The 144,179-nt window shown below is 35.2% G+C and overlaps 1 long non-coding RNA gene across 1 annotated transcript; it reads left to right on the top strand.

The window, feature by feature from the left end:
• Positions 1-45,119: 45,119 nt before the first annotated feature.
• On the top strand, positions 45,120-131,068 carry LOC140509228 (uncharacterized). The gene is made up of 3 exons (XR_011968599.1): positions 45,120-45,191; positions 122,816-122,892; positions 130,670-131,068. It is a non-coding gene; the product is annotated as an uncharacterized lncRNA (long non-coding RNA).
• Positions 131,069-144,179: the final 13,111 nt, after the last annotated feature.

Raw genomic sequence — 144,179 nt, 5'->3', positions numbered from 1 at the left:
TAAAATTATGGCTTTCAGGTAGTCCAATAACTTTAAAATTATCTCTCCTTGATCTATTTCCAGGTCAGTGGTTTTTCCAATGAGATATTTTACAGTCTTATTTTTTTTCAGTCTTTTGGCTCTGTTTTGTATTTTCTTGATTTCTCATAAAGTCATTAGCTTCCATTTGCTCTATTCCAATTTTTAAAGAATTATTTTCTTCAGTGAGCTTTTGGAACTCATTGTCCATTTGGCCAATTCTCCTTTTTAAGGCATTCTTCTTGTCCTTGGCTTTTTGGACCTCTTTTGCTATTTGGGTTAGTCTGTTTTTTAAGGGTGTTATTTTCTTTAGTATTTTTTGTATCTCCTTTAGCAAACTTTTGACTCATTTTTCATGATTTTATTGGATTACTCTCTTTCATCTTCCCAATTTTTCCTCTGCTCCTGTCACTTGATTTTCAAAATCCTTCTTGAGTGCTGCCATGGCCTGTGATGAATTCATGTTTTTCTTGGAGGCTTTGGATGTAGGAGCTTTGACTTTGTTGCCTTCTTCTGGTTGTATGGTTTGTTCTTCTTTCTCACTAAAATAAGATTCTGTAGTCTGAGGTTTTCCCCTGATATTTGGTCATTTTCCCAGTCAATTACTTGACTTTTTAGTTCTTTTTCAAGGTAGAACTCTGCTTTTAGTGGGAGAGGGACAGTGGACTGTCCCAAGCTTCCAGAGGTTTTGCGTAGCTGTTTTCAGAGATACTTCTAGAGACCTGTAAATTTTCAGTTCTTCCTAGGTGTTATGATCAAAAGAGTGGTGTTTACTCCTTTCCTGGTCTGTGCTCTGGTCTGTGAATGACCAAAAGCACTCTTTTCTGTCTTGGACCTGTGAGTAGGATTCCCTCTCCACTACTGCCACAAGCACCACCATGCCAGCACTCTTCCTCAACCCAGGACCACCACCCAGTACTGCAACTCAGATCCAAGTACAGCCACAGAAAGAGAATACTGTCTCAACATCTTCAAAGAGATCCCTGAAATTATCCTTTGATCTCCTGCTTGATCCCCACACCATTTTTGGTCCAGGAGCTCCAGAAGCTACTGCCACTACTACTGTTGCTACTGCTGCTGCTGCCACCACTTCCCTACTCCAGGGCTAGGAGCCAGACTATGCTCCCCTCTTTCTCAGGTTGAATAGAGTTTTCCCACTTACCTTCTATGCTGTCTTTGGTGTTTGTGGGATGAAAAGTCTGAAAATCACCACAGCTGCCAGTGATTCAGTCCGCTGAGGCCTGCTCCAGCCCTGTCTATGCTGGCTTGGCCCAAATTGGACTGCACTCCACACACAGCTTAATGCGATAGACCCTCCCTGTCAACCTTCTAGGTTGCTTGGGATAGAGACTTGTTCCACTCCATCTGCAGCTCTAGAATTTATCTAGAGTAATTTTTATAGATATTTAAAAGGGTTTGGGGGAGAGCTCAAGCAATCCCCTGCTTTAACTTGGCCATTTTTGCTCTGTCCCTACTTTCTGACTTTTCAAAATTTTAGATTTCATAAAAAATATAAAATTTCCAAGTAGGTCAAACAAACTAGTCCTCTAATCATATTCCTAATAGTTACACACACTAAATGAATGTGTGGAAAGCTATTCTGAGTTGTGATACAAAGTTCTAAGATGCATTTATTGTCCATTTGTTTTTGTACAAACTTTAAGGATCCATTTATTGTAAAAACACCAATAATAACTGAGGGGGTACTACTAGTATCAATGGCAACTCATCTTTCTATATATTTGAGAAATGAAGCCTTTATAAGAAACACCTGATGTAAAAAAAAAATCTTTCCCATGTTTCTGCTTTCCTTCTAATCTTGGTTGCCTTGGTTTTGCTTGTGCAAAAACTTTTCCATTTAATGTAATCAAAATGATCCATTTTGCTTTCATAATGTTCACTATCTCCTGTTTGGTCATAAATATTTCCTTTCTCCATAGATCTGAAAAGTAAACTATTCCTTGCTCTCCTAATTTGCTTATGACATCACCCTTTATATCTAAATCATGTACCAATTTTGACCTTATCTCTGTATACAATGTGGGATGTTGGGCTATGCCTAGTTTCTGCTATACTATTTTCCAGTTTTGCCAGAAGTTTTTGTGGAATGGTTAAGTTCTTATCTCAGAAGCTGGAGTCTGGGTTTATCAAATAGGAAATTATGATAGTTGTAGACTACTGTGTGTTGTGTACCTAACCTATTCCACTGATCCATCACTCTAGTTTTTAGTCAACACCTAATAGTTTAGATGATTACAGCTTTATAATATAGTTTTAGATCTGACTTTGTGTAAAAATTGCTTTGTGATTGTCCTCCTATAGTTCCTGGGTTTGTCTCAGCAAGTAGACTCCCAAATATTTTAAATTGTCTACAATTATTTTAAATGAAATTTCTTGTTCTCTCTTGCTGCTGAGACTTGTTGATAATGTATAGAAATGCTTATTATTCATACGAATATATTTTATATCCTGTGACTTTGCTATAATTGTTAATTATTTCAAGAAGTTTTTTAGTTGATTCTCTAAGTATACCATCATGTAATCTACTGAGTGATAATTTTGTCTCCTCATTGCCTAATTAATTTCTTCAATTTATTTTTCTTCTCTTTTTTATTAAAACTAACATTTCTAGTACATTATTGAATAATAGTGGGGCTAACGGGCATCCTTGTTTCACCACTGATCTTTTTAGGAAAGTTTCTAGCTTAGCTCCATTACAGATAATGCTTACTGATAGATATTTATTATTTTAAAGTGAATTCTATTTATTATGATTCTCTATAGTGTTTTTAATAGGAATGGGTGCTGTATTTTGATAAAAATATTTTTCTGCATCTATTGAGATAATCATATGATTCCTGTTCTTTTTTTATTGATATGATCAATTATACTGTTTCCTAATATTGAACCAGCACTGCGCTCCTAGTTTAAATCCCCTCCCCCCTGGTCATAGTGCATTATTCTGGTGATAAATTACTGTAATCTCTTTGCTGATATTTTATTTAAAAAATTTGCATCGATATTAATTTCGGAAATTGGTCTATAATTTCTTTCTCTATTTTGGGCATTCCTGGTCAAGGTTCCAGCACCATATCTGCACCATAAAATGAATTTGGAAGGAATCATTTTTCCTAATAATTTATGTGGTACTGGAATTAATTTTTCTTTAAATGTTTGGTAGAATTCACTTATAAATTCATTGGGCATGGAGATTTTTTTAGGGGGGTTCATTGATGGCTTGTTCTATTTCTTTTCCTAAAAAGGGGTTATTTAAATATTTTATTTCATCTTTGGTTAATCTGAGCAATTTATATTTTTGTAAATATTCATCCATTTCACTTAGTTTGGCAGATTTACTACCACACAGGCAAAATCTCTTTTAAGTATTGTTTTAATTTCTTCTTCTTTGATGGTAAATTCACCTTTTTCATTTTTGATACTAGAAATTTGGTTTTCTTTCTTTTTTAATAAAATTAAACAAATGTTTATCTATCTTATTGATTTTTTTCATATACTATCTCTTAGTTTTATTTATTGGTTCAATAGTTTTCTTTCTTTTGATTTTATTAATCTCTCCTTTGAGTATCAGAATTTCTAATAAGGTTGTTAATTGGAGATTTTTAATTTGTTCTTTTTATAATTTATTTTAGTTGCATTCCCAATTCATTGATCTGCTCTTTCTCTATTTTATTCAGGTAAACATTTAGAGATATAAATTTTCTCCCAAGAAGAAATTCATTTTTCCATCCCACAAATTTTGGTTTATTGTCTCATTATTGTCATTCTCTCTGATGAAATTATTGTGTAATTCTGTTATCCTTTAGGATTGGTTTATTTAGTTTCCAATTAATTTTAAACTATCTTTTCATGACCTTTTATTACATGTTATTTTTATTACCTCATGATCTAGAAATGATGCATTGAATATTTCTGTCTTTCTGCCTTTGGTTGTGAGGCTTTTGTGCCTAATATGTGGTCAATTTTTGAGTAGATGCCATGTTCCACTAAGAAAAAAGATACAAATTTTTTCTATCCCCATTCAGTTTTCTCCAAAGAATCATCATATTTAACTTTTCTTAAATTCTATTAACTTCTTTAAACTTCTTTCTTGTTTATTTTATGGTTAGGTTTACCTTGTCCTGAGATGGGGAGGTTGAGGTCCCCACTAGTACAGTTTTGCTATTTCTTCCTATAACTAACAACTTCTTCTCTAAGAATCTGGATGCTATATCACTGTGTATATACGTTTAATATTGATGTTACTTCATTGTCTATGGTACTTTTTTGTAAGATGTAATTTCCTTGCTTGTCTCTTTTAATTAGATACTTTTTTTCTACTTCTTCTACCCCTACTTTTCATATTTCAGCTAAAGCATAATAGATTAAGCTCTGTCATTTTACCTTTACTCTGTGTGTACCTCTCTGTTTCAAAAGTATTTTTTTGTAAACAACATACTGTAAGATTATGGTTTTTTTAGTCCATTCTATTAACTACTTTCATTTTATAGGAAAATTCATTCTATTCATATTCACAGTTAAGATTACTAGCTGTATATTTTCCTCTATCCTATTTTTCCACTGTTTATATTTTTATTTCTCTCATTTCACTCTGCCTCTCCTCACCAAAATCAAAGCTTTTGATTACCATCTACCTCAATTGGCTCTCCCTTCTATCAGCTCCAAACTGTTGTCCTTTCCTCAATCCTATTTTCTTTCCTATAGGATAAGATATATTTCTTTACCCAACTGAATGTGTATGTTATTTCTTCTTTCAGTCAAATCAGATGGAAGCAAAGTTCAACCAATGCTCGTCTCCTTCCTTCTTTTCCTCTACTGTAAAAGGTCTTTAATGCTTCTTCATGTAATAAAATTTACTCCATTTTGCGTCCCCCTTTCTTTTTCTCCCAGTCCAATTCTTTTTTTTATTCACCTGTTAATTTTTTTTTATCATCAGATCAAATTCATTTTATACACACACCCTCTGGGTATGTATACTCTTCTAACTCCCCTAATAGATGTACAGATTTTAGGAGTTTGAGGTATCACCTTTCATATTGCAATGCAAACAATCTAACCTTATTGAATACCATGTTGTTGTTGCTTCTTCTTTGTTGTTTACCTTTTTGTGCTTCTCTTGAGTCTTATATTTGAAGGTCAAATTTTCTGCTCAGCTCTGGTCTTCAAAAAACTTTAAAAGTCTGCAATTTCATTGAATGTCCCTCTTTTTCCCTGAAAGATTATGCTCAGTTTTGCTGGGTAGTTGATTGTTGGTTATAATCCAAGCTCCTTTGCCTTCCACCATATCATATTCCAAGCCCTCCAATCATTTAATGTAGAAGTTGCTAAGTCCTATGTAATCCTGACTACAACTCCTTGATACCTGAATTGTTTCTTTCTGGCTGCTTGCAGGCTCCTTGAATTAATAATTCTGAGATTTGTCTGCAATATTCCTTAGAGTTTGCATTTTGGGTTCTCTTTCTGGACATTATTGGGTTATTCTTTTAAAGTTTATTTTGCCTTCTAGTTTTATGATATCAGGGCAGTTTTCCTGAGTAATTCCTTGAAAGAAGCTGTCCAACCTCTATCATCATCATCATCATCATCATCATCATCATCATCATCATCATCATCATGGCTTTCAGGTATTCTCCTATTCTATTTTACAGATCAGTAGTTTTTCCTATGAGGTATTTTATATTTTCTTTTTATTTTTATTCTTGTGATGTTGTTTGTTTGATTCTTGGTGTCTCATAAAGTCATTGGCATTCACATACCTAATTCAAATTTTTAGGAGATTATTTTCTTCAGTTAAGTTTTGCACCTTCATCCATTTGGCCCATTCTACTTTTTAAGGAGTTATTTTCTTCAGTTGATTCCTCCTTCCCAATTGGCCAATTATACTTTTAAGGAGTTGTTTTCTTCAGGTAATTTTTCCTTCTCCAAGCTGTTGACTCATTTTTCATATTTCTCTCATATAACTTTCATTTCTTTTCCAAGTTTTCTTCTACCTCTGTCACTTGATTTTAATAATCCTTTTTTAACTCTTTCAAGATGATTTTTTTGACTTGAAATTAATTCAGATTCTTCCTTGAAGCTTCACATGCAGGCAGTTCAGCATTGTTGTCCTCTTCTGAGCTTCTGTTTTGACTTTCCCCGTCACCATAGGAGTTTTCTAGGGTCAGGGCTCTTTTTGTTTGTTTGAATTTTTTTGCTTATTTTAAAAAGTCGAGCTCTGTTCCTGGGGTACAAGTGTCACTGACTCAAGCTTCATGCTCTGGCTGTCAGTGCCAGGGCTTGCAGTTTGCTTGTTGTGCTGGACCTAGAGACCTCTAAAACTCTCCTTACTTGCTAATGGCCTCCTGAGGTCACACTACAGGGTTGGTTGATGAGCTATGTTGTGCCTAATAGCCTCCTTCTGGCTTGCCTGGATATCACCTGGGCTGGGCTGTGCTTCCCTTTTACCCAAGTGAGACAAACCTTTCCTGAAGTTTTGTAAGTTATCCTGGCCTGGAAAATTGTTTCACTCCATCGTTTTTTATGGATTCTGCCCCATCAAGAATTTTTTCTGAGCCTTGATTTAATGTTGTTTCTGAGAGAAATGGGAGCGCTCGGGTAACTTTCTGGCTTTTCTCTGCCATCTTGGCTCCACATATACCAAATTGCTCTTAAGGATAATCTATGCCAGTGCCTAAAAGAAAGACACTAGAATTAAGAGAGATAGGAAAATTTTTCTTATAGAAGGTAGGATTTTGCTTCAGACTTAAAGGAAGCCAGGGGAGCCAAAAAATAGAGATGTGAAAGAAAAACATTCCAGGCATGTAGTAGAGCCTTTGAAAAAGCCCAGAAGTGTCTACAATTTGCCAGAGGCAAGACTTTGATGAAAACCACTGCATAAAAAGCCCAAGAAACTTGTCTAATATAGTGTCTACCCAAGATTCTCCCCTATGGACTTTAGAGGAATTTTTAAAAAAGCTGAAGACATGATATTTTAAATCTAAAACAACAAACCAAGATTGAAATACACAAATGGTAAAATTGTATTTCTTTACAAAATAAAACACATTTATACTGATTTAGTTCTTTGAGTCTTGTGTGGTTTCTTTTTTTCACTTGTAACTCTAATCTTGTATATATAATACAATTCTCTCATAGATTTTTAGGGGAAAAAAGTTTACATAAATGTAACCTAGTGACCATTTAAATAATGGTATTGTTCATGAAATAGGGAATGACAGAGAATAAATGCTTTCATCATTTTTTACTGTTGAATTCATTTTCTTTTGCATGCACTCCTATTGTGAAACAAACTACAAGAAGATGATATGTCATGCATTTTTTTTCTGCACAAGTGCAAATAATCCCCAAATTATATTACTTCTCAAGCAATTCAAAACACAAGGACAACGAATTATGAGTCAATTTGTTATTGGCTCCAATGATTTACAACACACAAAATTCTGAGACTCTCCAGCTGCATTGGTTCGAGTTTGGATTTGTCACACCCTGACATTTTTATGTTACCAAAATGTCACTGTACTATGGCAAAAGAAGCTATTATATCAAGTGCCCTTCAAATGTCTCCAGTTCCAAATTTAACATTAGTTTTGCTTGATGTGCATGACTATAGTATAATGGAGCAATGTGCCTTTCATAGATATCGGAAGAAAATGTTCAGTTTGAGATTCCCAGGGGTCAATAAAAGGATAGCGTTTCCCCCAAATTTTACATGTCATTATATTTTTGATTTAACATACTTTCAAACTTCTTGCAGTAGTCCTGCTCTCCCTCAGTCCCCCACGATGAAGATTTATTTATCAAGTGTTAACAGAGTGGATAGATTAGAGTGACACATTTAACTGCTAGTGCAGTAAGAATATTGACCTTTATATTTGAATACTGTTTTATTGCCTGCCTATGTAGGTTTTCTTTACATTATTACAAATATTACACATGAGTTTATCTGCAAGTAGGTATGCAGCTCCTTTATTTATTCAATAACATTGCATGGGTCAATGACTTTTTCTCTGAATTCTTCATACCTTTATTACTCATTATGCAATAATATTGAACTATTTTCTTATACAAATATTTTGTTAAGTAGTGTACAATAAAATGCAACACACATTTAACAAGTGCTTACATTTTGCCAAGCGCTAGGCTAATACTGATATTTCCCAAACTTTGAGAACATATTTTATTTCCATCTTTTTAACAAATAAGCAATACTGGTGCTGTGAATATTTTCAGATATGTTGGTCTTGGCATTATGGATCTCCTCAGGACAAAACTTTTAGAATGGAAACTCTGAGTGAAAGGGTAGGAACGCTTGGGTCAAATTGCTTGAATGATTCCAAATTACTTTCCAGAAAGGGAGAACCAGTTCACAGTTCTACGAGCAATGGATTATCGTACTAATTTTCTCAAATTCCTTCCAATCATATTTTCATGAACTTTTGTTCTTTTTCTAGAGTTCTAAGTTTGATAAAGGCTTTTTAAAATTGTATTTTTTCTCTGAAGATTAATGAATTTGAACATTTTTACAGGTGTCACTATTTAGAAGTTTCTTTTAGAATTTTTCAAAACATTTAAAGAAGAATTAATCTCAATACTACTTAAACTATAAAAAAAACAGATCAACATGGGAGTCCTTTTAAATAGTTTTTATGACACAAATAAGTTACATAAACCAGGAAGAAGAAAAACAGAGAAAGAAAATATAGACCAATTTCCCTAATGCATACTGACGCAAAAATTTTAAATAAAATACTAGCAAGGAGATTTTAGTAATATATGACAAAGTTCATACATTATGACCAGATGTGATTTATAACACAAACGCAAAGCTGGTTCAATATTAAGAAAAATAATATTACATAACTGACTAAAACTTATCTGCATCATTGACCATAGCAATAACAAAAAGAAATGATTATCTCAATAGATGTAGAAAAACGTTTTGACAAACAAGAATACTTATTCCTAGAAACACTAGAAAACATAAAAATAAAGTTATCTTTTCACAAAATTATAAGTAGTCTCTCTCAAAAACCATCAGCAATTTCTATAATAGGAATGAACTAGACCTAACTCTCTATTCATTCAATTTAAAAAGCAATCAGAGAAGAAAAATAAAGTTAAGCAGTTAGAACAGTATAAGAGCAAAGAAGGTGGGATTTTTGTTGTTTTCTTTTTGCAGTTCAGTTTCCTAGGCTCAGGCTAAATTGTGAACATCTGAAGGACTATTCTCCTTTGATTCCTGGTAATTTATAGCTGTGCTGAGTCACATAATTTTTGAGCTTTCTAGCTCTAAGTCAATCAGGGGCTGAGTCTTTGTTATATATTCTGGGAGGTTAATATTTTGCTTTGGGGGCTCCATTATGAGAAGTAACTTTTGATTCCCTGGGCAGGGTTCTGAGTAGCCATTTCTTAAGAGCCCCCCAACTACTCAGATGTTGGTGCTCTTCTGGTCTGGTGGTGTATGTAGTTGGTTGTATTACTTTGTTCAAACAGTTGGAACTCTGTTGAATCTCTGTGTTAATTTCTCTGCTTGCATTTTCTATACTTACTTCTTTTTACATATCTATAGTTAAAGTAAGATTGTTGACCACTTTAAAATTGTCTGTCCTTTAGAAAAACACATCAAAGAACCTGCACTAGCAGCCAACCCTGTGTGCTAGTGTGGTTGCTAATACAAACAGGCGACGAAGAAACAGAATTATCAATCTTTGAAGATGATACCCAAGAGAATCAGTCTAGGTGAAAGAGTTAACAGCTTTAGAAAATTTGCCAAATATGAAGTAACCTAGACAAATCATAAGCATTTTTATATATTATCAACAAAATCTAGTAGAAAGAAATATAAAGAAAAATTCCATTTAAAATAATTTCAGATTTTATAAAACACTTAGAAGTCAATCTGCCAGCACTAAACCAAAACTGCATGAAAATAATTACAAAATAATTTCACACAAATAAAGTTAGATCTGTTCATGGGTAGACCATCCTGATATAATAAAAATGACAATTCTAATTAAATTAACTTACTCATTTCATTATCAATTAAACTATCAAAATATTTTATAGAGCTAAAAAGTAGTAACAAAATTAAGCTAGAAAAAAAGGTCAAGAATATCAAAGTAATCAATGGAAAAACATGCGAAAAAGGTGGCCTAGCTATATGAGATCTCAAACTGTATTAGAAATCAGTAAACATCAAAGCAATCTGGTACTGGCTAAGAAGTAGAGTAGTGGAAAGATGGAATAGATTATGTCACAAAACACAATAGTAAATGACTAGTAATCTAGTATTTAATAAATAGAGATATATGATCTAAGAAAAGAACTCACTATGTGACAAAAAATGGTGCAAAAACTGGAAAGCAATTTGGCAGAAACTGGGTATATCCCAACATATCACACTGTATACTGAGATAAGGGAAAAATGGGTGGAAAATCTAGACATAAAGAATGATATAATAAGCAAATTAGAGGAGCATGGAAAATTTTATTTGTCAGATCTATGGATAAGGAAAGAATCTGTGATGAAAGAAGAGACAGAAACCACTAAAGTGTGTAAAATGGATAATTTTTAATACATGAAATTAAGAAAAATAATTTTCCAAAAACAAAACCAATGCAGTAAAATTGTAAGGAAAATAGAAAATAGATTGGGGGAGTGATTACAGTAAGTTTCATTGATAGAGGCTTCATTTCTCAAATTCATAGAGAATGGAGTCAAATTATACAATATGAGTCATTCTCAAATTGATAAATGGTCAAAGTATATGAACAGGCTGTCTTTAGATGAAAAAATCAAAGCCATCTACAGTTATATGGAAAAAATATTTTAAATTGCTATTCATTAAAGAAATGAAAATTAAAGCAGCTCTGAGCTACCACCTCACACTTCTCAGATTGGCTAATATGATAGAAAAAGAAAATGATAGATCCTAGAGGCAACATAGGAAAACTGAGGCACTAGTACATTGTTGGTGGAGCTGTGAACTGATCCAACCCTTCTGGAGAGTAATTTGGAACTATGCCCAAAAGGGCTTCAAAAATGTGCATACCCTTTGACCTAGCAATATTACTTCTAGGGCTGTATACCAGAGAGATCACAAAAATGGGAAAAGATCACACTTAAAAAAAATATATTTATAGCATCTCTTTTTGTGGTGGCCAAGAACTGGAAATTGAGGAAATGCCCATGACTTGGGGAATGGCTGAACAAACTGTGGTATATGAATGTAATGGTATACTGTTGTGCTATAAGAAATGATGAACAAATGGACTTCAGAAGAACCTGGAAAGACTTATATAAACTGATGCTGAGTGAAATGAGTAGCTCCAGAAGAACATTATACACAGTAACAGCCAGTGTGTGAGGACTATTTCCGATAGAGTTAGCTCTTCACAGCAATTCAAGAACCTAAAACATTCCCAAAGGACTCTTGATGCAAAATGCTATCCACATCCAGAGAACTACAGAACTGGAATGCAGAATGAAACAGACTATTTTCTCTTGTGTTATGTTTTGTTTCGGTTTGGTTTTTCTCATAGTTTCTCCCATTCATTTTAATTCTTCTATGCAACATGACTAATGTGAAAATGTGTTTAATAATAATGTATGTCTAGAATGTATATAAGATTGCAAGCTGTCTTGAGGAGGGAAGAAAGAGGGAGTGGGAGAAAAATTTAAAACAAATAAATTAATTAAATTAAAAAATAAAGTAAAATGGAAGACATATGATTCACATCAGATAAACAATTGAAAATTTGCTATGAACAAGACAATAAAAGGGATCAAATACAAAAAAAAAAAGAAATGAAAATTCAAGCAACTCTGAACTACCACCTTATATTATCACATTAGCCTCAGATTAGCTAATATGACAGGAAAGGATGTGATAGATTCTGAAGTCAATATAGGAAAATTGGGGTACTAATCCATTGTTGGTGGGGTAATGAATTAAATAGCATTTTGTAACTATGCCCAGATGTCTATAAAATTGTGCGCATCCTTTGAACCTTCAAAACCATTATCAGATCTACAGCCCAAAAAGAACAAAGGGAAAGGAAAAAGACCTATATATACAGCAATATTTATAGCACCTCTTTTTGTGAAGACAAAGACTTGGAAATTGAGGGAATGCTAATCAATTAGGGAATGACTGAAAAAGTTGTGGTATATAATTGTGATGGATTACTATTGTTCTATAAGAAATGATGAGTGGGATGGTTTCAGAAAAAATACTGTGAAGATTTAGATGAACACATGCAAAAAGAAGTATGGAAAACCAGGAGAATACACAGTAAGAGCAATATTATACAATGATCAGTTTTTAATGACAGCTCTTCTGATCATAAATTGATTCAAAACAATTCCAAAAGACATTAAAAATACTATTTACCTTCAAAGAAAGACCTGATGGAGTCTGAATGTAGTCCCAAGTATAATTTATTTTATTTTTTTGGTCTGTTTTCTTTAGCAACATGACTAATATATAAATATATGTTGCATAACTGCACATGTATAATCGATATGAAATTGGTTGTCTTTTCAAAGAGGGAGAAAGGGTAGGTAGGAAGAGAATTTGGAATTTAAATTTTAAAATTAATATTATTTTTTATTTGTAATTAAGAAACAATGAAATATATTAGGGAAAATATTCACACACATATTTTTTTTCTTTATTTAGACTATTGCTTTCTTTAATTTTAACTCCTTATCACCCATCCCTTTCTTCCCCATTGGATAAGAGAGATTTCTATATCCAAATAAGAATGTGTACATTCATAGATACATAGATACATACATGCATGCATACATACATGCATACGTATATATACATGTTTTTGTTCCTTTCAATCAGTTCAGATGAGAGAGAGTGTTTCAAGCATTCCCTCCCCCATTTCCTCTCTATTGCAAAAGATTCTTCCTTTAATGTCTCTTTTATGAACTAATTTTACTGATTCTTCCTCTTATTTCTGCCTGCTCCCAGTACATCCCTCTTTCTTACCTTCCATTATTCTTTTGAGGTGATCTGAAAACAATGGATTTATAGACATGACCCCTGTATAAATGGACTTCTAACTGACCTAATAATAGTGGTAAGATGTACCATCTTCCCATTTGCAAATATATACAGCTTAACCTTATTCAACTCTTCATGGCTTCTCAATGATGTTTACATTTTCATGTCTCTCCCAAGTCTCCTGTTTCATTGCCAGTTTCTATGTAGCTCTGATCTTTTCATCAGAAATACCTAAAAATCTTCTATTTTATTATTGTCCATTTATTCTGTACTCACTTTTGCTGGTTAAGATATTTTGGTTCTAAACCTAGCTCCTTTGCCTTCTAGAATATTATATTCTAAATTCTCAGATCCTTTAAAAATATGATTTATTTTTAACATTTTTTAAAAATTGTGTTCTAAATTCCTTCTTTCCTATCACCCCTCCATTCCCCATTGAGAAGTCAACAATATGATATTACTCATACATGTCAAGTCATGAAAATCATATTTCCATATTGGTCATGTTGCAAAAGAAATTTCTTGCCCAAATGGTTGAAAAGTAAAGAAAATTAAAATATGCTTATTCTGCACTTAATTCATCACTCTTCTCTCTCTTTAGGTGGACCAAAGTTTTCATCATGAGTCCTTCAGAATTTTCTTGGATAGTTTATTGATCAGTGTAGCTAAGTCTTTTACAACTGATCATCATGACAATATTCCTGTTAAGTGTGTGCAATGTTCTCTTGGTTTTGCTCACTTCACTTTGCATCAGTTCACATAAGTCTTCCCAAGTTGTTTTCTGATACCATTCCTCTCACCATTTCTTATAGAATGAGAGTATTCTGTCATAATCATATACTGTGCCTTGTTCATGAATTCTCCAATTGACAGGTAACCCTTTAATTTCCATTTCTTTGTCATCACAATAAAGAACTGCTAAACTTATTTTGGTAGAAAAAATGTTATTTTCCTTTTTCTTTGATTTTTTTTTTTGGAGGGCGGGGAGAAAATAGACTTGCAGTGGCATTACTGGATCAAATGGTATATATGGCTTTATAGTCCTTTGGCCTAATTACAAATTGCTCTCAGGAATGACTGAATCAGTTCACAATTCTACCAAGAGTGCATCAGTGTCCCAGTTTTCCCACATTCTCTCCACCATTTATCATTTTCTTTATTAACCCAGACTAATGAGTGTGAGGTGCTACTTCAGTGTTGTTTTAATTTGCATCTCACTCATCATTAATGAGCATTTTATATGACTATAGATAGCTTCAATTTCTTCTGAAAATGTCTGTTCATATCCTTTGACCATTAATCAGCTGGAGGAAAATGACCTGCATTCTTATCTATTTGACTCATTTTCTGTATGTTTTAGAAATAAGGTATTTATCAGATACACTTGTGTAAAAATTGTTTCCCAGTTTTCGGCTTTCCTTCTAATCTTGGCTGTACTGATTTTGTTTGTGCAAAAAACTTTTTAATTTAATATAATCAAAATTATCCATTTTATGTCTCATAATACTATCTCTTGTTTGCTCAAAAATTCATCCCTTCTCCATAGATTAGGCAGTTAACTATTCCTTACTTTCTTAATTTGGGTATTGTCCAGGGCTTTCTACACTAATTTAAATCTCCCGGGCTCCCTACACTAACTTTCCCTCCCTGGGCTTCGCTTGGAATCTTACCTCAAGATCTAAGTCTTTGTTGGTCCTCAGGCGTCCCTGGCCCCTCCTGTGGGGGAGGGGAATAACTAGACAGAACACCCGAGTTGGCAGCAGTTCACTCTTTAATTGTTCATTCACTCCCCCTGGGATCCCCACAATGCTCCAGTATATCTTTAGGCACCCGAGCTCCTCCCATGTTCCTCCCCGTAGGCGGAGCCTACCCTGTTACTGAGGCGTTCCCAGTACCTCATAACTTACTAGACCAGCCAGCGAGCTACATAAGCAGGTTAACACCTCCAGGTGTCTCTACTTTCCATACAGGAGGCCACGGTCCAGAGCTGGGCCCCAACAGGGTATGGTATTACTCTTTAGGTCTAAATTACATATGCATTTTGATCTTATCTTGGTATACAATGTAAAACATTGGTTTATAACTTGTTTCTTCCATACTATTTTCCAATTTTTATAGCAATTTTTTTTTTTTTTTTGCCAAATAGTGAGTTCTTATCCCACAAACAGGGATCTTTGGGTTCATCAAATACTAGATTGCTATGATCATTTATTACTATTGCTTGTGTACCTGATCTGTTCTGCTGATCCACCACTCTATTTCTTAGCCAACACCAGACTATTTTGATGATTACTCCTTTTTAATACAATTTGAGATCTGGGATGGCTAGGCCACAATCTTTCATATTCTTTCATTAATTCCCTTTACATTCTTGAAATTTTGTTATACATATTTTTAGTTATATAGATCACTTTTTTGATAGTTTGATTGTTATGGCACTAAATGCTTAAATTGATTAGGTATAATTGTCATTTCCATTATACTGGATTGGCCAATTTATAAGCAATTCATATTTTTCCAATTATTTTGGTTTGGTTTTATTTGTGTGAAAAGTATTTTATAGTTGTTTTCGAATAGTTATTGCTTTGTCTCGGCACATAGATGCTTAAATAGTTTATATTGTCTACAATAATTGTCTACAATTATTTTAAATGGAATTTATTTTCTATCTCTTGCTGCTGAACTTTGTTGTTATTATATAGAAATGCTGGTGACTTATGTTGGTATATCTTATATCCTGAAACTTCAATGAAGTTAATTATTGTGACTAGTTTTTTTAGTTGATTCTCTAGAGTTCTCTAAGTATACCACCATATCATTTGCAGAGTGACAATTTTGTTTCCTTATTGCCTATTGTAATTTTTTTGATTTCTTTTTCTTCTCTTATTGCTATAGCTAGAAGTTCTAACACGATATTTAAGAATAGTGGTGATAATGGGCATCCTTGTTTCACCCCTTATCTATTGAAAAGTCTTCTAGTTTATCCTCTTTACAGATAATTCTTGCTGATAGTTTTTGATAGATACTACTCAGCATTTTAAAGAAATTTCCATTTGCTCCTACGTTCTCTAATATTTTCAATCAGACAGAGGGTTTTATTTAGTCAAAAGCTTTTTCTGAATCTATTGAGATAAGATATTGGTAGGTTTAATTATTATGGTGGTCAATAATGATGATAGTTTTCCTAAATTTGGACCAGCCTGGCATTCCTGAAATAAATGCCACCTGGTCAAAATGCATGATTCTGGAGATTTATTGCTTTAATCTCCTTGTTATTATTTTATTCACAATTTTTGTATCTATATTCATTTGGGAAATTGGTCTATAGTTTTTCTCCCCCCCCCACCCATTTTCATTCTTTCTGGTTTCTGTATGAATATTATATTTGTATCATAAAAGGAATTTGGTAAGACCAATCCTTTGCCAATTTGTCCTTATATTTTAAATAGCATCGGAATAAATTGTTCTTTTCATACTTGATGAAATTATTTTGTGAATTCAGTTGATTCTAGGGACTTTATCTTAGGGAGTTTGTTGATGGCTTGTTCAATTTCCTTTTCTCAGAGGGGGTTATTTAGGTATTCTCTTTCCTATGCTGTAAATCTTGGCAATTTATATTTTTGTGAATAGCCATGCATTTCATTTAGATTGTCAGCCCTATCAGCATATATTTGGATAAAATAGCTCCTAATAATTGATTTAATTTCCTCTTTATTTGGTGACTAATTCATTTTATTCATTGTTGACACTGGTAATTTGGTTAACTTCTTTCTTTGCTAAAGCAAATTAACAATAATTTACCTATTTTATTATTTTTAAATAAAAACAGCTTCTAGTTTTATTTATTAGTTCAATTTTTTATTCCATTTTACTAATCTCTTCTTTGATTTTCAGGATGTCCAACTTGCTGTTTAATCAAGGATTTTTAATTTGTTCCTTTTTAGTTTGTTTGTTTTTTTACTTCCATGCCTTATTCATTGATTTATGATTTCTCTATTTTATTTGTGAAAATGTATGGAGATATTCATTGTCCCCTAAGTGTTGCTTTGGGTGTTTCCTATAAATTTTGTTATGTTGTCTCATTATTTTTAATGAAAATATTGATGGATAAAATGAGATTAAGTATTCTGTGCAATTATTATTTTTGTAAAACTTTGTCCATCACACTTAGATTGTTACATTTATTGAGATATAATTGAGCAAAATATATCATAATAGGGGGCAGAGTCAAGATGACAGAGTAGAAAGACACATATACACTAGCTCTTCCACTACAATCCATAAAATACCTGTAAAGAATGACTCAATAAATTCTAGAGTAACAGAAGCCACAAAACAATGGAGTGAAGATTTCCAGCCTAGGGTGACATGGAAGGTCAATGGGAAAGGTCTGTTGCACCAGAGGCAGAGCGGAGCACAGCCCAGCCTTGGCCACAGAGCACTGGGAGAAGCAGGACCTGAGCAGGCCGTGGGGGTGTAATCCCCAGTAGTAGCAGAGGTTTGCAGATCCCTCAGCCAACAGGCAACAAAGGCAGCTTCAAAGGCCAGTGAGAGGGCTTTCTCAGCTGGGTGAGAAGGGAGCAGGGTCCCACCCTAAGCTGCAGCCTCAGCCAGCAGGCTGCAAAGGCAGCAGCAGCAGCAGGCAATGGCAACTGCAGGCAGCAGCCAGCCTCCATTGTTGGAGCCCTCAACTTAAAGCCCCTGGGGTAATTGAGCAGCTGATCTGAGGAGGCAGTTATGCAGAGGGAATTCTACTACTTGCAGATTCTGGGCAGAAAAGTTTCTGGTTGCTCCCAGACCAGTGGTGCAGGCTTAATTGTGTCATCTTGGAGGAACTGAAATCTTATAGTCCCTAGAGAATGCACTACTCTTGACAAAGAACCCAAAAGTAAAGTAACTGGTTGGGAAAATGCCCAAAAAAGGGGAAAAAAATAAGACTATAGAAGGTTACTTTCTTGGTGAACAGGTATTTTCTCCCATCCTTTAGGATGAAGAAGAGCAATGCTTACCATCAGGGGAAGAAATAAAAGTCAAGGCTTCTGTATCCAAAACACCCATAATCAATATGTAATGGCCTCAGGCCTTTGAAGAGCTCAAAATGGATTTTGAAAATTAAGTAAGAGAGGTGGAGGAAAAATTGGGAAGAGAAATGAGAGAGATGCAAGAAAAGCATGAAAAGTGGGTCAACACCTTGCTAAAGGAGACTCAAAAAAATGCTGAAGAAAATAACATCTTTAAAAATGGGCTAACTCAATTGGCAAAAGAGGTTCAAAAAGCCAGTAAGGAGAAGAATACTTTAAAAAGCAGAATTAGTCAACTGGATAAGGAGGTTCAAAAGCTCACTGAAGAAAATAGTTCTTTAAAAATTAGAATGGAACAGATGGAAGCTAATGACTTCATGAGAAATCAAGAAATTACAAAACAAAACCCAAAGAATTTTATAAATGGAAGATAATGTGAAATATCTCATTGGAAAAGCAACTGACCTGAAAAATAGATCCAGGTAACACAATTTAAAAATTATGGGACTACCTGAAAGCCATGATCAAAAAATGAGCCTAGACATTATCTTTCATGAAATTTTCAAGGAAAACTGCCCTGATATTCTAGAACTAGAGGGCAAAATAAATATTGAAAAAATCCACTAATCACCTCCTGAAAGAGATCCAAAAAGAGAAACTCCTAGGAATATTGTAGCCAAATTCCAGAGTTCCTAGGTCAAGGAGAAAATATTGCAAGCAGCTAGAGAGAAGCAATTTGAGTATTGTGGAAACACAATTAAGATAACACAAGATCTATCGTCTTCTACATTAAGGGATTGAAGGGCATGAACTATGATATTCCAGCAGTCAAAGGAACTAGGATTAAAATCAATAATCACCTACCCAGCAAAACTGAGTAAAATACTTCAGGGGAAAAATGGTTTGTCAGTGAAATAGAGGACTTTCAAGGATTCTCATTGAAAATACCAGAGCTGAAAGGAAAATGTGACTTTCAAACACAGGAATCAAGAGAAGCATGAAAAGGTAAAAAGGAAAGAGAAATCATAAGACACTTACTAAAGTTGAACTGTTTGCATTCCTGCATGGAAAGATAATATTTGTAACTCTTGAAAGTTTTCTCAGTATCTGGGTAGTTGATGGGATTGCCCCCCTCCCACACACACATATGCATAAATATATATATATACATATATATATATAAAGAGACAGAGAGACAGAGAGAGACAGAGACAAAGAGACAGAGAAAGACAGAGAGAGAGACAGAGAGAGAGAGAGAGACAGAGAGCACAGGGTGAGTTGAATAAGAAGGCATCATATATAAAAAATAAAATTAAGAGCTGAGAGAGGAATATAGTGGGAGGATAAAGGGAGAAAGGAATTGGGCAAATTATCTCTCATAAAAGAGGCAAGGAAAAGCTTTTTCAATGGAGGGGAAAAGGGAGAAGATGAGAGGGGAAAAGTGAAGCTTACTCTCATCACATTTGGTTCAAGGAAGGAATAATATGCACTCTCAATTTGGTATGAAAACCTATCTTACACTACAGGAATAAGCAGGGATAAGCAGGGTGAGGGGTGATGGAAGGGAGGTCAAATGGGAGGAGAGAGCAATTAGAAGTCAACACTCTTGGGGAGGGACAAGATCAAAATAGAAATAGATCAAATAGAAAAAATGGGGGGGCAGGATAGGATGGAGGGAAATAAAGTTACACAACTTGACTTATAGAAGTCATTTGCAAAACTACACATGTATAACCTATATTGAATTGCTTGCCTTCTTAGTGGGGATGTGTGGGGAAGGAGGAAGGAAGAGAAATTGGAACTCAAAGTTTTAGGAACAAATGTTGAGAATTGTTCTTGCATATAACTGGGAAATAAGAAATACAGGTAATGGGGTATAGAAATTTGTCTTGCCCTACAGGACAAAAGAGAGGATGGGGATAAGGGAAGGGAGGGGTGTTAGAAGGGAGGGCAGATTGGTGGAAGAGGTAATCAGAATGCTTGGCGTTTTGGGGTAGGGGGAGGGGTGAGATGGGGAGAAAAATTTGGAACTCAAAATTTTGTGGAAATGAATGTTGAAAACTGAAATAAATAAATAAGTAAATAAATACATCCCAATAATTTCTTTAATTAATTCTTTTCTGGTGGTAGATTCACCCCTTTCATTTCTGATGCAAGTAAGTTGCTCCTCTTTTTTTATTTTTAAATCAATTAACCAATGGTTTATCTCATTAAAAAATGAAGTTAGCTTATAGTTTCCTTATTAGTTTCCTCACTTTCCATTCTATTAATCTCTCATCTACTTTTCAGAATTTCAAATTTGATGTTTAATTGGAAATTTTCAATGACATTTTCTTTAGTATATCTCTGTGTCTTCTATCATGCTGTTATTTCTCTCTTCATAATTTTCTTGGATTCCTCTAATTTCTTTCCCCAATTTTTCCTTTCCCACTCTTACTAAATTTTAAAATAATTTGTGCTCTTTTAAAAATAGCTCTTTTTAGCTCTTCTAGAAATTCTTATTTGGCTTGTGTCCAATCTGTCTCTATCTTTCATTCTATTTTTGTCAGTGTTTTCATATTATTTCTGAGTTTGTGTCTTGTGCTTTCCTCTTACTATGTATATATTTGTTACTATGTATATATTTGTATATTAAGTCCTTTTCTTTGCTGACTTCTTCAGTCTATTTGTTGAATTTACTCTACATCAGTGTGGGCCACTTCTCATGGGGAGTGAGGAGTGGTAGTCATTGTCCCAAGCTTGAGGATTTTTCACACTGTTGTTTTCGTAGTTGGTTTTGGAGATCTTTAAGTGCTTCATGGTTCTAAGTTTGTTATAAATTGTCCTTCTTCTTTTATAATGTTATGAGAAATTAGAGTTATATTTTTAAAAGTGATTAATTTAATTATATGATTTGTGTGATCTATTCATTACATCATGTGATTCTTACTGTTCTTGGTATAATTAATTATGCTTCTTTGCTTGAAATAAGCTTGGATTCTAGGTATTAATCCAAATTAGAGTTAATGAGTTAAATTTTTAATATATTGCAAGGTTTTTCTAATATTTTGGTTAATATTTTTCTTTATTACTTGTTGATATTGGCCTGTGTCTCCATTGTTTAAAAATCCAAATAAAATTTTTCTCATGCACTAAGTTTGGTAAGGTATTTTTCAATTTTCAAATAGCATACGTAACACTAAAATTATTCATTTTTAAACCCTTTTCAGAATTTACTTGGAAATTCATTGACATCACAGTACAGTACCTCCCTTACCCAACTTTTCTCTTCATGTGAACATTTATGATTGCCTTGAAATTCATCTTTGAGATTAAGTTGTGATTTTCACCTTATTTTAGTTGATTTGGGAATTTTTATAAATATTCATGTATTGCATTTAGGTTTTCAATGTGTTAGCATATAATTATCAGTATTACTTTCTAAAGCTTTTTATGACTTCTTTTCTACTTGTTATATGTTCCGATTTCCCAATTTTTATCTTAATAATCTGTGTTTACTCCCTCTAGTTGGATCACATTAGCTATTTTTCATCAAGATTATAGTTTTTTCAAAAAGTGCTTTGTTTTTTTGGCTTAATGGTCTTTTGTTTTTCAGACATTTTATGTCTCACCTGAATTCAAAAATCTCTATTTTCCAGTTTTTATGAAAAATATAGATTTGTTTATTTTCTACTTTTTTGCATGTTAATTTATTGATCCTTCCTTTCTGCTTTGTCTTATATTTTCAAAACTAATTTTTCCTAGGACTTCTTACTGAGTCCAATAAATTTTGACATGATGGAATATTATCACAATTTTATTTTTTAATCTCACTTAATATTTTTTCCAATTACATGTAAAAGCAATTTTAACATTCCTTTTTTTTTTCATATTTTGAATAACAAATTCACTGCCTCTATTCCACCTCAACACTCATTTGAGAAGGCAAGCAATTTGACATAGACTACACATGTGTAGTCATGAAAAACACATTTCCATGAAAGAAACACAGACAAAAACCCCAGGTCAAATAAAGTTAAAAAAAGTATTTTTGATCTGCATTCTGGCCCTACCAGTTCTTCCTATGACAATGGATAGCACCTTTCATAATAAGTGCTAAAGAATTGTCTTGGTTCATTGTATTACTGAGAATAGATAAGTCATTCATAGCTGATCATTATATAGTATTGATGTTACAATGTACAATATCTCCAGCTTCTGCTCATATCAATTTTTATCAGTTCAAGTAAGACGTTCCATGTTTCTCTGAGAATATGTTGCTCATCATTTCTTTTTTTTTCCTTCCTTTTTTTTTAATTTAATTTTTAACATTCATTTTCACAAAATTTTGGGTTACAAATTTTCTCCCCTTTTATCCCCTCCCCTCCCAAACACCAAGCATTCTAATTGCCCCTGTGACCAGTCTGCTCTCTCTTCTGTCATCCCTCTCTGCCCTTGTCTCCGTCTTCTCTTTTGTCCTGTAGGGCCAGATAGCTTTCTATACCTCTTTACCTGTATTTCTTATTTCCTAGTGGTAAGAACATTACAGTTGATTCTAACACTTTGAGTTCCAACTTCTTTAGCTCCCTCCCTCCCTACCCCTTCCCTTTGGAAGGCAAGCAATTCAATATAGGCCAAATCTGTGTAGTTTTGCAAATGACTTCCATAATAGTTGTGTTGTATAGGACTAACTATATTTCCCTCCATCCTATCCTGTCCCCCATTACTTCTATTCTCTTTTGATCCTATCCCTCCCCATGAGTTTTGACCTCGAATTGCATTCTCCTCCCCATGCCCTCCCTTCTATCATCCCCCCACCCTGCTTGTCCCCTTATCCCCCACTTTCCTGTATTGTGAGATAGGTTTTCATACCAAAATGAGTGTGCATTTTATTCCTTCCTTTAGTGGAATGTGATGAGAGTAGACTTCATGATTTTCTCTCACCTCCCCTCTTTATCCCTCCACTAATGAGTCTTTTGCTTGCCTCTTTTATGAGAGATAATTTGCCCCATTCAATTCCTCCCTTTCTCCTCCCAATATATTTCTCTCTCACTGCTTGATTTCATTTTTTTTTTAAGATATGATCCCATCCTCTTCAATTCACTCTGTGCACTCTGTCTCGATGTATGTGTGCATGTGTGCATGTGTGTGTGTGTACTCCCACCCAGCACCCAGATACTGAAATGTTTCAAGAGTTACAAATATTGTCTTTCCATGTAGGAATGTAAACAGTTTAACTTTAGTAAGTCCCTTATGACTTCTCTTTGCTGTTCACCTTTTCATGGTTCTCTTCATTCTTGTGTTTGAAAGTCAAATTTTCTTTCAGCTCTGGTCTTTTCTTCAAGAATACTTGAAAATCCTCTATTTCATTGAAAGACCATTTTTTCCCCTGAAGTATCATACTCAGTTTTGGTGGGTAGGTGATTCTTGGTTTTAGTCCTAGTTCCTTTCACTTCTGGAATATCCTATTCCATGCCCTTCGATCCCTTAAAGTAGAGGCTGCTAGATCTTGTGTTATCCTGATTGTATTTCCACAATACTTGAATTGTTTCTTTCTAGCTGCTTGCGATATTTTCTCCTTGACCTGGGAACTCTGAAATTTGGCCACAACGTTCCTAGAAGTTTCTCTTTTTGGATCTCTTTCATGTGGTGTTCTGTGGATTCCTTGAATATTTATTTTGCCCTCTGGTTCTAGAATCTCAGGGCAGTTTTCCTTGATAATTTCATGGAAGATGATGTCTAGGCTCTTCTTTTGATCATGGCTTTCAGGTAGTCCGATAATTTTTCAGGTGTCTCTCCTGAATCTATTTTCCAGGTCAGTTGTTTTTCCAATGAGATATTTCACATGATCTTCCATTTTTTCATTCTTTTGGTTTTGTTTTGTGATTTCTTGGTTTCTCACAAAGTCCTTAGCCTCCATCTGTGCCATTCTAGTTTTGAAAGAACTATTTTCTTCAGTGAGCTTTTGAATCTCCTTTTCCATTTGGCTAATTCTGCTTTTGAAAGCATTCTTCTCCTCATTGGCTTTTTGAACCTCTTTTGCCAATTGAGTTAGGCTAGTTTTCAAGGTGTTAATTTCTTCAACATTTTTTTGGTTCTCCTTTAGCAGGGAGTTGATCTGCTTTTCATGCTTTTCTTTCATCTCTCTCATTTCTCTTCCCAGTTTTTCCTCCACCTCTCTAACTTGATTTTCAAAATTCTTTTTGAGCTCTTCCATGGCCTGAGCCCATTGGGTGGGCTGGGACACAGAAGCCTTGATTTCTGTGTCTTTGCCTGATGGTAAGCATTGTTCTTCCTCATCAGAAAGGAAGGGAGGAAATGCCTGTTCTCCAAGCAAGTAACCTTCAATAGTCTTATTTCTTTTCCCTTTTCTGGGCATTTTCCCAGCCAGTGACTTGACCTCTGAATATTCTCCTCACACCCACCTCGCCTCCTGATCCTCCCAGCCAGCGTTTGGGGACTGAGATTCAAATGCTGCTTCCAGCCTTAGGGCTTTTGGTGGGGGCAAGGCTGCTATTCAGTGTGAGATTAAGTTCAAGTGGTCAGGTTGGGGCAGGGCCTCCTCTCAGGCTCAGTTCCCTCAGGGGGTTTATGCATAGACCTTCCACAATGGATCCAGGCTCCCATCCGCTTGGGGAGCCCCAGTCTGCAGCCGCCTCTCAGCTTCTACCTCCCGGGGGGGGGCCCGAATCATGGGGGCACACCACTCCCCTCTCGACCCGCCAAAGAGACTCTCTCACCGATCCCCGTCACCTGTAGGTGGAGGGACTTGTGCAGCCGCTGGAGATCCTGTCCCTGAAGCCTGCTCAGGTCTGTTTCTCTTGGTGCCATGGCCGCATCAGGTCTGGGCTGGGCTGGGTTCTGCGTCTGCAGCGCAATGGACCTTTTGCGAGAGGTTTGCAGGTCCCTCTGTGGGTGGAGGGACCCGCGTGGCCGCTGGAGATCCCATCCCCAAAGCCCACTCTGGTCTTTTCCTCTTGGTGCCATGGCCTCGGCAGGGCTGCACTCAGCTCCCAGTCCCGGCGCCCAGTCCGCAGCGCAAAGGACCTTTTGCAAGAGGTTTGCAGGTCCCTCCGGAACAGAAATCTCCCTCGCTCCAATATTCAGTGGCCTCTGGGTGCAGAATTCGCCATGAGTTACTCCCCTGTAGCCATTCTGTGGGTTGTGGGTTAGGAGCTATATGTATGTTCGTCTTTCTACTCCGCCATCTTGGCTCCGCCCCCCTCATCATTTCTTACAGCACAAAAGTATTCCATCACAATCAGATACAACATGTTCAGCCATTCCCCAACTGATGGACAGCCCCTCAATTTCTAATTCTTTGCCACCAATTAAAGAGCAGCTATAAATATTTTTATACACTCAAGTCCTTTTCCTCTTCTTTCATCTCTTTGGGATACAGACCTAGTGGTGGTACTGCTTGGTCAAAGAGAATAAATGGTTTTATAGCCCTTTGGGAATAATTCCAAACTGCTCTTCAGAATGGTTGAATCGATATACAATTTCACCAATACAACATTAGTGTTTTAATTTTGCCACATCCACTCCATGATTTATCACTTTCCTTTTCTGTCATATTAGCTAATCTAGCAGGTATGATCTGGTAGCTCAGAGTTGTTTTAATTTCATTTCTCTTATCAGTAGTGATGTAAAGCTTTTTTATATGACTATAGATAGCTTTGATCACTTTGTCTGTAAACTGACTTCACATCATTTGACCATTTATCAATTGAGGAATGACTGTTATTTCTATAAATTTGACTCACATTTCTACATTTGAGAAATGAAGCTTTTATCAGAGAAATCCACTGTAAAAAACTTTCACAGTAATGATAACAAACTGTGTGTTTCCCTCTAACATATTTTCCCCATTTATCCTACTCTCTCCTTTTACCCTGTCCATTCTCAAGTGTTTTGCTTCTGTCTTTTAACTCCTCAAAACTGCCCTTCCTTCTATGAGCTCCCACTCCCCATCTACTTCCATTTCTATTTTCTTGTATAGTAAAATAGATTTCTACATTTCATTGAGTGTACATATGATTCACTCTCTGAGCCAATTTTGATGAGAGTTAGATTCATGTGTTCTCCTTCTCACTACCCCCATTGCCTTATCCACTGAAAAATCTCTTTCAGCCCTCCATTATATCAGCTAAGTTACCCCATTTTATACTTTTCCTTTTCCCCTTCTCATTCCTTCATTTACAAGTTTTAGTTAATCTTACCATCACATTCAATTCTCACCTCTCTTTTCTGTCTGTGTATACTCTTTAGAAATGCCTGAATAATGAGAAAGTTTTTATGAGTTATAATGTCATTTTCCAATGTAGGAACATAAACAGTTTATGCTTACCAAATCCCTTATACCTTCTTTTTCTTGTTTAACTTTTTATGATTCTTTTGCATTTTATATTTATTTGAAAGTCAAATTTTCTATTCAGTTCTGGTCTTTTCATCAGTAATGCTTGAAAGCCCTCTATTTCATTGAATATCCATTTTTTCCACTGAAGGATTATGCTCATTTGCTGATTAGGTGATTCTTGGTTGTAACCCACCTCTTTTGCAATGCAGAGTATCATATTTCAAGTCCTCTGAACCTTTAATATAGAAGCTGCTAAATCTTGTGTTATTCTGACTGAGGCTCCATGATATTTAAATTGTTTCTTTTTCACTGCCTGCATTATTTTCTCCTTGATCCAGGAGCTCTAGAATTTGTTAATAATATTCCTGGGAGTTTTCATTTTGGGATCTCTTCTAACAAATGGTAAGTGAATTCTTTCAATTTCTATTTTACCCTCTGATTCTAGAATATCAAGACAGGTTTTTCTTGACAATTTCTTAAATGATGATGCTTAAACTGTTTTAAAATAATTTATTTTATTTTTGTTTTCAACATTCAGTTCCAGAAGCTTTTGAGTTTTAAATTTTCTCTGTCTCACTTCCTTCCTCATTCCCTAAGTGGCATGCAGTCTGATATAGGTTATACATATACATTCACATTAAACATTTTTACATTAGTCATATTTTAAAGAAGAATTATAACCAATAGGATGGACCATAGGAAAGAAGCAAAACAAGACAGACAGAGAAGACAGAGAGAGAGAGAGAGAGAGAGAGAGAGAGAGAGGGAGGGAGGGAGGGAGGGAGGGAGAGAGAGAGACAGAGAGAGAGACAGAGAGAGAGAGAGAGAGAGAGAGAGAGAGAGAGAGAGAGAGAGAGAGAGAGAGAGAGAGAGAGAAAGAAGAAATAATAAACTTTGATCTGCATTCAGACTCTGTAGTTCTTTCTCTGGATGTGTATAGCATTTTCATCCTGAGCCTTTTATAGTTGTCTTAAAACATTTCTGAGAAGAGCTAAGTCCATCAAAGCTAGTCATTGCACAATGTGGCTATAATTGTGTATAATGTTTTTCTAGTTCTGCTCATTTGACTCAGCATCACTTAATACAAATCTTTCCAGGTTTATCTGAGCTTTACCTGCTTATCATTTCTTTTAGAAATACACTAAATAGACTACGTTCATATTGAACAACTTGTTAACCATTCCCCAATTGGTGGGTATCCACTCAATTTGCAGTGATTTGAACCATTAAAAGAACAGCTATAAATATTTATGTGCATGTGGATCCTTTTTCTATTTATATGATCTCTTTGGGATACAACCCCAGAAGTGGTGTTGCTTGGTCAAAGGATATGAACATTTTTATAGCCCTTTGGGCATAGTTCCAAATTGCTCTCCAAAATGTTTGGATCAGTTTACAACCCTAACAACAATGTATTAGTGTTCCAATTTTCCCATAACATCTCCAGTATTTATAATTATCCTGTTTTGTCATATTAGCCAGTGTGACAAGTATGATGTGGTCCCTAAGAGTTGTTTTGATTTGGATCTCTCTAATCAATAGTGATTTAGAACATTTTTTTATGTAACTATGAATATCTCTATTTTCTTCATCTGAAATTTGCCTGCTCATATCTTTGAGCATTTTATCTTTTTATTCTTATACATTTCGTTCAATTTCTATGTAGTTTAGAAACGAGGCTTTTATCAGAGACACTGGTTATAAAAATTCTTTCCCAGTTTTCTGCTTCCCTCCTAATTCTGGTTGCATTGGCTTTGTGCAAAACCTTTTCAGTTTAATGTAATCAAAATTATCCATTTTGCATTTCCTAATGTTCTCTGTCTCTTATTTGGAAATAAATTACTCCATTCTTCACAAATATGACAGGTAAACTATCCCTCACTTTCTCAGATTGCTTATAGTATCAGTCTTTATATCCAAGATGTGTACCCATTTTGACTTTATTTTGGTGCCCAGTGTATGATATTGGTCTATGCCCAGTTTCTGCAATACTATTTTCCAGTTTTCCCAGCAGTTTTTGTCAAATAGTGAGCTGCAGTTTTTGGCTTTATCAAACAGTAGATCACTATAGTCACTTACATCTGTGTCTTGTGTACCAAACATATTCCACTTATCCACCACTCTATTTCTTTTTTTAAATATAACATATTTATTTTAGTTTTCAACATTCACTTACACAATATTTTGAATTCCAAATTTTCTCCCCATCTCTACCCTACCCCTACCCAGGGACAGTGTGTGCCCCAACCACCCATTTCCCCAATTTGCCCTCCTTTCTATCACCCCCATAGATTTCTATGCTGTATTACCTGTACAAACTTATTTCCCAGTTGCATGCAAAATCAGCTTTTGACATTCATTTTTAAAGCTTTAAGTTCCACATTCTCTCTCTTCCTCCCTCCCCACCCACCCTCACTGAGAAAGCAAGCAATTTGATACAGGACATACATATGTAGCCATGTAAAACACTTCCATAAATCATGTTGTGAAATACTAACCACATTTCCCTCTATCCTGTTCCGCCCTCCATTTATTCCATTCTCTCCTTTGACCTGTCTGCCAAAATAGTCTTTGCTTCTGATTACCCCTTCCTCCAATCTGCTATCTCTTCTATTATCCTCCCTCTCCTATCCCCTTCCCCCCTGCCTTTCTGCAGGGTTAGAGAGATATCCATACCCAGTTGAGTGTGTATTATTTCCTCCTTAAGCCAAACCTGATGAGAATAAGGCTCACTAATTCCCTCTCACCTCCCCCCCTTCCCCTCCATTGTAAATGTTCTTTCTTGTCTCTTTTATGTGAGATGATTTAGTACATACTACCTCTCCCTTTCTTTTTTTCCCAGTACATTCCTCTAAACACTTAATTTTTTTTAGGTATCCTCCCTTCATATTCAGCTCACCTTGTGCCCTCTGTCCACATATATGTGTGTGCACACAATACATATATGTATGTGTTTGTATATATACACACATGTGTATATATAGTATATATGTATATATACTTGCATACATACACAATATACATATACATCCATACACATATACCTCCACATATATGTATATATCTATATAGATCTATCTATATCTATATATCTATATTCCCTCTAACTATCCTAATACTGAGGAAAAGTCTCAGGAGTTACTAATATCATCTTTCCATATAGGAGTATAAACAGTTCAACTTTAATGAGTCCCTTATGACTACTCATTCCTGTTTACCTTTTCATGCTTCTCTTGATTCTTATATATGAAAGTCAAATTTTCTATTCAACTTTAGTTTTTTCAACAAGAATGTTTGAAAATCCTCTATTTCATTGAAATTCTTTTTTTTCCTTGAAGTATTACTCATATAATTTTTCTGGATAGGTGATTCTCGGTTTTAGTCCTAGCTTCTTTCACCTCTGGAATATCACATTCCAAGCCTCAGATCCTTTAATGTAAAAGCTGCTAAATCCTGTGTTATTCTGATTCTGTTTCCACAATATTTGAGTTGTTCCTTTCTGGCTTCTTGTAGTATGTTTTTCCTGACCTCAGAACTCTGAAATTGGCTGCAATATTCCCAGGAATTTTCCTTTGGGGATCTGTTTCAAGAGGTGATAAGTGGATTCTTTCCATTTTTATTTTACCCTCTGATTCTAGAATATCAGGGAAGTTTTCCTTGATAATTTCTTGAAAGATGATGTCTAGATTCTTTTTCTGATCATGGTTTTCAGGTATACCAATATTTTTAAAAATTGTCTCTTCTGGATCTATTTTCCAGGTCACTTATATTTCCAAAGAGATATTTCACATTGTCTTCTATTTTTTTTCATTCTTTTGGTTTTGTTTTAAATTTCTTGATTTTTCATAAAGTCATTAGCTTTCAATTGCTCCATTTTAATTTTTTAAAGTGCTTTTTAAATTGATGTATTTGTTTTCCGTTTTCTACAATCACATCCATATATCTTAGATTTGTTTTCCTCCTCCACCATACTTTCCCCCTCTCCCTCTTTGAAATGGTGTACAATCTTATATAGGCTCTACACATCTTATTAAATATATTTTAACCTTAGTACTATTGCATAGAAGAATTAAAATATATTGGTGTAAGAGTAATTTAAACTAGAAAGGTATTTCTCATTAATTAATAGGCTCATATGATCTGCTTGGATCACCTGGAAGCCTGGGTCGCATGAAGAGGCAGAACAAGAAGGGTAGAGTGGAACTGGGAAGAAGTGAGTGTGTGGGGGTCAGGTCAGAGGGGAAAGAATACAGGCAACTGAAATATTGTGACAGTTGATGGTGAGAAGGTCCTGGCTGATGGGGGGGAAGTTTGAGACTGACACATTGTGACAGTTGATACTGACATGAACCCTAGCTAGAGGGGAGGTTTGAGAATAGCTTTGCCCCCTGCTGTGATCATGTTTATTAGCTACTTGGTCACCGTGACATATTTTGCTTTCTGGTTCTGGGATTTGGCTTTCTGGTGGTTAAACAAATGTTTTTCTTCTGCTTCCTATATGAAGAGTCTTTTACATTTTATGATTGAGCACTGTGCTGGCATATTCATAGTCACCACCAGTGCTGTGATTATTGCCTTGGTGATACAGTGGGAGAAACCCTCAAAACAAAACAGAACAAAATATAACACAAGAGAAAATGATCTGATTCATTTTGCAATACAATTCCACAGTTATTTCTCTGGATGTGGAAGGTGTTTTCTCTCAAGAGTCCACTGGGAATGTTTTACATCTTTGCATTGCTGGGAAGGACTAAGTCAACCAGAAAAATTCCTCCTATACTGTGGGTGTTGCTGTGTACAAAGTTCTCCTGGGTCTGCTCCTTTCACTCAGCATCAGTTCATATAGGTCCTTTCAAGCCCCTCTGAAGTCTTCGTGTTCATCATTTCTTACAGCATAATAGTATTCCTTTACATTCATATACCACAACTTGTTCAGCCATTCCCCAATTGATGGACATTCTCTCAATTTCCAGTTCTTGGTCACAACAAAGAGAGCTGCTAGAAATATCTTTGTATATGTTGGACCCTTTCCCATTTTTATGGTCTTTGAGATACAGTTTTAGACGCAACATTGCTGGGTCAAAGAGTATGCCCATTTTTGTAGCCCTGTGGGCATACTTCCAAATTTTTCTCCAAAATGATTGGATTAGCTCATAGCTCCACCAATATGAATGTGTTCCAACTTTCCCACATCTTCTCCAGTATTTATCATCTTCCTATTTTGTCATGTTAGCCATTTTGATATGTGTGATGTAGAATCTCAGAGTTGTTTTGATTTCCATCTCACTAATCAATAGTGATTTAGAGCATTTTTTCACGTCTATAGATAGTTTTAATTATTTCCTCTGAAAACTCCCTGTGCATATCCTTTGACCATTTATCAATTGGGGAATGACTGGTGTTCTTGTACATTGGACTCAGTTCTCTATATATTTTTAAAATGAGGCCTTCATCACAGACACTAATTGTAAAAATTCTTTTCCAGTTTTATGATTCCCTCTTAATTTTGCTTATATTGGGTTTTTTGTGCAAAACTTTTCAATTTAATATGATCAAGATTATCCATTTTATACTTCGTAATGTTTTGTATCTCTTGTTTGGTCAAAAATTTCTCCATTCTCCATAAATCTGGCAAATACAATAAATCGTGCTCTCCTAATTTGTTAGTAGTATCAGTCTTTATACCTAGATCATGTATTCATTTGAACTTTATTCTTGTGAATGGTGTCAGGCATTAGTCTATGCCCAGTTTCTGCCACATTGGTATACAGTTTTCCCAGCAATTTTTGTCAGTGAGTTCTCATCCCAGAAGCTGAGGTCCTTAGATTTATCAAACAGTAGATTGCTATATTCATTGACTACTGTTTCTTGAGTACCTAATCTATTCCACTGTTCTACCCCCCCCCCCCATTTCTTAGCCAGTATCAAGTGGTTTTGATGATTGCTGCTTTATAATACAATTTGAGATCTGGTAGGGCTAGGCCACATTCCCTAGCATTTCTTTTCATTAGTTCCCTTGCTGTTCTGGAACTTTTGTTCTTCCAGATGAATTTTGATATTTTTTTTTTTGAGCTCTAGAAAATAATTATCTGGTAGTTTGATTGGTATGGCACTGAATAACTAAATTAATCTAGGTACGGTTGTAATTTTTATTATATTAGCTTGGCCTACCCACAAGCAATTGATGTTTTTCCAATTATTTAGATCTGACTTTGTGTTAAAAGTGGTTTGAATTTGTGTTCATATAGTTCCTGGGTTTGTTTGGCAGGTAGGTTCCCAAATATTTTATAATGTCTATAGTAACTTTAAATGTAATTTCTCTATCTGTCTCTTGCTATTGGTATACGTTAGTAATATATAGAAATACTGAGGATTTATGTGGGTTTATTTTATATCATGTAGCCTTTCCAAAATTATTCATTATTTCAAGTAGTTTTTTTCCTTGATTCTCTAGGATTCTCTAAGTATTGTTATCATATCATCTGCAAAGAGTTGTAGCTTTGTTTCTTCTTTGCCTATTCTAGTTCTGTCAATTTCTTTTTCTTCTCTTATTGCTAAAGCTAACATTCCTGGTACCATATTGAATAGCAGGGCTGATAATGGACACCACTGTTTCACCACATATCTTATTTGAAATGCATCTAACTTATCCCCATGGCATATAATACTTGCTGAATGTTTTAGGTAGATGCCCAATTTGAACTTTTAATGAATCATTTTCTTCAGTGAAATTTGGTACTTCTTTTCCCATTTGGCCAATTCTGCTTTTCAAGACTTTCTTCTGTTCATTGTGCCTCTTTTGCCATCTGGCCTATTATGTTTTTTAAGTTGTATTTTTCTTCAGTATTTTTTGTGTCTCCTTAACAAGCTATGGATTCTTTTTTTTCATGATTTCTTGCATCACACTCACTTCTCTTCCCATTTTTCCTCGACCTCTTTTACTTGATTTTTAAAACCCTTTGTGAGCTCTTCCCTAGCCTGAAGCCAATTCATATTTCTCTTTGAGGTTTTGAATGCAGGAATTTTGACTTTGTTGTCTTCTTCTGAGTGGGTGTTTTGATCTTCCTTTTCACCACAGTAACTATCTAAAATCCAAATTCTTTTCTTTTTCCATTTGCTCATTTTCCAGCCTATTTCTTGACTTTTAACTCTCTCCTGAAATGGGGCTCTGCTTACCAGGTTGAGTGGTTACTGTCCCAAACTTCACATTTTTTGCATAGCTGTTTTTAGCCATAATTCTTGGGACCTTTAAGTTTTTGACTCTTCCAAGGTGGTATGATCTAGAGAGACATGTGTTTACTATTCTCCTGTGCTTGTACTTTTTTTGTGAGTAAACACAAGCACTCTTTTCAACCCTTGAAGTGTGCTCAGATTCCCTGCTCCCCTGTGACCACAAACTCCACTGTGCTATTTTTTCTTCTTCCACTAGGACTAAGGTCTAGGAGTGTCACCCAGATACAAGTATAGGCATTGCAACAGAGTTTTGCCCCTGGTGCCAACAAAGGAATGGCTGTAAATCTTCTTCTTACCCATTGTCTGATCTCATTTACATCTGTGGATTGTGAGGTCTGAAAACCACCTCTGCTGCCAATTCAATAGTCCTGAAGCCTGCTTCTGGTTTGGTTTTCTGAGGCACAGTAGGTGATGGTGTGGCCTGTACTGAACTGCCCTCCTCTCTCATCTCTGTGCAACAGACTTTTCCATCTGACCTTTTAAGAATGAAAAATTGTGTCATTCTGTCTCTTTGTGGGTTCTATCACTCTAGAATTTATTCACAGTCATTATTTAATGGTATTTGGAGGTGTTTGATTGAGAGCTCCGATGAGTCCCTGCCTTTACTCCACCACCTTGGCTCTGCCTCCCCCATTATCACCATTAAAATAATTCATTTGATTTTCCTTTGAAACACTTACTTAGGATAAAGATATTTTCTGCCATTTTAGCTTGTGTCTAATTTCCTGTGCTGCTTACCAATTTTATGGCTTTTTTATGTAAAGTTTGCTATTGTTTTTACTTTCTAAATATGAAATATGCAATAACTCATGACTTTAAAAAATAAAGGCAATGATAATATGGGGGCAGCTAGGTGGTGCAGTACTAAGAAGTGCTGCACCTAGAGTCAGGTAGACACATCTTCACAAGTTCAAATCTGTCCTGAGATCCTTACTGGCTGTGTGACCCTGAGCAAGCAATTTAATCTTGTTGGTTTCAGTTTCCTCATCTATAAAAGGAGAAGGAAATGGCAAACCTCTCCAGTGTATTTGACAAGAAAACTTTGAATGGTGTCAGAAAGAGTTGGACATGACTGAAAATGATTGAACTACAACAATTAAAAAATATATTGAAATATATTTATAAACACATCTTAAAATTGCCCCTAAACATTTACAAACTTTTGTCATTCAGAAGAGGGTGAGTTTAGCAGCCAAGAATAGCATTTATTGGGGTATACCTTGAAGATGTGTGACATGAAATAAGTACTGAAGGATAAATATGATCTGAATTGGGACAGGTATTTTGGACATTATATAGTCGGGGTTGGGATGCTTTGTCTATGGAGAAGCCTCCTCAGATTCATTCTACGGGGGTAGTGTAAATGTATGGGATAATAGCATGGGAAACACAGAATTAAGATCAAAAAGACTTGTATTCTAGTCCAATATCTGGAATCAGTTGGCTATTGCCTTAGATGTTTCTCTATACCTCTAGAGATTTTCATTTCCTTAACCATAAAATCAAGCTAAACAATATAAACTTACAAACCTTTTCTATCTCAAAAATTGTTTCACCTTACCATTTAAATGTATGAAGACAGAAATGTACAGAAGACATTAAATAGGCTAGTCTGGTAGAGAAGGTTGTAGCAGGGAATAATAACAAACTTGACATTTATAAAGTGTTTTCAGGTTTGAAAAGCATTTTACATGCATTAGCTTATTTAAGCCTCATAACAACACTGTACAGCTGGTGATCTGGGTAGTATAATCCCTATTTTAAAAAGCTGAATCTTGAAGAAGTAATGATTTGACCACAATCATAACTGTCAAAGGTGAGAACTGAACCCAAGTCTTTCCAGACTCACGTTCAGGACACATTGGCAAGGTAGAGTCACATTATAGAGTATCCTTGATGTTAGAGAAAAGATGATGGCTTTGTTCTTAGAAGCGATAGAAAAATATTGAGTGCTTTTGATCATGGGCATGGCATATTGAAAAGTGTGCTTTAGGAAACTTAATAGGATTGCAGTATATATGATAGATTGGAGGCAGTGGCAGATTGGGGCCCCTAGGCACTAAAACTTTGGAGACCTTTGTTAGTAATTGTAATTTTTCATGTTTAAAAACAAACAAACAAGAACCCATTATGCCATACTGAAAAAAGTATTTTATATTTTGAAAAATATTAAGCATTTCAACATAAAACAGGCTTATTTTTCTATTATTTTATTTATAGATCTTTTTAAAATTTTAATTTGCATTTTAATATTGATATATATATATACATATATATATGCCATTCATTTGAGTCTATTTGGTAGTTTTTCTACATAGCAAATACCTGTAGATATTTAAAATAAAAGTGGATTCAGAAAATACACCCATACCCACATACATGTGTATATATAATTGTGCATACATGCACATATACATATTATAGGTATATATGTATGTGTGTGTGTATATGTATGTATATATGTATATAAACTGAGAGAGAGAGAGAGAGAGAGAGAGAGAGAGAGAGAGAGAGAGAGAGAAGGAGAGTTGGTCAGTAGAGTAATCAAGTTCTGGCAGCAGTGTGGAGAGATTGGAGGTGTGGCTAGTGAAATGAGGTCCCCATCTAGGGACATTGTCAAAGTTTGTTTGGGCACTTGTGGGCCTACTACAAATGAGATTTATTCTTTGGCCAAGTATTAGATAACCTCTGTTTTTTTGGCCAATCACTCAGGCTTACTATGTAAGGTGATGACTGCTTACCCTCTTTTAACATACATATTCAATCTGTTGCCCAGGTGTATATATTTGACCTCTGTTACATCTCTCTAATATATTTTCTTCTCTCCTCCAACACTGACACCACCCTGGTGTAGGCCCTTATCACCTCATGCAAGGATTGTTGCTCGTTGGTTTGAGTACTACAAATATCTCTCACACCCTAATCTAGCCTCTACTTAATTGTCAAAGCCATTTTCCTAAAATGAAACCTGTCTGACTATGTCTCTCTCACACACACCCCATCCCCATCTACCCACTTCTACCACTTTAAAAAAAAAAAACATTTTATTGTAGTTTATTTGTATAAATATGACATTAAATAATTAAAAACCCAAATTATCAGCTATTCAGTCATTGCAAACTGAATCTGCTTAGAGCAAGCAATATATGTTTGAAGATAAAAGTTCCAAAGGTCACCTCTTATCTTTTTGTCTGAAAGGTAGCTAGAATTCTTGGACTGGAAGAGGGTTTCTTACAGGAAAGTAATTTGAAATGAATGTAGGGCATTACTCCACTCTCAGGGCTCATTGTAGCAGCCAAGAGCACATGGAGTTCTTTGCTATTTTGAAGAGCTAGCTGGATATACCGAGGTATGATTCAGACATTTTTATTCATCTATGCAACTTTGACAGACAGCTCCAGTAACTTGTCAAATTTTCATCATAGCACACAGATAGGAGTTTCAATGCTGATTCTTTCAAAATAGTTTCTAGTCTTTGCTATCTATAGATTTGGCCTACTGGGAAGTACATGTCAGCCCTGTAAGACTGTGATTTTTTGGAGGATGGATTTTTCTTGACATTTATTTTTCTGGTACAGACAAGTAAATTCATCTGTAAAAACAATCTCTTTCTACAATGAACTTATAAGTTCTCTATCACCTGCAGCTTCAAATGCAAAATCCTGAGTTGGATATTCAGACTCATTCATAAATTGCCCCTCTCCCACCTTACCAATCTTCTTATGCCTTACCTGCTCCTTCCTCAAGTATTTTTCAAATCCAGTCACACTTGCCTCTGTGCTGTTCCTTGAAAAAGGCACTCTATGTTCAAACCCTAGACATTTTCACCCTATGCCTAGAATGCTCTCCCTCCTCATCTTTGCCATCTATCTTCTCTGACTTTCTTCATATCCCAATTAAAAGCTAATCTTCTACAAGAAGCCTTTCCTGATCCCTCTTCATTCTAATGCCTTCCTTCCTTTGATTGTTTATGATTTATCATATATACATATGTATTCACATATGTGTGTGTTTTGTACATAATTACTTCATGTTGTTCCCCCATTAATCTTCTTTCAAACAGGAACTTTTTGCCCTTTTTTCACATCCTCAGTGTGTAGCACAGTTGGCTTTTAATAAATGTTAATTGACAGTGATTTGACTTTAAGGATGTATTAGGACATTAATTATTTATAACTACTTTTATAGTAGCACAAAATTGGAAACAAAGTGAGAACTTATAATTTAGGAAATGGAAGATCATATTTTCAGAGCAAAAATTTTCAGAAATCACCAATGTGGTGACTTGATTTGCTCAAATATAATTAATTGTGACAAGGGTTTGGATAATCGCTGGGAAGAGAGGGTGATTTTACATATATATATATATATATCTACATATATATGTCTATATATAGATATATATACACATATATGTGTATATATATTTATATATATGAAGAAATCAATAAGTCAATAAAACATTCAGTTGTGTTTTTTTTTTTTTTGTTCAGTCATTTCAGTAGTATCTGACTCTTTGTGACTCCATTTGGGTTTTTCTTGCCAAAGATACTAGAGTGGTTTTCCATTTCTTTCTGCAGCTCATTTTACAGATAAGGAACCGGAGACTAGTGGAGTTAAGTCATTTGGCCAGGATTATACAGCTAAATAAATTTCTGAAGGTGAATTTGAACTCAGATCTTCCTGACTCCATCCTAGCACTCTATCCACCATACTACCCAGCTGCCCTAGACATTCAGTAGTATTTGTGTTTATTCATCGAATTTGTCATTACTACCAATATGAAAACTTCCTTTGGGACTGGAGTCCAAAATGAATTTGGTATCACCTTTCATCTTCCTGACTCCTTAAAGGAGATTTTGGCCTTTGAGATTGGGAGGAATGTATATAAAGAATCTAATAAATTTAATGCACGTGAATAATATACATGTGCCTAAGCATAAATAGATAGGATATAACTTGAACAAATTAAATTATGCCCACAATTAATAGGAAAAAAACCAAAAATTAAATATTAAGCCTTTACTGAACTTTGAAATATCTGAATATTGCCAACTCTGAATAGAATATTTCTGGCCTTGTGTAAAAGGTGTGTTCAACAATTCTGTAGCAAGACTCATCTTTTCACAAAGGATTTTGCTAGGTGGAAACAACATGCTTAAAATGCTTGTCCATAATCTGAAACTGAATGATTAATTTAAGATTTCAGCAGACACCAGGGCAAGACGTGACTTGGTTCACACATTTTAAATGAACATATACAATAATTCCTTTGCAAACAACTAGTTTGCAGGTTCTTAAAAAATGGTGCAGTTAGTTGTTTTTCACAGCTGTCTTTATCTTTCATGTACTCAAACCCTTGCTGCTCAGAGGGCTTCTGGTACTGCCCCTTCTTGACTGCAGGACGTGGGATATAATGGAGTTGAGGCTAGTGAATGGTGAAGAGAGAAGTACGTTGCAATATATCTTTCTCTTCCTTTTCACTCTTTATGTCTCCCCTCTTCCTAGACCCGTAGACTCATATGGAGTTAAGAAAACTAAGATCTTGTTTTTGTTTCTTACACTTAGCTATATGACTATGGGTAAATGGTTTAATCTCCCTACCTTGGTGCAATGGAGATAACAAAGCTGAACTCTCCATATTATAGAGGAAAAGGCAGTGGATTTGTAGTCAAAAGATCATGGCTGGAAAACCAGCGCTGTTGTCTACTAATCATCTGAAATTAAGAAGATTGTTCTGAACCTGAGTTTTCTTTTCTGTAAGATAAAGAAGTTAGGCTATATGACCTTGAAGGTACCTTCAAACCCTCAATCCTGTGATCTTAAACACATATTTTCACAAGTATTTAAATGTTGGCTTGCCTGGAGAATTGGACTGGCTTAGAGAAGCTGAGTGGAATTAACAAAATGTAAGTTCTGTAATCTTCCAGTTTGTTTCTAATGCCTAAATTAGAGAGCCAGAGAGTAAAGTAGCATGAAAATGTGTTTCATTCCCCTATCCCAAGATAAATCATTTTCACTTTTATAAGCAGCTCTGCACTTTATGGGACTTAGCACCAACAAAGTGATATCACTACAATTTGCCAAAGCAAATGTTTGAAACTACAAATCCAGAGGCTTTGCTGTCCTTGTGTATAAACTATGTATTTCCTAATGCTAAGTAGGCTAAAGATCTAAAAGAATGGGTGTGCCCAGGGATGAGAAAAAAGTTTTAAAACCCCATATTTTCATAGAGAAATTGATCCTTTTAATATAGCAGAAGGATGATGTAACATAGGGAGAAAAGGGACTTAGATGCCAAAGTCTTGGGTCTAATTTCCAACTCTGCCACTTATTAGTTTTGAGACAAAGGGACAGTCAATTTCAATTTCCTGAGATAGAAAATAAGTATCATTCATTCTCATCTAACCCAATCCAATCTAGTCCATTGAGCTTTAACTTGGCATTAATTATGTTTACTCATTGGGTGAGGAACTGAGAATATAAAAAATAACAGTTTTTAAAAGTCTTTTGGTTAAGATATTTTTGTTCTCTTGGAATTGGAGAGGAGAAGAAAAGTGATATTTAAAATACATAAACATGTACATATCTATATAGATATATATGCATATATATGTACATTTTTATTTGAAGAAGGAAAGAACATGAGAATTAAGATCAGAAAAAGTTCACAATTTTGTTGTTTAGTCATTCAGTAACATCCAATTCTTTATGACCCCACAATCCTTAGAATTCCAATCCCTTCTATCCTTGTAATTTTAATGGGATGTGAAATCTTCCCCACCCATTAATAGGCCTCACACAGAGTCCATTAAGGAAGCTTTCTTGGGGGAAGCTTGCTTATAGGAAGGCTTTCACACTGTTAATTTATTATCCCCAAATTTACTAATTCATTTGTTTTCAGTTTTCAACAATCATTTCCATAAGTTCCAGATTTTCTCCCCGTCCATCTCCTTTCTTTCCCTAAAATGGCATTTAATCTTATATGAGTTCTACATACACATTCCTATTAAACACATTTTCACATTAGTCATGTCTCAGAGAATTAAAATGAATGGGAGAAACCATGAGAAAAATAAAAGAAAACAAAACAAAACAGCAAAGGAGAAATAGTCTGCTTCATTCTGCATTCTGACTTCATAGTTCTTTCTCTGGATATGGATGACATTTTGCATCATGAGTTCTTTGGAAATGTTTTAGTTCCTTTTATGGTTGTGAAGGCCAAAGTCTATCAAAAACAATCCTTATACACTGTGACTGTTACTGTGTATAATGTTCTCCTGACTCTGTTCACTTCACTCAGCATCAGCTCATAAAAGTCTTTCAAGGTTTTTCTGAAGTCTGCCTGTTTGTCATTTCTTATAGCACAATTGTATTCTATTAGACTCATATACCACAACTTGTTCAGTTATGATGTGGTACCTCAGAGTTGTTTTGATTTGCTTCTCTCTAAACAATAGCATTTTAGCACGTTTTTATGTGAGGATAGACAGCTTCAATTTCATCCTCTGAAAACTGCCTGTTCATATCATTTGACCATTTATCAATTGGGGAATGACTTGTATTCTTGTACATTTGACTCATTTCTCTATATATTTTAGAAATGAGGCTTTTATCACAGACACTAATTGTAAAAAATATTCTTTCGCAGTTTTCTGCTTCCCTTATAAACTTGCTTGCACTGGGTTTGTTTGTTCAAAAAATTTTCAATTTAATGTAATCCATTTTACATTTTATTATGTTCTCTATGTCTTTTTTGGTCATAAATTCCATAAATCTGACAAAGAAACTATTACTTGCTCCCCTAGTTTGATTATAGTACCAGACTTTTTTCCTAGATCTTGTACCCATTTGGGTTTTTTTCTGGTGTATGGTGTCGGGCATTGGCCTGTGCCCAGTTTCTGTACCAGCAGTTTTTGTCAAGTAGTGAGTTCGGATAATTTCTAATTAGGCACTGAGTTATGAATGTTGTGATGTTTTCTGGCTCTTGTGATTCCCTGGTTGAGACTCTGAATGGCCATATAATCAGAGCTCCCCAGCTGCTCAGAGGTAAAGGCTTTCTCCATCCAGGGATGTATGTAAAGTGTATAGGAATATTGCTTTGATTCAGGCAGTAGAGCCCCGTCTGTTGGTCTTTATTTATCTGCTTGTATTTTCATTGTATTTTCTTTGAAGTTCAGGGTCCTGATTTTTCCCTTGAGCTGGTAAGAGTAATGTAAAAAGACAGGCAGCCCCTTAAATAGCTATCTTTCCTACTAAAGCAGATCAAAGAACCTGAGCTAGCACCCATCCTGGGCATGCTAGTATGGTTGCCTTTACAATTCTCTACTATCTCCCAAAGTCTGTCCAAGCTCATGCTCATTTCTTCCATGATATCCATCTCATACTCTGCCATCTCCTTTTCTTTTTCCCAACATTAGGGTCTTTTCCAGTGAGTCTCATCTTCTTTTGTGGCACAAGTATTTAAGCTTCAGCTTGAGTGAATAGTCTGATTTAACTTCTTTAAGTATTGACTGATTTTATCTCCTTTCTGTCCCAAGGATTCTCAAAAGTCTTTTCCATCATGACAATACAAAAACTTTGATTTTGTGCTGCTCAGCTTTATTTGTAGTGCAACTCTCACAGCCATACATTGCTACTGGAAAAACCATAGCTTTGGCAATATAGACTGTTATTGACTGGACAAAGTCTCTGCTTTTTAGTATGTTGTGTATATTTTTCATATCTTTTCTTCCCAGGAGCTTCTTAATTTCATGACTGCAGTCATCATCTACAGTGATCATTGATCCCAAGAATATAAAATCTGACAGTGCTTCCATTTCTTTCTCTATTTGCCAGGAAGTGATAGGATCAGTATAAAGATCTTTATTTCTGTTTGTTTTGATCTTAGGCTTCTAGACAGTTTTAACATTTTCTTCTTTCACCCTCAACAAAGGTGAACCTCTGTCCATAGTTCTTCACTTTCTGCATGTCTGAGTATCATCTGGATATCTGAGATTTTTTAATTTCTCCTGGCAACCTTAATTCTGGGTTTTGATTCATGGAACTTGGCATTGCACATGATGTACAATGCATATAAGTTAAATAAATAAAGTGACTATTTTGCCTTGTCATACTGCTTTTTCCAATCTTTAATCAATTGTTCCAAGTTTGGTTCTAACTACTGCTTCTCCTCAGGAGGCAAGTAAGATGATCAGGTACTCTGGTCCCTTTGAAGACTTGCCATATTTTGTTGTAATTTACACAGTCAAGACCTTAGCATAGTCAGTGAAGCAGAAGTAGATATTTTCCCCTTGGAATTCCCTTGCTTTCTCCAGAATGCAGTGAATGTTGGCGATTGTGTCTCTAATTGCTCTGCCTTTTTTGAAAATAAAAGGCTGCTATTGTGGTAATTCTTGGTTTACATATTATTGAAGCCTAGCTTGTAGAATCTTAGAAAGCAATCTTGCTGGTTTGTGAAATGAGCACACTTGTTAAGTAATTTGAACATTATTTGACGTTGCCCTTCTTCAGGATTTGGATGTAAACTGATATTTTTCAATCTGGTGTCTACTGTTCAGTTTTCTAAAATTGTTGGCATGTCAAGTGCAGCAATTAAAGAGTATAATTTTTTAAGGTTTTAAATAGTTCAGCTGAAATTCTATAACCTTTATTAGCCTTTTTGTTAACAATACTTCCTAAGTTATATTTTATTTCATTCTCCAGGATGTCTGGCGCTAGATCAGTAATCACACCATTGTCGTGGTTACCAGTGATGCTAAGAGTTTTGTTAGATAGCTCTTCTGTGTACTCTTGCCATCTCCATCTCTTTTATACCTTTTAAGTCCCTATCATTTTTGTCTTTTATCATGTCTATTTTTGAATGAAACTTTCCCTTGATATCTTTGATTTCTTTTAAATCTCTTACCTTTCACATTCCAAAATGTTTTCTCCTCCCTCCCTCCCTCCTTCTCTCTCTCTCTCTCTCTCTCTCTCTCTCTCTCTCTCTCTCTCTCTCTCTCTCTCTCTCTCTCTCCATTGTTCATTTAAGAAAATCTTTTTATCTCCCCTGACTATTCTCTGGAATTTTGCATTCAGTCTACTATAACTTGCCCTTTTTCCTTTCCCTTTCCCCCTTTTTTTTTCAGCTATTTGTAAAGCCTCATCAGACAACCATTTTTCTTTTTTTTCTTTTCCTTTAGAATTTTTATTTTCATTGAGGCCTCCTGTACAGTATTGTGAACCTCTGTCCAGAGTTCTTTAAACACTCTATCTACCAGATCTAATCCCTTAAGTCTATTAATCACCTTCATTTCATATACATAAGGGATTTTATTTAGGTCATATCTAGATAGTATAATGGTTTTCCCTACTTCTTCCATTTGTGTCTGAATTTTGCCACAGAGAAGCTCATTATCTCATCCACAGTTAGCTCCAGATCTTGTTTTACTTGATCAAATCTAGCTTCTCTACCTTTGGATGCAAACATATAATCAATCTGATTTCAACATTGACCAGCTGATGATATCCATGTATAGAATTTCTTTTTGGGTTGTTGAAAAAGAGCATTTGCTATGACTCCAAATAATCTTGACAAAACTTTATTAGCCTTTACCATACTATATTTTGTACTCCAAGGTAAAACTTCCCTATTATTTTAATCATCTTTGGCATTCCAATTCTCTATGATGAATATGACATCTTTTATTTTGTTGGTGTTATTTCTAGAAGATTTAGCATGTCTTCCTAAAACTGCTAATGTTCCGTCTCTTCAGTGTCAGTGGTTGGTACATAGGAGTAGTACTGCGATGTTGAATAGTTTGCCTTAGAACCAAATAGATATCTTTCTGTTGTTTCTTATATTATACCTCAGTATTGCTTTTCTCATTTTTTAATTAACTATAAGGCCTACTCCATTTCTTTTAAAATTTTCTTGCCCACAGTAGTATATAGTATATAAGCTAAATTCACCTATATTTATCCATTTACTGACACCCAAGATGTAGATCTTTAATCTTTCCTGTTTGACCGCATTCAACTTATCTTGGTTCAGAGATCTTACATTCCAGGTTCCTATGCCATATTCATTTTTATAGCACCAGACTTTTCTATCATTACCAGACACATCTCCAAATGACCTTCCCATCAGCTTTGACAAAATCACTTCCTTTTTCATTGGAGCTACTTGTAGTTGTCCTCTATTCTTCCACAGTAGGGAAATGGACCTTCTGAACTGAAGGGATCATTTGCCAGTGTCATATTTTTTATCATTTTCATATTTTCCATTGGGTTTTCTTGGCAAAGATACTAGAGGAGTTTACCATTTCCTTCTTCAGTGGATCACCATTTGTCAGACTGTCCACTTTCTATCTTCTGTAACCACTCATGATATACCTCATAATTTCATTGAGCTTTACAATCTTCTCCTTTATGACAAGGCAGTGATCCAGAAGGGGGGAGTTCCTGATAGGAGGCAGCTAATAATCTAAAAGCTAAGGATTCTGAGTAGTAAAGGAAGAAAGGAAGCACATGTTATACATGGAGGACAGCCTATCCAAAAGCATAGAGGTGGGAGATAAAATGTTGATTTTGAGGGGGGAAAATTTGGTTTTATGAAATATATAAAGGCAATATAGACTTTATACATATAATATAATATAATAAATATAATATATATTGCCTATAGCAATAAAGCCAAATAGCGGAAAATAAATCTTCAAAAATAGGCTAATCATTCAATCAGTTAGTAAACAAAGATACATTAAGTGCTTACTATGTACTAGGCACTGTACAATGTTCTAAAGATACAAAAAAATAGGCAAGCAAAAAGAGATTTTCAATTTATTAGAATGACAATAGGAAACCAGTGTATGTTTTTGAGTAGAGGACAGGCCTGGCCAGATTTGTGCTTTGGGTATATATTTTTTTCAGATGAGAGGAGGATAGAGTGGAGACAAGAAATGTATTATTATATATGATATGATTTGATATGAAATCATATTATATGTGTGCAAATATTATTATTACTATATATGTATATTATTACAATATTTGCACTAGGCACATCATAGAGTTGCTATGAAGAAGTATTTTAAAACTCAAGCACACTATATTAATGAGTTTTCATTGTAATTGTTTTTAATTTTTATTAATAGTACAATTAATGGGGATATTAAGAATAAAAATAAAATGAGTATTATAAAGAATTTTTAAAAAATTAATATGCACCATGATTGAAGCCTGTTGACAAATGGAGAAAATACATCACATTAATGTAGGCAAGTCTTAAAAATTGTTCTTCCTGAGTGTCATCATGCATTGTTGAGTCTTTACCTGCACATTTCTAGTGACTTAAAGTTCAATAATCCTAATTTTGTGGGATGCTATTAATGTAGACAATTTTTGTAGTCAAACACAGATTCTAATCCTGTGATATCTGAGTAACATATCTTTATAAGTTGCTGTAATCAAAAACATCCATTACCTGCTGGGTAAACATCTAGTGATGAATTAGTCAGCCTGGTCTTCAGACAAAAAGAAAAAGTGATTCTACTTAAATATTCTCTATCTTGTCAGTACAAGTGGTCCACCGTCATAACCTTTGGTATCTCAGGTTCAACTAAGGGCACAATGAGGCACTGGAGGAGAAGTTAAGCAGTGGCAGTTTACATTGTTTTGGTTGTTTTTCTTTGAAATGTGATCTGTCAGTGTAGAGAAATTCTACTGATAAACAACAACAAAAGGGAAGAAAATTATAATCTTTGACAGCTACTCAGAGCACACAGAAATTTCAAAATAAATTATACATATATAGCTTTGCAGAACACTTCCATAATAGTCATGTTGTGAAACAATAACTATGTACGTCCCTCTATCCTATCTCACCACCCCTCCACATTTATTCTCTTCTCTGATCAAGGACATCTCTCAGTATGTATCAGAAGCAGAACTCAAAACCAGATGAACTTGATTCTGATACCATCTGTCTATCTATTTAGTGTACTTAACAAAATGTCTTATCAAAGAAAATAAATAAATAATTGAAGATGTGCCATGGATGGATTCATTTATTTACATTTTTGGAATTCAAGATGATTATACATATACAAAGTAAGTGAATCCTTTCAATATATTCTATTTAGATATGGTAAAAAAGAGTATTGAATTTATATTCAAAGGTCGACTTCAGTATTTATATTTTAAAATTAATTTTAGTGATATCTTTTGTTTTTATGTTACATATGTTTATCAGTATATATTGTCCCCTCAGTACTCTCATAGAACTATCCATTATAACAATGGTCAAAAAAGGGAAGGGAGTAACAGTTCAGTTAAACTAACCAATACACACCAAGTAACATGATATACAATGGTCATACTCTTAGTTCCCAAATCTGAGTGTTAGGGAAAATAAATTCACATATTCTTTCTTTGGGACTCACCTGAGCTTCTCCAAATTCTCATCCAAAAACTTTTATTTTTGATTTTAATTAATTAATTTATTTTAGTTTTCACCATTCATTTCCACAACATTTTGAGTTCTAAATTTTCTCTTCATTTAATCCCTATGCCCACTGCAAAATGGCATGCATTCTGATTAATGCCTCCCCTAGTCTGCCCTCCCTATCACACCCTTATCTTATCCCCTTCTTCTCTACTTTCTTGTAGGACAAGATAAATTTCTATACCCATTGCCTGTATATCTTATTTCCTAGTTACATGTAAAAAAAACAATTTTAACACTTGTTTTTAAAACTTTGAGATCCAAATAATCTCCCTTCTTCCCTCCCCACCCACCCTCACTGAGAATGCCAGCAATTCAATGTAAGTTATATATGTGTAGCTATGCAAAACACTTCCATAATAGTCATGTTGTGAAAAACTAACTATATATGTCCCTCTATCCTATCTCACCCCCTAATTTATTTTATTCTCTCCATTGACCCTGCCCCTTTTCAAAAGTATTTGCTTCTGGCTGTCCCTTGCCCCAGTCTGCCCTCCCTACTCTTGCCCCCTTCTCTTGTCCCTTCTCCCCCCTACTTTCTGTAGCATAAGATAGATTTCCATACTTATTTGAGTGTGTATTTTATTCCCTTTTTAAGCCAAATTTGATGCATATAAGGTTTACTCATTCACTCTAACTTCCCCTCTCTTTCTTGCCAGTGTAAAAGTTTTTTCTGGCCTCTTTTATGTGAGATAATTTACCCTATTCTAACTCTCCCTTTCTGCTTCTTCCATTACATTCCTCTCTCACCCCTTAATTTTATTTTTTTAGATATCATCCTTTCATCCCTTCATATTCAACTAACCTTGTTTTCTCTCTCTCTCTCTCTCTGTCTTTCAACACACACATGTACACACACACACACACACACACACACACAAAGAAGCACACAAATGTATATATTCCCTCCAACTACCCTAATACTGAGTAAAGTCTCATGAGCTACAAATATGTTTCCATGTAGGAATGCAAATAGTTCAAATTTAATATGTTCTTTATGATTTATTTTTCCCATTTGCCTTGTTATGCTTCTTTTGATTCTTGTATTTGATAGTCAAATTTTCTGTTGAGCTTGGTCTTTTCAACAAGAATGCTTAAAGGCCCTCCATTTGATTGAATATCCATTTTTTCCCTTGGAGGATTATGCTCAGTTTTTCTGTGTAGGTGATTCTTGGTTTTAATTCTAGTTCTTCTGACCTCTGTAATATCATATGGAAAGCCCTGCAATCCCTTAATGTAGAAGCTCCTAAATCTTGTGTTATTCTGACTGTGTTTCCACAATACTTGCATTGTTTCTTTCTGGCTGTTTGCAATAATTTTTCATTGACCTGGGAACTCCAGAATTTGGCTAAAATATTTGTAGGAGTTTACCTCTCTTTCAGGAGTTGATCATTGGATTCTTTCCGTTTCTATTTTACCCTCTCATTCTAGGAGATAAGGGCAGTTTTCCTTGATAATTTATTGAAAGATGATATCTAGACAGTTTTTTTTTTGATGATGACTTTCAGGTAGTCCAGTAATTTTTAAATAATCTCTCCTGGATCTATTTTCCAGGTCAATTGTTTTTTCAGTGAGATATTACACACTGTCTTCTATTTTTTCATTTGTTTGTTTCTGTTTTTTTTTTTTAATTTCTTGAGTTATCAGTCATCAGCTGCCATTTACTCCATTTTAATTTTGAAGGAATTATTTTCTTCAGTACACTTTTGAAATTCCATTTCCATTTGACCAATTCTGCTTTTTGAGGCATTCTCCTCCTCATTGGATTTATGGTCCTCTTTTGTCATTTGAGTTATTTGATTTTTAATGTATTATTTTATTCAACATTCTTGGGTTTTTCTTTAGCAAGTTCTTGACTTATTTTTCATGATTTTCTTGGATCACTCTCGTTTCTCTTCCCAATTTTTCCTCTACTTCTCTTACTTGGTTTTCAAAATCCTTTTTGAACTCTTCCATGGCCTGTGACCAATTCATATTTTTCTTGGAGTTTTTTCATGTAGGAGCTTTGAATTTGTTGTCTTCTTCTGGTTGTATATTTTGATCTTCTTTATCACCAAAGTAAGATTCTATGGTCTGAGGGTTTTTTCTGCTGTTTTCCCATTTTCCCAGCCCAATATTTGACCTTTTATCACTTTAACATAGGACTGTGCTTCTAGTGTAGAGAATGTACTGTCCCAAGCTTCAGGGGTTTTGTGCATCTGTTTTCAGAGATACTTCTAGATACTTACAAATTTTCAGTTTTTCCAAGGTGGTATGATCAAACACGATGAGTTCGCTCCTCTCCTGTGCTGTGCTCTGGCCTGTGAGTACCAACAAGCACTTTTTTCTGCTTTGGAACTTTGAGGAGCATTCCCTCCCCACTGCAGCCACAAGTTCCACAACATCAGTGCTCCTCCTCACCCCAGGACTGCCACCCAGGACTGTGACTCAAATCAAAGCAAGAGCAAAGTAAGAAAATTCTGCCTCAGCACCAGGAAAGAGATTTCTTCAATCCTCTCTCTGATCAGCTGCTTCATTTCCCCACCAATGGGTTGAGAGCTCTGGAAGCAGCCCTTGCTGCTGCTGTCACTGCTGCTTCCACCTCCCTGGAACTGGGGCATGAACTGAGCTCCTCTCTCATTCAAGTGCAAACAGATCTTTCCCATTGACCTTCCAAGTTGCCTTGGCATTTTGGGGTTGAGAAGTTTGGAAACCACCACAGTTGCCGGTGATTCAGTTACCTGAGGCCTGCTCCAGCACCATCTTTGCCAGCACAGAACACCTTGGACTGTGTTCTTCTCTCAGCCTAGTGCAAAATATCTTTCCTGTTGACTTTCCTGGTTGTCCTTATCTGGAAATGTTTCCATATGTCATTTTGTGGATTCTGCAGCTCTAGAATTTTTTTAGAGTCAGTTTTATACGTGTTTGCAGGAATCTGGGAAAAAGCTCAAGAAACTCTCTGCTTTTGCTCTGCCATCTTGGCTCTATTCACTCAATTTAAAATAATGCATCAAAACAAATTCTAGAGTGGCAGAACCAACAAAGAGATGAGGAGAAACAATTTTCCACTCAAATACAATTTTAAAGGTCAGCAGGAAAGGTCTGTCTCCCTGGGGAAGGTTGGAGTGCAGTCTAACATGGGCCAGATTCCAATAGGCCAGTAGCAAGGTCAGGAGTGACTGAATCAGAATCTGCCAGGCCATTGACAATGAGAGAGTTGGGCAACTTATTTGGAAGGAGAGTACAGTACTTTGATAGCACTGGGTTCAGTATTCTGTTGCATTGCCTATGTAGATTCTAGTTTCAGTCTAGGGCAGGGAAGAGCACTAGCACATTAGAGCTTCTAGTGGCAGAGAAGCTTGAACCCTGGTCACAATTCCAGGACAGAAAAGGTTCTTGGGATGACTCACAGCTTAGAGCACAGGCCAGGAGACTACATTTCTTATACTGCCTTGGAAGATATGAAAGCTTACAGACCCACAGAACAAGATCTAAAAACAATAGCACGTATCTATAGTCGTATGAAAAAATACTCTAAATAACTATTCATTAGAGAAATGCAAATCAAAACAACTCTGAGGTACCACATCATACTTATCAGATTGGTAGCATGTCAAAAGAGGAAGATGATAAATGCTGAAGAAGATGTGAGAACTGTGAGCTGATCCTACCATTGTGGAGAGCAATTTGGAACTATACCCAAAGGGCTACAAAAGTGTGCTTAGCCCATGACCCAGCAGTATATCTTCTAGGTCTGTATCTCAAAGAGATCACAAAAATGGGAAAATGTTCCACATGTACAAAAATATTTATAGCAGCTCTTTTTGTGGTGGCCAAGAATTAGAAATAGAGAGAATTCTCATTAATTCAGGAATGACTGAACAAGTTGTGGTGTATGAATGTAATTGAATACTATTGTACTATAAGAAATGATGAACAGTTGGACTGCTTGATAATTTAAAAATTATTGGAGTTATTAGACTACTTCAGAATTATTATGTAAAAAAAGACATCACCATTCAGGAAATTATCAAGGAAGATACCATGATATTCTGGAAGTAAAGCGTATCTTAGAAATAGAAAGAAAACACTGATCAACTTCCAAAAAAGATGCCAAAATGAAAACTCCCAGAAATATTAGGGACAAACTGCAGAGCTCCCAGGTCAGGGTGAAAATATTGCAGAGAGCCAAAAAGAAAGAATTCAAATATCATGGAGCCAGAGTCAGAGTAACATGATTTAGAAGCTTCTACATTAAAGGATCAGAGTACCTGGGATATGATGTTCTAGAGGGCAAAAGAACCACAATTTCAGCTAAGAATCACCTACCCAGCAAAACTGATTATAATCCTTCAGGGGAAAAATGGATATTCAATGAAATAAAGCATTTCTGATGAAAAGATCAGAGTCTGACAGTAAATTTAATTTTATATACAAGATTAAAAAAGTATAAAAAGTTAACTGGAAATGGAAATCATAAGGGATTCCATAAGGTTAAACTCTTTGTATTCCTTCATGGGAAAATAATATTTAGAAAATAATTCTAAGAACACTCTCATTATTAGGGCATTTAGAAGGAGTATACATAGACAGAAAACAGAGGTGTGAATTGAATATGATGGTATGATTATTTAAAAAAAATTAAATTAAGGGATTAGAAAGAAGAATATACTAGGAGAGGGAGAAATGGAGAGATAGAGCTTATCTGGTATAAAAGCATCCTGAAAGAGATTTTACAGTGGAGGTTAAAATGGGGTAAGTGGGAGAGGCAGCACATGAACCTTACTCTCATCAAAATTGGCTCAAAGAGGGGAAAAATGCACAAACAATTGATTGTAGAAATCTCTCTTGCCAAACAGGAAATTATGAACACAAGGTGATGAGAGAAGAGGTGAGGAGCTGATAGAAGAGACAACAGTTGGGAGGAGGTAAAAGTCAGAAGCAAAACACTTTTGAGAATGAGCAGGTCAAGAAGAGAGAGAGAGAGACAGAGAGAGAGAAGAGAGAGACAGAAAGAGAAAGAGAGAGAGTAAAGGATAAATAGAGGTAAATAGGTTAGAGAGAAATAGTAATCATTACTGTGAAAAAAATTTACAGTGGGTTTCTCTGATAAAGAATTCATCTCTCAAACATAGCAAACTGAGGAGAAGATGTGGGAGAGTTGGAACACTAATTCATTGTGGGAGGAGATGTGAGCTGATTCAATCATTCTGGAGAGCAATTTGGAACTAGGCCCAAAGGGCTATACAAATGTGCATAACCTTTGACCCAGCAATACTGCTTCTAGTACTGTATCCCAAGATATCATAAAAATGGGAAAGGATCCCACATGTACAAAAGTATTTATAGCAGCACTCTTTGTGGTGGCCAAAAACTGGAAACCAAGGGGATGCCCATCAATTGGGGAATGGCTGAATAAATTATGGTATATGAATGTAGTGGAATACTATTCCCCTATAAGAAATGTTGAACAGGAAGACTTCAGAGAGGCCTGGAAAGACTTGTATAATCTGATGGTGAGCAAAAGGAGTAGAACCAGGAGAACTTTGTACACAGCAACAACCACAGGGTGGGAGGATTTTTTCTGGTAGACTTAGATTGCAATGCAAGGACTCATAAAGTTTCCAATGATCTTTTAAGGCAAAATGTCTTCCACATCCAGAGAAAGAACTGTGGAAGTCAATTGCTGATTGTAGCAAAGTCATTTTCTTTTGTATTACATTTTGGTTTGTAATATGATTTCTCCCATTCATTTTAATTCTTCTGTGACTTTGGTGAAAACGTATTTAATAAGAATGTATGTGTGGAGGAAGGGGGGAGATGGCAGGAAGGGAGAGAAAGAAAAAATCTAGGTTGTATGGTAGTGATTGTGGAGCACTGAAAATAAATAAATAAATAAACATAGAAAACTGAGTCAAATTTATAGAAATAAGAACCATTCCTCAATTGAGGAAATGAACATTTTTGAGACAAAGTAAATCAAAGCTCTCTATAGTCATATGAAAATGCTCTAAATCAATACTGATTAAGGAAATGCAAATTAAAACAAATTGGAGCTACTAGATCATATCTGTAATATTGGCTAATGTGATAGAAAAGGAAAATAGCAAATATGGGGATGTGGGGAAAAATTAAAACATTAGATTTAACCATTGGGGAGAGCAATTTGCAATTATGCCCAAAGGACTACAAAGTCATAAATAATCTTTGACCAAGCAATACCACCACTATGCCTGTATTCCAACAAGATTATTTTTAATTAATTTATTTAACTTTTAACATTCATTTTCACAAAATTTTGGGTTCCAAATTTTCTTCCCATTTCTCCCCTCCCCCAACCCCAAAATGCCAAACATTCTAATTGCCTTTTTCACCAATCTGCCCTCCCATCCCTTGTCTCTATCTTCTCTTTTGTCCTGTAGGGCCAGATAACTTTCTATACCCCATTACCTGTATTTCTTATTTCCTAGTAGCAAGAACAGTACTTGACAGTTGATTCTAAAACTTTGAGTTCCAACTTCTCTTCCTCCCTCCCTCCCCACCCATTCCCTTTGGAAAGCAAGCAATTCAATATAGGCCATATCTGTGTAGTTTTGCAAATGATTTCCATAATAGTCATGTTGTGTAAGACTAACTATATTTCCCTCCATCCTATCCTGCCCCCCATTGCTTCTGTTCTCTCTTTGGATCCTATCCCACCCCAAGAGTGATGACTTCAAATTGCTCCCTCCTCCTACTACCTTCCCTTCCATCCTCCCCTCCACCCTGCTTATCCCCTTCTCCCCCACTTTCCTGTATTGTAAGATAGGTTTTCATACCAAAATGAGTGTGCATTTTATTCCTTCCTTTAGTGGAATGTGATGAGAGTAAGCTTCATGTTTTTCTCTCACTTCCCCTCTTTTTTCCCTCCACTGAAGAGTCTTTTGCTTGCCCCTTTTATGAGAGATAATTGGCCCCATTCCATTTCTCCCTTTCTCCTCCCAATATATTTCTCTCTCACCACTTAATTTCATTTTTTTTTTTAAGATATGGTCCCATCCTATTCAATTCACTCTGTGCTGTGTGTGTGTGTGTGTGTGTGTGTGTGTCTATGTCTGTGTGTGTGTGTGCGTGTGTGTGTGGGTGTGTGTAATCCCATCAGCTACCCAGATATTGAAAAGTTTCAAGAGTTACAAATATTGTTTTTCCATGTAGGAATGTAAACAATTCAACTTTAATAAGTCCCTTATGACTTCTCTTTGCTGTTTACCTTTTCATGCTTCTCTTCATTTTTGTGTTTGAAGGTCAAATTTTCTTTTCAGCTCTGGTCTTTTCATCAAGAATGCTTGAAAGTCCTCTATTTCATTGAAAGACCATTTTTTTCCCCTGAAGTGTTATACGCAGTTTTGCTGGGTAGGTGATTCTTAGTTTTAGTCCTAGTTCCTTTGACTTCTGGAATATCCTATTCCACACCCTTCTATCCCTTAATGTAGAAGCTGCTTCATCTTGTGTTATCTTGATTGTATTTCCACAATACTTGAATTGTTTCTTTCTAGCTACTTGCAATATTTTCTCCTTGACCTGGGAACTCTGGAATTTGGCCACAATGTTCCTAGGAGTTTCTCTTTTTGGATATCTTTCAGGAGGTGATTGGTGGATTCTTTCAATATTTATTTTGCCCTCTGGTTCTAGAATCTCAGGGCAGTTTTCCTTGATAATTTCATGAAAGATGATGTCTAGGCTCTTTTTCTCATCATGGCTTTCAGGTAGTCCCATAATTTTTAAATTGTTTCTCCTGGATCTATTTTCCAGGTCAGTTGTTTTTCCCATGAGATATTTCACATTATCTTCCATTTTTTCATTCTTTTGGTTTTGTTTATGATTTCTTGGTTTGTCATAAAGTCATTAGCCTCCATCTGTTCCATTCTAATTTTGAAAGAACTATTTTCTTCAGTGAGCTTTTGAATCTCCTTTTCCATTTCGCCAATTCTGCTTTTGAAAGCATTCTTCTCCTCATTGGCTTTTTGACCCTCTTTTGCCAATTGAGTTAGCCTATTTTTCAAGGTGTTATTTTCTTCAGTATTTTTTGGGGTCTCCTTTAGCAAGGTATTGACCTGCTTTTCATGCTTTGCTTGCATGTCTCTCATTTCTCTTCCCAGTTTTTCTTCCACCTCTCTAACTTGATTTTCAAAACCATTTTTGAGCTCTTCCATGGCCTGAGCCCATTGAATATTTATTTTCGATGTTTGGGATACAGAAGCCTTGACTTTTGTGTCTTTCCCTGATAGTAAGCATTGTTCTTCCTCATCTGAAAGGATGGGAGGAGATAGCTGTTCCCCAAGAAAGTAACCTTCTATAGTCTTATCTTTTTTCCCTTTTTTGGGCATTTTCCCAACCAGTTACTTAACTTTTGGGTCCTTTGTCAAGAGTAGGGTATACTCTGGGAATCTGTGGGATCTCAGTTCTTCCAAGGTGTCACAATCAAGCATGTACTGGTCTGGATACAGAGAGGGATTTTTGTGCCCAGAATCTTAGCAGATCCCTCTCACAGCCACTTGGTCTCCAGTTCTGATAAAGTCAGCACTGGGGGCTGATTTTCAGATAAGCTGGATGGGCAGGGCGGCCATTCAGTGTGAGACAAAGATCACCTCTCCCAGGGCTTCCACCCAGGTCTGACCTAAGGCTCAGCTTTTCAATGCCCCCAGAGGTTTTACGCTCCTACTATGTAGCTTTCGTAAAGGCTGCTGTGCACCCTCTGTGGCTGCTGCCTGCTGCCAGAGCTATGAGAAGGCCCTTCTCCCTTCCTGGGTAGCTGATATAAACCCATCACTGACTTTTGGCACCTGTGGGCCAAGGGATCTGAGGACCCCCTACTGTGACTGGAGATTCCACCCCTGAGGTGTCCTTCTCCCAGAGTCTCATCACACTGCGCTGCTTGGCCAAGGCTGGGCTGGGCTCTGTGCTCGACTCCGTGTCTGGTGCAACCAAAGTTTCCGTGGGCTGGAAATCTCCTCCACTCTGTTGTTCTCCACTTCTGCTGCTCCAAAATTTGTTGAGAGTCCCACTCTACAGGTATTCTATGGGCTGTGGGGAGGACCCTGGGTGTGTGTCTTTCTAGTCCGCCATCTTGTCTCTGCCCAAGATTTTTTTTTTTTAAAGGAAAAGACCTGTGTGTACAAAACTATTTATACTTGCTCTTTTACTGGTGGCAAAAAACTGGAAATTCAGGGGATATTCAACAATTGGGGAATGGCTGAACAAGTTGTTGTATATGATTGTGATGGACTACTATTGTGCTTTAAGAAATGAGGAGCAGGATGCTCTCAGAAAAATATGAGAAGACTTCTATGAACTTCTGCAAAGGGAAGTGAGTAGAACCACTAACAGATTGCATACTAAAATAGAAATATTATATGATGGTGTGCATGACAACTATTTGGAGCAGTACAATGATCCAAAATAATTCTGAAGGACTTACCATGAAATATGCTATCAATCTCCAGAGAAAGAACTGAGAATCTGAATGACTGAAGCCTACTTTTTTTTTAAACTTTCTGTTTCTTTTCCTTTTTTGTCTGTTTTTTTCAAAACATGGCTAATATAGAAATAAGTTTTACATGACTGCACATATATAATCTATATCAAAATGCTTGCTTCCTCAGTGAGAAGGAAGGAAGGAAAGTATAAAGGGAGAGAACTTGGAACTCAAAACAAAAAAAATGTTTAAAATGTCATATAATTGGACAAAAATGAAATATTTAAAAATAAATTTTTACATATATACACACGTATAATTCACCTGTTTGATTTATATTTAGCAATGTAGCTTAGAGTATGAACTTTTAGTCATTTCCATATCATAGTTTCACATTGCTTGCAAAAATGGTAGGACTAATTCACAACTTTTCAAAAAGTCCATAAGTGTACTTGTCTTTTCATAATGCCTTGAGTATTACGTATCAACCATGTTCTATTTTTTTTGCCAGTTTTCTGTGTCTGATATAAAACATAACTATTTTTATTCATATTTATCTTATTAGTAATCTAGAACAGTGTTTCATATGGTCATTTACATTTGTAATTCTATCAAGAACTATTTTTTTCATTTTATTATTCACTTATCTAGCAGGAGATGGCTTTTGTTCTTAAATATTTCTCTTAGTTGCCTACATATGCTGATACAAATATCTGATACAAAGGTCTCCCAATTATCTATTTCCTCTTTTAATCCTAGATTTATTCTTTTTGATAGGGCTGTGGTTCCTTTGATTAAATTTTTTTTTTATCTTCTGTCATAAAATGTCTTCATTATTTAGTTAATAACTCTCTACCTACTCAGAGCTGCAAAACCTACATGATCTGCTAATTTTCGAAAGGTACCTTAGTATTCATAGCACATTTATTACAATATGTGATGTAAGGAGTTGCTTTAAATATGATTTGTTAATGATGGGTTTCCAAGTTTTCTCAGGTGTTCTTGCAAGTAAAATTCAGGAAGTAATTCCGGTCTTTTTTTTTTTTTTTTATTCTTTTCAATACCATGATTTGGCAGTTGTAATTTCTGATGCTTGCTTATCTACATTTCTGGATTGATATGTTTTTATATTTTAACCAATTCCAAATAGTTTATTATTTTGCAATATGATTTGAAGTTTGAAATCACCCCTTCTTTCCTAGATTTTTGTTCTCTTGATATTTTGTAGTGTTTTTATTGAGATGTTTTTTGTTCTACCATTTTGTTAAGTTCTGTGAGGTGCCCTTGGTAGTATGATTTGTAAAGCGTAAAAACTCAATTAATTTTGATAATATCATCATTTTTACTATACTTGCATGGACCAGTCATGAGCACTGAGTGTCACTCCAGTTGTTGAAGTTACTTTCTAATTTTTTAAGTAATCATATCCTGCTATCTTATTGAAGCTTTTCAAGAGTTAGTTTCTTTACATTCATTTTCATACTGCTTCAGCAAAGACCTAGGTTTGTTTCTTCTTTGACTTCTTTTATGAAATTAATTTATTCTCATATTAATTCATATTTCTACAATGTCCAAAATATTTTCAAATAATGGGGAAGATAGAGGAAATAACTGTTTTGCTCCCATTTGTAGTGAGGAATTTGTTAGTATTTTCCCCACCTCATATAATAATATTTTGGGTTGAAAGAATGCTATGTATGTTATATAAAGAAATATTCTTTTATGTTCATGCTTTGTAGAATTTTTAACATGAGCATAGTTTTTATGAAACTACCTTTCTTCTTCAGGCATAGTGAACAAAGATGACCTTCAAGCTAGGATCACCTGGGTTCAAATCTCACCTCATACTAGCTATGTAACCCTAGGGAAGTCACTTGACATCTCAGTACTCTAAGATATCTTAGAGTATGCACATACTCGATGTAGATATCTGTGGATAAGAAATTCCAAAGAGGAAATTGACCTGCATTTGTAGAGGTAGTTGTTACTCTTTTCCATCTGGAATTTGAGGTACCGGTGAAATCATACCATGGTTATTTCTTCCCAGTGTTAAAGTATCTTTACATTTCTGGCTTAACTTAATTTAAAATAGTACATATATATGTTTATTCATTTTTTAACATCACTAAAGCTTTCCCCAGTTTCATGTAATCAATGTTACATCTTGTCTCATTGTTATATCTCTTGCTTCATTAAAAATACATCTTCTATTCACAGCTGTCTATTAAAGATATATGATCTATTTTTTTTAATTGCATGAGGTCTAATATTAAGGTAATATATCCATTTCAAGTGTGTTTTCTAATGTGGAGTAAGATATTGGTTGAAGCCCGATTTCTACTGTATTTCCAGTTTTCCCAGTCTTTAAAAAAACATACAAGGACTTCTTTCTTAAGTGATTTGTATTTTCTGTTTTAGCAGATACTGAATTGTTGCATTCCATTTTTCTTATTCCTTTTAACAAGTCTATTCTATTGATCTACCTCTCTTTAAATCAATACCAGTGGATCTGATGACTGCTAATTTATAATGTACTTCATCCTTATATCTTTTCATCTTTTTACTTGATATTCTAGATCTTCTGGTTTTGTCAAATAATTCTTTTTATTATTTTACCCAGCCCTATAAAGTATTCTTTTTTTAATTTTATTTTTACAACATGCAATTTAAATTACCTTTTGTAGTATTGTAATTTTTAAAATGAAAATGTCATTTCTCTTTGACAAAACCTAGCCACAAGTACTATATTCCTCCAGCTATTTAATTTATTGTTTATTTCAAGGAGCACTTTGTAATTTAATCTTCATAAGTGTAAATTCTTTGATAGGTAAATTCTTATGAATCTTATTCATTTTATAGTAAGTTGTTTGAGATTTGCCTTTCTGTTATTTCCTCTTGCATTTTTTTATGCTACAGAAATGTTGATAATTTTTTAAAAATGTCAATTTATACTTTCTGGATTTGTTGAAGATATTGTTACAATCAGCAGCTTTGCTGATTCCCTAGACTTCACATCCTATAGTAAACCATCATGTCATGAGGAAATGGCAATAATATTATTGCCACTTCACCTATCTTTGTACCTTTAGTTTTTTTTTTAAAACTACCTTTTAGTTTTAGTTTTTTTCCTTGTGATTTTAGATTTTTTTACTATGATTTATTAAGCGGATTGTCTTTCAAATATGTTTTCAATGCTTTCAAATATGATATCCTTGGTATAAATTTTGGTCATAATGAATACTATTTCAATTTAATTGTTATAATCTATTTGACAGTATTTTTGAAAAAAAAATTTAATTCATGTCAGTTAATGATAATTGTGTATAGTATACCTATGCTTAAAAAGGGAGTCATTAAGTATTAGAAACATATTCCTTTCATTAAAGAGGAATTTGGTAGAGTGCTTTTTTCAGTTTTTGAGCATAATTTGAGTAATATTTGCACTAATTAATCTTTAAAGTTTTTATAGAATCCTGTTGTGAATTCATGAAGGCCAAAAGGGTCCTCTTACACACCCATACTGGCAGTGGTTTTAGCACTAATTTCATTTGCCTTTGTGAGATTGAGTTTTGAACAAAAATCTCTATTTGATCTTTTATTTCATACATTTTATATTTTAATGACATTGCTCTCCTGTTTTCTCAGCTTTTGATGACATACAAGCATCAATAGTGAGATCAAAATTATTCTTTTTAACTTCTTTACTGTTTTTTATCTTCTACCTTTTTATGAATTTAGCTAAATATTTTCAACTTTAATAGCTGTTTCAAAGAAAAAAGGTTTTAGACATTCATTTTCCCATGGATTTTCATTTCAATTTTATCTCTTTTTTGTAGTTCTCAATATCCTGATTTATTGTTATGTTAGGTTTGTATGTTTTGAATTTCTTACAAAAAAAAGTTTTTAAAAAATATTTAAGAGGAGGAGCCAAGATGGTGGAAGAGAAGCAGGGACTTGCTTGAGCTCTCCCCCCAAATCCTCAAAAAACCTGTAAAAATTAATTAAAATGTCTAGAGCAGCAGAAGCCACAAAATGACAGGCTGAAGCAAATTTCCAGCCCAAGACAATGTGAAAGGTTGACAGGAAGGGTCTATCACAGTGGGCTGGAAGGAAGTGGAATACTGCATAGGTTACTTCAGCAGAGATGGGGCTAGAGCAGGCTTCAGGGGACTGAATCACTGGTAGCTGCAGCAGTTTACAGATTTCTCAACACATAAATGCCAAAGACAACTTCAAAGCACTGGTTGCACATACATATATACATATACATACACACATACATATAGATATTCACACATATACATATATACATACATAAGTACATACATACACACATATACACATATATTCATATACATACACACATATATACATATACACATATATGTATACACACATATATGTGTGTGTGTGTGTGTGTGTGTGTGTGTGTATATATATATATATGAGCAGGGGGCACAAGGTATGCTGATTATGAAGGTATGATATCTACAAAACATAAGTTTTGAGAGGAATCTATGTACTTGCAGAAAGAGAAAGGGAGAGGTAGAATGTACTAAATCATCTCACATTAAAGAGGAAAGAAAGAGCTTTTACAATGGAGGTGAAGAGGGGGAAGGTGAGAGGAATAGGTGAGCCTTCCTTTCATTGGATTTGAATTCAGGAGGGAATGATACAGATACTCAATTGGTGCAGTGGATAGAGCACCAGTGCAGGAGTCAGTAGGACCTGAGTTCAAATCTCACCTCAGACACTTGACACTCACTAGCTATGTGACCTTGGCCAAGTCACTTAACCCCAATTGCCTCATCCTGGGTCATCTCCAGTTGTCCTGATGAATATCTGGTCACTGAATTCAGATGGCTCTGGAGGAGAGGTGAGGCTGGTGACCTGCACAGCCCTCTCTCACTCCAAACAAAGTCAAGTACAAGTCATGTCATTATTTCTCTGTTGGTATGGTCTTCTTCAGCAACAAAGGATGAACATACCCTACAGTAAAGCAGGGGGAAAGGTGATAAAAGAGAGGGGATAATAGAAGGGACAGCAGATTGTGAAAGAAGTAATAGAAGCAAACATTTTTGTGGAGGTCTGATCATAGAAAAGAATAGAAGAAATTGAGAGGAGGACAGGATATTGGGAAATTTGGTTAGTCTTTCACAACGTGAATGTTATGGACGTGTTTTGCATGACTACTCATGTATAACCTATATTGAATTGCTTGCCTTCTCATTGAGGGTGTGGAGGGAGAGGGGAGGGAGAGAATGTGGAACTCAAACTTTAAAAATGAGTGTTAAAAATTGTTTTTACATGCAACTGGGAAATAAGACATCTTGGTAATGGGGTCTAGAAATCTATCTTACCCTATAGGAAAAAAGAAGGGGAGGGAATAGGGCAGTGGGGTGGGATGATAGAAAGGCAGATTGGAGGAAGGGGTAATCAGGATATAAGCTGTCCTGGGCGGGGGGAATGGGAGACATGGGGAGAAAATTTGAAATTCAAATTTGTATGCAAGTGAATGTTGAAAACTGAAAATAAATAAATTCAATTTAAAACAATATTTAATTCATTAATACATTTCTTTTCAAACTTGTCAATGTATGTTTAATGGATATATTTTTACTCTGCACAATACTTAACCTTCATCACATAAACTTTGTCACTTCAAATTATTATCAAGTTCTTTCACATGATCATTGATTGTCTCTATGGTTTGCTCTTTGACCCACTCATTATTTAGGATTTTATTTTTAAGTCTCCATTTGGGAGTATGCCTCTCATTTATGTTCTCTCTGTTTGTGAAGACTTGTGTTTATTGTTTCTGCTTTCTGGAAAAAAATTATGAAGTTTCTGAGTTTCCTACTATGTGTGTTTTTTTAAATTTCATGTAGGACTGAGGTGTATTTTTTTTCTGGTCTCATTTAGAAGATGCCATCAGTTATTTTTTTCTCTCTTTTTTCTTCAGAATTTGTTTTCAGTGATATACTATGTGTGTTGTTTATCTCTCTGTCAGAATTGTACAAAACAGACATGAGAATCTCTTTCAGTACTATAATACTGCCTACATCCTCTTATGTTTCACTTACTTTTTCCTTTATTAATTTATTTGTTAAAGATTTTAAGCATTTAATTTTTATATCAATCTTGGTTCATTATCTGCATTTCTGTTCAGTATGAGACACTTAGAGATCTTTTGAAATCATTTCCCCATATAAATGCTTACTTTTAAATTCATATTTGATATTATGAAATGTTTCCCTTATTTATATTATTTAAAGGTTTTTAAATAGATTTTAATTACAGATTTAATAAAAAATTCATTATCTATCCATAGAATGAAAACATTTTTGCTATGTTTAGTTTTAATACAATTTATTCTATTGATAGTGTTCCTTAAGTTCCAGGCTGGTTATGCTGCACTATCTAATATCTTATTTTGCCTTACTAATGTTTTTGTTAAAGTTTATTAAGATTAATTACATATATTGATGTGTTATATTCTTTATTTACCTTGTCTCTTTTTGATTTGATTATTAAGATTATTTGTAGCATACAAAGATATTAGAGAAATATCTCTTTATTATTATTATCAATATTTTATGCAGTATTGGGATTAATTTTTCTATGAAATTTTGATATGATTCACTTGTATATCCACCTTCTACTTCACATTTTTAATTGAGTTGATGTTTGACTCGTTCATTTCCACATATATACACATGCATATATATTTATATACCTTAACTAATTTATTTCTTTTGTTAATATTATTATTTTATATTTTCTAAGTATTCATCTTTGTCAGTTTTGCTAGTGTATAATTTGTGAAACTATTTCTGATAATAACCTTTATTTGTTCTTAATTTTTAAAAAAAATTTTGTTTAAAAATGTTGGTTTTCCTCTCTTTTATAAAAGTTAATACAAATTTAACAATTTTATTAGTTTTGATGTCAGTTTTATTTATCAATGTGAGATTTTTTGTCAATTTTAATTCTTAATTAATTTTCAGAATTTTTAGTTTTTATTTAGCTGGGTTTTTTTTTTCATTTCTTTGTTCAAGTTAATTTTTAGTTGTATTTCTGCTTCATTGATTGGTTCTTCATGTTTTTTTTTCTCCATTAATTTGTTTGTGAATAAATACTGTAATATGAGCATTGATTATTATTTTTTTTTTATGTTTAGAATTTTCCTATCTGTAAACCTTTAACTTTTAGTACCTGGTCCAGTTTTCTTTCCTGAAATTTGATTATTCATGAGATATATTTGATGTTATGTTTTTTTGATATTTTATTTTTCAAATTACCTAGCATTTCACTGCTTAATATGTTTTGATAATTTTAATTGATCTCTTCTCTTTTGAAAGTTTCCCATTTTGATTTTTTCATCAACTTGATTTTATATTTTTCTTTTTAAACCTATTGGCTAAAATTTTTAACAGTTTTGGTACCCTTTTCACAGCAACTTGATTTATTTAGTACTTTTATAGACTTTCTCTCAAAAATGACTATTTTCTTCTAATTTTAAGGTTCCCTCCTTCCTGTTTATTTTAGTTATTCTTGTTGCAGCAATTGGTTTTGTTTTTTCTTTAATACTGAGTTCATTTCTTCTCTTTACTTCTGTATTGGTAATATATGTTTACATATGTACACACATATTAAGAGCATTTCTATATATATATATATATAAAAACAATATATATATAGATGTATACATATTTCTATATATGCCTACATATAGTCTTTTCTTCCTTGTGAGGATGACTTTACCTACATCTCAAAATTTTGGCTTATTGTCTCATCATTATCATCATATTTTATGCCACTATTATTTATGTCATTTGTTCCTTTTCCTACAAATTATTCAGGGTTCCAGAATTGTCTTTTATGTGTATATCTTTTTTTTCTCACGTCCCCTGAATTATCACTTTTATTATATTTTATTATATAATTTCTAATCTATAATATATGTAAAGAATTTTAATGTTTATCATTAAATATTCATGTGTAATTTTATTATTTCTTAGTATTATCATGTACCAACAATGTATCATGTGCTGAGAATATGTATGTTTTTTACTTTTTCTCCTTAAAATACATCATAAATCTTTCTGTGTGAAGTATTACAACAATCTATTCAGTTTCTAGTCAGTTCAATAGGAACAGTCTATTCTCTCTTAAATTTATCCAGTTCTGTAGGTTATTTGTCAGATTTATGGAGAATGAAGAAAATGTATGACCAAACAAAAGATAGAGAACATTATGAAATGCAAAATGGATAATTTTGATTACATCACATTGAAAAGTTTTTGCATAAACAAACCCAATGCAACCAAGATTAGGAGGGAAGCAGAAAATTAGGAAAGAATTTTTGCAACTAGTATCTGTGATAAAGACCTCATTTCAAAGAGATATAGAAAACGGAGTCAAATTTACAAGAATACAAGTCATTTCCCAATTGCTAAATGTTCAAAGGATATGAACAGGCAGTTTTCAGAGGAAGAAATTAAAGCTATCTATAGTCATATGAAAAAATGCTCTAAATCACTATTGAGTAGAGAAATGTAAATCAAAACAACTCTGAGGTATCACACCACACCTATCAGATTGACTAACATGACAAAACAGGAAGATGATAAATGTTGGAGAAGATGTGAGAGAGTTGGAACACTAATTCATTGTTGGTGGAGCTATGAGCTGATTCAACCATTCTGGAGGGCTATTTAGAACTATTCCCAAAGGGCTGTAAAAATGTGCACGTCCTTTGATCCAGAAGTATCTCTGCTAGGGCTATATCCCAAAGAGATCATAAAAATGGGAAAAAGGCCCACATGTACAAAAATATTTATAGCAGCTCTTTGTGGTGGTCAAGAAATGGAGATCAAGGGAATACCCATCAATTGGGGAATGGCTGACCAAGTTGTGGTATATGCTTGTAATGGAATACTATTGTGCTATAAGAAATGATGAAGAGGCAGATTTCAGAAAACCCGCAAAGCCTTATATGAATTGATGCTGAGTGAAATGAGTAGAACCAGAAGAGCATTATACATAGCAATAGCCACATGGTGGTAGGATTTTTTCTGATACACTTAGCTCTTCTTAGCAATGCAAGGACCTAAAACATTCTCAAAGAACTCTTGATGCAAAATGGGAACTATGGAGTTAGAACTCAGAAGGAAGCAGACAGTTTTCTCTTGTGTTATGTTTTGGTTTGGTTTATCTCATAGTTTCTTCCATTTATTTTAATTCTTCTATGCAACATAACTGATGGGAAAATGCATTTAATAAGAATGTATGTATAGAGCCCATATAAGATTGCATGCAATCTCAGGGAGGGAGTGGGGAGAGAAAAGGAGAAAATTTTAAACTTATGAAAGTGATTGTTGAAAACTGAAAACAAGTTAATTAATTCAAAAAATTAGCCAATTCTGAGAAAAGGGCATTGAAATTCCTACTATCATTGTGTTACAATCTGTAGGGTTGTTTTTAAAGTATTTTTCCAGTCAGATAATTTTTATTTCATTACTTAAATATGGTTTTATTTGCTTTATATTTCTTTAACATTGATGTTAATTTATCATCTATATTTCTATCAAGCAAAATATAGTGTGTGTGTGTGTGTGTGTGTGTGTAAGTACACATTTTTGTTTTGTCTAATGGCATGATTTGCTAACAGTCTAATAGCCGTTTTATATTCAACTTATGAATAATAAATTTTGCTCCAGCCTCTCATTTTTATTTTATATTTTAATTGCCTATTTTGTATTTTATATATACTTAACTATTGAATTTATTTTTTTATTCATTCTACCACTTTCTTTTATGATTTTCTTCTCTATATTTGTTTTTATGGATGTTAGCCTTGTGTTTTATATCATCTATTGTTTAGTATTGACATTTAATTTTTCTCCTTTCTCTTTTTTTTTTTTGAACTTACATTTCTTTTTTTTCCTTATTTATTTATTTATTTAACTTTTAACATTCATTTTCAGAAAATTTTGGGTCCAAATTTTCTCCCCTTTTGTCCCCTCCCCCCACCCCAAAACACCGAGCGTTCTAATCGCCCCTGTCTGCCAATCTGCCCTCTCTTCTATCATCCCTCTCTGCCCTTGTCTCCATCCTATACCCCTTTACCTGTATTTCTTATTTCCTAGTGGCAAGAACAGTACTCGACACTTGTTCCTAACACTTTGAGTTCCAACTTCTCTTCCTTCCTCCCTCCCCACCCCTTCCCTTTGGAAGGCAAGCAATTCAATATAGGCCAAATCTGTGTAGTTTTGCAAATGACTTCCATCATAGTAGTGTTGTATAAGAACTAATTATATTTCCCTCCATCCTTTCCTGTCCCCCATTACTTCTGTTCTCTCTTTTGATCCTGTCCCTCCCCATGAGTGTTGACCTCAAATTGCTCCCTCCTCCCCATGCTCTCCCTTCCTTCATCCCCCCTACCCTGCTTATCCCCTTATCCCCCACTTTCCTGTATTGTAAGATAGGTTTTCATACCAAAATGAGTGTGCATTTTATTCCTTCCTTTAGTGGAATGTGATGAGAGTAAATTTCATGTTTTTCTCTCACCTCCCCTCTTTATCCCTCCACTAATAAGTCTTTTGCTTGCCTCTTTTATGAGAGATAATTTGCCCCATTCCATTTCTCCCTTTCTCCTCCCAATATATTTCTCTCTCACTGCTTGATTTCATTTTTTTAAGGTATGATGCCATCCTCTTCAATTCACTCTGTGCACTCTGTCTCTATGTGTGTGTATGTGTGCGTGTGCATGTGCATGTGTGTGTGTGTGTGTGTAATCCCACCCAGTACCCAGATACTGAATAGTTTCATGAGTTACAAATATTGTCTTTCCATGTAGGAATGTAAACAGTTCAACTTTAGTAAAGTCCCTTATGACTTCTTTTTGCTATTTACTTTTTCATGCTTCTCTTCATTCTTGTGTTTGAAAGTCAGATTTTCTTTTCAGCTCTGGTCTTTTCATCAAGAATGCTTGAAAGTCCTCTATTTCATTGAAAGACCAATTTTTCCCCTGAAGTATTATACTCAGTTTTGCTGGGTAGGTGATTCTTGGTTTTAGTCCTAGTTCCTTTGACTTCTGGAATATCCTATTCCATGCCCTTCGATCCCTTAATATAGAAGCTGCTAGATCTTGTGTTATCCTGATTGTATTTCCACAGTACTTGAATTGTTTCTTTCTAGCTGCTTGCAATATTTTCTCTTTCACCTGGGAACTTTGGAATTTGGCCACAATGTTCCTAGGAGTTTCTCTTTTTGGATCTCTTTCAGGCAGTGTTCTGTGGATTCCTTGATACTTATTTTGCCCTCTGATTCTAGAATATCAGGGAAGTTTTCCTTGATAATTTCATGAAAGATGATGTCTAGGCTCTTTTTTTGATCATGGCTTTCAGGTAGGCCCATAATTTTTAAATTGTCTCTCCTGGATCTATTTTCCAGGTCAGTTTTTTTTCCAATGAGATATTTCACATGATCTTCCATTTTTTCATTCTTTTGCTTTTGTTTTGTGATTTCTTGGTTTCTCATAAACTCATTAGCCTCCATCTGTTCCATTCTAGTTTTGAAAGAACTATTTTCTTCAGTGAGCTTTTGAATCTCTTCCATTTGGCTAATTCTGCTTTTGAAAGCATTCTTCTCCTCATTGGCTTTTTGAACCTCTTTTGCCAATTGAGTTAGCCTATTTTTCAAGGTGTTATTTTCTTCAGCATTTTTTTGGGTCTCCTTTAGCAGGGTGTTTACTTGTTTTTCATGCTTTGCTTGCATGTCTCTAATTTTCTTCCCAGTTTTCCCTTCACCTCTCTAACTTGATTTTCAAAATCCTTTTTGAGCTCTTCCATGGCCTGAGCCCATTGGGTGGGCTGGGATACAGAAGCCTTGACTTCTGTATCTTCCCCTGATGGTAAGCATTGTTCTTCCTCATCAGAAAGGAAGGGAGGAAATGCCTGTTCACCAAGAAAGTAACCTTCTATAATCTTATTTTTTTTTCCATTTTCTAGGCATTTTCCAAGCCAGTGACTTGACTTCTTAGTGTCCTCTCCACCCCCACCTTGCCTCCAGATCCACCCAGCTAGCACTTGGAGTCTTCGATTCAAATACTGCTTCTCAGCCTCAGGGCTTTGGGCAGGGGCGGGGCTGCTATTCAGTGTGAGAATAAGTTCAGCTGCTCAGGTGGGGGCAGGGCCACCTCACAGGCTCATTTCCCTCAGGGGGTTTATGCAGAGACCTTCAACAATGGATCTGGGCTCCTGCCTGCTTGGGGAGCCCCAGTCTGCTCCCCCCTCTGCTGCTGCCTCCCGAGGGGGCCTGAGTTATGGGGGTACCCCACACCCCTCTTGACCCACCAAAGAGACCCTCTCACCGACCCTTGTCACCTGTGGGTTGGGGACCCGTGCAGCTGCTGGAGATTCTGTCCCTGAAGTCTGCTCACATCTGCTCCTTTCCACGCCACGCGGCTGAGGCAGTGTTGGGCTCTGCTCTGGGTCTGGGGCGCGAGGGACCTTTTGCGAGAGGTTTTCAGGCTCTCTGGAGCAGAAATCTCCTCCGCTCCATTGTTCTGTGGCTTCTACTGCTCCAGATTCGTCGGTGGTTCTTTTTTTACAGATATTTTATGGGCAGTGGGTTTGAAGGTAGGGTATGTGCGTCTTTCTACTCCGCCATCTTGGCTCCGTCCCCTCCTTTCTCTTTTAAGTTGGTTCTTTGCTCATATTATCAAGTTTGTTTAAACTTTAGTAGTTTAAACTGCTTAAGTGATGATCTATTCCCAAAGAGTCTCTCCTCATTTACTGCAGTCATTTATCTGTGTTTCCACTGATTTGGAGGTTTTTCCTTTTCTCCCTTTTATTTACTTAACTATTCTTCCTCTTTTTTATCCCTGTCTTCTCCCACTCACTTTAGTAATTAAGTGCTTAGTTCTCAACCCCTCTTTTTTCTTCTCTTCTCATCTTGTTATATTTATTAATTTTATTTTTCTGCACCCTTTCTTTGCCTTATTTTCTTTATTATTTCTCTTCTCTTACAGTTCATTCTTCAATTTTATTTTCTCATTTATGAATTCTGTTCTTATTTATTCCTTCTCTGTGTGTTTCTCATGGCATTAAAATTTATGTATTTTCAGGTTTTAGCACCCTCTTTTAATTAATTTCTCTCATTGTTTTTTGAAGATGTTGACCCATCATCAATTTTTTCTGGTTTTGCCATTTATAGAACTTTTGATTGATGAGAGATACAATTTTAGACAAAATTAATGCAGAAAGGTAAAAATAATCATACCCAAATAGTAATTCTGTGTTCTAAACTCTGCCCTCACCATGATCTTGACCAAAGGTTATTTCATTTTATGCCTACATTTATGTTCCTTTACTATTCTCAGTACCAAATGTCCTGATGAGCTGATACATTATATTTCTCTGGATGTTATGTTTCCTGTGGAGGCACAAAGCTCTCTCAAAGAAGATGGTCTCCGCTTTAATAATTACACTTAAGTGTTCAGGGATATCATTCTGCATTGAAGCTTCAGTTTCTTCTTTTTGAGAATATACTGTCCAATTCTCATCTAATATTTTCTTGAGACTATGAAATAAACTTGCTACTTTTTTGCCTCATCGTAGGCAAAGGTCTTTTTGCCTCAATGATTAAAGAAATTTCTAGCTTGTAACTAAAATTGTTCAATTTAAGTACTCTATGTCTTGGAATTTAATTATAGTTGTTATTGGGTTTTTTTTTTTTCTGTAGGTGATCAGTTGCTATATCTTGTCATTTCTACATTCTCACTTTTCACTTCTTTCTCACTTTTCACTTCTTATCTCTACTTGCACAGTCACCACTTTACTTTAGATAATCATCAGTTCTTACCTGGCCTATTACACTGTTTTCCTAATTATTCTCTCTGCCTCAACTCTTCCACAACTTGATACATTTCTCATAAAGCAGGAAAGTGATTTTCCTTAAGTGCAGACTTCACCTTTACACTCTCACCTATTCAGCAAACCCTATTGGGTCCCTATTACTTTTAAAATAAAATATAAACTCTTCCATTTGATTTTTTAAAGCTCTTCACAATTTGATCTTATCCCATACTGTTTTCTTCCAATGTTGTTACATATTATTCCCTTTTCTGTATATTAACATTCCATTAAAATGCTTATGTCTTTATTGCTCACACTCAGCATTCCAGTTGCCATCTCTATGCCTTTTGTATTAGCTTACTTTATTCTTGAAATGTACTCCTTCCTCACTTTTTCCTTATAGAAACCTTCACTTCTTACGAAACAGAATTCAAGCACCACCTTTATATGAAGTCTTTCTTGAGTTCCTGAAGAGCTAGAGCCCCTAGTCTCTTCCTAATGAACTTTATTCAATTCTTTATTATTCATTTTGTGTTTTTCCTGCACATATTTATTCTATATACATTTATGTCTATGTACAGTATGTGTCCTGATGGAATAAAAGCACCTAGTGGCTAATTATTATTTTATTTCTTTATATTCTCAACATGTGACATATCTGGCACTTTTTAAATAAAACAATAAATTCTTGGAATGATTGCTGTCTATATTCAGAAGTCCTGAGCAATTTAGTGTATTACATTCTGAATTATGATATTCAGATTTTTTAAAAAAAATTGTTTCATTCTTCTGGAAGAAGTATAATTTTTAAATTATTTGTCTACACCATGTCTTCCTGGTCACTTGCTTTGTTTTATACACCATCAATGTGTTTTTTTAATGTTATAAACCTTTTGTTTCTCTTTGATGTATTTTTGTTCCATTTTCCCAGTTTTGCTTTACAAATGTACTCATTGATCATAAAAATGGGAAACAGTCTCACATGTACAAAAATATTTATAGCAGAACTCTTTGTGGTGCCCAAAAACTGGAAATCAAGGGGATGGCCATCAACTGGGGAATGGCTGAATAAATTATGGTATATGAATGTAAGGGAATACTATTGTGCTATAAGAAATGATGAACAGGAAGAGTTCAGAAAGGCCTGGAAAGACTTGTATAATCTGATGGTGAGCAAAAGGAGCAGAACCAGAAGAACTTTATGCACAGCAACGACCACAATGTGTGAGAGTTTCTTCTGGTAGACTTAAAATGTCATTGCAATGCAAGGACTTAAAAAGAGGCCCAATGATCTTTTAAGTCAAAATGCCTTCCACATCCAGAGAAAGAACTGTGGAATTCAATCACAGAAAGTAGCAGATTTTTTTGTGTGTGTGTATTACATTTTGGTTTGTTATATATTTCTCCCATTCATTTTAATTCTCCTGCATAGCATGACTATTATGAAAATGTATTTAATAGGAATGTATGTGTAGAACCTATATACAACTGTATGCTGTCTCAGGGAGGGTGGGGGGAGGTAGGTGGGAGGGAGGACAAAAAATCTAAGTTATGTAGTAGTGATTGTAGAACTCTGAAAATAAATAAAATTAATTAAAAAAAGCAAATATACTCATCTCTTTCATTTGATAGGATTCTTCATCAGATATCCCTTTAAAAGTAACTGCTAATTGGGTTTTCAAATAACACATTAAGAACTTAAATTCTGACCTACAATCAAGTCTAATTTCTTCTTTATAGCTTGCATTTCTTTTTAAAGACATTCTGGAGTTTCTTATTTATTCCATGCAATCTTCAGTCTAAAGCATTCAGTATTTCATTAAATATTGGTTCACTTTTCTTTGCATTATATTTGATAAGAGAACTGCCTTCTCTTAGAATTTACTCATCTTTCTTCCTAGTATCAGAATCCTTTGCCTTGATTTTGCTTCTTGATTACTGTGTTTTACTGAAATATTTTCTCTTGAGATTATTGTTGTTTTACTTTATTTTTTATAAATTAATGTATTTGTATTCAGTTTTCAACAATCACGTCCATAAATGTTAAATTTTCTTCCCTCCTTCCCTGAGATGGCATGCAATCTTATGTGGGCTCTACACATACTTTCCTATTAAATACATTTTCACATTAGTCATATCGCATAGAAGAATTGAAATGAATGGGAGAAACCATGAGAGCAATCAAAACAAAACAAAATGAAACAAAACACAAGAGAAAATAGTCTATTTCATTCTGTATTCTGATTCCATAATTTTTTCTGTGGATGTGAATGGCATTTTGCCTTGAGTTCTCTGGGAATGTTTTAGGTCCTTGTATTGCTGTGAAGGGCTAAGTTTATCAGAAACAGTTCTTGCACACTATGGCTGTTAGTGTGTACAGTTTTCTCCTGGTTCTACTCATTTCACTCAGCATCAGTTCATATAAGTCCTTCCAGGCCTCTCTGAAGTCCTCCTCTTCATCATTTCTTATAGCACAATAGTATTACATGACCTTCATATACCACAATTTGTTCAGTATTTCCCCAATTGATGGACATTCTCTCAGTTTCCAGTTCTTGGCCACCAGAAAGACAGATGCTATAAATATTTATAGCCCTTTGGGCACATTTCCAAGTTGCTCTCCAGAATGTTTAAATCAGCTCATAGCTCCACCAACAATGAATTAGTATTCCAACTCTCCCACATCTTCTCCAACATTTATCATCTTCCTGTTTTTTCATGTTAGCCAATCTGATAGGTATGGTATAGGACCTCAGATTTGCATCTCTGTTTTGATTTGCATCTCTCTAATCTATAGTGATTTAAAGCATTTTTATATGACTATAGATAGCTTTAATTTCTTCCTCTGAAAACTGCCTGTTCATATCCTTTGACTATTTATCAATTCGGGAATTACTTGTATTCTTGTACAATTGACTCAGTTCTCTATATATTTTAAAAATGAGGCCTGTATCACAATTACTGGTTGCAAAAATTATTTCCTAGTTTTCTGCTTCCCTCTTAATCTTGGTTACATTGGGGTTGTTTGTGAAAAAAAAACAAAACTTTTTAATTTAATGTAATCAAAATTATCCATTTTGCACTTTATAATATTCTCTACGTTGTTTAATTTTTTTAATTTCCATATCACTTTCTGACCTTCCCCCTTTGCATCATGGTACATCCTTAAGTATAGGGAACAACACTGCATGAGCCTCCTCAATTTGGTGACATATAGGACTTGCCAGACATAGACCTTGCCCATAATACTCTCTTTTGGAATAGGGTACTTGTTTTAAGTACCCTAATTCTAAGGACTGGGGAAACCAACTATGCTTGTACTATTCCTTTTCTTCCCCTGCCTTAGAAGCAGAAGCATCTGCTGCTTCTTGTGTAGAGGGAGTTAAAAGAGCTATTACCATTGAATTTCTGAAACAGGAGGGGATCTGAAGATGGACCCTCGCATAAACCTGTGAGTTATCTTGGTGCTCCTGATATAATATGTTTAGGCTGGGGCTGGGGTAAGGGGTGCTTTGTAGGCTCTGTAGATATTAGAGTTCATTAGCGCTAATTCATGAGAATTTTATCTTAATAAAGTTCATTTTTCTTTCATGTGTGCATTTAGCTTTAATTCCTACATATCTAACACACATTCATTTTTTGAAAATCTATCTCTCTAGGAAAAGATTGTTAATACTCTTCTTTCCATGTATGTATTTTTTTTTCTTTTTGCCCAAGTCCTCATCCCATGATACCAAGGAATTTTCCGAAATGCCTAACTACTGCCTGAAAATTATACAATCATAAACTATATATCATGCCACTCATTGAGGACTTCCTCTAAAGATTTGTGGTTTTAGCTAAAGTAACTATTACTTTTTGCATAGTTCACTGGCTCAACTGCACATTTTAATTGGTGTGGTCATGACAGTGGTCAACCTGTATATCCAAATGCACCATCTTTAACCTGAATCCAGTGTAGTGATAATTGTTAAGACAATCCAGTTAGCCAGCTATCATCTCTTCCACTAGAACTCCAAACCCTTTGAATACTTACTAGTAGAGAAAGGACATTTCTGTGACCTTCATGGACTTATCTGTCAATGACTGGGACATTGGGAAGGTGTTTGAACCCCTCAATTTTTGGAATTTGTTTTTTGTAATACTATGCAGATTGTGTTCTTTGGTGAACCTTGGTGTACTTCCTGCACAAAAGATGTAACTCATTTGTGATCTCACACTTTTAGTTATACCTTTGGAAATGCCTGGAATTCCATTTCTCTGATTATGAAGAAGAACATTTTTAAGTGTCAGAAATGCATCTGAGTAAAATCACTAATATCTTATGATTTAGGTCTATTTTTATTACCTTTTCATCTTTTTTAAAAGACAGCTGGGATTGGACTGAAACCAGAGGTTGTGCATCCCAGTATATGTCAAACTGACTTTCAAGGTATTTGGGAAAGGAAGGATTTTTGAAGTAGTTGTCTGTGCATTTTATTTACTCAACTCATGTTTTTTCTAAGTGATATTCATACATATATTATTTTCAAAGTATTCAAAATTCTAGAATGTTTGGTTGCACTTGGCTTTGATTTTTTAAGAAATATTCTACCTTCGCTAGTATTCAAATTTTTCTCATTGATCTCCAGGGTCATTATATTCTTCTTCAGAAATAAGTTTTAAAAAACAATGAAATGGAAGCCATTATCAAGAGTAATAAAGAGGGCATTAATCAGTAATAAGTTGTTTTTATTTTTATTTCAGATATTATTATTCATCATGAGTTTCATAGAACACTGATCATATTATAATAAATTAAGGGTTATAAGGGTTTTTAGAATCCTTCAGGTATAATATTATTTTACATATCAGGAGAGTAAGGCACAAGTTGGTAAATTGACTTGCCCAGGGTCAAAAAGTTAGTTTAGTATTTCAGGTGGTCTTCTTGATTCCAAGGGCTTCCTTCCTGACTTCCCTTCCCATTGCTCCAAGATGATACACTCTCAAAGTCGTATGGGTAGGCTACATAGGATAATATCTAAATCATTCAAATATGAGCTGCTTAGGAGTTTCAAGAAATACTTGTTAAGAAAGCAATTGATGGATAACTTTTGTGGGTGCTAATGAAACTACAGAGAGAAATTCATTCCCAGGGCAGATGGGGCCCTTCAAACCTACTCAAGTATGATTCAGGTAATGCTACAGAGAACAGACAATAGGGCACAAGGTATCATGAGATCTTGCATTATTAGCTGAATATTAGAAGAGTAGGAGAGAACAATCAGACAGAAGTTCCGTAAAAGAAAAATATAATTTTCAAACTGAAAGAATTCCTGGAAGCAGAGCTGAAATGACAAGGGACTTCGAATCTGTTGAAGAAATTCCCAATTTTGAAAGAGAAAAAGATAATTAAAAAGTTAAGAGAGACATGAAGATCAGAGTCCCATTGTCAGGTTGCTCACAAGGATTCATTAGATGAGGCAATTTAAGAGAGAAAAGGAGAGTTGCTATCCTTGCTATAACACCTGTTTTTAATCCATTAAAAATTCACTTGTTTCAGTATTGAAACTTTTTCACTCTTCATGAAATCTTTATAAAAAATGACAGTTCTTCAAAATATGACCATCTCCTCAAGCTCACTATTAGAATAAATGTCCTTACAAGATTCTTCAGATGGACATCTGATCTCCCAAACCACTTCAACAACATGGGATCATGCCTAACTTCCCTCATTTCTCTGCAACTCTTGACGCTGACATCTCCAGGAACCTTCTCACTCTTTTTGGTAGTTGTTTTGCTCATTAAATTTAAAAGACAGCCTAAATTGGAGTCTGGCTTTCGCTACTGAATGTTATCTGAATTCATAGTTAGTCAGTTAGTTAGTTGGTTAGTTTGTTTTTAAATAGGGAATTTCTTAGCAGATTTTAGTTCCTTAGCTTCCCTTATTTATAACTTCTAACAGTTACTACAGATATTCCCGAATTCACCTTATAAGATTTCAGGCTCATGATTCTCTGCCCTGCAAGAATAGATCTTACCTGGTCAACAAGTACACCCTGACCTCAGTCCTTTGTTAGTGCCAAGGGTGCTGAGCTCCCTATAGAATGCCATAATCAAAATTACACCTGATTGTTTTTGTAACTGTGGTGAATGCAATGTTCAGTAACATGGATTTCAAGAGAATTTCCATAGTTTATACTTTCCATCTTCTCAGATAAACATATTTTTAAATTCTGGAGACTGAAAACCATTGTTCTCCATTTCAACACAACAGATATTTTGCTGCTTTGCTTTCTCAGTTTATGTCATATTTTTCAGTTGAACTCAGTCAAGTGAGACTAATGCAATTTTCTGTCTTTCAAATGACCTACTGCCAATTAAACTCTAGTCTCTGTTTACTTTAGGGAATGTTGTTCCACTTTGTTTTGACCCTTCTTGGAGGCATCACTGTATAAATGTCTACAATTATCCTTTGATTTGAAGAAATAGATATTATGCTAATTATTTTTGATCATAAACAAATATGATGGATGCTACAAGGTTGGTACTGCCTATTCATATTTGTTTCCCTTTCTTAATTTATATAACCCCATACCAGACTAATGTATCCTTTGATTTTCTCTATACAGTGCCAAAGAACATTAGACTTGGAGTCAGAGGACCTGGATTCAAATTCTAGATCACCAGTTTACTACCTGAGTGACCTGGTGGAATAAGTCTATCAGTCAACTAGCAGTTATTAAGCATCTAAGATGTGACAGACACTATGCTAAGCACTGGGAACCCAAAGAAAGGCAAAATACAATTCCTGTTCTGAATGAATGCATAGTCTAATGTGGGAAACAGCAAGATATAGAAAGGCTTAATTGGAGTCAATCAATAGAGAGAAGGCACAAATATTAAGGGGCACACGAAGTAGTCTTCTTACAGAGTGTGGGTCATTAGCTGAGACCTGAAGGAAGCAAGGTAAGCCAGGAGGTGGAGATGAGGAGGGTAAGAGTTCCAGGTACGGAGGACAGGCAAAAAATGGTTGGAGTTAGGAGATGGAGAGTTGTATATGAGGAACAATATAGAAATCACTTAACTCTCTAGGTTTTAATTTCTTCATTTGAAAATTGAAAAAGTTATACTAAATTGCCTACATCTAAATATATAACCTACAACAATATAGAATAAGATGGATTTTTTGAGTTTCTTTATGTATGTTGGGATGCCATAAATGTATAGCCTTCACAAGTTTATGTTGTGCTGCACTTGGAAGGGAGCTGAAGTGATCCATGGCAGTGTGGTTCTACATTATGGTTCTATGCTGACACCTTGTCTCTTCTTTATACTCCCTCACTTAATCGCCTCCTCGGTTTCCTTGGTTTTAATGATCAACTTTAGCAGATGACTCCAAATCTCTGTATTTAACCTCAGTCTCTCTTCTAAACTCCAGTCCTTCATCATTAATTACCCACAGGATATTTCAAACTAGACGTCTCATAGACATTTCAAATGTAACATATTTGAAATAAAGCTCATTTTATTTTCCCTAAAACCATTTCCATACTGAACTTCTCTATTCAGTCAAGTGTACCACCACACTCCAGTCTCTTCAGTTTATAACCTTGATGTTATTCTCATTTGTTGATTCTCTCTTACTCCTACATATACCACTATTTCTTCTTCTACATGTCTCACATTAGTCACTTTCTCATGACTTACACAACCAACACTTTTTTTAGGTCCTCATCACCTCTCTTCAGGACTATTATAATATTTTCCTAATGGGTTTCCCTGTTTTCATGTCTCTAACATAGATAGAGCTACTAAAGGTACAGGCTTAACGATATCAATCCACTGCTCATACTCCAGTGGCTACGTATAATCTGTAGAATAAAATATAAATTCATTTAATTTTTGCATACCTTCACAAGCTGGGTTACCATATCCTTATATCTTCATTACATATTATTCCATTTCCTGGACTCTGTGGTTTGACTAACATGGCCTTCCCTCTTTTGCTCTGACTCCTATATCTATATTCTTGTACTTGCCATTCTCCCATGACTGGAATATACCCTCTGCACTCTTCCACCTCAGACAATCCTTCATTTCCTTCAAGGCTCAACTTGAGCACCATCTTCTGAACCACCTCAAAGGCTAGTACCCTCTGGGAAAAAATAAACAATACATGTTCAAGATTAATCTGAATTATTAACATTTTTTATCATCACTTCCTTAAGTATAGGAAATTAACAAAACAATAAACCAAGCCATGATTTGTAATGTTTAACAATTTCTGTGCTTACTTACACTAAACATTTAGCAATCAGCTCTCTAAAGCCAATTTGAGCTGATTCCAGTATACTCCTTTCCCAACTCTACTTATCTTGTCCTTAGTATGCATATGTTCATATATGTAAACATTATCTGTCTTAATAGAATATGAGCTCTTTTCAGCCCCAGTTTCTAATATAGTGCTTGGCATATAATGAGTACTTAAAAATACTTGAAAATACTGGTTGAATACCACATTGATGGAAGAATAGATGGAAGACTGACAGGAATCCTACAGATAGGAACATTGAGAAAGATTATGGGAAAAACTAAAGTTTCAAAATTGAGAAAATATCAAAGAAGTTCAGTCTTCAGAAGAAAGGCATAATCTTGTCCCAACCGGTATTTCACTAAAAAATGAGAACACAAATTGAGCTGACAGGGATCATGATTATTGCTGGGAGCAGCAAATGCTGAAAATGATTACAAATTATAGACATAAAGCATTCTGGCATAGTGACTAAATTCATCTGCATTTTGAGAGATCTCCTTTAGCAAGTTAGTGCTTCATTTTTCATGATTTTCTTGCATCACTCTCATTTCTCTTCCCAATTTTTCCTCTACTTCTCTTACTTGAGTTTTAAAACTTTTTGAGCTCCTCCATGACCTGAGACCAATTAATGTTTTTCTTGGAGGTTTTGGATATAAGAGTTTTGACTTTGTTGTCTTCTTCTGGTTTTATGTTTTGGTCTTCCTTGTCATCAAAGTAAGATTCAATAGTCTGATTTCTTTTTCTGCAGTTTACTCATTTTCCCAATCAATTACTTGACATTTTAGGTCTTTCTCAAGGTAGGTCTCTGCTTCCAGTGCCCCTACTGGAAGGTGGTGGCATACTGTTCGAAACTTCAGGAGTTTTGTACAGCTGTTTTCAGAGATACTTCTGGGGATTTGCGAATTTTCAGCTCTTCCAAGGTTATATAATCAAAGGAGAGGTGTTTACTCCCCTTTTGGTCTGTACTCTGATCTGTGAGTGACCTCGAGCACTTTTTTCTGCCTTGTGAGAAGGATTCCCTCTCCATCATTGCTACAAGCTCTACCATATCATCATTCCTCCTTACCCCAAGACTGCCAGATCTGTAGCCCAGATTCAAGCAGAGCAAAGCAAAAGAATTCTGCCTCAGCTCTGGCAAACAGATCCCTGCAATTCCCCTCTGATCAGCTACTTGATCTCCCCACCATCTGTGGGCCTAGAGCTCCAGAAATAGCTGCTGCTGCTATGGCTGCCACCAGGTCTGCTCTCCCCCACCCCGATGCTGGGTCTTGACCACCTTTCTCTCTCACACAGGTTCAATAGGCTTTCTGTACTGACCTTCTAAGTTGTCCTTGGCATTTTGGGGTTGAGACTCACATAGCTGCCAGCAAGTCAGTGCCCTATAAAATTCTTCTATATTTAGATAGAAACAAGAGGGCAAAGGGAAAGGTGGTGGAAAAGAATAAGGGAGGGATCGTTGGAGGAGGGTACGTTAAGTAATAGAAGGGCTTAGTAAAGGGTAGAAGTAAAGTGAAAGAGACAGAAAGGATAGGAAGTAAGTAATACGCACAAATGTAAAGTAAAGATCAGGAGTAGGATTTATTAGGGAAAAAAGAGCAGAAGTAGTATGCATGATCTCAGAGAAAATTAGAGCTAAAATAAACTTAATCAAAAGAGAAAAATAAGGAAACTATACTATATATCAGCCATATTGATTGCTTTAGATTGTTTAAAGTAATTAGACATTATGAGGTTAGAACATTGGTATGGTGTAGGAAATGATGAATCGGCGGATTTAGAAAAAATATGGAAAAACTTGGACTTATAAAGGAAGATGTCATCCAGTTTCAAAGAAACAGTACAGATAAGTATAGTACAGTCTTATATAGATGCATATGAATGTATGTGTGTGTGTATATATATATATGTATACATGTATTTATGATTATAGAAATCTATGTATATTTATGTACAAGTGTGTGTCTATATGTATGTATGTATATATGTTTGTGTATGTGTGAATATACATTATATATATGTGTGTGTATATACATACATGGATCCATGTGTATCTGTGTTTGTGTGCATACTTAATTGTAGCCTTCTTGTTGGGGGGAGGAAAGGGGAAAAAAATAACAAAGCAAAAAGTGTGCAGCAAAGAACAAAATAAAACCTCCAAGGAAGTAATGAAAACATAGACAACTCTGGACATAATATGTAGTATTAATTATATAGGTTTCTCGAAATGGAAATTTATTGTTTTATATTTTGAATCCCCTCATGTTCTGCTGTGCACATGATTATTTTTTTCCTTTTCTTATTTTGAATTTGTTTTAAGTTTTTTTTCTTTTCTCATTTTGTATTTGTTTAAAATAAATAATTACAAAAATAAACAAAGTGTCACTATCTCCCCAATTAATAAATCATCAAAGGACATAAACAAGCATTTTTTTCAATGAAGAAATAACAACTAAATAGAATCATATGAAACATGTTGCAAATCATCACTGATTAGAGAAATTCAAATGAAAACAAATTTGAGATACCATCTTATACCTGTCAAGATTGACTAAAATTATAGAAAGGGAAAGCAGCAAATGTTGGAGGGAATGTGGAAAAAATGGGACTCTAATTTACTAGTGGTTGAACTGTGAACTGATCCAAACACTTTGGAGAACAAGCTGTAATTATGGCCAAAGAATTTTTAAATTGTGTATGCCCTTTGACACAGCAATACCAGTATTAGATCTATTCCCTAAGGTGATTAGGGAAAAATAAAACAAGAAAAGAACTCAAATATTGATAGCAGTTCTTTTTGAGTTGGCAAATTGAGGGGGTGTCCTTCAACTGGGGAATGGCTAAACAAGTTGTAGTATATAAATATGATAGAGTACCATTGTGCTATGTGAAATGATAAACAGGAAGGTTTCAGAAAAAACTTGTGAAGATGTATGTGAACTTATACAAAGTGAAGTGAGCAGAACCAGGAGAACATTGTACATAGTAACAACCTTATAATGATGATCAACAGTGAATCTTTCTGATCGAGACAAAGATCCAAGACAATTCTAAGGAATCTATGATGAAAAATGCATCCAACTCTAGAAAAAGAACCCACCAACAACTGATAAATAGAAGTTGTTATACTGTATATATAGAAATGATCTTCTTTTGTTTTTTGTAATTAATTTCAAAGTGAATATTTTTAAAAAATTGTTATAAAAAACATTGGCAATTTCTAATATAATTACCTTAACAAATCTCTTTAAGCAAAACAAACAGACTTTTAGACTATGTATGGCAACCTAGGTCTTGCTCTGTCCCTGTAGTCTACCACCTCTCTAAATACATATTTAATCATCAATCCACTGGTAACAAAATTCATTCCAATGCTCTTCTAGTCAGTTGTCATCTCTGGCCCATCAGGTTCAATTAAGTAGTGTAAACAGTATACTTCTGGATTGTAATAAGAGGCACAACTTTGTCAGCCCAAGTTTAGTTAAAGGGAAAGAACAGACATGCTAAGGATTATTGGTGCCCTCTTCTACCATGAATTCCTGTAGAAGTTCCTTATCATAAATGTTTTCAAGGTCATATATCTATTCTTTACAACTATAATATTGGTTCATATATGACTTTGCCAAAATTGTTATTCAGACTAAATTAATGACATGGACTAAATAGTACGCAAAATTCAGTGTTTTCAGCCACAGATAAGAAATACATTTTCTATACATGGAAATTTCAAATATTCATGTCACTTTAATTTCTGTTCCCTTTTTGTCTTTCCAAAAATTTATGGCTTCACTAGGAGAGATTTCTACTTCCTCATCACCCAATCTTCCCTTACCCTCATTTAATCTGATGTCTATTCTAGCCCTTTTATTGAAATTACTATCCTTAAAGTCACCATTGACCTCCTAATGGTCACATTCAGTACTCTTTCTGTCATGTAATAGTTACATGACTGTGGACAAATCATGCAACCCCTGTGGGTCCCAGTTTTCTCATCTGTACAATGAAGAGATGATGGCATTTGCAACATGACATCTATAAAATGAATGTTGAGGTTCCTTCCTGATCTCTCATTTTATAAGAATAGGAACGTAAAAATTCTCTTGTTCCTACTTTTTATTCACCATTGATCACTTTCAACCATCACTTTCTTCTTGATACTCTCTCTTTTATTGACTCCTGTAACCCTATTTCCCAATGGTTCTATCCACAATGACCTAGCATCTTCTCATGCATCTTCTTTCTCTCCTCCCCTAAATATAGGACTATCCTTAGATTCCATTCTTGACCTTTTTTCTCCTTGACAACCTTGTTCTCTATCATGACTTCAACTTTCCATTGTATTATTGTCAAAATTCTATCTTCATCTCCAATCTCTGACCTATGTCCAAGCATTTACTGGCAAATGTTTAATAACTGACTCTCTGGGGAAAAATATGTATACATGACATAATTTTAAGTTTCATCAGCAGTAACATTTTTCCATTACTTTCTTGAGCCTAGATAATCAACAGAATAAAAAATTAATATATGATTTGAAACATTTGCCAATTTCTGAGGTTCACATTTAAAATTACAATGTGCTTTCTTAAGCCAGTTGCAGCTTACTCCAGCACATCCCTTCCTGTGCTCCAGTTTTATCTAATATACCAAGAGAAATACATTCAAAACTAAACTCATTGCTATTCCTTCAAAACTTCATTTTTATTAGAAGAAACAGTAATTCTCCCTGGCTTAAAATCTCAATAATTTTCCCCAGGCTCAAAACCTCAAGGCAGTCTTGACTTTTACTATGTCTTGTTAATTCTCCCATTAATTTATCTTTCACATCTATCCTCTCCTTTTTATTCCTACTTCCATTAACACAATGAGGAATGTACCTAATAGACTGACACATAATAGGCACCCATCAAGTTTTTGCTGGTATTTTACATATGTGTTATACATCCAAGAGGAATCATAATTATCAAACTGGGTTTAGAGTCAGAAAGACCTGAATTGCATTCTCATCTCTGAAATATGCTACCTATATGACCTTTGCCAAGTCACTTAAATTTTCAGTGACTGGTTAATTCCCTGAGGCTCTAACTGTAGAAAATTTGTCAGGTTGTGCATAAGCTATGAAACAGTCAGGGTTTTACTTTGCTAGAGGAGTTTTCCTTATTGGTATTTTCTCATATTTAAAAAAAATAACAGGTATAACCAAGAAAATGCAATCAGATATTGATCATTTTTGCCTCTGTGTTCAAGTATTTTAGGAATTCTCTCTTCCCTTATAACCACCAATGAGCCCTTATCTAATGTAAATGTTACTTGAGACTATCAAATATTACTGCCATTACCATTTAACATTTGAAGGGCTATTTATTTTAAAGAATATAACATTATTAATTGGAGTAATGTGAGATATTGAAAAGAATGTCCTTTGGAAAATATAATTTCCAGGAAATCAGTATTCAGAAATAGATTGAATGTGATCTGATTTGGTATTTTCTTGCTTTTTAACCCCATTCCAAGTACATCTACCTCAAATGAACCATCCAGGTCATGAAATGTTTCTTTCTACAAATTTATGCAGAGGAGCAATGTTGGATTTGCTGATTGGATAATGCTGATCTTGGAGTCATTAAGAACAAGGTTCAAATCCTCCTAACTTCCAGTAGTCATGTGATCCTGGACACGAGGGGCACATTTATGTCTTAAGTAATTCCCTGGAATTCATGTACTCAGTCACAGGTGAATTGTGTGGAAGGAGTCACCACATGATGATAAAAACACATGGTTTTCTGTATATGGAAAGTTTGTTTACATTGGGTTGGGATTGTTTCCTGGCGCCCATGTAAAAGGAAACTTCACAGAGGTTTGATTTGCATTTGTTGACTGGATCCAATGCATTAATAAAAAAAAAATGACATTGTTTATACTCATACTTTGAACTAACATTGTTAACTGAGTCTAAAGAAATATGATATTAAAATGTCAGAGCTGACAGATGTCCCTCAAGTTCGTATCTTCTAACATTCTTATTTTTACACAATATAAAACTGAGATCATAAAGGTAAAATGGCTTACTTAAAGTCTGAGAAATGTTAGTAGAGGACATAGCAAAACCAAGACTTGGACACAAATGTTTTGCTTTCCAGCTTAGTGGTGTTCATTCCATACCATATTCTGTCTCCTGTTATTTTTGGACTACACTAAGCACCAAGAGTAGATTAGCACTTCTGAAGGTTTTTCTTTCCATAAGCTGGAAGTTACAAATATGAAATATGTTAAAAGTCTCCAAAACTCAATCTATAAAATTTTAGATTAGGTCTTCAAAGAAAATTAATATTATATATTCTTTATAAGGGTACATATAGGGAAAAGAAAAACAATGGTATGATAATTTCTCCTACTCCTACCCCAGGAACCGAGGATTCTTACCTCAAAGGAAGGAAAAATGCAAAGGTAATAATCTCCTAAAAATCCTTTACATGAGGACAAAAGTGGTGGGGGGCACAATATCTAGTCCCCTCTTTAATATTGTATCTTGCTGCTTTGACTCATTGAAATTTCTGAAAAGAAAAGCCAGCATCAAGCCAAGCTACTTGTCCACTTACATTTCCAATTTCAGTGGGAATGCATGGGGTGAGAGGTAGAAAGATGGTACACATGCACAAACAGGCATTCCCTTTACTTTTCTGCCATTGTATTAGCAACTATTTGCTATCTTAAATGAATATTAAAAGTTACTGGCTATACCACCTTCCATCAATCATAGGGTATTTAAAAGAGTACTATGACTCTAAATCACATAGCTAGAATTTGTATATTATTATGGGGCTTAGTTATGCTGTACTAGTGATATAAAACAACTCTGATTGGGTCAATGATACGAGGGCTACACCTGGACTAAGGTGACTGAGTGTTTGTTTCTACAGCATCAAAGAGAAGGCAATAAAGGAAAACTATGTGGGTTTGAAGGCAGTAGTTTTAGTTACTTGCATTAAGAGAGTATCCCAACCCCAAAAGTTTCCTCATAGTTGCCAAATTTGGGCATAGACAAGCATTCAAGTGAGAGAGGAAATCATGCTACTTTAGGGTAATCACTTTAAAATATTATCAATGAAAAGAATAGTAGAGTAAAAGAAAAAAATCAGGTAACAATTTACAGAAAGGCAGCATTATTCTGGAATTTCTTTCCACTATATGAGTTTCTGGGATATACTTGACCTTCTCCCCTACAGAAATGGGAATTGCTAGGTTATGTCTAACTTGCTGTTCTGATGCATGTAATGCTTCTCTGGCTGTCTCTGATTAACTCCATAGAGATCTGGACTCACTTTCCATCTTAGTCGTAGCTAAGTATATATAAATGTAGATATAGGCATAACTATATTTAGCTATATACATATATATGTATGTATGTATATGTATATATACAAACATGTGTATATCTCTACAAATCCAACAAACATTTATTAAGCAACTATTGTGTATCAGACACTATGCTAAGTATACAATTAATGGAAAGAAAGAAAATTTCTTCCCTGAAGATGATTAGAATCTAAAGGAGAAGAAAGCACACAAAAGGAAGCAGGAAAGCCGGGGTGTGGGGGGTGATGGAGCATAGAGGGGTACTGGACATAGGAGCATCTTTTCCTGTGAGATTACAGATTCTGCCCCCTATAAAGTAAGGTATTGAGAGAAGGTTTTTTACTTGGCCCTCTAGCTTTCAAATTAGAGGGGAGAGGAGGATGAAGAAAGTGTTTTCAATCAAGGCTTGAGAAGTGATAAACTTATCCTAGAGGGGCATCTTATTCTGTGAAGTAGAAAGAAAGCAGAATAGCAGATACAGAGTGGATTATATCTATATCTATCCAGAATATAAATACATATTTGTATTTTATTTATAAATTTATATATTGCTTTGTATATTCCATATGGAAGCTAAGTGGGGTAGTAGATAGAGTGCTGGGTCTAGAATTAGGAAGACTCACCTTCATGAATTCAAATCTGGCCTCTGACACTTATTACCTGTGTGACCCTGGGTAAATCACTCCCTTTGCTTCTGTTTCCTGATCTCTAAAACGAGCTGGAGAAGGAAATTGTAAACCACTCCAGCACCTTTGCCAAGAAAACACCAAATGTGGTCATCAAGAGCTGGACATGACTGAAACAGCTGAACAACCACAATATAGCCTATGTAAATCTATATACACTTGCATATCTCATTGCCTACTGCTCTTGGAAATTGTAACAGTAAGCACCGCAACATACATAGTGGGGCTTACTATAATAGGTTCTTAGATCTACATTCATAAAGGAAAGGCAACTTTTGAGAGGTTAACAATCACTTTAATCAAGTACATGTATCAATCTTTTAACCAAGCATCTGATTCTGGGAAGTCAGCACCCTGGATTTCAAAGAAAATACAGAGAAATCAAAGAGTCAAAAGACATAGCTTCCTCTGTCTGACCATAATTCAAGAGACCCCAATTGTCTGAGCATACTAGAGAAGGAAGCGCAACATCTGGGTTTTCAAAACTGGGGGGCTCCTTAGCAGCTTTCTAGAATCCTCCTCCTCTGGACTCAAATCTTCTTAGAAAAACTAAGCCCCAAACTAAATCCAAACTCTCAGAGTATTTATACCATTTTTTAGAGTCAGAGGGCATCCCAACCCTTGAGAACCAGTGCCTCATTAACAAAAGCTGTGGGTGCTCCTACAAATGTTCCCTAATCAAACTCCCCTTAATGGACAGACACATTAATGGGTGGGGAAGATCTTTAATCACATTAACAATACAAATACATATACTCTTTCAAGTTAAAGAAACTCTTGTTTCTGTACTTTACTCCTTGTAGAGACTCTTGACTGATAAAAGCAAGATTCTGCCACAGCCTCTTGATTATACTAATGCAAAAACAGCAAAAGATCCTATTTTGCTTGCCATCACAGAAATGTACCCATGGTTGGTGATGATGGAGTATGGAAGGTATCCCCATATCAATAAACTATATCAAGTGGTTGCTTTATCTTGTAGAGAGAGAGGTAATGTGGTACAGTAAAAATAGAACCAGATTTGGAGTCCAAGAATCTGGATTTTTTATTAGAGCACTGTGATTTATAACATGACCAGCTTTTCACAGGTTATTTAACCTCTATGAGCCTCAGTTTCTTCAGGTTTGAAAAGAGATATGTTCTGTCTGTGTTAGGCCTAAGTTATGCCAGTTCCCTGGTAGTGTCATATCAATACAAGAATGAAATGAAATACTCTTAGGTTATTCAAGAGTAAATAAAATATTAACTTACCCATGTCAGAAGAAGAATATTAGACAAATTTCTTAACTGATCATACCTTGAGTTGATTCAGCAATGAGCAACAACATTGGCTGAATTACTCATCATTTTCAAAGAATTTTTTTTTATGTTTTTTTCTCAATTAACTATAAAAACAATTTTAACATATCTATTGATAAATTTTGGGTTCCAAAACCCCACCCTTCATTCCTTCCTTTATGCCTCCTCTTAATAATATGATCAATTTGATATAGATTATACATGTGCAGTTGTGAAAAATATATTTCCATATTACTTATGTTAAAAAATGCCAAAACAAAACAAAAATATAAAACTGAAGAAAAATAAAGTTAAAAAAGTAGGATTTTATATGCATTTAGACTCTATAAGTTCTTTCCCTGGAGGTAGATAGCATTTTTTATCATAAGTCCTTCCAGATTGCCTTAGAATACTGAACTGATCAGAACCAAAAGTCAATTCACAATTGGTCATCAAGGAATATTGTTATTATTGTATGCACTTGTTCTGATTCTGTTAACTTCACTTTGGATCAGTTTGTGCAAGTCTTTCCAGGTTTACCTGAAAGTGTCCTGCTCATCATTTCTTAGAACACAATAGAATTCAATCACAATCACATACCACAATTTATTCATCCATTTCCCAATTGATGGACCTCCCCTTGATATCCAATTCATTGCCATCACTAAAAGAGGCTGCTGTAAATATTTTTGTACATATAGATTCATTTCATTTTTTAAATCTCTTTGAGATACAGACATAGGAATGATATTGCTGGGTCAAAGGGAATCATGGTTTCCTAGTCCTGTGAGTGAAGTTCCAAGTTGCTCTTCAGAATGATTGAATCAGTTCTCAACTCCACCAACACTGTATTAGGTTGTCAACACTCCAATATTCCCTCCAACATTTATAATCTTATTTTTTGACATATTAGACAAACTGATAGGTGCAGCAGTGGACCCTAGAACTGGTTAATTTGCGTTCTTCTAATCGGTAGCAATATATAGCATTTTGTCATGTGACTTTAGATTATTTTGATTTCTTCATCTGAAAACTGCCTGTTCATATCCTTTGACCATTTATCAATTGATGAATGACTCTTACTTTTATAAATTTGTCTCAGTTCTCTATATTTTTAATAAATGAGCACTTTACCATAGATACTGTAATTTTTTATATTTATGATTACTATATGTTTCCCTTCATCCCACTTCCCCTCCATTTATGCTATTCTCTCTTTCTCTTTCAATTTATTCTGTCCCTTCTCAAAAGTGTTTTGCTTCTGACTACCACCTCTCCAATCCTTTCTCTTTTCTATCAGTTCTCTCCACTTCTCTTATCCTTTCCTCCTCTTAATTTCTGGCAAGATAAAAGAGATTTCTATACCCAAATGTGTATGTGTATGTTTCCTCTTTGAGGCAGTTCTGATGAGAATAAGGTTCAAGCACACCTCACCATTATCCCCTCTCTTATGAAAGCTCTTTAGTGCCTATTTTATGTGTGATAATTTATGGTATACTACCTCTCCCTTTCCTATTCTCCCAGTGCATCTGTCTTTCTTACCACTTAATTTATTTTTTATATATCATCCTCTAACATTCAACTCACACCCATGCCCTCTATCTTTGTATTCACTTTATGAATACTCTAATAATGATAAAGTTCTTAGGAGTTACAAATATTATCTTCCCAAGTAGGAAAGTTGGCAGTTAAACCATATTGAATCCCTTATGATTTCACTTCCCTGATTACATTTTTTTGGTTCTCCTGAGTCTTGTATTTGAAAGTATTTTTTTTTATTCAGCTCTGGTCTTTTCACTAGGAATGCTTGACTGTCCTCTATTTCATTAAATATCAATATTTCTTCTGAAGGATTATACTTAATTTTGTTAGTTGATTCTTGGTTTCTAAAGGATTCTAGCTCCTTTACCCTCCAGAATATCGTACTCCAAGCTCTCTAATCCTTTAATGTAGAAGCTGCTAAATCTTGTGTTATCTTGACTGTGGTTCCATGAGATTTCAATTATTTTTTTCTTGCTGTTTGCACGGTTTCTCCTTGACCTGATAATACTGGAATTTCATTATAATATTTCTGATAGTTTTCATTTTGAGATCTCTTTCAGGAGGAGATTAACAGATTCAATTTCTATTTTAGTCTCAGGTTCTAGAATATCAGGAAAGTTCTCCTTGATAATCTCTCAAAAGGTGATGTCTTGTCTGTTTTTTTTTTTTTTATAATGGCTTTCAGACAGTTCAAAAACTCTTAAATTATCTCTCCTGAATCTATTTTCCAGGTCAGTTTTTTTTTTTTTTTTACCCAATGAGATATTTTACATTGTCTTCTATTATTTTCATTCCTTTGATTTTGTTTGATTTTGTTGATATGTTATGAATCATCAGCTATCACTTTATCAAATTTAATTTTTAAGGAATTATTTTCTTCAGAGAGTTTTTGTAGCTCTTTTTCCTTACAGATATTTTATGGGCTGTGGGTTTGGAGCTAGCATATGTGTGTCTTTCTACTCCACCATCTTGGTTCCTCCCCCTGTAGCTCTTTTTCCATTTGGCCAATTCTACTTTTTATGGAGTTCTTTTCTTAAGTGAATTTTTGTAGTTCTTTTATGATTTGGCTTATTTTTAAGATGTTATTTTCTTCAGTATTTTGTGCTTTTCCTATATTAACCTGTTGACTCATAATTTTCTTGCATCATCCTTATTTTTTCCCTGATTTTCCTCTACCTCTCTTATTTTATTTTTAAATTCCTTTTGGAGCTCTTCCAGGAATTCCTTTTTATCCTAAGATGAATTCATGTTTTCTTCTTTGAGGGTCTGGGTGTTTTGACTTTGTTGTCTCCTTTTGCATTTGTATTTTGATCTTCCCAATTACAATAGGAAATATCTATGGTATAATTCTTTTTTGTTGTTCTTTGTTTATTTTCCCAGCCTATTTTTTTACTTTGAACTTGAAGTTAGGGCTTTGCGCTCAGGGTTGAAGGAGCATTATCAAAAATTTTAGTTTTTTATTTTTTTATTCAAATGTTTTGAGAACAAGTTCTGAGGCCTGTAAGCTTTCATTTCTTGCAAGTTGGTATGATTTAAGGAGAGGTGTGTTTATTACTCCTTTAGTCTGTGTTCTTGTCTGTGTGTGCCAACAAGGAACTATTTTTAAAAAATTTCCCCTTGATAGTATTTTATTTTTTCAAATTACAAGTAAAGATAGTTTTTGATATTCATTTTTATAAGATTTTGAGTTACAAATTTTCTCTCTCCTTTGCTTCCCTCCATCCTCCCCAAGATAGCTAGCTATCTAAAAAAGGCTAAAAATGTACAATCATGATAAACATAATCACATTATTCATGTTTTAAAAGGAGAATCAAAATAAAAGGGAATGACTACAAGAAAGAAAAACAAATAAAAGTGAAAATTGTATGTTTCAATCTCCATTCAGTCTCTATAGTTCTTCCTCCGGAGGTGGATAGCATTTTTGATGATGAGTCTTTTAGAATTTTCTTGATGCATTGTATTGTTAAGAACTAAGTCTATATAGTCAATCATTGTATGATGTTGTTGTTACTATGTACAGTATTCTCCTGTTTCCACCTACCAGCATCAGTTCATGTAATTCTTTCCAGGTTTTTTAAATTACCTGCTCATCATTTCTTATAGCACAATAGTATTCCATTCCATTCATATGTCACCTCTCAGTCAATCATTCCCCAGTTGATGGACATCCTCTCAATTTCCAATTCATTGCCACCACCACAAGAAAGAGGCTTGTTAAAATACGTTTATGTATATGGGTCTTGTCCTTTTTTGGTGATCTTTTTGGGTTATAGTTGTAGAAGTGGTACTGTTGGATCGAGGGGTATGTACAGTTTAATTTTTCTTTGAGCATAGTTCCAAATTGCTCTCAGAATGGTTTGATCAGTTCACAACTCCACAAAAAATACATGTCCCAATTTTTCCAGGACTCTTTCCACATTTATCATTTCCTTTTTTTGTCATATTAACCCATCTAGTAGTTATGAGACAATCTGATAGCCAATCTCAGATATGTTTTAATTTGTATTTCTCTAACAAATAAATATTTAAAGCATTTTTTCAAAGGTCTATAGAGAGCTTTAATTTATTCATCTGAAAACTGCCTATTTGTTTCCATTGACCATTTATTCATTGAGGAATGACTTTTATTCTTATAAATTTGACTCAGTTCTCTATATATTTGAGAAATGAGACCTTTATCAGAAACACTGTCTATAAAAATTATTTCCTAGTTTTCTGTTTGCCTTCTAATCTTGGTGGCATTGGTTTTGTTTGTGCAAAATCTTTTTAATTTATTGTAATCAAAGTTATCCATCTTGCATTTCCTAATGTTCTCTATCTTTTGTTTGGTTAGAAATTCTTCCCTTCTCCAAAGTTCTGACAAGTATACTATTCCTTGCTCTGCTAATTTGCTTATGGTATCACCCTGTATATCAAAATCATATACCCATTTTGCACTTATCTCAGTATATGGGTATGAGATGTTGGTCTATGACAAGTTTCTGCCATACTATTTTCCAGTTTTCTCAGCAGTTTTTCTCAAATAGTGAGTTCTTATCCCAGAAGATGGAGTCTTTGGATATATCAAACAGTAGATTACTGTAGTCATTGGCTGCTGCGTCTTGTATACCTAACCTTCTCTATTGATTTACTACTCTGTTTCTTAACCAGTACCAAATAGTTTTGGTGATCACCACTATAATATGATTTTAGATCAGGTACAACTAGGATACCTCCTTTACATTATTTTTCATTAATTCCCTTGATATTTTTGAACTTTTGTTCTTCCAGATGGATTTTGCTATTATTCTTTTCTAGCTCTATAAAATAACTTTTTGGTAGTTTGATTAGTATGACATTGAATAATAAATTTTATTATGGTAGAAATGTCATTTTTGTTATATCAGCTTGGTATTCCCATAAGCAATTGTCATTTTTTGAATTGTTTAGCTCTGACTTTATTTGTGTGAAAAGTGTTTTGCAATTGTGTTCATATAGTTCCTGGATTAGCGTTGGCAAGTAGACTTCCAAATATTTTATTTTGTCTCCAGTCATTTTAAATTGAATTTCTCTTTCTATCCCTTGCAGCTCGACTTTATTGATAATGTATAGAAATGCTGATTATTTGGTTTTATCTTATATTCTGTGACTTTGCTAAAGTTGTTAATTATTTCAAGAAGTTTTTCAGTTGATTCGCTAGGACTCTCTAAGTATACCACCATATCATTTGCAAAGATAGATAGTTTTGCCTACTCATTGCCTAACATTTCTAGTACATTATTGAACAACAGTTATGATAATAGGCATCCTTGTTCTACCCCTGATCTTATTGAGAAGGCTTCTATCTTATTCCCATTACATATAATGCTTGTTAATGGTTTTAGATAGACAATACTTAATATTTTAAGGAAAATTCCATTTATTCCTAAGCCCTTTAGTGTTTTTAATAGGAATGGGTGCTGTATTTTGTCAAATGTTTTTTTCTGCATCTATTGAAATAATTATATGAGTAATTTTGTTATTGTTATGGTCAATGCTACTGCTAGCTTTCCTAATACTGAACCAGCCCTGCATTCCTGGCATAACTCCTACTTGGTCATAATGTATTATCCTGGTGATAAATTGTTGTCATTCCCCTGTTAATATTTTATTTAAAATTTTTGCATCTATATTCATTAGGGAAATTAGTCTATAATTTTCCTCCCATGTTTTTGCTTTTCCTGGTTTAGGTAGCAGCACTTTATTTATGTCATAAAAGGATTTTTGTTGATTTTATGGGGCATGGTCTGAGCTTAGACAGCCTGTCCTATGTGGCATTTCAGTCTCAAGTGGGTACAATAGACCTTGCTTGTCAACCCTCTAAGTTGTCTTAGACTGGAAAAATTGTTTCTCCCCTTCCTTTTATGGGATCTGCTACTCCAGAATTGATTTTTAGGCTTTATTTCAAGTTGTTTGTGAGGGAATTTTGGGTGCTTCGGAGAAATACTTCCTTTTCTCAGTCATTTTGGCTCTGCCGCCACATAGTAGCTTTTAAGTAAAATCATTCTAATGACCAAAGCATTCTCGAAGTGACTATGTCTTCTCAAATTCTATGCCAAGGGACCATATCCTTTGGTGGATTTTTCCATGATGTAAAGATTTTTGTATTGCCTTATCAGAGATGATATCTGCTTTCTAAGGACCAGTCTAGCTAACACTAGACAAACTTGTCACTTGTGAGCAGACTACTATGTGATGAGTTCTTTAGTCATGTCAACCCTTATAGCAGCAAAAAAGGTATGAAATCATACTTTGTTGTGCAGTCCACCATGATTTCTGTAGAGGTTTTGATAAAATGGTAAAAGAAAGAAGGCAGAAAATCTGAAGTTTTTCATTTCTCTACAAACATCAACTTTATTGCAGATGATCCAGATGTGAGATCCCTGTTCAATGACAAACTTCTTATACATTAGGGGAACTGGGTTGTAACTATATTGGCCTTCTCAGTATAAATGAAATCAGTAGACAAAAAGAATTTGCAGCTAAATTGAAGGAGGTTGACAAGTTATTCTTGCTGAAAGAAATATAAGAATTAGTGAAATTGGTTTTACTATGTGTCCTTTAGGCAATAAGAGGACAGCATTTCATGGGATGCTCAGTCATGTGGTATGTCAGTGCCCATGATGGCCATCTGCAATCAGACCACCATGAAGATAACTTCACCTCATCCAAGAACATCTGTTGTAGAGCAAGAAGGGTCAAGACAATTCTATGCTGCTATCAATATAGGCCATTCAAAATATTTTCTTTTTGTTTGATTTGAAGAGGAAGACTAAGAGTCATTCATCTCAATGATATTGCTGAGGGGAAACAAATTTCACAAAACATATGAAACAAGCTACTATTTTGGTACATGAATTTAGACAAAGATAATGATAAAATGAATTTCCACATGAACAAATAGACTGATGATAACTTCCTCTCATGTATATATCCTGAAAGAAAGTGTTAGTGAGGAACACACAGGATACTAAATAAATAGGTTAACTTATGTGAAGAACAGAGAGGTTAAGCAACTCCTTGAGATCACTTAGCCCCAAAGTAGCAAATCAGGGTTAGAGTGGAGTATGACTGACTTTCAGTCTTTTGGAATGCATGAAATTTTGGCATTTGATTTTATTGTCTAGAGATTTTTTTTTTCCTAAAGGGAGACACACACATACTCCATACATACATACACACATGCATAGATACAAGTATCTACACACATATGCCCTGGTACAACATACTCCTGAACAAAATAACCTTTCAGTAAATTCCATTTTCTAACATTGCAGTTCCCTGGGCTAACTCCAAATAAAACGTATATTAAAATCTTAAGTATAGCCACCCTTCTGCTTTAGCAGTGGGTGAGGCTCTGATACTAGCTGTTCTAATAGGTTCACAATGAAGGCTTTTTTGTGCTGGGAAATTGTGCCATACACTCACTGAGTAATTTAGAACAGAAAGTAAAGGTTAGACCTTTAATGCTTCTATGAGTGACCTTTCCACTTCTAACTTTTTGTAAAAGCGTTTGTATTAGCAAGTTTTAATGCATCTTTGAATCACAGTTTCCTTCAGGCACCACACTTATACTTTGAAAAATCCCCTACAATGAATGGAAACTGCTAAACACATTTGACAGGCAAGTGAAATCCTCATTGTGCTGTACTAGAAAATCTCCCAGGCCACTAGAAAGCTAAGCACAAAGGGCTAAGGGCTGGCACACAAAATATTAATGCCCAGAAATTAAATATTGCCTTTGATTCAAGGTACCATCATTTTCTTAAATGAATCTCTGTTGGGGTAGTCAGGGAACTCCCCTGTGCCACTATGGAGAACTCATTACTTATTTTTTTTTTGGATTTGGTGATGAAATGGACCTTAGAGATCATTCACTCCAACTGTGCCCCCCTCAGAGGCTCAGTTATAGTCAATTGCCCAGGAATATGCTAAGTAGTAAATAGGAAAACTGGGATTCCTACTTCTGACTTGGTATAAAGTGTTTTTTTCTCTAATAAAATGGAATATGATGTAGTTTGTGTTATTGGTTTGATCTAATATCAGACTGCCGTACACTTTGCTTTAAAGTTCTATTTATTCCACAGATATACATTATTAATACAATTTGAAATTTATTAATCCTTGACTCTCTTATGTTCTTCATTCCATTTTTCCATTCTTTTCTTTAAATGTTTTGACCAAAATCCATTATCCCCCAAATATTTTGATATTTTTTTCTACTTCTATAAAATAACATTATCTTAGGTTGATTAAATATTACTGAATCTATAAGTAAATTTAGATACTAGTACAGTTGTTCAGCCCTAGTCCTGAATATTTAATATCTCACCAATTATTTAGATTTGATTTTTGTAAAATCTATCTTGTAGCTCTATTTATAAAAGTTCTCTGTGTGTCTTGGTAGATTAGATATCAGATGTTACGCATTTTGTAATTTTTGTATTGTATTCTTTTAAAAAGTAAGATATAGAAATATTGATGAATTGGGGGGATTTATTTGCTGAAGTTATTATTAATCTAGATTGATTTCTCTTCTGATTCCATAGGTATTTTTTCCCTTTATTAAAAGAAACATTTTCATTTTTATTTTCAGTTCTAAGTTCTCTGCCTGACATTACACCCTCTCACATGTATTGAGAAAGCAAAAAGTAAAATACTCATAAATATGAAAGCATCCAACACATATTTATATATTAGCCATGTTCATAAAAAGCAAGGAAAACAAAAAAAAGAAGAATATGCTTCAATCTTCATTGAGATCATCTGTTCTCTATCTGGAGGTTTCAGACATTCTGGATCATTAGTCCTTTGGAGTTGTGGCCAGTCACTGTATTGATCAGGTACCAAGTTTTTTTTACACTTAGTTATCTTTACAATATTGCTGTTGTTGTATAGATTGTTCACCTAGTTCTGCTCACTTCACTTTCTATCAGTTCATTTAAGATTTCTCAGGTTTTTTATGAAATCATCTTCTTTATTATTTCTTATGCCACAAAAGTATTCCATCACAATCATATATAACTTGTTTATCCATTCCTCATTTGATAGGTACCCAACTCTTCCACCACAAAAAGAGCTGGTATAAATATGTTTTTTATAATATGAGTTCTTTTCCTTTTATCTATTTATTTAAGTATTCAATATTCATTTCCACAAAATATTGAATTCCAAATTGTCTCCTGATCTCTTCCCTCCCCTCACCCCAAAATGCTTAGCATTGTAATTACACCTATCACCAATCTGCTCTCCCTTCTCATCCCCATCTTCTCTTTTGTCCTATAGGGCAAGATAAATTTCTATACCCCATTACCTGTATTTCTCATTTCCTAGTTGTATGCAAGAACAATACTCAACAGTTGCTCCTGAAACTTTGAGTTCCAATTTCTCTTCCTTCCTCCCTCCCCACCCATCCCCATTGAGAAGGCAAGCAATTCAGTATAGGCCATATGTGTGTAGTTTTACAAATGACTTCCATAATAGTCATGCTGTGTAAGACTAACTATATTTCCCTCCATCCTATCCTGCCCCCCCCATTTCTTTTACTCTCTCTTTTGATCCTGTCCCTCCCCAAGAGTTTTGACTTCTAATTGCTCCCTCCTTCAATTGCCCTCCTTTCTATCATCCCCTCTACTCTGCTTAGCCCCTTCTCCCCCACTTTCATGTATTGTAAGATAAGTTATCATACCAAAGTGAGTGTGCATTTTATTCCTTCCTTTAGTCGAATGTGATAAGAGTAAGCTTCATGTTTTTTCTCTCACCTCCCCCCTTTTTCCCCTCCACTGAAAAGTCTTTTACTTGCCTCTTTTATGAGATAATTTGCCCCATTCCATTTCTCCCTTTCTCCTCCCAATATATTTCTCTCTCACCCATTCATTTCATTTTTAAAAAATATGACCCCATCCTATTCAACTCACCGTGTGCTCTGTTCGTGTGTGCATGTGTGAGTGCATGCGTGTGTGTTTGTGTGTGTGTGTGTGTGTGTGTGTAATCCCACCAACTACCCAGATAATGAAAAAAGTTTCAAGAGTTACAAATATTGTCTTTTCATGTAGGAATGTAAACAGTTCAACTTTAGTAAGTCCCTTATGATTTCTTTTTGCTGTTTACCTTTTCATACTTCTCTTGATTCTTGTGTTTGAAAGTCAAATTTTCTTTTCAGCTCTAGTCTTTTCATCAAGAATACTTGAAAGTCCTCTATTTCATTGAAAGACCAATTTTTCCCCTGAAGTATTATACTCAGTTTTGCTGGGTAGGTGATTCTTGGTTTTAGTCCTAGTTCCTTTGACTTCTGGAATATCCTATTCCATGCCCTTTGATCCCTTAATGTAGAGGCTGCTAGATCTTGGGTTGTTCTGATTGTATTTCCACAGTATTTGAATTGTTTCTTTCTAGCTGCTTGCAATATTTTCTCCTTGACCTGGGAACTCTGGAATTTGGCCACAATGTTCCTAGGAGTTTATTTTTTAGATCTCTTTCAGGAGGTGATTGGTGGATTCTTTCAATATCTATTTTGCTCCCTGGTTCTAGAATACCAGGGCAGTTTTCCTTGATAATTTCATGAAAGATGATGTCTAGGTTCTTTTTTGATCATGGCTTTCAGATAGTCCCATAATTTTTAAATTGTCTCTCCTGGATCTATTTTCCAGGCCAGTTGTTTCTCCAATGAGATATTTCACATTATCTTCTGTTTTTTCATTCTTTTGGTTTTGTTTTGTGATTTCTTGGTTTCTTATAAAGTCATTAACCTCCAGGTGTTCCATTCTAATTTTTAAAGAACTATTTTCTTCACTGAGCTTTTGAACCTCCTTTTCCATTTGGCTAATTCTGCTTTTTAAAGCCTTCTTCTCCTCATTGGCTTTTTGAACCTCTTTTTCCAATTGAGTTAGCCTACTTTTAAACATGTTATTTTCTTCAGCATTTTTTGGGTCTCCTTTAGCAAGGTGTTGACTCACTTTTCATGATTTTCTTGCATCTGCCTCATTTCTCTTCCCAATTTTTACTCCACTTCTCTTACTTGATTTTCAAAATCCTTTTTGAGCTCTTCCATGGCCTGAGACCATTGCATATTTATTTTGGATGTTTGGCACACAGAAACCTTGACTTTTATGTCTTTCCCTGATGGTAAGCATTGTTCTTCCTCATTTGGAAGGGTGGGAGAAGATATCTGTTCACCAAGAAAGTGACCTTCTATTGTCTTATTTTTTCCCCTTTTTTGGGCATTTTTCCAACCAGTTACTTGACTTTTGGGTCCTTTGTTAAGAGCAGAGTATACTCTGGGGATCTAGAAGATCTCAAGTCTTCCAAGGTGGCACAATCAAGCATGTACACTGGTCTGGAAGCAAGCAGAGATTTTTGTTCCCAGAATCTCAGTAGAGTTTCCTCTTCACCTCACCTCCAGTTCTGCCATGCCAGCACTGGGGGCTGAGATTCGGGGGCAGAGCCTCCATTCAGTGTGAGATAAAGATCAGCTGCTGCAGTTCCTCTACATAGGACTGAGGTAAGGATCAGCTGCTCAGTGCCCCTAAGGGTTTTATGATCCAACAATGGATGTGGGCTGCTGTAGGGGCTGCTGTGGGAACTGCTGCCACCTTCCCTATGTGGCCTCTGTGGTTGCTGCCTGAGACCAGAGCTATAGGAAGGCCCTTCTCCCTTCTTAGCCAGCTGAAAACACTCTGTCACTGACCTTTGGCACCTGTTGGTTGAGGGATCTGTGAACTGCTGCTACTGTGACTGGAGATTCCACCCAGAGGCCTGCTGGTGTCCTCCTCCCAGAACCAAGCCACAACATGGCCAGGGCTGGGCTGGGCTCCCCTCCTCATCCTGTGGGGCAGATGTTCCTCATCTGCCTTTCTGGTCACCCTGGGCTGAAAACTCCTCCACTCTGTTGTTCTCCACTTCTGCTGCTCTAGAATTTGTTGAGAGTCTTTCTTTACAGGTATTTTATGGGCTGTGGGGGAAGAGCTAGCATATGTGCATCTTTCTACCCCACTATCTTGACTCTGCCCCCTAGATCCTTTTCCTTTTTTTGATCATTGTGGGATACAGACCCAGCAATTGTATTTCTGGATGAAAGGGTATGCAAAGGTTTATAGCCCTGAGAGTGTGGTTTCAAATTGTTATCCAGAATAGTTGGACTAGTATATAGTTCCACAAAAATACATTAGTGTACCTCTTCTCCCACATTCCCCCCAGCATTTGTCATTTCCCTTCTCTGTCATCTTAGCCATTCTGATACATGTAGAAGTGATACTTCAGATTTGTCTGTGTTTCCATTTCTTTAACTTTTAGTGATTTAGCACATTATTTTTTCCCATGTGACTATTAATCCTTCTGAAAACTACCTTCTATTTCCCTGGACGATTTATTAGCCAGAGAATGACTACTTTTTATATTATATATTATACTATTATAATACATAAATTATATTATATAAATTTGGCTCAGTTCTCTACATATTTGAGAAATGAGACAATTATCAGACAAATTTGTCCCCAAATTTTACCCAGCTTTTTTCTTCTAATTTTGACTGTATAGGTTTGATCTTTGCAAAGACTTTTTAATTTTATACAATTAACATTATTCATTTTACTTCTCATGATACTTTCTATCTCCTCCTTGGTCACAAATTCTTCCCTTATTCATAGGTCTAATACATAAAATTTCGCATGCTCCTGGTTAACTTATATAATCCTTTACATGTAAATCAGGCACCAATTTTGACCTTATTCTGTTGTGGAGCCTGAGATTTTGGTCTCTGTTTAGTTTCTATCAGACTACATTCTAATTTTCCTAGTAAATTCTATCAAATAGTGAGTTCTTGCCACAATAGTTGAGATCTTTGGGTTTATCAAACTCTAGTCTAATGACTTCTTTTGCTTCTGTGTATTATGTACCTAATCTATTCCACTGATCAACCATTTTATTTGTAATCCAATATGAAATTGTTTTGATGATCATCACTTCATAATGTACTTTGAAAAGTGATATTTCTATGTCCCCTTTCTTCGCACATCTGTTTCTTGATTCTCTTTGTAGTCTTGACCTTTTACTCTTCCAGATGAACTTGGCATTATTTTTTTCCAACTCTGCAAAGTAATTCTTTGGTAGAATTACTGATATGGCACTGAATAAGCCCCTATTAAGCTCATCAGCAATTAATACTTCTCCAATTATTTTTTTATATTTGTGTGAAAAATGTTTTTAATTGTGTTTATACAATTCCTTTGAATGTCTTGGCAAATAGACTCCCAAGTATTTTACATTATCTGCAAGTATTTAAAGTGGAATCCATATTTCCCCTTTTTATACGGGGTTTTATTGTTAATATATAGAAATGCTGGTGATTTCTGCAAGGTTAGTTTATATCCTACAACTTTGCCAAAGTAGCTGTTTCAATTAGCTTAGCAGTGGATTTTCTATAGTTCTGTAATTGCCATCATATAATCTGCAAAAAATGATAATTTTATTTTCTTTTGCCTATGTTCATTTCTTCAATTTATTTTTCTAGTCTTATTGTTGTCCTTGGCATTTCTACTACAATATTTATTAATAATAGTGCTAATGGAAACCTTACTTCAACTCTAATTTTATTGGAATTACATCTAGTTTATCCTCATTAAAGATAATACTTGTCCTTGGTTTTAAATAAATAATAGCATTCAAATTAAAAAAAAATTTCCAATTACATGTAAAATTAAGCTTTAATATTTGTTATTTAAATTTTTGATTTCCAAATCATTTCCCTTCCTCTCCCCTTTCATTGAAAAGCAAGCAATTTTATATAGTTTATACATGTATAGTCATATAAAACATATTTCCATATTAGTTATGTTATGAAACACAAAACAAAACAAAATAAAAATCTTATCACTTTAAGAAAAGCCCTGATAGTTCCTAAATTTTATGCTGTTTTTAATAGGATTGGATATTATGTCTTGTCAAATGCTTTTTCTGTATCTATTGTGTTAATCATATGTTGTTTTCTTATTGATATGATAAATTATAGTTTTATTTTTCCTAATACTTAACCAGTCCTCCATTTCTACTATAAATCCAGCCTGGTGATAGTGTATATATGATCTTTTTGATAAACTGCTCTAATCTTCTTGCTAGCGTTTTATTTAAAATTTTGCATTAATACTCACCGGGAAAATGATTTATGTAATATTTTAATTATTTTTTCTTGAAATGTTTAGTAGAATTTGCTTATAAATCCCTCTGGTACTGAAGGGTTGATTTGTTTGCTTTTAGGAAGCTTGATTTTTTTGTCTTGATCAATTTCTTTTTTGTAAGAGAGACTTATTTGAGAATTCTATGTCCTATTCTGTTTATCTGGAGAACTTTCTCTTTTTTTAGTAAATATTCATGCATATCATTAAATTGCCCACTTTATTACTGTGCATCTGAACAAATAACTTCTAATATTTGCTTCAAATTCATCTTTTCTTGTTGTTCATTGACCCTTTTCATTGTTTGTACTAGTAATTTGGTTTTCTTCTTTCTTTTTTAAATCAAATTAACCAGTGATATCTATTCTTTCTTTAAACCATTTCCTATTTATATTTATTAGGCAGCAATATTTTTTTAATTTTCATTTAAAATTTTTAACATTTTATTCATTTTCCCCTTTGATTTTTAAGGTTTCTAATTTGATATTTCACAGAGGGATTTTAAGTTGTAGTTTTTTTACGCTTTTTTAGTGGCATGCCAAGTTCATTTGTTCTTTCTTTCCTTTATTGATGTAAGCATTTAAAGATACAAATTTTCTTTTAAGTATTGCTTTGGCTGCAGCCTACAATTTTAAAATATGTTTTCTGATTGCTTTCACCATCCTTACTCAACATGCATAATGATAATGTATATATATATATATTGGTATTAATTTTACTTCATTGTCTATGACATCTTTTTGAAAGATACCATTTTCCTCTGGATTCATTACTGCTACCATTCCCTCTCTTTTCTTTTTTTTTTTTCAGCTGAAGCATAATAGATTCTGCTCCAGCCCCTGATTTTTATTCTGTGTGAGTCTTTCTGTTTCAAATGCATCTCTTGTAAAATGTATATTGTTCGATTGTGCTTTCTAGCCCATTTTACTATGTTCTTCCTTTGTATAGGTAAGCTAATCCCATTTACAATCACAATTTTGATTGCTAACTATATTTCTTTCCATCCTATTCTCTTCTTTTTATCTTTCTCATTTTTTTCCTTCTCAGAAAACCGTTTAGCTTTTGATCACTCTCTCCCTTTATCTTATCTCCCATTTACCACATTCCTGTCTCTTAGTCCCTTCCCCTTCTACTTCCCTGTTGTCTATGATGAATGTGTATATCAAATTTTGCATATGTATATATTTTCATGTATGCATATATGTATACATGTGTGCATGAATATGTGTGGATTTACCTGTCTATACCTTTTTAACCCATTTAAATTAAAGTGAGATTCAAATGTTGCTCAACTACCCCTACTCACATTTTCCCCCTTCGTTGTAAAATGTTTCTCTCGCATTCCTCTTTCATGTGATTATAATTTACCTGGGTACCTCTCCCTTCCTTCTTCTCCAAGTGCATACCTCCTCCTCACCCTTTAATTACACTTTTAAAAAAATCATCCCATCATATTCTACTCATTCCTGTGCCCTACACCCTTTTCCTACCCTAGTAATGACAAGTATTTTATAAGTAAAAAGCATTATCTTCCCAAGTAGGAATATAAACAGTTTAACCTTATTGAACGTGCTATAATTTTTTTTTTTTGCTTCTCTTGAATCTTATATGTAAAAATCAAATTTTCCTTTTTTAGCTCTGTTTCTTTCATCAGAAAAGCTTGCTTAACAATTATCTATTGCAATAAATATCCATTTTCCCCTTTGAATAAATATACTCAGTTTTACTGGATGGGTAATTCTTGGTTGTAATCCTTTGACCTTCAGAATACCATATTCCTTTTGTCATAATAACTGTGAAATCATATGAGATCCTACTTGTAACTCCATCACATTTGAATTATTTTTTTCTGTATTTTTTATCCTTAACCTGTTAGCTCTGGAATTTGACTACATGCCTGAGAGTTTTTATTTGGGAATCCCAGGACAGAATAAGTGGAATCTTTAAATTTTTATTTTGCTCTCTAGTTCTAAAATATTTGGGTGGTTATCCTTTATAATTTCTTGAAATATGATGTGTAGGTTCTTTTTTTTTATCATGACATTTAGTTGGTACAATAATTCATAAATTATCTTTTGCTAATCAGTTTTCCAGTTCAATCAATTTTCTCTGAAACATTTCACATTTTCTTTTATTTTTTTATGTCTTTTCATTTTGTGTTGCTTTCTTTGTTCTTGATCTCATGGAGTCATTAGCTTCCACTTCATCCATTTTAATTTTTCTTCAGAGGTATTTTTTCAGTGAGATTTTGTACCTCTTTTATCTTTTAGTCAATTTTTTTTTATAAAGAGCTCTTTTCTTCAGTATTTTTGTGCCTCTTTTACCAAAATGCTAATTAACTTTTCATCATTTTCTTGCAATTCTCTCATTTTTTTCCTCAATATTCCTCTACTGCTCTTACTGCTTTTTTATATATCATCCTTTTTACACTTATCATCCTTAACTCTTTTAGGAATTTTTTGAGTGCTTATGTCTAGTATTCATTGTTTTTGAGACTTTTGTTTATAGATGTTTCAAGTCATTGTCTTCTCACCTGTTTGACTCTCAAGCTTTCCTGTCACCATAGAAACTTTCTATGTTCAGGCTTGGATTTTTTATTTTTATTTATTTTTATTTTTTGGTGTTGTTGCTTGTTCCTTTCCTGCAACCTTCTTTCTTGATTTTGAACTTTATGTTAGAGTTGGAATCTGCTTAAGTTGGGGAGGGAGGGATAGCTATCCTGAGTTTCTGTACCTCTGTCTGAAGACATTTAGATTTTGGTGCTTCCAAGGTGGCATAATCTGTGGAAATCTCTGGTCACTTTCCTCTTTGTCTATGCTCTGCCACTTACCCCCATGGGATCTCTGCTCCCTCATAACTGTAACTATAATTCTCCATCCTGGATCTGTGACATAGAATTGGGTAGTAGGTGAAAGAGCTACCAAATGATAGCCTGTTCCATGACCAGTGTTAGTACAGGGGTCCTTGTAATCTCTTTCTGACCAGGTAATCATGCTGCCACTACTGCTATTGTAGCTCTCCCTTATTTCCAATTCAAAGTCTAATGTCAATGCCACTTCTGCCTGGGTGTCCATTTTAAATGAATATTCTGGGAAGTGTCTTCACTCTCTAATAGAGGGAGAGGCCCCAGGGACAAAGACTACTAATGAGTATGAGTTCCAGGTTGAGGGAGGTGGTGTTAGCCAAGGCTTGAGTTAGCAGTATGATGATGAGATCAGAGGTGATGAGATATCTTGTTCCACAGAGTTGAAATCAGGCTTAGAATTTTGCTTAGTGTATAAAGAACTGAAGAGTTAGATTTAGTGGAAGCCTTAGAATCCATATTCAAATAATACCTGTTTTGTTTATTATCTGCATGACTCTAAAAAAATCATTTTGCCTTCCTGAGCCTCAATTTCCTCATCTGGAAAAATAAGAGATCTGACTAGATGAACTTTTAGTATCCCCACATCTCTATATTCATGATCCTGGGATTCTGTGATTGTTATCTTTCAGAATATAGAGGGTCCTGGTGCATGATGTAGAAGTTCAGAGGAGTACAATTGAGTGAGAAATGAAATTTTAAGAAAGGATACTTTAAAAAGTGAGACTTAAGCCTGACTTGAGGGAGGGAAAGGATTCCAAAACGAAGAAAAAAAGAAAAAAGGTTTGGGTACTGTAGGCAAGAGAAATACATTGAATTAAAATAGGATTTGAAACAAGGAAGACATTTTTTCCATAAGTTCTCCATATACCATTCTTCATTTTATTTGTCCTTTGTGATCCTTTCCCCTTATTTATTAAACCCACTTGGAAAAACAAGTAGAAACTGCTCTTGGCTTTTAGTTAACTACTAAAATTTAGTTCCAAATATAATTTTGTTTTGGGCACATGGTATAATCTCTGGGTTAACTGAAGAAGTATAGTAATGATTTGCATTATAGCAGAGGTCCACTGTTACTCACTGATCCCTACAGATTTGGGAAATATTTTTAAAAATAACAGAATCTCACCTTGTCTTACCATTCCTGAAATTTTCAGGGACATAAACAACTGTCAAGAGGAAGAGTTGACCTAACAGTCTGGTGAATTTGAATCTCTGATTTTTCTTTTAATGAAAAAAGGAGGCCATATGTGGAGAAAACTGAGTCACATTTACAAGAACAGAAGTCATTCCTTAATTGATAAATAAACAAAAGATATGAACAGGCAATTTTCAAAGGAAGAAATTAAGGCTATCTATAGTCATGAAAAAATGCTCTAAATTACTATTAATTAGAGAGTTGCAAATCAAAACAAATCTGAGGTGCTTCATCAACTATCAGACTGCCTAACATAACAAAACAGGAAGATGATAAATGTTGGAGAATATGTGCGAGAGTTGGAATACTAATTCATTGTTGGTGGAGCTGTAAGTTGATCCAGTTATTCTGGAGAGCAATTTGGAATTGCACCCAAAGTGCTACAGAAATGGGCATACCCATTGACCCAGTAATATCACTTCTAAGGCTATATCCCAAAGAGATCATAAAAATGGGAAAAAGTCCCACATGTACAAAAATATTTATAGTGGTTCCTTTTGTGGTGGCCAAAGATTGGAAATTGAGGGAATGCTCATCAACTGGGGAATGACTGAACAAATTGTGGTGTACAAATATAATGGAACACTACTGTGCTATAAGAAATAACAAACCGGGGGACTTCAGAAAAACCTGGGAAGACATATATGAACTCATGCTGAGTGAAGTGAGCAGAGCAAGGTGAATATTATACATAGTAACAGCCACAGTGGGGGAGAGCTATTTCTGATAGATTTAGCCCTTTACAGCAGTGCAAGGACCTAAAACATTCCCAAAGCACACTTGATGCAAAATGCCATCCACAACCAGAGAAAGAACTATGGAATCAGAATGTAGGATGGAGACTACTTTCTCTTGTGTTGTATTATGTTTTGGTTTTGCTTTTCTCATGGCTTCTCCCATTCATTTTAATTCTTCTCTGCAACCTAACTAATGTAAAAATGTGTTTAATAAGAATGTATGTATAGAATCATATAAAATTGCATGTTGTCTCAGGGAGAGATGGGGAGAAAATTTAAAACTTAGGGAATGATGGTTGAAAACTGATAACAAATCAATTTTTAGAAAAGGAGACTATAATTTCTAGCTGTTGTACTTCTCATTCAGAAACAAGGACACACTACTGGATCCCCATGTGTTCTTTTGGCTGGAAAGCTTAAAAAGTGACAAAATGCCTCATTTTTTTTTTTTTACGTGAACAATCAGTGACTCATTTTAAGGTCAATGTGTAATCTTTTGCTTTTCCCCTTCTAAGTCTGATTAGGCCTTTCATTCTTAACCTTTCCACAATAAATATGTTTGTCTTCCTGTCATTAAATTTCACTTTCTCTGTTTGTGATTCTGACAGTTTGTAGGATTAAATTTTCCATATATCGATTTGGAGGTGCTTTCTTTGTTATGCTTTGATTGAAAGAAGAATCATCTTCCGTTGTAGAGATAACATAGAAGAGAGACTGTATAATCTTTCATAAAAGTCATTTTCATGAACATCATCTTTTTTGGACAAACTCCTGCGCTTATGATTTCTTGCTTCAAATAATATTCTAAAATGTTGTTCTCAAATATAATTGAAATAGTATTATTTTCCATTGGGAAAAAATCTTATCCCCTGTTTTTAAACAAAATAAATGAAATATTAGAATCCATGGGCCTCCAAACTAAATAAATAGAAGATTGTTGAACAGACAATACAACTGACTAACGTACTAGGAAACATTGTCTTCAACTAACTGACAGTAAGCAGAAATATACTGATTACTTTAATACAGCTGAGTCTCATTTTGGGGGCAATCTGTACCTTATTTTTTAAAATGATATTGAGAGTAGATTTGTACTAATCCACCAACTCATTTTCATCCTATTTCTGTTCTGAGTAAAGGCATTTTTGAGTTGTCATAAGACAAAACTATCCTTTATAATACTCACAAAAAATGTGAACATTTTCACCCATGAAGATCAGACCTCTGTGTCTGGAGTTTTTAAGATTAGGTCCTCCTTATCCAAGGAAAAAAGTGGCCAAGAATGTAACAATCACAAAATCCCAGTATTATTAATCTAGAGATGTTAGGATACTCAAAGTTCATCTAGTCAGATCCCTTATTTTTACAGATGACGAAACTGAGTCTTAGGGAGGCCACATTATTTTTTACAATCATTCAGCTAATAAGAAAAATTGGTATTATTTGATTAGAGGTTCTAAAGCTTCCACTATTTCTAACTCTCCAATGCTTTATACACTAAGCAAAATTCTATGCCTGATTTCAGTTCCATGGAACAAGATAGATCATCACCTCTGATCTCATCAGCATGCTGCTAACTCAAGCCCTGACAAACACCACCTCCCTCAGCCACATTTTCCCTCTAATTGGAGAGCTAAAGGATAGAGTATCAAATTATTTCCAATGCTTTACTTTATAGTGGAATGAAACTGTATTTCTGGATTCACTCCACTCTGCATCTGTCACTCTGCCAGCTTTCAATTCAACAGAAGATGACCCTGTGTCAAGTTTCACCCAATATTTTCCCCTTCTTGTCTTCTTTCTTATGGTTCTCCCCACATTTTATCATAAGCTTATTGAAAGTAGAGACTGTGTATTTATTGTCTCCCTTGTGCTTAGTACAGTGATTTGCACTTCGTACATCATAAACATTCATTGAATTGGAAATGAGATAGTGATCAGACACATATATATGTGATTTGTCAGTCTTTTCAGTCCTGTCTGGCTCTTTGTGACATCATGGATAAAGGTTCATGGTTTTTTTGTTTGTTTGTTTTTTTGAAGAGATGCTTGAGTGGTTTGCCATTTTCTTTTCTAGTAACAAAGGGAGGTTAAGTGACTTGCCCAAAGTCAAGCAACTAGGAAGTTTCTGAGCCTAGATGTAAACTCAGATCTTCCTGATTCCAAGTCCAGGGATCTATTCATGGTATTACCTAGCTGTCGTATGCATATATATAGAAATGTGCACACACATACACTATACATATACACATACATACATACATACATACATATATATATACATATACACACACACACACACATATCTGAGTCTTACACTTATGTAGGAGAAAGAGTGCTGGCCTTGAGGTTATAGAACCTGATTTGAAAACCTCCCTCTGATATTTCCTTCCTGTATAACCTTGCACAAATCCTTTGATCTCTCCAGGCTTCAGTTTCATTGTACATAAATGAGCACAGTTGGGTTACCTGACTTCACGTCTACATCTATGATCCTAGCACTATAACTCCATGGATAATACTGCATTATAAATAGCAATCTTTCTTAACCCCTTATAGTTCAGTCCATAATAGAGTATTTCAATCACAGATAACTGAACAGGAGATTTTTTTTCTATGAATGGATCACTAGGAAATATCTTCTGTGCATGTGTTCAATGACTCTCTTGATTATTTCAGTTAAAGAAGAGCATGGATCAACTACAGGGAGCCTCAAGGAAAGCAACTAGGAAGGTAAAGGACGTTGTCTCAATTTTATATGAAGATAGATTGAAGGAACTGCTGATGCTTGGCTTAGAGATAAAAGACTCAATTGTCTTCAAGGACTTGAAGTTTGAGAGGTGGTGGATATGCTATATTTGTTTTATTTGGTCCTAGAGTTCAGAACTAGGAGCAATGGGAAGGAGTTGCAAAGAGAATTGACGCCAGGGGAAGATGAACAAACAAAAAAGTACTCTAACAATTATTGTTGGTGTTGTGTTTGTCTTTCATTCTCAAAGAGAATCATGACATAAAAATGATCACATGACTTGCTTCTCCTGAGCCATCTGGGTCCAGTGGCCTGATACTCATCAGGACGACTGGAGATGGCCCAGGATGCAATGGGAGACCCTTGACATTTTAGGCTAAGGTCTTATCACATTCTCACTGTGAATGAGACACACCTAATTCAATGAATAGGCCTCTTTAAGTTGGTTGGTTGTTGCCTTTTGTTGTCAAAGAGAACCAAAATAACATCACTGTGATAAAATCAAATTTCAATGTGTCTGACTGTGGCTGATCAGACCAATATGAGCTCAGAATGCTCTACCACAGATTGGGCACAGGTAGTCCATATGAATATTTAGAGTGGTTACTCCAAATTTGAACATCCAACTTTTCCTTTGTGCTGTCTCAATTTTGCTTTGCTTATAGAGCACAGCACCTTTTCTTATGTGGGCATGCCATGCTGAGTGGTCCTGTGCCAGTGTCTCCCATGTTGTACAGTCAAATCCAAAGTTCTTGAGAGAGACCTTGAGAGTGTCCTTGTATTGCTTCTTCTGACCACCATGTGATCACCTGCCCCATGTGAGCTCTCCATAACGTCATTCCTTGACAAGCGTACATTTTACATTCAAACAATGTGGCCAGCCCATCAGAGTTGCACTCTCTGTAGCATAGTTTGAGTGCTTGGTAGTTCAGCTCGAGCAAGGACTTCAGTGTCTAGTGCCTTATCCTGCCAGGTGGTCCTTAGAATCTTCCTAAGACAGTTCACATGGAAGAGATTCAGTTTCCTGACATGGCTCTGGTAGAATATTTCACAGGCATACCACAATGAGGTCAGCATAACAGCTCTGTAGACCTTCAGTTTGGTAGTCAGTCTAATACCTCCTCCCTCCCAAACTTTTCTTCAGAGCCTCCCAAACACTTTGCTAGCTCTGGCAATGTGTGTATCAACTTCATTGTCAATGTGTACATCCCTGTAAAAGTATACTTCTAAGATAAATGAACTTTTCCACAGCATTCAACACTTTTCCATTTGTTGTAACTGATGGTTCCATGTATAGATGGCACAGTGGTGGCTGATGGAGCACCTATGTTTTCTTGGTGTTAATTATTAGGTTAAAATTAGCAAAAGCAATGGAGAATTGATCCATACTTTGTTGAATCTCAGCTTCAGAGGCTGCATTGAGTGCACAATCATGTGCAAACAGAAAATCATTCACCAATACTCCCTCCACTTTGTTCTTGGCTTGTAACCTTTGCAAATTGAAGAACTTACCATAGGTATGGTAGTTGACCTTGATACTATGTTCATCCTCATTGAAAGCATTTGACAACATGGTTATATGGTTGAAAACATCATGCTAAAAATCATGGGCTCAAGCACACAGCCCTGTTTCACTCCACTGGTGACTGGGAAAGCACAAGAATACTAATGAGCTCTTCCAGGCAACCAAATTTTTTGACATAATTTTCCATAAGCCCTCATGAATAACAGTATCAAAGGCCTAGGTCAGATCTACAAACTTGTGTACAGACTTCTGTTCTGCTCCTGGCATTTCTCCTGGAGTTGTTGGGCAGCAAACACCATATCAACTGTTCCTCAGCCCTTTTTGAAGCCACACTGGCTCTCAGGTATATGACCATCTTCCAGGCAAAGGATCAGCCTGTTAAGGAGGACTCTAGCAAGAATTTTGCCAGCAATGATGAAGACAGGGACGCCCTCTGTGATTGTTACAGGACAATCTATTCCCTTTACCCTTATAGAGATGGACAATGGAGGCACCCTTGAACTCCTGAAGGATAACTTCCCTTTGCCATATAACATGGAAAATGTCAGTCAGCTTTTGTGTGAACAAATGTTCCCCTACCTTGTAAATCTCAGCTGGAACAGAATTAGCACCAGGTGCTTTGCCACATGAGAGGAGCCTAATGACCCTCAAAACCTCTTCTTCAATTGGAAGTTCAGCTAAGGAGGGATTGACTTCAACCTGAGGAAAATGGTCAATGACCTCAGCATTGGTTGATGATGGTCTATTGAGAACACTATTCAGCCCATCTCTCTAGGATCATGTCCTTATCACTAATCATTGTGGATCTGTCAGCACTGAGCAGTTGTGATGCTCCATAGGTTTTTGGTCCATAAATAGCTTTCAGGGAATCATAAAAGCACTTTGGATTGTTACTATCAGCAAAAAAACTGAATTTCATTTGCCTCCTTCTGAGTCAGGAATCCTGCATCTCTCTAAGTTTTCTTGGACTTTGCTTTTGATGGAATTAAATGCTGCCTTCTTAGGGGTAGATGAAGTATTCTGCTCTTATATCCTGTGGAGTTCTCGTTTTTTGTTAGCAGCTTCTGAATTACCCCATCATGTCCATCAAACCAGTCAGTCTTGGTGTTTGTGAATGTCCTGACCCAGATGAGCAAATGCAGCAGTACACCAAGTACACCAAATCTCTGAAATCTGCCCACTCCTTTTCTGCTCCACTGCCTTTTTGCGGAATTACTTATGGGATAGCCCCTTAAAAAAATCAAACTGGGAAAGGTAGACCCTCACAGTTCCTGGGTAAAAGAGAAACAATTACTATTTAGTGTTTAAATCCACTCTGCTGGATGGTGGGGACTTGTCTGGTCTATGAGCTCCAGAGTGAATTGGGTTTGAGCCTTGATCTTTGAGCAAGAAATGTAGCCAGTAAACCCAGGGGAATAAAGGCAGCTTTTGGGGGTGGAACACTGGAGGAGGAGGAGGAGGAGGAGGAGGAGGAGGAGGAGGAGGAGGAGGAGGAGGAGGAGGAGGAGGAGGAGGAGAAGGAGGAGGAGAGCTGCCATTCACTATGGCCTACCTTAGTCCTTCTTCACTGGAGAGAGAACAGAGCAGAAACATAGTGAACACTTGCCAGGTACATTGTAATGGGAATTCCTTTCAGTTAGGAAATGGACTAGATAATATCTAAAGTCTTACAAACTCTAAATTCGGGGATACATCATTCCCTATTCCTGTCTCCTTTTCTCCATTCTCTAAGGAAGAAATGGTCTTTCCAAATCTTGCAAAGAGTATCTTTTAACTTGTGTCCTAGATTCTCTTCCTTCTTTACTGGGATCCTGCCTTAATGTCATTTTCTAACTTTATCTCTTCTTATCTACTCGCTTCTTTTTGTGTTATCTACAAATATTGGTGAATTATATATCTTAAATAATCCTCATGACCAAAGCATTACCTCAAGTTATCTTCCAGCTTCCCCTTATGCTTTAATATCAAAATTCCTAGAATAAAGTCATCTAACATTTGTTGCCTTTATTAGACTATCAATCTCTTGCTTCTCAACATCTTTGAACCTACTTTCAACTGAACCTATTCTTTTCAAAATAACCAGAAGTCTTTTAACTGCTATAGAAAATGATCTTTTTTTCTGCCCTCATCCTTCTTAATCATTCAGCATGTTCTAACATTGTTATCATCTACTCCTCCAGGCTATTCTGTTCATCATGGCTTCTGCGACACAGCTCTCTACTAATTCTCTTATATATTTGAATATTTGTTTTCAGGTTTCTTTGCTGGATCATCATTCATCATGTACTTCCTGTCCTTTAAGCATGGGTGATACCCAAGGCTTCATCTTACGTCCTCTTCTCTCTGTACTCACTATCATTTAGTAATGTGTTTCTTTGGAAAGGGTATTGTGGACCCTAGACTTGGAGTCAAAGGACATGTATTTAAATCCTGTCAATACTACTTGTTACTTAGCTTCTCTGGGTCTTACTCTATCATCTGGAAAGTAAAGGAATTAGATGATCCCATTTAGCTTTAAATTTGTTTTTATCACCTCATTTACTTATGTGTATTTACTTACAATCTCTACACTGAGGTGCTCAGATCTTTACATCTAGCCCTATCTTTCCCCCGAATTTCAGTAGCACAAGTATTTATTAAGTGGACATCTTTGCCTTAATAATGAATTAGCACCTAATATTCAATATATCTAACTTTTTCTAATTATCTAGTAAACTTAATTATCCTCTTCATTAAATCTGTATGTTTTCCAAATGTTTGTATTTTCATCCTTCGAGTTACCTGGGGTTAGCTTTTGACTCTTCCCTCTTTCATACCCCAACTTCCATCTTTTCTTACCACCCAATATCAAACCACTTTGCAAGTTATTTCAAAAACAGTTTCTTCACATTTAATCTGTGTTACGTACATAAACAGTTATCTTATTTCAGATCTTCACCTCCCTTTTTGATTATTAGAGTGACCTGGTTCAGACACATTGCTTATCAAGTGAGCGATTGAATTTGTTTGTTGTGTATCTCAACTAGCCTGGTTGGTCTCCCTGTGTCCAGTTTTCTCTGTTTTTACCTATTCTCCAAGTAACTACCAATTAATAGTCCTAAAAAAGAATCTGATCATATAGCTTTCCCATTTAGATATCTTAATTTGTTCTCTTTTTCCTTAATGATAAAATCCAAACTCCTCACTCTGATATTTAAAGCCCTCCACAATGTGACACCTATCTACTTTTACAAAATTCATTCATTTTATTCCATTTTATACCCTCTACATTCCATTAAAAATGGGCTGCTTAGTATTCTCTCAATATATATTCCTTCCTTTCAACCCCTATATTCCTTTAAATTTTACCTTAGATGTTACCTCATATACCAGTTGTAATTGTTCTCTTCTTCCTCAAATTATTTTGAATTTGTATTTCTCTATATTTGTGTGTGTGTGTGTATGTGTGTGTATGTTGTATCCCTCTAGTAGAATATAAACTATCTTAGAGCAAGGAAGATTATCTTAGTATCTCCAGAATCTAATATGGTTTATGGTATATTCAGGGAGAACTAGCACCTCTGGTGTGAGGAATTGCCATCCACCTTTAGTGTCCACTTGTCACCCAACTCTCACCTGTGTCTCCAAGAAGCTGTAGCATGTACACCATGCATACCCTACTAAAACTGTCTTGGCAGATGGGCTCAACCAGATTTAGGGTAACTGACAGGCCTTAAACCCATTAGTGAGTTAGGGGGATATCTACTTCAAGAAAGAAATAATTTCCTTCATTGGAATGGGTGGCTGAGAACAATTACTTCCAAAGGCCACAAAAGCAGTGAAAACAGGTGCTATGAAATTCTTAGGGCTTGGTCAGACATTGAAGATGCCAAGGTCATCCACTGTATCCTGGGTCACTGCCAGTCATCTTCACTTTTATGTTGCCATTGAACTCCAATGACTCTGGAGAAGAGAGTGAGGCACTTAAGTCCAATTCATGTGCAAGTCAAGACATCACCCTCATGATGTCATTGGTCCTCTTTGAAAATGAAGGATGAACGGTGACAACAATAATTCTTAATAAATATCTGTTTAACTTAACTTGAACTACTCCTACCCATAACCCAAACCCAACTCTTCTTTTTCTTCTTCTTCTTCTACTACTACTACCACTACTACTACTACTCATAGATGATAAAATAATCTGGGAGAAGATAAGTGACTTCTCCAGAATTACACGTCTAGTGTAAAACCAGGTCTGTGATTCCAACTTCAATATACTACCCTATACATTCTAATGACCCTCTCAATGAATGAAAGGCTTCAACTATTTAAAAATATCATCAGACTTCTAGCATTAATCAAATAGTAACATTTTGGGGATTCATTTCTTTATATTTATTTTATATAAACTTATATATGTACTGATTATTTCCCTCATTAGAATGTACACTCCTTTAATTTCTAGGATTTCTATCCCCAGTGCCCATTGCAATGCCTGACACATAGAAGGCACCTAATACATGTATGTTAATTGATTGACAGAGAAGTTGGTCTATGTTTGCTTGATAGTTAGATGATGCTATTATTATACACAGGCATAGCACATACCAGTAAATAATTTATGAGCTACAAGGTACCTTCGAGATTATCTAATGGATATGACTTTTGTATTATAATACAAATAATATCATCTTGGAAATTAATGTTTCTGTGGGTTTCCCCTTCGTTGACAAATGACTCACAATGCTTCCTGGATTTTGAAATGTATTATTGCTGTCTTATTCCTAGGTTTTCTGCTCTAACTGAGCAGCTCACCAACCTGTTCAAATACTCAAAGACATTCATTTACCGAATGGAAGGAGAGCATGTTTTCAGTGAATTCAAGTGATGTTTCTCTTCAGCCTTAATGTTAAGCTTCATAAATGTTTCCTAGTAAAAGTTGATTGATACAGTGTCTTATCAGGAGCCATCTGCTTATAGTCCATCCTACTTTCGCATATGCTGTGATTGGCTCCTAATTCTCATTGAAACTAGCTCTGGAAGAGGAAAAACTATAATATATGGGGGAAAGAGTTAGTTGCTATAGAAGCTGCTCTTATGTTGTACACTGCGATCATGAGGAGCCAAGAAACCCACTGTCCAATTGTCAAGATTCTGAGATCTGCAAGCTCCTTCAACTTAACCAATGTCAGATTCAGTTGGTACTATTTATACTTCCCTGATCCTCTCCTTATTAATTGTGTCTGCTTCTAATTATCTTTTATTTGTTATCAACTCTTATATTATTCCTTTTTATGCCTTTTTCTTTCCATTAAAACTGGCCTTCTTCTTGTTCCCCAAGCTCATGTTCTCCCTTTATTTTTACCTTTGCCTAAACTGTACCCCATGGCTGGAATGAATTTCTCATCTTCAGCTCTTAGACTCAATTAATATGCCTCCTGATGACCCCATTGCCTACGTTCTTATCCTCAAGTTAGCTTGAATTTGCTTGTCTGTGTAAAGATTATATAGTTTACATAGGTAATAAAACTTTGGGCTTAGGGTCAAGATGACCTTTGCATTTGAATCTTGTCTCAAATATTTACTAATGTGTATCTGTGGGCAAATAATTAAACCATTTCAGCCTCAGTTTCTTCATCTGCAAAGTGAACATAATGATAGACTATCTCAGAGTTGTTGTGAAAATCAAATAATATGCATTTAAAAAATCTTATGTGTTTCAATTAGTGAAGATCTGCCTTCTGGCCCAACCACCCCAAACCAAACCCACTCCCAAGTTGAGAACACAAGAAAAACATAGCCTAATGTACAATTAAAACAAATTTCCACAATGGACATGTTAAAAACTAGTCTCATTCTGCATTCTAATTCCTTTACCTCTCTATCAGCAAGTAGATAATTTTCTAGAATCCTTAGTGGCTGCTATGAAGATAAGAGTTCACACAATAGTATTCCATCATATTTATAGACTGTAACTTGTTCAGTCATTCCCAAATTTATGGACACTCCTTCAAAAGCCCACCCTTTTCCACCTAAAAAAACCGAGTTATTATTTTTTTCCCTCTATACTTAGATTTTCTTTTGCCTTGGACTTATTTCCCCCTTAATCTACCCTCCCTATTTCACCCACCTTTCACTTTCCCTTCAACTTTCCGATTAAGTGAAATGGATTTTTGTATTCAACTTTGTGTACTGGTGTATTTTCTTCCTTCTATTAACCATTTCAGATGAGCAAACCTCAAAGGTCAGCTTCTCCCTCCCATCACTCCTTGTTTGTATAGATATCTATTTGTGTACTTAGTTATGTGAGATATTTTCATAATATTTCTTTCCTTTTCCCCATAGTGTATTATTCTTCCACACTTTCCATTCTTTTCTTAACATATTTAAGACACCATAGAATCACTCCCAGGCCTTCTCTAACTGAATTTCCTCAATGAACCCCAGTGATGATAGGTTTCAGAGGTGACATATGTATCAGCTTGCCATATTTGAATGTAAACAGTTTTTTTTTTAGTTTAGTCCTTCATCATTGTTCATTCATGTTTATCTTTAAATACTTCTCTTTAATCCTGTGTTAGAATTTCAAAGTTCCTCATCTTTTCATCATGAAGGCCTGGAAATCTTCTGTTTCACTAAGGGTTATTTTCCCCCACTGTAAGATTATACTTAGCTTTGCTAGGAAGGTTATTGTTGGCTTTGAGCTAACATTCTTTGCCTTGTTGACTTCACAGCTTTATAGCAAGTGGTTGCTAAATAATGGATAATGTAAATTGTGACTCCTTTGTACTCAAATTATTTCTTTCTGGTTGCCTGCAGTATTTTTTTTTTTCTATGACTTGAAAGCTCTGGATTTTATCTATGATATTTCTTGGAGTTTTTGTTTTATTTTATTTTTCTCTTTCAGGAGATGGCTGGGAAGTTCTTTTGACGTCCACTTTGCCCTTTGGTTCTAGAGAGAAATGAGCAATTTTCTTTTAAGATTTCTCAATATATGATATCTAGGCCCTTGCATGTTTATAATGTTCATGTAGTGCAACTATTCTTACTTTTCCACTTAATCTGCTTTCCAAATTATATGTTTTTACTATGAGACATACTACATCCTTCTACTATTTTTGAGCCTTTTGACTTTGTTTTAATATTTCTTATTGCTCCATGACATCATTGGCTACTATGTCATCCATTCTCATTTACCAAGAGTTTATTACTTGGGCAAAGTTTTGTACCTGTTGTGCCAAGCTTTTAATTCCCTTTCCAACTCTTTCTTCCATTATTCTCATTTTCCTCAATTTTATTTTCTCAAATACTTTCATTCTAGGTATTAAAAGAAAATTTAAACTTGCTGCATCTCTTCCATAAATTCTAGTTGAGTTTGAACCCAAGTTGTATTTCTCTCCAAAACACTGCTTCTACATGTTTTAGACTAATTTTCTTTTGTATTTGTGCCTTGCACATTCCTGACACCATAATAGCACATTAAAATGTAATTATTCTTTGCTTTTTGCCTATTCTTCTTGCTTATTTCTTGACTTTGGGCTTGATATTTGGGCTATACTCTCCCACCTTTCTAGAGGTAAGGACTGCTCTGGTTCCATAGCTGTTTTCTTGGGGGAATATTGAGTGTTGCATTATTTCCAAGTTTTAGGGACAGACTGGTGACTTGCAATCTTTCAATTCTCTCAAAGGTGCCTGATCCTGGGCAAAATCTGATTGTTGATCCATGGTTTGGGCTCTCCACGGTCCTGATCTGTGTTTGTGCAAATGTAGAGTTCTGCTAGATTGTGCTCCTATAAACCAAATGGAAAGATCTGCTGGTTCAAAATAGAAGAATTAGAGGTTTTCCCATTGTTCTGATTTTCCTGCCTTTATTATTATCCTACAGGCTAGGCTAGAAACTGGAAGGCCTTACTCTGAGTTTGAGGTTGAACCATACCCTACCATAGCTGCTGCTGCTGCTGGCTTCTGAAGTCCTTCCACTTTCAATACACTGTCAAGGGCCTTCCTGCTTAGGAAAAGCAGTACTATCCTTGTGCCAATAGTTCATGTCTCCTTCTCAGTTTGTCCTGGATATTTGATCTGAGATTGTATAATAAATGTCCCTGTTAAAGTGCCCCAATGTGTTCTGAGGGGTGCTCCAGCATGGATCCGAGGCCTCCTTTTGTTCTGGTATGAAGTCTCTTCCTGGGCAATGGTGTGTTGCTTGTATTGGAGAGCTCTCCACATTCAAACTCTTGGTATGACCCTGTCCTGAGTGTCTGAGGATCTCTATTTCTCTTCCCCTATTCCGACCTGAGCCAGGCAAAGTAGTCAGTACTTTGTTTTCTTTTCTGTATTTCACCATCAGCATTCAGTCTGATATCCTTTTAGATGTGTATGAAAGAATGATGGACTGGAAATCAACTGCATTGCTTCCTTCCACTTAGCCATCTTATTTCTGCTAAAATATTATTATACTATACCCCTCTCAGCTGCCTTTTCTTCCACTGCTTCTCCAGAGTCTAGCATGGTAGCTGCTTGATAAATACTTGCTTGATTTAATCTGAGTGTTCCAGGAAACTCTTTAAGTGAATAAATGGAAAAGTAGGTGCAGATCTTCTGTGGAAGAGTTCTTACTTAAGAGTTCCCTATATCAATGAAATCACAGGTCTGGTTTTGTTGTGTTTTCTCCCTTCTTCCCCCTTCCACTCCCCTGGGGTGGATCATATAAAACTTTTAACTTTGTCATAAAGCATATTAAAGGACACTACTATCAATGAGGGCAATGTGTTGTCACTGAAAGAAATTAGGGAATTTCAGCCAATTTGAAAGGCATCCCAGATCAGCACAAATTTCATAGTACATTATCCCCAGCTAAACCTTGTAGATCTGATCCAGTAGAAGCAGAGAAAGTACACCAATACTCAGCCTAAATGACCAAGTTTCAAATAAACTCCTGAAAGAGAATTATCTTCCAAAGGGTTTCTCTGTCTTTGCTTTATCTCTATGACCCCTTTCTGCTTACCTTCCACCAAAAGACCCAGTGGGAACTGAATGCTCTGCTCTACTCTTAACAACCTAGTCTAACTACTAAGCAAAATAGTTTTATTTAAAATTTAACTTTACATACTGTCATTGATAAGTTCTGGTGATCATGCCCAGGCAAAGAAATGGCGTAGTGGATAGAGCATTGTATTGAAATTCAGGAAAACCCGAGCACAAATTCTATCTGAAATGTGATCCTATCTTTATGTGACCCTAAGGAAGTCACTTAACTCAGAGTCAGTTTCCTTGCCTGTAGGATAGAACTAATAAAAAAAATGTACCTGACAGATATTCCATTGAACAAATGGGATGATTTATATTTTTTTTATATGTGGCTAGTCTACATCTATGAATTGCCATATAACTGCTAGCTATATATTAATAATAACTAGCATTCTTATAGCACTTTAAGGTTTGCAAGGAGTTTACAAATATAATTTCATTTAATCTTCACACTGACACTGAAAGGTTGGAGCTATTATTACCTCTATTTCACAGAAGAGGAAGTAAAATCAGACAGATGTTAGGGTCAAACATTTAGCAAAGGTCTGAGGCAGGTTTTGAACTTAGGTCTTCCTAACTCCAAATTCAATGCACTATGAGTTTTGTCACCTTGCTACCTATCATTATTGATTAGAGGTTCAACACAATGCTCATTTAAAGTTCAATTATCAGAGCCTTGTGTTCAAGGTAAGGAGAGTATCAACAAACTAGTGATTTTGTTTTTAACTTTTATTCAATCCCATTTGCTCCTGGATTGGAACAGTATTAGATTTTGTCATGGACTTGTCCCAATTTCCTGTTCAAGGTGCTATCCTAGTAATCAGTACTATCTTGACCAAGATTGATCATTTCCTTCCTTAGGCTGTACTCTCTGATGCTCTGAAGTTGTTCCTTTAGCTCATTTTGTGTTTTTTTTTTCTTTTCCTTCATATTACCTTTAATTGGGGTCCATGGTATAATCTGTATTTGTAAGTTGCATTTTGCACTATTGAATAGGTGAAAATTCATTTCTCCCCCAATGTATCATGCCTAAACCAAAGGTAATGTGGAACACAACAAACAGATTTTCGAACAATGACTGAGGAGATTCATGGAAAATGTTTAGGTCATTGCCCACATTTTAAACTTGTTATGTCTAAGTTGACTAACCTGTTCCATACACACTTCTACAAATTATGGTTTCAGCTAAGCGTTTCTACAACATTCACATAACACACTGAAATTTTTGCCACTGATGACTACTTAGGATTATTGGAGACATTCCAGTTCAATTTGTAACATATATTAAGAGCTGTCAAAGCTGAATAAAAACAATGAATCCACTAATCTGCACCTTTATAAAATGATCATTGGCAAGAGATAAAGTCTGGCTAGCTACCCAAAACATATACCTATACAGATACAGAAAACAAGTTGACCAAGTGATGGAATATTTTCTAATCATGCAAACAGGGAGTCCTGAGACTTAATAAATAAGATTATCTGTATCACTACATATCCATCCTCTGTTCTCTTGGTTTGAGGACCCATCTTAAATCAGACTAACATCTATGAAATTCTTACTACCCCCATTAATTGTGACCAGGCAAGAGAAATATGCATTATGAAAGATTATGTACTCCCAATGCTGATGCATTCCAGTCTTGTACCTAGAAGATTAGAAGAGTTATGGGCCTGAGAAAAGAGTATGAAAATTTACTTATTTTGGCCTGTATTTAGAAGAAGTCTTTCAATAAGTAAGATATCTTATAAATTCCTACATCTATGGAAACATTCTAGAAAGGGAGACAATGTCAGATCCTCCAACTACCTACATGCATGTACTAGAATGGGTAGTGTGGTTAGCATGCTCCTGACATAAGATAAAATTTCCTCAGGCTAAGCTTTTACATGAAACATGTTATCACACAGCCAAAAGACAATATTCTTCATTTGTTCTATTGTTGTAATCCTTGTTTTTGTGATTTCCTTTTGGTTTTTGACCTGCTGTTACTGAATACTGAATATTAATATTTTCCTGTTCAGCTCCTGAACCTGGCATTTTTGCTTCTGATGGTTCAATGCAGGTTCAATGGAAGCACTGTTAGGTTTGGAATGAGAGGAGATCAGGTCAAATTCTGACTCTCTGTTGGTCCTTATATGACCAAGAACAAATGACTTAACTTCTTTGAACATAAATTCCTGAATTATTAAATAATAATAATAATAGTGTTAAACTAGATGACTCCTAAATTCCTTTAAAGTACGTAAGGGACTTTGATTTCAATCAAGTTCTGGTTCAAACTGTCAATGTGACTTTGGGTAATCACGTAATCTCCATGTGCCTCATTTTCTCACCTGAGGCATGGACATAATACTTCTACTCCTATATGCTTTCAAATGGCTTTATGAGGAGTAGGGTAATGACAACAGCACTGACCTTGGGATAGAAACATTGGGTTTTAATGCTAACTCTGCTCCTTTTCAGCTCTTTGACCTTGGACCAGGCAATTGCCCCCACTAGCCTCAGTTTCTTCAGTTGCAGAGATGATGGCATCAGACTAGGTGATCTTTAAGATTCTTTGCAACTCTGAATGTATAATATATGTGGCATACATGAAAGTGCAGGGTAGAATGCACTTTACAAATACATTATAAAATAAAGGTGATAAGATCAAGTAGAACTGGTGACCCAATAATGTTTGAAAACACTTATAAACCTATAATATCTGGTTCTTAAATTACCCAGTGTAAATTGGTTTGGATATCCATAAGATTCTAGTGGAGTGGCCACTTTTCTATGTCTACACTTCTTTTAGATGAGAAACATGTCACATTGAGTAAAGGACTAGCCTTAGAGTCTGGAAAACCTGAGTTCAACCTGTGTCTCTGACATATACTCACACTGTCAGCACAATCGCATACCTCAGAACCTCTTTAGTATCTGACAATGCTCTTGGGATAAAAGCTCCTGAACATAGGATGATCTGCATGTGTGTGAGTTTCCACACCAGGAATTCTCCTCATTTATGAAATCCCATGTCTAGACAGAATGATTTAGATGGTTTCATAGGATCCATAATGCTCCACAATAGTATTTTGGTGAGGATATGCAGTATTCTTCTCTACAGAAGCAGTTTCTGAGCAGCCTACTAAAGATTCATCTGAAGCTTGCCCCAGTTTCATTTGAATTTGTGTACTCACTGCCAGACTCATTGTATCCACATGATGTAGCCCTCTTATGGACACTGAACTTGTCCTCAATTTTCAAGGGATTCTTGCAATTGTTGAGCTGTCCCTGAATGTTCATTAATTTTGGTGTGAGGTAAATGTCAACTTGAAACTAAAGGTGACCTAAATGCTGCAACACCCAAAGTGTACTAAACTAAAGAGTGCTCAGGAATTAATGAATATAATGGGCAGTCATTCCTTATGCATAACAAAAGGTGACTTCTCTTCCCTCATCTGTTGCTCTCAGGACTTTTGTACCTTACCTTAGACATTATGTGGCCCCTGAGCAAAGAAAAGTCATTCCACTTGAAGGTACAAAACAAGTTGGCATTATGATTGCAAGTGTCATCAGTCATATGGGAAACAGTTTTGTCTATTCCCAAAACAATGATAATAGCTCACATTTCCATATTACTTGAAGATTTATAAAATATTCTCCTCTTAACAATCCTGTGAGAAGGACCATCTAAGAATTATTGCTACCATTTTAGAAATGAAGAAACTGAGACTCAAATAGTGACTTGGCCCATGGCACACAGCTACTATAGCAGCAGAATTCAAATCTGCAAGGCCTCGTGACTTCAGTTTTAACCCTCCTGTCATGACATCATGCTCCTTCTCAGGAAGGCTGTATGTTGGTATGGAGCCATGACAGTGCTATGGAAAAAACACTGGGTGATATAAGGAGACCTGGGTCTGAAACTGACATTGGTCTTTAGTCAGTTTTATGCCCTGTCTGCAACCTTGGGAGAGATTATTGGAAAAGCACATCCCTGGCAGCAGGTGATGACACAATGTACTCTTGGAGTAGGTGCTCAACAAATGGAAAGTCTGGTATTTTATGCAGAGGTTTGTGCTAAAAATGAAAGAATAAGCCAGGGTAAAGTGATGACTGAAGCACAACAGATTTCTGATCATGATGACTGATGGCATGGGTGGAAAAGTGAGGTCACCAAAAGACTTGAAAAACAGAAGCTTGGTACATTGGTTACTTTTTTTTAAGTTCTGGGTCTAGGGTCAAGGGACCTGGGGTTAAATTCTAATTTTCCCACTTGCTACCTCTATGACTTTATGCATATGTCTTCAATTCTCTGGACTCAGTTTCCTCATCTGATAAGATTAGGGGACTTGGACAAGATAATCTATGTAGACTATTTATTGGTTAAATTTATAAAAGTGAAATAATGCAGAATGATAAAATCCTAAAGATAAAGCTGTAAGATACAATCTAGGATAACTACATAGATTTACAGATGAGGAAATAGAATCAGAGAAATGAATTTGAGAGATGAGATTTGAACTCAGGTTATTCTGGTTTCAAGTCCAGTAAACAAGCTAAATCAATAAAAATCTCTTCTCAAGTAAATTTGTTTAAGGTCTCACCAGATTATACTTGTCCTGCCAACAATGGATTGATTTCATCTTAAAAGGTTTCTTCCAATTCTGAAAAGAAGGGCAGAGGCATAGCTTTTGATAAATGGGAATAAGTTCCCCAAACTCAGGTTAGTCCCTAGTGAGTACATCCAAGGAGCACTGAATGGTCTTTCTAAAGTCCCAGGGATATACTCTCCATGGTTTTTATTTAGGATTTAGCACTTAGAATGATGGAGGTCTGTTTAATACCATGAGGAGAAGGTCCAAGAGGTTTTGCTCTTAACTCTAAAACCATATAAATTCAAAAAAGATCTTCAAAGGGTAGCATTTCATAGTTGGAAATGTTGGAAAGGGAAGGATTCAAATCCTGCGACACTTGCTAGGTTCTGTGACTTGTATAAGGGATAATCTCTGTGTGCTTCAATGGCCTTATTTGTAAAGAGGGAATAACTGTGCCTTAGTGCCTACCCCACAGAGTTGACATGAGACTCAGATGAGATAATGTGAAAATTTTTAAGTGATATATGAATGTCAGTTATCATTATTCATCTCCATGCCTCAATACTCTTGTGAGTAAAATGGAGGTGTCACATTATATGATATATAAGTTCTCTTCTAGCTTTGGGATATTATTTCTCTCTCTGAATTGAAACTATGTCATTATTATTGTGGTAAAGAATTTCAAAATAATTTTGGAATTATGAATCAATTTTAAATTGTGTATATTTGAAGGCAATGATCCAGGTTCCTCAATTTTCTACTAGATACCTGAGAATATTCCATGTACAAAGTGTGACTGGGATGGGAGTGTAAAGGTGGGGCAGAAGGGGAATAAAAGTGATATATGAGAGATTCTTTTTTTTACCCCCAGTGGATTACAATCTAGCCAGAAACAAAAGATTGTGTGTGTGTGTGTGTGTGTGTGTGTATGTATATATATATACATATACATGTGTATATATGTACGTAAATTTTATCAGTTGATGCATGCAAGTCTATATATTGTTTATCAACACAATAACATGATTTTTGATTAGCTGGCATTCATTGATATTATTTTTATTATTATTATTATAATTAATTTTATGTAAAAGTCTTTGGTAAAACAAAGGGACAGATTAGATCAGGTGGTACCACATTTATTATAATAGAAATTCTCCCACAAAAATTATACTCACTACGTATCCCAGTGGTCCGGTACAACTTGTACTCTATGCACACAGGGCACAATATCTCGAATTTTACTAAAAGAAAATACGTGGCATGGCCAGGTAGGTGGCATGGTAGAAAAGAGCACCCAGAGTCAGGAAGACTCATCTTCCTGAGTTCAAATCTGGCTTTTGATACTTACTAGCTGTGTGACCCAGGGCAAGTCACTTAACCCTGTTTGTTTTTGTTTCTTCACCTGTAAAATAAGCTGGGGAAGGAAGTGGTCAAATATCTTTATTTTAGTATTTACTATTTATAAAAGTATCTTTACCAAGAAAACCTAAAATAGTATCATGAAGAATTGGCCATGACTGAAATAAATGAACAAAAACAACAACCAAGTCCAAGGCAATGAACAAGTATCTATTAGCTCCATATATTTTAAGATAAAGATTTTCCAGTCCCATTTAGAGTGCATACATGAGAATATCATTGTGATGAACTCCCCACGAGCCTTAATTCTCTAATCTTGGGACTCTTCTGTAGTTAGTTCCCTTTTTTCTGTTCTTATTATAAGCCACCTCTCTGTTCTCAGGTATTCTCATCATTGAAGCTGCTACTCTATGGTCTCTCCTGTACTCCGCTGTTTTCAATTGCCTTCCCTATTCCAAGGATGCTCCCATAGTCTCACTTTCCTTCTCCCAGTCATGTAAGGATAGAGTAGATGTGCTCTTGAATTGGAGAAAAGCAGCCGATACCCAGTGCCAATTATTGTATATCACCTGTTCGAAAGCCTTTCAGAATTCTGAATTCTTAAGTTCTCCTAAACAAATGACATCTTTTCTTTCCTTTGTATCTTCTCCCATATAATTGTGCTTTGACATGTGAGTGTAACTTCATCTGGTCTGGAGTTTGTTGCATTCTCTTGCAGCATTCCTCCAATTTGTTCATCCATTTCTATTCTATTCTATGTCAGTCTTTGTGGTAGCAGCATCTATGTCCCTCCTCCCCACTGCTACTCAAACAATAACCTCTTGGATAATCCTAATCCCTTCCAATTTTGTCTATAATTGAAATTTAAAGTGGTGAAAAACAGTATAGCAAGCTTTCCCAAATCTGATCCCATCCCACTAGGAATCACCAGATTCTATCAGAGAAAAGATGATTGGAGAAGTAGGAGAAAACTGGAAAAAAATTTCAAAAAAAAAAATCGTGATAGCAATAATTTGAATCCTCATATACCTTTCCAGTAAAACTCCCTGTATTTTTAGCACCTTATATTTGCATTAGAACTGAAATGCTGGAAAAGGTAAATTAGACATCATAGGAACAAAGATCTTGTGTGAGATGAGACATCAAAGGGTATTTAGTCCAATATCCTTATTTTACAGATAAGATAACTGAGCCACAAGGCTTCTAGGTGACTTGTCCCCTGGTGACAGTGAGTAACACAGTGAGTGTCAAAGTTGGGATCTGAATCCCATGCCTCTGATCTCTCCAAGTCAAGATGCAATGATCTTTCTACAGTATCAAATAATTAAATTTCCTAGCCAATATATGAATCTAATATAATATGCCTGTGAAAGCTGGCTATCCAATGTGTATCTGAACACTTACTTTGACAAGGATCTCAATACTAGGATACAAGGAGAGAGATCACTACCTCTGGCAATTTCTACCATGTTTCAATGTCTCCATTTGATTAAATAAGAAATCATTAACATTAGTGTTAAATTTAAATATATCTCCTTGTTCTTTCTTCCCAGTGGTTTTTGAATGATATACATCTGGAAGGAATCTCTAAAATTATCCTGGCTTAATCCCCTCTTTATTTTTTTTTTTAAATCAGAAAACTGAAGCCCTAAGAGATAAAGTGACTTTGCCAAAGATATGCTGCTAACAAATGTCAGAGTTAGGTCTCTAACCTGGATCTTCTAAATCCAATACTCTTTAATTGTCCAAAACTGCCATCTGGAGTACAAAAAGCGATGGATTTTCCTTACAATTCATCAAATACTGTTCATGAGGCCCTGGATTCTTTCATCTCAAAAATATATGTTCTAATCTACTCTTTCTTGATGTGTCCTCCACAACACACACACACACACACACACATACACACAAACACATACACATACACACACGTTTCACTAAACTTTTTGGAGCAGGAGGCAAGGCATGTAAATCCATCTTCAAATTCATCCCGTTACTGTGAAAGTGAAAGCAACTCAAGGTACATGTCCCTTTGACAGTACCATCTTTGTGTATGAAGGATACATGTTGGCATAATGTAAGTTTGTAATATATGATTTCTATTGAGAAGAGAGGGCTATAGACTTGTATGACTGTGATTTTAGCCCATTTTACTTAATCTTTCCCTCATTGTAAAAATGTGAATGTTCAATATTGTATAATACACAACATGCATTGTGCTGAATTACCTATGGTAACTAGCTCAAAAGAAAAATCAGATTTACACTTCTGAATGCATACAATCAAACTTTATTAATCAAGCATGTGCAAACATCAGTTTATATTATCTATTAGACAACACAAATACCAGTCCCAGTGGGAACAATCTAACAAGCTGATATCTCAAGGTTTCCCAGTAAGTATGCTTCATACTAGTACTTAATGGCAGGGTTCACTCTGCCCAGCTGGAAGTCATGTCTCCCTCTGTGGTAATTAGCAATTTGAGCATCCATCGGTCAATCACCACTGCCTTCACTAGAATAGAATGTTTCTTGAGTCTCAAGTGAGGGAGGAGGGACGTAGGAGCCATTCCTAGTGGTGACTCAGACAGTCTGAAAGCTGAGACTTCAGGTGTATTTCTTATCATTCTAGCCATGGATATTAACTGTATACCCAACTTCTGATTGGCTGCTGGGAAACTACTTTATTTACCAATTAATTTGAGTCCTACCTGATCAGAAAGATTAATGATAATTTCCTAATTTTTCCATTGTTGACCTGCCCTACATGTAGGTCCCATAGGCTTATCTGTAATTGATGAGTATACAGTGTTGTTGATCAGACTCTACCACACATATACTTATCTTAATATTGAAATGTCCATCTGTGAAAAATAAGTGTCAAAACACTTCACCACAAAATGGTGACCTAATGCAAAATGGAGTCAGTTATATCAAAGGTATAAGTTAATCTTTACTATACATATTAACCAGCTATGTTTTGTAAAGCACTCCAACCTATAAAGAGGAAAGCCACTACAGAAATTATCCTATAATATTTGGAAGATTGTCCCCCAGTCACACTGCCCTGCAAATGATCTTGCTCCCTGTGGTTTCTTGGTGCCTGAAAACTACTGCCATCCTCTTTGCCCTGGAACTGAAACCAGGGACTGTGCTCTCCTGCAAGTGACCACAGCCAACAAGGTCGCTGTCCCTCACTACTGCAATTACCAGATGTGTGCTAGCTCCTTCTCCCTGCAGCCACACCTTGGAACACATTTGGTTAGCAGAGCTGAGCTTGATGTCCCTCAAGAGTGGAAGGTCCTTTAATCTTCTCCAGGTCCTTCAGTCTTCTTTTACTCATCCATCAGACCCCCACACAGTGCAAAATGAAAGTTTCTAAGACTGCCTCTTAACTTAGCTGTCCCCAGAGCTTATTGTTTGTTGATTCTGCAGAGCTGACCTGGAAGATTTGCATTTCACTCAAGCCTAGCCTTTGCTTCTACAGGTCAGGTCTTTCCTGGGGTCAGCTCAAATTATCTTAGGAGGACAACTGCTTTATTTATCCCATGTTTATTTCTGCTTCTCTGAGATGATGCTCTGTCTTTTTTTTGTGGAGGAAGTTTGGAGAGCCAAAAGTTTTCTGACCTACTCTGCCATCTTCCCAGAATCTTTTTTCCATCTTGTTAATTGTGATAAAATACTTTGTCACCCCTCACTTGGAATCTTTGGCCATTACTGAAGTAGCCATTGTTCAACTGTGTTAGCAGATTCATGTTCTACTAATAAATTGATAATGCATGGAAAAAAATAGAAGATTGTCATAGATTTTGTTTGTTTGCTTGTTTTTGAGGCAATCAGGGTTAAGTGACTTGCCAAGGGTCACATAACTTGTAAGCATCTGAGGCTGGATTTGAATTCAGGTCTTCCTGGCTACAGGGTCAATGCTCTACTCACTGCACCACCTAGCTGCCCCTAAAATTGTCACAGTTTAAAAAAAATCCTGCATGATTTAATCCATTTGATAATTATATATTGTGTCAGACCCTGGAGATACAAAGATGAAAATGACATTGTCCCTACATTCAAGAAGCTTACTTTCTATCAAGGGAAATGGCAGATTAAATTTAAAGTGTATAAAAATTTATTTCAGAGGGGAAGGGTAACAGCAGCTAGCAGAATCAAGAAAGATTTTGTGTGGAAGATGGCACTTGATCTGAGCTCAAAACAACCTATTGACTTGGTAAGACAGAGGTAAAGAGTATATGTCAACATATTGATTCAACTACTACTGTGTACAATGTACTGTGATGTGTAAAAAAAAAAAAGTTGTTTTATCTTTCTTAATTATCACACTTGACTTCTTACTGAAACAAATAATATCGTTCTTATCCCAGATAATTTCCACCTAAACTCAATAAAAAAAATGAGAAGAATACAGTAACAAAAATGGACCAAAAGTGCTATAAGAATTCTGAGGAAGGAGAGTTCATGTCAGGCTTGGATGAATGGGCAATATAATTGCAATTCTGATGGAGATACAATGATAACAGTAATGATAGGGATTTATGATGGGGATGATGACAATGATGATGATGATGATGAAGAAAAATACACTAAGAAGACACTACTGAATCCAAGTCTGGGACCTTTAATTTAAAGCTATGGAAAGTGCTCCGATTAAAGAACTTTGTCTCATGAAGGGTTTAAAAAAAGATTCAAGAGAAAAGGCCAAAGGATATGATACTATTCATCCTTGTAAAAGCGAGGATCAAGAATAATTAAATAATATCATTAAGCACTGGATATTCATTTGGATATAATTATTTCTCTTTATTGAGGTCATAATGAAGAAAAAGGAGCTGTGTTGAAAATATCTTAAGTATAAAAAAACAGAAAACTTCACTATGAGAACTAACTAAATCTGGGAATGATTGTTTGAGGTAACACTGTACTGCTCTCACCTTGAAAAGCTTCCATATAGAATGACGAGGCACTGGCTTACAGTAGAGTCAAGTTCTTGGCTATGAAACTAAGGGATAGACTGAATAACCCCATCTCTTTTAATCCATAGAAACTGATTCTAGATTCTAGTTCCCTTTATAGGACAAAACAGTGATCCTGCAGAGTCCACAACTCTGATATTTGGAACTCCTTCACATTTACTAAGATCCCTGTTAACTTTAATTATAAAATTTGTACTTTCCACCACCTATGTGATCAACAGGAGAATATGAACATGACTTCTTGTTGCCTTACCTTATCCCAGTGACAGCTGTATTTCAGGAGGTATTTCTTTCATAGTTCAATATAAGTAAACATAGGTACGATCTTGTTTTAAAAATGACAGCCAAATCTATGTAGCAGAACATTATATTCTATGTAATAATAGCTTCTACTTATAGCATGATTTATAAGCATAAATATTTTTCATGCATTAGTTTGATCATCACAAAAATCTTCTGATAAAGTAGCACAAGCTTCACATACATTTTACAGATTAAGAAACTAGGGCTTAACAAGGTTAAGTCATTTACCCAAAGTCGTATGGCTAGTTAATGAGTAGTTATTGTCACTTGAACTCATTTCATAATCATATCATTTACAAATAGAAATTACATTAGAGAAGTCTCCTGACTCTAATTCCAAAGGTCTTTTTGCTATGTCTTTATTACAATGACTGGTTTTGACCTTCATGATGAGACACATATCCTCCTGCAATGAAACTTTCAGTTTCCTGTCTACCTTGAGGCAATTAGAACTGATCAATCTTCTTTCTAGCAATCTTTCTGGAGGGTCTTTAAGGCTTTCTTCTGCTCTTGAAAAGGGCTAGTTCAATTTGAGTATTTATCAAGGGAGTTTCCAGTTCAAATCTGTATGTACTAGGTGTAACACCCAAGGATCCTGGCATACATAGGAGGGCCTGTGCTGTACAGGTTCTTAGATCTGGTTTTCTGAAAGGAAAGTAACTTTTGAAGGCTCAACAATCACATATATCATTCAGTTAGTTCAGGGGAAAATGTCAGTACTTCAGAGAAACTACAAACAGAGAAATAAAGACCAACAGATAGGGCTTCCAACTATCTGACCATAAGCAATACATACATCACAGATCAACAGATAGACCCAACTGTCTGACCGTTGCATACATACATAGTTATAAGAGAAAGAAGCACCAAAATCTAGGTGATCAAAGCTGCAGGGCTCCTTAGCGGCTACCCAGAGTCTCCTTTGGCCAAAAAAACAAAACGAAACAAAACAGTTCCAATGAGTAAGGCCCAAAACAAAACCTCATCTTAGAGTATATATACACTTTTCAGAGCCAGAAGGCATCACAACCCTTGAGAACCAGTGTCTCATTAGAAATTAACAAAAGGTATGGGCCTTCCTACACAACAAATCTCTCCTAACCAAGCTTCCCTTCATAGGCAGGCCCATTAACAGGTGGGGAAGATCTTTAATTCTCATTAACATAATTAACATTACACCAGGCATATAATATTTTTTCTTTTACTGTTGGTAGGCAACAGTGATGAGCAGCCATAATGCAGGATGGATAAGTTTGAACAGTTGTCTTAAGCGTTGAGCTGTCAAGATCTCTTAGTTATTTTAAGTGAAAACATGCATTATAAAGGTAATTTTATACTTACCATGGTTGATAGGCCTTAATATTGTATTATCACATTTATCTCCTCACTTTCATATCAGCAGAGGAACTTTCGGGAATACAAGAATACAGATTTTGCATTATTATTACTATCCATCTGAGTATTTCCCTTATAAATGTATCTTTAATTAGGCATGCTACCATTGTGTTATTCCTCCAGCAATAAGGAGAATCTGAGTTTATTGAGGGGAGTACAAAAATCTAGGGATTTCTTCTCTTTTGTTTCCTGTAATAAAGCCAATTTTTTTTCATTATAAAAATTTCTCTCAGAGAACAAACTTTTTGGGTCATAGCAAATAACCAGTTGAAGTTCAGCATTTCTCCCCCTAAATTCCAGAATTAAACACCTAGCAAACAACATATATAGAATGTATTAATTTCCACATTCAAGTTCAGTTAACGCTATTTGTCAGAAAATGTACAAAGTGAAACTGACAGGTGATTGTCCATGGAATATATAGCTTTAGAAACCCATATGTACCCATCAGAAATGTATCTGGCACAATAACTGAAAAATAGTAAGGGCTTGAAGACATTGTAAAGGGACCGACAATGGGTATATGAAGGTGAGGGAATACTGCAGTGCTTTAAGACATTTAGAAACAGATGATTTCAAAGAGAGATGGAAATATTTGTGCAAATTTAAGTCCAAATGAAGTGAACAGAATCAGGTGAACAATTTCTAATTCTATTAATAACATCATGTTATTTAAAAAAACTGAAAATTTTATAAGCCAATGAATAAAATGAACAAAACTAAGAGAACAATTTATACAAAAATAAGAATGCTATAAAGACAAATTTGAAAACTATAAGAACTGATCCAGGCCATGACCATCCATGATTTCAGAGAACTAATAATAAAAGATGCTATCCAACTCCTGGCAGAGAGGTGCTAGATTTAGCATGTAGAATAAAACATGTTTTAAAATACAACCATTGAGATAATTTCTATTGCTTGACTATGGCTGTTTTGTTATAAAAAAAAAAAGGGGTTTTTGTTTCTCAACAGGGGCAGGCAGTAGGAAGTAGAGAAAATAAGTGTTCATTTTTTAAAAATATAAACTCGGGGGACAGAGCCAAGATGGTGAAGTGATAGCAATTACTCACCTAAACTCTTAGACAAAGTCCTTCAGATACCTCTAAAAAGAGAATCTGACCAAATTTTGGAGGTCCAGAATCCAATAAGAGACAGAATGGGGCAGATTGACACATCAGGACAGACTGGAAGGTTGACAGGAAGGATGTGTTCCGTAGGTGTGGAAAAACCCACAGCATACAGCACAGCACATCCCACCACAGTACTGCCATGCAGGAAAGCCCCGGGCGGCCAGGGCGGAAGGGTTGAGTGGCTGCCCAGGGCAGGAGACTAGCAGAGCAGACCTTGCAGATTCTACATTAAAAGATCGAAGGAATTGGAATATGATATTCCATAAGGCAAAGAAACTGGGACTACAACCAAGGATCAATTACCCAGCAAAGTTCAATGTAATATTTCAGGCAAGGAGATGGACATTCAGTGAAATAAAGGATTTCCAGACCTTCCTGACAAAAAGGCCAGACCTCAATAGAAAATTTGATTTTCAAATGCAGGTCTCAAGAGAGGCATGAAAAGGTAAATGTGGAAAAGAAAAATTTGTTACTCAATTTCAGCAAACTGTTTATCTTCCTATGAGGGAAGATGATACTTGATAATCTTGAGAACTGTACATCTATTATGAAGTATAAAAGGGATATAAATAGATGGAGGGAACAGGTGTAAAGTAAATGATATGATGATAAAAATGTGATTCAAGCATGTAAAGGGACTGTAACAGGAGATGTGAAAAGGAGGAAGCAGAAAATGGTAAATTACATCATAGGAAGAAGTACAAAATTATATCACAGTAGAGGGAAAGAGGGGAAGGAGATGAGCATTGTTTGAGAGGTACTCTTATCTGATTTGGTTCAAGGAGGGAACAATAAATTTAATTAAGTATATAAATCCAACTAGCTCTATAGGCAGGAGGAGGGGAAGGGGAAAGAAAAAGGAGGAGAAGCTAAAAGGAAAAGGGGAGTAAAAGGGAAGGGGGCTGAAAGAAGGAAGGGAAGACTGCAGGAGGTGGTGGTCAAAAATGAAAACTCTGTTGAGGAAGGGAAGGGAGATGGGAGAACTAAAAGCAGAAATGGTGGGAAAGAGGACAGAGGGAAAGACACAGATTGTAATCATAACTGTGAATGTGAATGGAATGAACTCTCCCATGAAATGGAGATGGATAGCACAATGGATTAAAAGCCATAATCCAACAATATGTTGTTTACAAGAAACACATTTGAAACAGGGGGATACATTCAGGGTGAAGGTAAAAGGTTGGAGAAGAATATATTGTGCTTCAGCTGATGTAAGAAAAGCAGAGGTAGCAATCCTAATCTCAGACAAAGCAAAAGCAGAAATAGATCTAATCAAAAGAGATAAGAAAGGAAACTATATCTTGCTAAAAGGCACCATCGACAATGAAGTAATATCAATACTAAACATGTATGCTCCAAGTGGTATAGCATCCAAATTCCTAGAAGAGAGGCTGGAGGAGCTGCAGGAAGAAATAGACAGCAAAACTATACTAGTGGGGTACCTCAATCTCCCCCACTCTGAACTTGGTAAATCTAACCTTAAAATAAACAAGAAAAGAAGTTAAAGAGGTGAATAGAACACTGGATAAGGTAGATATGATAGATTTCTGGAAAAAACTGAATGGAAATAGAAATATACCTTTTTCTCAGCAGTACATGGCACATATACAAAAACTGACCATGTTCTAGGGCATAAAAACATCACAATCCAGTGCAGAAAGGCAGAGATAGTCAATGCATCCTTCTCAGACCATAATGCAATAAAAATTATATGTAATAAAAGGCCATGGAAAGTAAATAAAAGTAAATTAAAAATTAAATAATCTAATCCTAAAGGAGGAGTAGGTTCAACAACAAATCATAGAAACAATCAACAACTTCATTCAAGAGAATAACAATAATGAGACAACCTACCAAATCTTATGGGATAATGCAAAAGCAGTTCTTAGGGGAAGTTTTATATCTTTGAATGCCTGCATCAATAAAATAAAGAAAGAGGAGATCAATGACATGGTCATGCAGCTGAAAAAGCCAGAAAAAGAACAAATTGAAAATCCTCAAGTAAATACCAAATTGGAAATACTGAAAACCAAAGGAGAGATTAATAAAATTGAAATTAAGAAAACTATTGAACTAATAAATAAAACTAATACTTGGTTTTATGAAAAAACTAATAAAATTGATAAACCTTTGGTCAATTTGATTAAAAAACAAGAAAGAAGAAAACCAAATTACCAATATCAAAAATGAAATTGGTGAACTCACCTCCATGAGGAGGAAATGAAAACAATAATTAGAAATTATTTGCCCAATTTTATGTCCAAAAATTCAACAATCTAAATGAGATGGATGAGCATTTTAAAAAAATTAAATTGCCCAGATTAACAGAAGAGGAAGTTGAATACTTAAACAACCCCATCTCAGAAAAAGAAATTGAACAAGCCATCAATGAACTCTCTCAGAAGAAATCTCGAGGGCCAGATGGATTTACAAGTGAATTCTATCAAATGTTTTAAGAACAGTTAATTCCAATAATATGTAGACTATATGGGAAAATTGGGGAAGGAGTCCTCCCAAAATCTTTTTATGACACAAATATGATTTTGGTACCTAAATCAGGAAGAGACAAAACAGGGAAAGAAAATTACAGACCAATTTCTCTAATGAATACATATGCTAAAATTTTAAATAAGATTTTAGCAAAAAGAATACAGCAGCTTATCATGAGAATAATATATTATGATCAGGTAGAATTCATACCAGGAATGCAGAGCTGGTTCAATATTAGGAAAACTATTAGTATTATCAATCATATCAATAACAAACCTAACAGAAACCACATGATTATCTCAACAGATGCAGAAAAAGCTTTTGACAAAATGCAACACCCATTTCTATTAAAATCACTGTAGAGTATAGGAATAAAGGGGACTTTCTGTAAAATAATAAGCAGTATCTACCTAAAACCTTTAGCAAGCATTACATGCAATGGAGATAAGCTAGATGCATTTCCAATAATATCAGGGATGAAACAAGCATGTCCATTATAACCACTATTATTCAATATGGTACTAGAAAATGTTAGCTGTAGCAAATAGAGAAGAAAAAGAAATTGAAGGAATTAGAGTAGGCAAAGAAGAAACTAAGTTATCACTCTTTGCAGATGATATGATGATATACTTAGAGAATCCCTGAGAATCAAATAAAAAACTACTTGAGATAATAAACAACTTTGGCAAAGTTGCAGCTTACAAAATAAACCCACACAAATCTTCTGCATTTCTATATATTAGTAACAGAATCCTACAGCAAGAGATAGAAAGAGAAATCCCATTTAAAGGTAGGGTAGACACTATAAAGTATTTGGGAGTTTACCTGCCAAAACAAACCAAGGGACTATATGAACATGATTATAAGACACTTTTCACACAAATAAAGTCACATCTAAGTAAGTGGAAAAACATCAGTTGCTCTTGGGTAGGTTCAGCCAATATAGTAAAAATGACAATTCCACCTAAATCAATTTACTTATTTAGTGGCATACCAATCAAACTATCAGATAATTATTTTCTAGAGCTGGAAAAAATAATATCAAAATTCATGTGGAAGAACAAAAGGTTCAGAATATCAAGGAGACTAATGAAAAGAAATGCTAGGCAAGGTGGCCTAGCACTACCAGATCTCAAATTATATAATAAAGCAGCAATTATCAAAACCACTTGGTACTGGCTAAGAAACAGAAGGGTAGGGAAGTGGAATAGCCTAGGTACTCAAGACATAGTAGGCAATGAATGTAGCAATCTACTGTTTCATAAACTCAAAGACCCCAGCTTCTGGGATAAGAACTCAATGTTTGACAAAAATGACTGGGAAAATTGAATAATATTGTGGCGGAGGCTAGGCATAGCCCAATCCCTGACACTGTACACAAGAGTAAAGTCCAAATGGGTACACGATCTAGGTATAAAGATCAATACTATGGAGAAATTGGTGGAGCAAGGAATAGTGTATTTATCAGATTTGTGGAGAAGGGAAGAATTTTTGACTAAAGAAGAGACAGAAAGCATTATGAAGTGCAAGATGGATAATTTTGATTACATTAAACTGAAAAGTTTTTGCACAACCAAACCCAGTGCAGCCAAGATTAGGAGGGAAGCAGAAAACTGGGAAAGAATTTTTGTATCTAGTGTCTGTCATAAAGGCCTCATTTCTAGAATATATGGAGAACTGAGTCAAATGTACAAAAATATAAGTCATTCCCCAGTTGACAAATGGTCAAAGGATATGAACAGGCAGTTTTCAGAGGAAGAAATTAAAGCTATCTATAATCATATGAAAAATGCTCTAAATCACTATTGATTAGAGAGATGCAAATCAAAACAAGTCTGAGGTACCACATCACACTTATCAGATTGGCAAACATGACAAAACAGGAAGATGATCAATGCTGGAAAGGATGTGGGAGAGTTGAAACACTAATTTATTGTTCCTGGAGCTGTGAACTGATCCAGCCATTCTGGAGATCAATTTGGAACTATGCCCAAAGGGCAACAAAAATGTGCATACCCTTTGATCCAGCAATACCACTTCTAGGACTGTATCCTCAAGACATCATAAAAATGGGAAAGGGTCCCACATGTACAAAAATATTCATAGAAGAACTCTTTGTGGTGACCAGCAACTGGAAATCAAGGAAATACCCATCAATTGGGGAATGGTTGAATAAATTATGGCATATGAATGTAATGGAATACTATTGTGCTATAAGAAGTGATGAACAGGAAGATTTCAGAGAGGCTTGGAAAGACTTACATGATCTGATGCTGAGTGAAAGGAGCAGTACCAGGAGAACTTTGTGCACAGCAATGACCACAGTGTGCGAGAGTTTCTTCTGGTAGACTTGGAACTTCATTGCAATGCAAGGACTTAAAAAAAATCCCCAATGGTCTTTTAAGGCAAAATGCCTTCCACATCTAGAGAAAGAACTGTGGAAGTCAATCGCTGATTGTAGCAAGGTCATTTTCTTTTGTATTACATTTTGGTTTGTAGATGATTTCTCCCATTCATTTTAATTTTTCTACACAGCATTAATATATTGAAAATATATTTAATAGAAATGTATGTGTAGAACCTATATAAAATTGAGTGTCATCTCAGGGAGGGAGGGGTAAGGAAGGGGGAAAAATCTCAGTTATATGGTAGTGATTGTGGAACACTGAAAATAAATACAATTAATAAATAAAAACAAAGGGAAAAGGAAAAAAAATTTAAAAATAAAAATATATACTCAGGAAACACAGTAATTTTTACAAATTCTCTAGTTGCAGAAATTCAAAAATAGTTAAATATCAATACCAATACCACAAAGTTTGATTATAAAATGAAGCACTTCTCTCCTGCACTATTTTCAAGAAAATATTGAGGCTCAAGTTTGTTCACCAGTATTTGGAAATAGCCTGACCAGTGAAGTCAAATACACTTCTTTGTCCACAGTAATCGGTGCAGAAATTTGAGTTAGAGGGCTCTAATTAGAGTTTGGACTAAAGAATAGAGGATTAATCCAACACTGAATTTAGGATGGTAGTCTCTAGAGATAGAAGGAATGTTGAAAATCAACCAAAAATATTTATTGAATACCTATCATTTTAATAGTAATAGCTAGAATACAAAACATTTAGATCTTTAATATGTGCAAACTACTTTACAAATATGTTTGTTTGATCCTTCCAAAAAACCTGTGAAGTATTCTGATTAGCCTCATTTTATAGATGAGGAAACTGAGGAGCAAAGAGGTTAAGTTACTTTCCCAGAATCATACGGCTAGTACATATCTGAAGTAAGATTTGAACTAGAGACTTCCTGACTTAGAGACCTATGAGTCATCCACTGTATCACCTATTTCATTTTGAAATACTGGGACTGATATAGTGTTGTTATGATTGAAAGTGCACTTTCCTCACAATAATTTGTCAGGGTAGATTGTGCAATTATTATTATCTCCATTCAGACATGAAGAAAATAAGTCTCCGAATGGTAATTTAATTTGTCCAATGTCACACAGCTAAGAAAAAATGAAGCCAGAACTCCAAACCCTGGGTCTTCTGTGGCTTAGAACTTCTATGGTTTCTTGAAAGCCCAGTGTAAGTACTTCAGTGCAATACTTTGATTCTGAGGTTCCTTCAAACCAACTAGATCTGTGTTATCCTCTGCCTTCCTTCACCATTTCATACAAATACAAGGATATAAAGAAAGAAAAAACAAACCACTGGCTTAAGCAGATTTTTTTTTTAAATTACAGTAGAGCTCAATATGACATAAATAATTGAGGAACAGAAGAAAATTCTAGAAAGTAGAATTGTTAAAATGTTTCTGGCAATGACTGTAGAATAATTGATCTTGGATTTAGAAGGGGTATCAAGAGATTATGTTGTTCAGGCTCCTTCTTTGGGCCAGGCAAGTCATTATTTTTGTCCTCAGGTAATAATATTGTGGCTCATGGAAGATAATTGATTTGTCAAAGGTCAAAAAATTAAAAGTTAGGAAAAAACGGAATTTAACCCAAGATTAAATAAATACTTCTCTTGTATTGCTCATTCCACTATAGTAGACATAGAGAAAGAAAACAAGATCTCTGACATCTATTAATCCACAGAAACACTTTGTAGGTGAAAATGTTAGTCAGCTAAAAACCTACATAAAAGAGTAACAAATCGGGTCATTTATAAGCCAATTCACTGTTTAATACAACCTCTCCTAAATGGTCACTCATTAGTTTTTGAAAAATATCAAGAGCTCTTATACAGTGTCCTATCTTCCAAATGTACCAAGCAATGAGATACATACACTCTGAAGGTAAGATGTCAGGGAGAGGAGACATGTTAACAACGTCTAATGATAACTTAATTCCCTCTCTTCTATGGGAGCAATTAAATGCTGAATGACCCCTACCTGACTTCATGTAGTATTTCCTGAAGGGGAGTAGGATGGCTAGAGAAGTTGGAACAAGACTAATGACCCATATGTCTATCAATGCCAACCAGCTGCGGATCACTGCTTGACAGATATGCATCCATTTATAGAATGAAGGTACTTTGTGATTTTTTTTTAATTCAATGCTGGATGAGATCCAGGGCTAAACTTAAAGTATTGGTCACCCTGTCCTTGAGGATGCCCTGGTAGGTTCTGACCTATATGTGGTATGTAACATCATATGTGAAAATAACAATTAAACCTCACTTAATGTACTTCATTAACAAAGCTTGTAGGAAATTAATTGTATGCAAGAAATTAAAAAGAATTATAAAAAGGCATATGTTATAGCACTGTAGAGATGGAGACAAACTTTAGCAATCTTCTAGTGCAATCCCTTTATTTTATAAATTAAAACATTGAAGATCAAAAATATTATATAACTTTCCCAAGGTCACTCAACTATTTAAAATTAGTACTAAAACCCAATTTATCTTACTCCAGCTTGATGCTCTATTATATCACACATTAGTAGTTTACCCCACAGTTGGATTTGTAGGAAGATTTACATTAGTTCCATTTAAAAAATTCAAAATACATTTTAATTATATAGAAAGTTTATCATTTCACAGATTCTCAGAACTGGATAGGTCCTGCAATGTCATCTAGGTACAACAGGCTATACATGAACAAGGATCCCCTCTACATCATCTAAAGGAAGTGGTTCTACAGACCTCACACTTGGGCAATTCTACATATATATTAATATTACTTCATATACCGAAACCTCTCAGTTCCTCAATCTACTCTTTCTTAATACCCTATTCCTCCACTCTACTATGGCTGTAGAGATGGTTGTATCCTTTGCCTCACTCTTACCCACAAATATTCCACTTTCATGTTAAGGAACTCTAAAATTCCTTTATCTGATGATAATTTCTTGGATTCCATCTCTCCCTCCAATCTGTCACATGCCTTGATCCAATTCCAAACCCTGTTTTTTTTTTTTCTTCACCAAAACCTTCAATATGTCCTTCCCTCAGTTCTTTCCCAGGTCATCAGCCCTGCACTAGTTGCACTCTCTTCCCATCTTAACTCCTTGTTGAATCAATTCAGTTGTACACTGGCCTTTTCTCAGAAGGCCCTTGCCCCTTTATCATATTAAAGATTTTACCTTGACAGACTCCAGCCTTAATATTACTACACTGGATCCAGGACTGTTGTACTTTGAGAATCACCTCATTTTGTTCATATATGTCTATATTATCCCATTAGTGATTTCAATGCAGACACCCCAAAATATGATGTGTCATGACACCCTGTTGTGCAACCTGGTCTGAGGAACAGCCTAGTCTCTCTTCCCCACCCATCTGTTCTGCAGAAAACCCTCAGGTGAAACTGGGCAAAAGGATTATTTTACTAGATCAGCCTCAAGCCCCAGCAACAGGAACCTTGATCAATTAAGTTCTCCATCATTACCCCTTACTCTGCTTCTCACTTCCTAAAACCTACATAAACATTTTCTTCTCTTCATTTAGGGAGACAAGGAGATACTCCTCTGCTGGCAAACTTAATAAATTGAGACAGGACTACACAATCCCACTTCTAACCCTCACCACCTATGAACCTTTGGGCACATCAGTTGATCTCTGCGGGTTTCAGCCATCTCATCTGTAAAATAAAGGGGTTGGATTCAATGCCTTTAGAGATTCTTTCCAGGTACAGATCTACAAACCTGTGACCTTATTGAAAGAGAGGGGAAGGACCAAAGGTATTGAATATTAGATACATAGTCACTGTATTGATTTTGTTTAGATGGCTTTCTTTGTTATTGGGGGAGGGACAGGACTCTGTAGTGAGAGTTAAAATTTTGAAATGACTATGATGCAAACAAAAATCAAAGCATGAAAAATATGTATAACTTTTTAAAAACCAGGAGATACGTGCTATACTTCATTACATTCCTACAATATTACACAAAAGCCCTGAACATAATTGGTATTCAACAAATACTTATCAACTGATAGAGTAATTGAAACAACTTTAGTGTGACAAAAAATTTTGTCTCATTCTTGACTGGTTGCACAGAGTTTAAAGACCTCTAAGTGAATGTTTTGTAATAAGAGGTCATAGTTCAGTCTCCCATTTGATATTCCAAACCTGTTATTTTTTTCAGTATATATATATATATATATATATATATATATATATATATATATATATGTACATAAACTATGAATCATCATATTCTGTGGCTGTGTGAATGTTTTGCTTGACTATACATGTTATTATGAGGATTTTTCTTTTTGATTTTGGGTTTTTTTTTCCTTTTTCAATGGTAGAGAGATATGTGAACAAAGTAAATTTATTTTTGTTCACTAAAAATAAATTTTTAAAAAGTGAACAATTATAAAATGACCATAAGAATTCAAACAGGTGTTCTAGCAAGAATGAAGGTGAATACTAGTGAAAAAGAGAAAAAGCATGAATTCACATACCTTGATCCAATTCAGGCTAGTTGAATGGCTTCACCGTGTATCTGAAATATGTTGAAAAATTATTCTGGCTTAGGTTGCTTCATATTTTCATCTTTAAAAACTTGCTATTTGAAAAGAACATGCATCTGTATAGACATTAAGTACGATTGCACTGAGAATAATATTACAAGGCTATGTACTGAGTATGAGTGATTTGATAAGGAAATTGGAGATAGTGTCACTTTAAGGCACTGTTCTTTAGGAAACAGTAGTGACTCTGAGGTGATTGAGAAACAAGAGAAACAAGCAAAAAAGCTCATTTGCAAAGGAAATAAAGAGGCTGACCTACTTAATGTTTTAAATCAATACTTAATGACCTATCTAGAATGTGTTTAAATGGAAGGAGCCTCTGAGAAGGTCACTTATTTAGATTTTTTGGCCACATTCCTGACTAATATAGTGATGTTTTGTCTCAGAAATCATTGGATTGTCTCCACAGCATCTTTAGAAATAACCAAATCTCCGGGATGAAGAGAATCTTACAGGTCATGAAGCCTATTTTTTAAAAATGATGAAACTAAGACTCCGAAACAAATAACTTGATAGAGATCACAAAACTAGTCACTGGGTCAGTAGGACTTTGAGAAGGCAGGTAGTTTTGTCCTCATTTTGCAAATGAGGAAA

Source organism: Notamacropus eugenii, chromosome 5 (assembly GCF_028372415.1).
Source record: "Notamacropus eugenii isolate mMacEug1 chromosome 5, mMacEug1.pri_v2, whole genome shotgun sequence".
Taxonomy (NCBI): domain Eukaryota; kingdom Metazoa; phylum Chordata; class Mammalia; order Diprotodontia; family Macropodidae; genus Notamacropus; species Notamacropus eugenii.
Note: the sequence above shows the minus strand (reverse complement) of the source record. Positions and strands in the feature narration are given on the sequence as shown.